The 144,179-nt window shown below is 40.8% G+C and overlaps 3 protein-coding genes across 5 annotated transcripts; 1 reads left to right on the top strand and 2 right to left on the bottom strand.

The window, feature by feature from the left end:
- Window positions 1–3,237: 3,237 nt before the first annotated feature.
- On the bottom strand, window positions 3,238–7,177 carry LOC136150714 (NHS-like protein 3). Its single transcript, XM_065911409.1, has 9 exons — window positions 7,148–7,177; window positions 6,835–7,052; window positions 6,470–6,651; window positions 5,687–5,813; window positions 5,231–5,585; window positions 4,429–4,800; window positions 4,022–4,150; window positions 3,726–3,913; window positions 3,238–3,418 (listed from the first exon to the last, which is right to left on the bottom strand). Exons 1-9 carry the CDS (start codon window positions 7,175–7,177, stop codon window positions 3,238–3,240), a joined length of 1,782 nt encoding a protein of 593 aa, XP_065767481.1.
- On the top strand, window positions 7,088–8,492 carry POU3F2 (POU class 3 homeobox 2). The gene has a single exon (XM_065911619.1). It carries the CDS (start codon window positions 7,176–7,178, stop codon window positions 8,487–8,489), a length of 1,314 nt encoding a protein of 437 aa, XP_065767691.1. The 5' UTR covers window positions 7,088–7,175; the 3' UTR covers window positions 8,490–8,492.
- Window positions 8,493–42,800: 34,308 nt separating this feature from the next.
- On the bottom strand, window positions 42,801–115,405 carry FBXL4 (F-box and leucine rich repeat protein 4). 3 transcript variants are annotated; one of them, XM_065911643.1, is made up of 10 exons: window positions 108,682–108,826; window positions 108,521–108,581; window positions 95,862–95,950; window positions 94,602–95,185; window positions 85,585–85,930; window positions 77,820–78,064; window positions 69,910–70,123; window positions 52,134–52,205; window positions 49,017–49,329; window positions 42,801–43,350 (listed from the first exon to the last, which is right to left on the bottom strand). In XM_065911643.1, exons 4-10 carry the CDS (start codon window positions 95,111–95,113, stop codon window positions 43,187–43,189), a joined length of 1,866 nt encoding a protein of 621 aa, XP_065767715.1. In that variant the 5' UTR covers window positions 95,114–95,185; window positions 95,862–95,950; window positions 108,521–108,581; window positions 108,682–108,826; the 3' UTR covers window positions 42,801–43,186. The 3 variants fall into 3 exon arrangements, with proteins under 3 accessions (XP_065767715.1, XP_065767716.1, XP_065767714.1); XM_065911644.1 differs by lacking the exons at window positions 108,521–108,581; window positions 108,682–108,826 and adding an exon at window positions 115,264–115,405 and having other exon boundaries at window positions 95,833–95,950; XM_065911642.1 differs by lacking the exons at window positions 108,521–108,581; window positions 108,682–108,826 and adding an exon at window positions 115,264–115,405.
- Between the last annotated feature and the right edge of the window lie 28,774 nt (window positions 115,406–144,179).

Raw genomic sequence — 144,179 nt, 5'->3', positions numbered from 1 at the left:
TAAATAAAATGTGGCGGGGAAAGTGTAGGGGGAGAGAGAGGCGCGTCCGCCGGCTCCAGCGGTAACCTGCTTGGCTGTCCCCTGCCGGGCTGGATGCCCCCTCCCCTCGATCGGTGCCGGATCCTCCCGGCCCCTCTCCTCGAGCCCGCCGTCCGCTCTCCGGGGAAGGGGTGCCAGGCCCCGGGCGGCACTTTTATTTTGGCTGAGAGGAGGGAACGCTGCTCCCAGGCCCGAGGGAGGCGAACTGAGCCCTTCTGTTTGGATTTCCCTCCTCGCTATAGCAACCAGCAGCCTCCGGACAAAAATGCGCCCTCCCTGGACAATGGCCGGGCCTCCCGCTTCTCGCCCTCGCCTTCCTCCCCCGGATCGCAGCCAGGACCTGCCTAGGAGCTCAGCGGCTCGGTGGCCGGGAACGCCCCCACCCCCAGCCGCGGCGTTCCCTAGCGGTTCCCCCGGGAGGTCGGGCCGGGGCGCCCGGACGCCGCCGCCCGTTCTCCCTACACGGGCTGACGCCCCACGCAGGCCGAGGCCCGGACACACTGCCTCCCGGCGGAGTACGCGCGATCCCACCGCGGAGTTTTCCGCGAGATTGGGTGGGTGGATGGATGGCCCTGAGGGGCACAAACTCCAGCTTTTTTCAGTGTTTTTTTTAAAAAAGGTTAGTACAATGTACGAAGCAGACTGCTCCACCCCGCACATTCACGTAAATATAAGCATCCTGAACCACGGACCTAGGCTTGATCTCTGACTTTCTTTCACTCTCCCAAGGTTAATTGAGTTCCTTTCCACGAGCTCCTCGCCTATTCATTATTCTCTTCCTCTGACCTAGGGCGTCAATATGATCAGGCCTGTGACTCTGCCTGTCCTGTATTCCTATTTTTGCATTTAATGCTGGGACCCAGCTGCCCCAGATTACCATCAAAACTCTCAGCAAAGACCAGAAGGGTGAGATGGTCTCATTGCTCCAACCTACGGCTCCTTTTTTCTGAGTTGTCTTCCAGACAATGCCAGCCTCTGCATTCCCAAGACCCATATTCTGGAAACCAGTCTTTTAAAAAATAGTCATCTCTAGCTTCACTAAGCCCCAAAGTGCCTAGAATGACAGTTTTGAAACTCAGAGATCTAGAAGGTCCCAGTCCACAGCTATTATTGCTGTGGTCAACTGTACCCAAGAAAAACTTCGCTCAATGCACCAGGACACCTATAGGACTTGGTGCATGGCATTCTTACACTTCAGCAGGGATTTGTATTCATACTCTGTCCAACCAGAATAGGAAAAATGAAGTCCGACTTCAACTAAATGCAGCCTTGTTTCCCCCAGTGATGGAAATCCAGCCCTAAATCTTGGACACATCACCCATAAAATAGCTGAGGATACTCTTCCCCTGCACCTGTGTACAGGTGTGTGTGTGGGGGGGGGGGGCTCCTGGCCCCTCCTTCTGCTTCTCAGACTGTGCCCCAGAAGACAAGAAAGAGAGAGGACTGTGGCAGGAACTTCATCTCAGTACATCTCCATAAGCTTTGAAGCAAAGGAGGTTTCTGTTGAAATTAATTTATTAAAAAGTTGTCATTTCCTCCTGCTTTTTTAGGGCAAGGGATAAGGGTGGGAAACACCTTCAGGTTTCATTGTTAGGAAGTCATTGAATGTTAGTCCTTTGAAAAGGAAATTTCAGAAAGGAAACTAGGAGCCACCAATCCCCTCACGTTGTGTTCCTGCTATGTCAGTATAAACAAGCTGTATTAATGCCAAAGAGAATTTGCCTTGCACACTGATGGAATGTGTTCTTTATGCTTTCTCCTCTGTAAGGCCTCATATTCACCACTCAAAATTTAGCAGACTTCCTTTGATAAATTACTCAAAGTAATCCTTGAAATAGCTAGACTGCCTGGGTGATATGGTTTTAGAAGTCTTCAAGCCGTGCCTGTCTATAAAATATTCACTTGTGGATTACAAAGGGGGGGGTCACTTTTAATGATGAGATTCAGAACTTGAAGAAAAGGAGAAACAGATTAATATCCACAAATTCAAATAATTTCATTTTAAAATACTGAACTTAGAACATGACATCTTACTGGTTTACACAGTAGTAAAGATAAAATAGAATCATCCGTATGTGAGACATGGACAAACACAGATTTGTCAAGAAAATGAAGAATGGGCGTTTCAACTTTCAGAAAACTTTTCCTTCTTCAAAACCGTTTATGATATGGAGATGGATGCACATTTAGAAACTTGTAAAATGTATATATAGACAATAACATATAAATCTACGTGGAATTTTTTTCATCAGGGAGGCAGTGTGCTGCATAATTAAAGATATTAATTTCTGTTCTTTTTTAAAGTAAATGTTTATTGTGTCTCACAAGAACTGGCAGCTTGGAAATGCATTTTCCTTGCTTCTTACAAATGCATTTCTAAGCCTGGAAGTCTTCAAGCTCTAAGGAGGTTTTCATTAAAGGAGCCAGCTGCCTCTTTGTGTGGATTGGCTGTTTAAAGCTGAAGCTCTGAAGTGGGAACCTCAGTTTTGACATTCTGTAGGCTCTTAGCAAAGAAGTTCCATTTAAATGTGGGGAACCTCTCAAACAGGTCCTGGAGACTAACAGAAGAGCAGAAAGTACAGGGGAAAATGACTGGGATAAGGGAGAAAAGAGAGAGAAAGAAGGGACTTGGAATCTTCCTCCAAGGTGGATATATTAAAAAGGAAATCCCAGTAGGCAATTTTACCCAAGTTTAAACCAGCTGCCACCTTGGAAGAAAATTCCCTTTGTTTCCTGATTTCCATTGTCATGGAACTATTAAAACATCAATAAGAAGTAAATTAAGATCTATCAAATGAGTAAATACCATCTCACCTCTACTTTAATAACTGCATCCTTTCAGCTCAATGTTTAGGAGTGATAATGGTGGTTTTTCTGGCAAGACCTGGTATGGAGAAATACAATAAATGATATTTTACATACGGTGTGTGTTTACTAGATGAAGTTAAAATTGAGTTCATATTAGAGTGTACAGGTTGATATCATTACTGTTACTCATGTGAAGACTTTGGGAGTCTCTGGTCAAGGTGCTGGGCACTACTAAGACCCAGGTCTGGCTCACGCTTTTGAGAAGTGTGACAATGTGGGATAAATATGTCTTTTTGGTTTAGCTCGGATTCTCTGAGTTATTTTCTCTCCAAGCAGTGCAGTACGATGTCCGCACCAATTCCTCAGACCAGTCTAGGTCAGGATACCGACTCAGCAGAGCCCTTGCTGGGACCTAGAGGACGGGGATGGGCTGGCGAGGTTGCTCAGGACGCCTGGAGCTTGTTCTCGTGGAGGGGGCCCGGGGGACCCAGCAGCCAGCCAAAGAGGCTGCGAGGCCCGCGTGAACCGCTTGCTCAGCCATTGTCCTAGCCAGTGATCTCGGGGAACTGTACTGGAGTGAGGGAGATATCAAGACACCTTGTCAGTTCAAAGCATTTTAGGTTTGTTTGAAATCCTCTCCACGTCAACGTAAGCAGCCTCTGTATTTGAACAGTGCTTTGAACAGTGAAAGGGAATGAGCTGAATCAAAACCTGGAGGTGTCTCCCCGAGACACTTTCAACGTGCTTTTATGAGGGTGGAGAAAGGCAGGGAGACGCGTGGACTCTGCTCCGGCGGTGTCGGCCGCAAAGAAAGGCGCCCACGACGGTGGGAGGAAGGGAAGGGAGGATCACAAAGCCCCTCATCGGAGGTCTACAACCTCTGAGGTTCCTGGAGCCCCAGGAAGGGGCCTCGCCGGGAGGCAGACTGGAAGCCGAGGTACTCGGGACCCGGCGTTCGCGCCAACCGGGCCTCGGGCGGCAGGCGGAGAGGCGGGGGCGGCGCGGGGGAGGTGGTACCCAGAGCCAGTGTGCGCGCCCAGCCCAGCCCGCCCGGTGATTGGCCAGGCTGCGGGGTGGGGGTGGGGTGGGAGGCTGAGGCCGGGGGTAGGGCAGTGCTTTGTGTACTCCCGGGGATTTATTGGGTGCATTAATCGAGTAGAACCACCCGGCTTACCCAGTTGGGAATGTTTCGGCTCCGTCGCCTGCCAGCGAAATGAGGCGAAGGTGGGGGGAGGGGTGGAGTGGAGACCTGGGACATCAGCACGGGATGAATCTCCGAGCAGTCATCGTCAGTGAAGTCCCACTGCAGACAGGAAGTTTGGATGTACACATGCAGCCTATTCTTGCTCCCCTACCCCAAAACCCCAGCGCCCAAAGCCTGAAACTGGGGGAAGGGAGGCAGAAGGAGAGGAGGGTGTGGGGTGGGGGTGGGGGGTTAAACTGACTCCGAGTCTGGCCGCCTCGGTTCCCTCGGAAATTGGAAACGCTTTTCTTCCCTCGAGTGTTTCACCCCCACCGGCTGCAAAGGGCCTTGTCCCTAGAGAAATGAGAAATCAAATCCAGAGAAAAGCAGACACCTGCCCCGGAAGGGGGAGGGGGCGAGCTGTTCGGCATCCGGACGCGCGGCCCTTCCCGGCGGCTGGATCCTTCCATCTGTGGGAGCTCCGAGTTCTCCCAGCCGAGCGGTTGGGGAGGAGGACAGCCGGCGACCGGGGGGGTAGCCGGGGGGTGGGGTGGTGAAAGGCGCGGCGGGTTGGGCCAGGACGCGGCTGGCGAGTGGCCCGTGCGCTCCCAAAGCCCCAGGAGAGCCAGGCGCCCAGAGCTGAGGACACGGAGGCGCTGCTGAGGGAGGCGGTCCTGCCCTCCGCCCAGCCCCTTCACTCCCGGTCGAGCAGCCGCGGGCGCCAGCGGCCGAGTCTGCGCGCTTCCAGGCTTGGACTTTTTCATTTTTTCCTAGCCGGGCAAAGTTACGGGATTCCTAGCAGCCCCCAGGCGCGCGGCCAGAGTGGCTCCGCGCTTGCGCGAGAACCCAGCGCCAGAAGGTGTATGTCCTCTCCTCGCCGCGCGGGTGCGCGCGTGGGGGGATGCAGGTCCGTTCGGTTGGCGGCCTGTGGGCTCGCCCCTCCCCTAACCATCTCTCTCTCTCTCCCCCACACACGCTCATAAACACAGGGCACGTGGAAATTCTCCGCCAAAGCGCCTTGCCCGGGCGAGTGCTCAACGCGGTGATTTATAAACAGCTCAGCCACTCCCCAAAGACCTCCGCTCCTCGTTAGTCATGATGAATTCTCTGGCCCGTTCCACTTTACTGTCTAGATTAAGATGCTCGGAGGCCCCAAAGTGCTCCCCTTGAGCGTTGATTTGGCTTCCCTCACAAACCCACGATCGCCGGCAACGCCAGCGCTAAGGGCGACGACGGAGGGTCGGAGGGCGGAGGGTGAGAGGTGCGGACGCAATTCACTTTCCCTGTGGTTGGGTTTTTTCCCCCACTTCCAGGGCAGCAACTTCTGATTCGCTTTGCAGTATTCGCGCGGTACACTCGATCGTGCGCGGTGGTTCCGCTGCTCCAGCACCGGCCTGCGCCCGATCCTCCTACCTTTGCTAGCACGCTCCGAAAGCGGCGGCAGGCACCTGCTCCGGGCGGCTGCGGCGCTGACGGCGCGACGCGCTCGTGCTGGGTAGAACCGTCCTGGCGGTGCAGGGTCCCGCAGCCTCGCTCCGGAGTGCCCTGCTGAAGGCTAAGCAGACAGCTTCGCCAGTGAGCGCCTGGCAGCTGAGTTAGACCACCCCACCCGCTGGCGTCCGCCGAAGTTTAGGATTCGGAAGATTCCCTTAGTACAGCCCATTTTCCATCACCCGCTCTTCCTCTCTTTCGAAGCAGCTAACGGAAAAAGTTGCATCCGAAAGCTTCAGGAACACGGAGAAGCGCTCACGCAGTCGAAGCCTCCCTTGGTGCCTCCCTGCACCTTACAGAGGCCGAACACGCCCTTGACAGCGCTCCTGTCACAAAATGAAGGTCTACCCGAGAGGGTTCCTGGTTTTCCCTAAACCCAAACCTGTGCGCGCACCCCGGGTTTGAATGTGTCAGAGACTGTTAGAGTTTTGTTTTGTTTTCAGTCCAGACCGCTGCGCTGTTCAGAACAGGCAACACCTCCGCTCCTGAACAAGCAGTCTCCTGCAAGCCGAGGCGCCTGCGGAGCCTGCCTTTAGTGGGGTCCTCACCCCGCGGTGCTGGAAGACCATCGGGTCTGGAACCGAAAAGGAAGAGATCTGGCGCTAGTGGGGTGGGTGGAGGCGAATAAAAGCACCTTTGGGGAGGCAGAAGTGTCACACCCTGGAGCAAGAAGCACATGGGCACTGAAATTCTAACAGTTAGGGAAAGGAGACTTCAACGTGTGTGTGGGGGGGGGGGGGGGGGCGTGTAGCCTGACTTCTGGCTCTAGGTATGAGACGTTGGGGTGTGTGTGTGTGTGTGTGTGTGTGTGTGTGTGTGTGTCCCAAGGTGAATAAAAGTCGGACTCCCCCTGGCTTGTTGGGACTCAGCCTTTCTCTTCCTCTTTCTTCACTCCTTCTCCCGCCCTATTGGGAGGAGAAGGTGGCCCGACACCCCGCCCCCCCCCACCGCCACCCAAGTCTTGCAAGTGGCTGTGGTCGGTAGAGGGCCGGGGCGCCCCCGCCCCCCGCCACTTCTCCGCCCGGACCGCCAGGCGCGTCTGCTTGGGAGACAGATGGGGGGCGGGCCCATCCGAGAGGGTCGGAGGAGGCCGGGGGTGGGGGAGAAGGGGAGGTGAGAACTCTGAGAAACTGAATGGGGCGGGGGGGTGGGGGGAATCAGAGAGCAGCTAAAAGGACTCCGCGTCCGGGGGGGTGGGGAGGGGGAGGGGGCATCTCTGCGCCAATCAGTGGCGCCGGCCTGGGAGGTTGCTAGCGGTATCCACGTAAATCAAAGGGCGCGGAGCCAATGGGAGGGGGTGGAGGGGGCGGGGCCCAGGCGCGTGCCGCTGCGAGCCGGCGCTGCCGAGAGAGCGGGAGAGAGCTGGAGAGAGCCGGGAGAGGGGGGAGCGCTGAGCTAGTCGGAGAGTGAGCGAGAGCAAGCAGGGAGAGGAGGAGAAAGAGAGCGAGGGCGGGCGGGAGGCGGCGGCGGCGGCGGCAGTAATAGCAGGAGCAGCCACAGAAGGCGTCGGAGCGGGCGTCGGAGCTGCCTGCTGGCGGGGAGAGAGAGAGAGGAGAGAGACGGAAAGCGAGCGAGGAGAGGAGCCCGAGGCGAAAAAGTAACTGTCAAATGCGCGGCTCCTTTAACCGGAGCGCTCAGTCCGGCTCCGAGAGTCATGGCGACCGCAGCGTCTAACCACTACAGCCTGCTCACCTCCAGCGCCTCCATCGTGCACACCGAGCCGCCGGGCGGCATGCAGCAGGGCGCGGGGGGCTACCGCGAGGCGCAGAGCCTGGTGCAGGGCGACTACGGCGCGCTGCAGAGCAACGGGCACCCGCTCAGCCACGCTCACCAGTGGATCACCGCGCTGTCCCACGGCGGCGGCGGCGGGGGCGGCGGCGGCGGCGGCGGCGGCGGGGGCGGGGGTGGCGGCGGGGGCGGCGGCGACGGCTCGCCCTGGTCCACCAGCCCCCTGGGCCAGCCGGACATCAAGCCCTCGGTGGTGGTTCAGCAGGGCGGCCGAGGCGACGAGCTGCACGGGCCGGGCACCCTGCAGCAGCAGCAGCAGCAACAGCAGCAGCAGCAGCAGCAGCAGCAGCAGCAGCGGCCGCCGCATCTGGTGCACCACGCCGCCAACCACCACCCGGGGCCCGGGGCATGGCGGAGCGCAGCGGCTGCGGCGCACCTCCCGCCCTCCATGGGAGCGTCCAACGGCGGCTTGCTCTACTCGCAGCCCAGCTTCACCGTGAACGGCATGCTGGGCGCCGGCGGGCAGCCGGCGGGGCTGCACCACCACGGCCTGCGGGACGCGCACGACGAGCCGCACCACGCGGACCACCACCCGCACCCGCACTCGCACGCGCACCAGCAGCCGCCGCCCCCGCCGCCCCCGCAGGGCCCGCCCGGCCACCCGGGCGCGCACCACGACCCGCACTCGGATGAGGACACGCCGACCTCGGATGACCTGGAGCAGTTCGCCAAGCAGTTCAAGCAGCGGCGGATCAAACTGGGATTTACCCAAGCGGACGTGGGGCTGGCGCTGGGCACCCTCTACGGCAACGTGTTCTCGCAGACCACCATCTGCAGGTTTGAGGCCCTGCAGCTGAGCTTCAAGAACATGTGCAAGCTGAAGCCTTTGTTGAACAAGTGGTTGGAGGAGGCGGACTCGTCCTCGGGCAGCCCCACGAGCATAGACAAGATCGCAGCGCAGGGGCGCAAGAGGAAAAAGCGGACCTCCATCGAGGTGAGCGTCAAGGGGGCTCTGGAGAGCCATTTCCTCAAATGCCCCAAGCCCTCGGCCCAGGAGATCACCTCCCTCGCGGACAGCTTACAGCTGGAGAAGGAGGTGGTGAGAGTTTGGTTTTGTAACAGGAGACAGAAAGAGAAAAGGATGACCCCTCCCGGAGGGACTCTGCCGGGCGCCGAGGATGTGTACGGGGGGAGTAGGGACACGCCACCACACCACGGGGTGCAGACACCCGTGCAGTGAACTCGAGCGGGAGGGGGAGGGGCAGAGCGCGGGGCTCCCCCTCCCTTTGGCCCGCGGCCCTTTCCCGACCCCCTTGTTCCCTCTCTAACTTCTGATTGTTATTTTCTTTTTAATTATTATTTCCCCGTCCCTTACAAAGAAAAAAAATAATAATAAGGAAAACAACTAAGGCACTGGACTATCCTTTAAACGGTAGCAGGTGTAATGATATGTTTTGACCTTTGCAGGCTAGTACCCAGGCAATGGAATGGAGTGTCTCCTGGAGAGAGTGAGCAGTGTGTGCGTGTGCGTGTGTGTGTGTGTGAGAGAGAGAGAGAGAGAGAGAGAGAGAGAGAGAGGGAGAGAGAGGGAGGGAGAGATATGGCGAGCACTGAGTTAAATACCTGGCAAAACTAAATAAATTACCAAAAAGAAAAAAAAAAATCCACCAAGCCCTAGTAATACAAAACACAGCTCCTGATGCTCGGCGTTGGCACATGCTGCTGTGTTTATTCAATGTGGATCCCCATCAGGAAAGAGGGAAAAATACACACGTTCTTTGATGTAGGCAAAACTTAACCACATAAATTTGCACTGCAAGGAAATTGAAGTTTACATGAACAAATTCACGAGCATGTTTTTCCTTTCTCCCACCGTTAATTTTGAAATTGCCGGGTTGGGTTTGGTTTGATTCCTGGGAGAGAGTTGAAGCCAGCTTTTGGCCACTCTCCATTTCTAATGCTCTTGTGTTGCCCCTCCTTATTCTTACTGTTTGTGAACTTTGGTTACCTTCAGAGCCCATCTCCTTACATTAGGATAACGTTTATTTGCTCCTTTTACCAAAGCAAACCCGATCAACTTCATACAAAATAAACAATTCTCTGCTTTCAGGAAATAGGCATGGTCTACCCGCTTTATCCAAGGCAAGAATCCTGTTTGGAATACAAAAATGAAAGTGAAGCATTGGTTTTGGTGACCAGCCACAAAGTAAACTTCATTTTCAGGCAGTGTTTCTGGGGGAGGTTGTGGAGGGGAGAAAAAGCGAAATCGATAGTGAGTGACTGATTGCTTCATTTTATCAGGCGGGGCCCATTGTGAAAGAGCTCAGAGGAAATGCCGAGGTTAAATACATTTTCAGAGTTGTCCAACAGAAGGAAAGTGGCACCTTGAAAGGAACAAGGGAAATATATATCTTCAGACACCACCGCTCAGTTCTTTGCCTTCAGTTTTAATAACTTAATTATGAGGAATTATTTGTGCTGACAGCAGCAGTTAAACTTTGTTCCTCTAATAGCTTTTTTTTTTTTTTTTAACATAAAATAATCTGGGAACTTAACGGTGTATGCATAGACTATGATTCTTAGCACACAAAATACCCACATGCCTACAAAGAATATCTCCACTCTAGGCTGACTTTTGTCTTCACTAGCTCATTGGTTTATCAAATCATATATAAGGTTCCACACCCTATTCATATGTAATGTAGTACAGAAAATACCAGTTTGACTTGGACAGCTTTCCCCCCTCTTTTACTAAAGAAGCCAAATGAAGTATAGGGAAACAATGTTATTTTCAATCCTTCCTACTCTCCCTTTGTTAACACTTTTAAGTGCATTTTTTTTTTTACCTTATCTTGATGGAAAACGGTTGACTCCCTTAACAAAAGACTCTATGGAGAGGTGTAAGTGGAAAAAAAACCACAACTTGTAACTTTACTGAAAATAAATACCATTAAACTGTGATCAGTTAAAATATTAGATAATAATCAGCACAAAAGGGCGCTAAAAGGGAAAATACTTTGTATTCATCTTAAAAGTTTGGGGCTTTTTTTTCTGGTTAGGTCTTAGACAAATTTTTATTAAAAAAAATTAAATTCTCACTACCAGAAAATGATGGTTCAGCATCAAATTAGCATTGCAATCAGTAGTTAAGGTTTTAGGAACTATGCTTTATATTGTCTTTTCAAACACCTGTGATTGTTTCATTTTCAGTGTTTTTGCAAGATAAATGATGGCTTATAAATGGGCATATTTATTTGCCTGTATTTCATTTCCCCCAGTGAATGTCTCAAGGAGATGGGCATGGAGCTCCTTGGGGGTGCTTCATTCTGCCTGTTCCTGAGGTGTGGGAACTGGCCTTTAGAGAAGCAATCCAGAGCAGGACACAGAGCCAATGGTGAAGGGAGGAAATGAATTTTCAAATTCTTATTACCAAGTGGGTAAGGTCAGAAGCTGGAGTTCAGGGGATGTGTCTGTAGCCTCTAACTCTCATAGGTTTACTAAGATGAAAGTTACCACTGAACCTTACCACTATGTATATATGTTTAATATCTGTCTTTTGAAATGCAGAAATAGTTTAAATGTTTCTTTGTCTATTTTCTTTTTTTTTAAATGCTACCCAGGGAAATATTTTCATATCATTTTTAAGTGGCCTGCCTCAATGTATATTTATTTCTTTTAAAGCAAAAAGGTTCTGGAAACTGTTTTTCTGTAGCTTTAAATGAGTAGGTAAGCAAAATCTATATGGGATGTAATTTTTTTTTTGTTCAGTCTCTTTAAAAATACTTTGTTTTGGTACATTTGGTTGTGCTTGTGGGGAAAATAAAAACGCAGAGATCCTTATATATTTATGTTAAAGTAATATTTTATTATCTACATAAAACAGAAATGCACAATACCTTCGTAGTTTGTTCTAATTATTGAAATATCTTTATTTTATTTTAAAAATAGTGCCAAGTTTTAAGGGGGAAAACCCTAGACCTTATACTGACTGAGTTGAGTTGTGTGTAAACACTTCCCTTCCTTTATACTTCATAAAGTTTTGGAATAAATTTTATGCATATACTGCCAGATTTCATGTTTATAACTTTCAGGAGCTCTTTTTTTTTTTTTAAGAGCAATTATTCTTCTGGTTCACTTTTCTTTGCAAAAACTATCGGTCCCAAACCTTGCAGTTACTATGCCTGTAGCATTTCATTGAAATGGTCACTGGGTTTGAGCTTCAATTTGTTTCCATTTCATGGTCTGACAAAGAGATATTTGTCCCCTGATATATCTGCAGTGTCCCTGCATCTTCTTTCTAGGTTAGCTTTACCTTATCTGATTGTGCTTTTTTGGAGAGCATCCGTGAAACTAGGTGAACTTTGATCTTTACCCACATGTCCTCACATAATTCGGGACCTACAGAAAAGCAAGGCTTAGTTAAGAGAATTATTCTTTTTCATGATTAACAAATATCTTTCAACAAAGAATGCTTCTGGCAATATGCACTATGTGTGTTTGCCAGGTGATTAGAGGTAGGTGCTATATGTTTTTCCTTTCAGGCTTACAGAGAAAGATGGGATTTGCAATGGTTTATATAGTAGTGTCTATTTCTCATCAAGCAAGCAAACAGGATCTGAAACAGGAAATAAAAGAAAAAGAAATGAACGTATGGAAGAGACTCAAGATTGGGATGTGAATAACATTGTTTCAGATAGTTTTAGAGGGAACATCACACTTAACCAAAATCAATTGTAAGGTTAGTGAGAAATACAAGCAGTGTTGCATTAGTTTACAAGTTTGCTGATGTATTTAAAACCCTCCTTGGAACAGTGGTTTAAGTATATATGCCCATTTGAAAGGTAGTTTCTAGGCTTATTACATCTGATCATCTTTTCTAACTCCTAGTCAATAATACCCAGGTCCCAAACAGATTCAGCCAAATGATCTTATCAATAATCTGAAAGAGAAGTGACAGAAAGAAGAAGTATTTTGTGACCGCAGTCATGCTGATGGGTAAAATGTTTAAGCTGGCTATAGATTTGAGTTCTGGGTCAATATTCCCCCTCCATGGTAGGCAGAAAACAAGCAGCATGTGCCCTCTGCAGGGCATTTGAGTGGGCCTTGAGAAGGTGTTTTTTGTTCTTAGCCATGGGGGCTACTGACTGGAAACCGTCACGTGTTAAACGGACACGCCATGGTTTTGACCCATGCCTGCCATTCTGACTCTGGAACTACTCTGGCAGTTTTTGATGCCCTTTTGGGGAGTGTATGGCATGCTAAGATGAAAAACTCCATCATTGCCACTGAGAGAAATCTGTGAGGCAGTCATCCCTAAAATGCTGATGAGCCACGACCAACCCTTTCGTTTTCCTAAAGACAATAACACAGAATACAGCCATCCTGAAAGAGTTCCTATGTTTCCTTTTAAAATTTATGGTATAAGATGGGGAAGAAACAATCCTGTGGGAGAGTTATGCGATGGTCAACTGGAGGGAATGGCCATAAATAATATTATGCTTGGCACTTCTAAACATTCTCGGTTCCCACGAAGTTACCTCCTTTATATTTCAGATGCAACAACAAAAGCAATATTCTCCTTCCCCTCCAGCTCCTACCAGGGGAGCCACACTGGTTGGCAAAATTTTCTGGTGAAATGGCTTTAATAAAAGCACTCATCTTTCTATCATCTTATTTCTCCAAAAGCAACTAATAAAGAGATGTAACAGCAACAATGGGGGAGGTGGCATGTGAGCACACTGGTACCTGCCCTTGTGTGTCTATATGCTGCATTCATTTGCCTTTCATTTGCCTTATTGTGGAAGCAGAGACTTGGATAGTGCTGGATTGCAGGGTGAGAGAAATGATCTTTTTATCACTGGTCTCTGTGATTTGTCTTTGTTGATTATTCAATCAGTTTATAGAACTCAGTTCTAGATTCTATTAAATTCCTAGACAAGGTAAAGAATAAGGGAAAGAACGGAGCTTATACAGAAAAAGGAAGAAGGATGGTGAAGGGAAGGTGAAAGGTATAAGTGTTTTGGGGGGGTCTGCTTATATATCTCAGTGAGGCAAAAGGGACAGTGTTTCTTTAAAATGAAAGAAAAAGATGCATCTTGAAGTACTATGGACAAATCTTGACCACATGACTAAATGGGACCTACGGCTAAATTTTAAACAAATGTTTTCCCTGTTCAGGGAAGTTTACTTTTTCAATGATGCACAGTCTCTTAACAGGGGGCAGATGGTGATAGGAGAGAACCAGGGCTCCTGGTACCTATCACCACTTGATTCAGGATGGGAAATAATGCACAAGTGGCAGGGGCTTGCCACTTAACTAGCAAATTATGGAATAAACTTGCTCACCTTTGTAGAACTTAAGCCAGACTTATTTCAATGCCCCTTATATAGACGTGAGTACAGAGGGCCAGAAAATGGCTTTTTAGTTTTCTTTAAGGCTTTGCTGGGTTATGGAGATAAATAAAAATCAAAATATTTTCACATTGTTCTTGTGTTTGGTGGGAAGCTAGGAAATATGTCCCCGCCCCTTTTTTTAAAAGAAAAAAAGTTAATTAACTTTATCATGTAGTACTTTCCCTTTACCATAATAACAACTCTGCTTGGCTTAGCTATTAGAGGTTTTAGACACAATATCATGTCGCATCAAAACAACCCTGGCCTCTCATTGTTCCCAGAATTCTGGTTGTTGATAACATGAAGATGTATTACTTTTTTTAATGTCTTAAATGTTATTTAATACATCAGTAAAAGTGCATCTATATCTTAAACTTCATTTCTTCCACGTCTTTTCTGAGTTTTTATAGCTCTTTGTCTGGGATTGGGGTGGGGGGACTTCCTCATGCGCCTTGCGGATGAAGAGCTTGGGCTCTGGGGTGGTGTGTGGCTGGCAGCAAACAGCTCTCCGCTCTCAGAATGGGGAGCTGTCATCTAGAGAAAAGAAGAAAATAAATGCCCCACAAAGACTCACTTGTCACTGATTTCAGAAAGACGGGGGAGCACTTGGACCCCATCTGAGCAATATGGAGGGGATTTTGATTGTTATAAATTGTGTACGATTAACTCTGTGTGCAGAATGACGGCGATGGGAGACCTCGCGGTGGAGTAAATTTGAATCTGCATCCATTTTGATTTGGAGCATGTATTTTTCCTCCCACCAGTGTTTCCTCTGGGTTTGTTGTTTAAAAAAAAGAAAGAAAGAAAAAAGCCACGCACAACTAAATATGGCCAAAGTTTGGCAGCCGAGTGGGAAAAAGAAAAAGTTTCTTGCGGGCTTGTAAAATCAGCCATTGTGAATTACTGGGCTCTACTGTTGGGGCAAATCCTTGTGGAAAGTGTTGGGAGTCCTCCGTCCTGCTCTTAAGAAATCTCATCCCGTCCGAGGAATTTTGTGTTCCACAGCACTGGATTCTGGAGAGGATGATTTGACACTAACAACGTTATGTTTGTTTGTTTGCTCTCCTAACAATATTCCTTCCAAGTTGTTACAGCGACTGAGCCAGGCGGACTGGCGTCCCGCGCGCGGGTCTCGGCGTGGCGCCCGGGAGACACCGCGGCCCGGCTGCGCGCCCCCTACCTCGGAGACGGAAAGGTAGTCCCGCGTTACTCCCCTCGTGCCCCGCCGGCTGGGCGCGTGGGGGGCCGAAGGGAGAGGACCCCGCTTTCTCCCGATCCCAGCCCCGGCCTTCGCTGCGGGATGCAGAACTACCTCCAAGAGTTCTCGCCAGAGATGGAGACTCCCTGAGGCTCCCGAGCCTCGGACGCCCCAACCCTTTAGGGGGAGGTTGAACAGCCCAGACCTTCTGGGCCGTTCCAGCGCACCCCTCGTCCAGGCAGATCCTGGGAGGCGGAGGGAGGGTAGACGATGGGTAGGTCTGGTGATCCGGCGAGAGGAGATCTGATGGTCAGGAGATCGAGGGCAGATGCCCAGGGTGCGACCGCCGCCCCCGGGGAAGTTGTTTCTAGTCGCGCTGAGTTGGCGAGCTCTCTCTGGGGGCGCGCGTGGCCCGGGCAGAGATGCCATGGGGGCAGAGGTGACCAAGGGTCGAGGGTCCAGGGGCCAGTGAATCTCCTAGCTTTCTGCCTGCGCGGCTTTTCCGTTTGTGTCTGCCAAGTTGGGCCCAGGGCACGGTTTTCCGCTTGATAGAGGCAATCGTGGAAGAAGGAGCCCCGAGAGAAGAGGGCAGAGGAGGCAACTGCAGAACTGGGGAGGGGAAAGGATAAGCTGCGGGTTAAGTAGATAACTGGGCCTTTTCCTGTTTGTCGCTTTTGGGGGAGAAGGGGTGGGGTAACGGGGAGGGCCAAGGAACGCAGCTGGGGAGCTGATAAGCGAACTTCTGAAGTTTGTTCAGCCCACAGCCGTCAAACTTGTGGCTGCCACTGACCTCAGGTCCCAAGCGCTGGAACTGGGAGAAAAACGAATCTCTAAACCCCCGGACATTGATCTGTCCCTGCTGGGCCTATAGTCACTCTTAGATCTACACAGGAGGAAACTCGGTTCCCCAGAGAAGGGAACCTGGGAGCCCCTCTGGACACCCCATCATCCCAAGTTAGAGCTGAGGGCAGCGGGCGGGGAGGGGCCGCGCCGCGCCACGCGAGGCCCGAGATTCTCCTCCGGGGTCTGGGTACCCAAAGCCCATGTGGATGGTCCCTTGGTCCCCCAAGGCCCCTGGGAAGCGTCGCTTGGTGGCAGGAAATAACTCAATTCTTAAAATCCTCGTCGACGGGGCCGGGAGTTCTAGCAAGGCCTTTCGCCTCCGCAGGAGGGGAAGCCCAGCGGGACGCTGGGGCTCTTGGGGCCGGAGGTGCGCGCCTGGGCCCGGGGGCGGGAAGCCGGCCTAGGAGGGGTGGGAAGGCGGCCAGGACCGAGGCAGGGGCTCCGGCGGGCGCAGGTCCGTGCTGGCGCCTGGCCCGGCCTCCGCCCCGCGCGCGGGGCCTCCTGCTCGCTCCCGCCGCGCCCGCCCGCGGCCACTCACCGGGCCCCGGGGCCGGTCCGGGCGGGGACGCACGCAAACAAGGATGCTTCTATTTACTCGCCTCTGCCTGTGGATTTCTAAGACATTCAGCAGGCACAATCATTAAACTAATTTGTATTTGATTGTTTGGGCGGACGGAGGGTAGTTTTATTGCGCTAAGCATTCAAGCAGGCACGCATCGCTGATTACCAGTATACATTAAATAAAGTTGTTTGTACACATTGTCTTACCACATATAGGCAGAGGCTTATTATTCTAATTACTCTAATTAGTGCATTGAAATGTTTTCTACTTGATTTGAGGAGACAGTGATTAGTTCTATTACTTCTTTTAACTCGTATTTTATGGAAAACTGTTGGTGCATGTTCAAATTACTTTATTTGCCCCTGGAATATAACGCTGACCCAAACGCAGTGAACTGCATGGCCCTTGCGGGGCCCCAACTTTGATGTGGGCCTCGGCTTGGAAGAGGCGTCTGTTAGGTATTCTTTCCCTCCCTCCCGCGCGGCCGCGTCTCCTAGAGCTGGGCCCGCCGTCCCCACCCCATCCCGAGGCCCAGACGCGCGCCCCGCGCTGACCAAGTCCAGCAGCCGCGGGGCCGAAACCTGCTCGGACGCCGCGTCGCTGGCCCGCTGCCCCGTTAGTTCCCCAGGTGCGATGACTTTTAAGAGACGTCCTGAAGCATATTTCCCGTGAATCTGTTTCTTGAGCTTTAATGTTACTATTAATTGATAAGATCAGCTCATCAAACATACTATTTCGATAGGGAATTGTAATTAAAACCTTAATCCTGTTTGAGACTTTTTTTCCCTTTAAATTCCTTTTCTCATGGAAGGGGTCCAAAGTTCACTATAAAAAGTATTATAACAGGGAGATTAATTCGTTATCTAAATAACAATCTTTGCTATTGATCCAACGCACTTTCCGCCACCTTTTGTTGGTCCGGGAGGCCCTTAAAAAGAAGAATATGACAAAGCAGAAGATTCGGAGCGAGCCCCACGGACTCGGATCCACTTGGCCAAGCGAGGGGGGTCCGCGGCCCTCCCCGCCTAGCGACAATCCGAGGACGCTCCCGAGGTGGGTCTTGGGTGGCTCCGGTGATGGCACTGGGAAGAGACCAGCCGGAGCCCCAGGCCTGAGAGCGGGGACTCCTCCGTGCTCCTCTCCCCTGGCAGAAGGAGATCTGCTCAGTTTCTAGGTAAATATTCCACCGGTTCTGCTTTTACTGTTAATATTTAAACTCGGATTATCCCATCTCCAAATGCGCGTTCCTAACCTTTGCCGGTGGCGGGGATGTAATAAACCCTGGCGGGGCCGGGGCGTTCAGTCTACCCGGGTTGCCGCGGCCGCCTCCCGCCTCCCGCCCTCACCCCGCCCCCGCCGGCCCCCGCCCTGCGCCCCCAGCCGCCTGCCGCCGAGGCCGCGCGGGAATGAAATCAGCGCCTCCGACAGCTGACGGCTGAGCATCCCGGGCGCCCGCGGGCTGGGGTGGCCGCCCTTTATCACCGCCGAGGAGTCCTCGGGGGGTGCAGATGGAGGTGGGCAACCCCGCGGCGCCCCGGAGGAGAAAGGGCCCGGCTTCCTAGAGGCGGCAGCCCCCAAATGGAGGAGGGGAGGTTGGGCGGGGTAGCTGGTGTGATAGTGGAGAGAGGAGCCTCTCCAAATCTATAGCCCCCTCCTCGCTCGTCCCCTTTAAAAGTGGTCGTGGCCTCTGCTTAAGAAACCCAAGAATTCCTGAAGCGAAGGGGTGCGTCAGTGCTCCTTGGTCAGCTCAGAGGTCCGAGATCTTTTCTAAGAGCTTCCCCCCACTCACACCCTCCTTCCTTCCTTCCTTCTAACAAAGTCTTTTTTCCTCCACGCACAGACTTGTTATGTAACAAAGTCTCCCAGGCGAGTTTAACTGGAGAATAAAGGACACCCCAGCCCCACCCCTCCTTTCCCTCCCCTCCTTCCTCCCCCCTCTCTTCCCCCGGGTGCATCTGTTCTCCAGGACGTCTGTCCTCGCACCCAAGACGACCGCAGGCCTTAGCCGAGTAGAACTTTGGCGCCCCACAGTGGCACCGGCTCAGAACTACTTTGAATTTTATAGCCTCCTAAATCTGCTCAAATGTTTTGTTGAAGATCCAATTCTCCTTCCCTATTCCCCTCCTTTGCATCCTCTGTCTACATTCCTTCCCTGAGTTCCTTCTAAGGAGACACTTGTGAAGGTGACTCTATGCATCTGACTTATTCAGAGGTTTCTAAACATCCAGTTCTAGAAAGTAAGTATTGACAGTTTGTATACCACTTAGTCCCTAAGTAGGGGTTTGAAAAACTATCTGCAAAGACCATACATTCAACACCAGAAAAATTCCCAAAGAAAGATAAAAGACTGGGTCCCCCAGTCCTTGGTTCCTGCATGTTTGGACTGGGGTGGGCAAGTCTTCAGTCTATCACAGAAGCCCCAGCTTTTTAGGGCCATCAAGACCAGACAGCCGGGCTAGATGAAATGGTTAAGAGCAGGAGAAAGGGAGCCCAGTGAATGCTATTTCAACTCAGGTTTCACTTGTGATTTCTCCCTGTCTAGTAAGTTTGTTCAGTTTTAGGGTTCAAAAGAGAGTTTCCATATTTAATTAATTGAATAGAGACCCATCCACGAAAGAACTTTCCAGAATAGGGAAAACATCTCCTTCCTCCTCAAAACACCTAACTAGAGATACCAGCTCAGCATTTGGAGCTGAACTTTGCTTCCTTCAGAGTCCACAATATTAGTTCCTCTCTCACTGTGTAGGCCATGTTCATCATGGATGGTGATTTTCCCCTCTGCCTTCTCCCAAGTAACATGACAAGAGGCAGAAGACGAAATCAAGGCCTGGTGGCCCTGATGGAGCTGGAACGGGGCCTGCAGTCAGAACACCTGCATTTGCGCACCAGCTGTGCACTTCTGTGTGAGCAGCCTCGAGGGAGTCAGTGGACACTTCTGAAACTCAGTTTCTTCCTTTGCAGAATGTGGTTAATACCACTTCTTTCTTTCCCACAGGATTTAAGTAAGGCTCAAATGAAAGAATGTCCACGAATACTTATAAAAGTGCAAACCTAATGGAAAGGGCTACTGTTGCCAATGGAGCCTCTGCTGTGACCATCCAACAAGAAAGGTTTTTAACTTAAAAATAACAATGCAGCCTTATGTCTACCAGTGTGGGGAAAGAGAAAGTCATGGCCATCTCAATTGCATTATCCAGAAAAGGCATCACCAATTATGGTTAGCTTTAAAACTGGGCTGCCACTGCACTCGATTTTTTGTATTTAGGATATTCAGGCTCTTCATGTTCAGTCACTCAATTGTGTCTGATTCTCCGTAGCCCCATGGACTGTAGCCTGCCAGTCTCCTCTGTCCATGGAATTTTACAGGCAAGAATACTGGACTGGATGGCCACTTCCTACTCCAGGGGATCTTCCCCACCCAGAGATGGAACCCATGTCTCCTGCAGTGGCAGGCGGATTCTTGATCACCAAGCCACAGACCCTCACTGGTAGCTAAAACCCTCAGGAGAACCTCTGGCAACACATATTAGTAATCACAACGATTTTAGCCCCACCATGACGGCAGGCCTAGCCCAGGACGCCTGCAAACCACTCAATGTCTTTAACATCTTACAACCTCTTGACATTTATTGCGTCCTTCTCTGGGTGTCATTTATAGCAGCCCGCATTAGTCAGGAAGGGAATAGTGGGGTACACTTAAAGCCAATGGCACACACAAAAAATAGCAGCAGGAACAACAGCACTAACCACCAACAGCTCATCCTGAATCGAAGCAGGCCTCCCACCTGTAGAGAGAGGTCCAACGCTGGAGGGCCACATCCCGTCACTGGGCTTGCAAATAAGACAGTTTGGATCCATCAGGAGCTCTGCGACTTTCCGGAGTCGCCTGGAGAGGCTGTGTCACGGAAGCCGATCTCCCACTCCGCCGTTCACGGGGGTCCCATCCCACTCAGAGACTCCTGCCACCCACCCTGAGGTCCCTTCCACCACCGTAGGGAGTGGCCCGGCCAGTCCCTCCTTGTGCCAGCGCCAGAAGGCCCCCTTGGGGCGCGCAGCCGGCTAGGGGCAGAGGTTCCTGGTGACGCTGGGCCGCACCAGAGCTGGGGTCCCAGGTGCGGGTCGCACGCTGGCAAAGCGGAGTCTGCGCGCCTGTCCCCGCTGGAGACCCGAAGGCGCGGGCAGGCGGGGCGAGGTTCGCCCGGGGCCGCTCAGAGCTGCCCTCCGTCTTCTTGTTGGCAAAGTGGGGCGGCCGGGGCTGGGCCAGGGCCAAGTTTCACAAACACTTGGTCTCCCCAGGAGTTCAAGTGGGGGAAGCAAGAGGCGATCGGTTGGGGGCCGGAGCCGCCACGCGGAGGGGAGCAGCGGGGGCCCCAGCATCCTGAAGCCGGGGACCCGGAGAAGCCGCCCCGCTCAGACAAGGAGGTGTTCCCGCCGGAGAATGACCTGCGCGACCCGCGGTCCGCTCCAGGGGGGCCCCAGCCGCGCTCCACGGTCTGTCGCCAGGATGGTTTCCTTCTGAATGCCTGGGGAGCCCTGGGGCTTCCCCGCCCCGCCGCGCCCGGATGCTGGCGGAGGGGCTGCGGAAAACCCCCGGGGCAGAGCGCCTGGCGGGCGAGGAAGAGAAGAGAGACGGAACGGGGAAGCCTCCGGGCGGGAACCAAGAACTGCACACTAGATGAACCGTCACTGTTTGCACGAAAAGCCAAAAGACTAGCCCCAGGCCCGCAGGACTTCTACCAAACGCATGGAGTCCTGAACCAATGTGTGGGCGCTGCTCCCTGCAACAAGGCGTTGCTAATGCCTGGACGTGAAAACACACGCATTTCCGAAAGGACACACCCACGTTTCACCGATTAGGATCCTTAGTTGGAGTTGGGAGGGAAGGGTAATTTAGCACCCTTTCTGTTCAAAAGACAGAGTGCTTTGGCAGATAAAAAGAAAGAAGTGGTCCCTCTAGGTAGGAGATTGGCTCACCGTGAGGAGTGGAAGCAGGAAAAGGCAGAAGGTGAGCTGGTTTGGTCGCTGGGCCAGAGCACAGGAGGGACCCGGCTTGAGATGGCCGCTAAGGGAGCCTCCTATGGGGTTAATTAGAAGAGGGTCTTGAAGAAGTTTTAATTAGATTCGAAAGGCAATTAAGAGCCACTGTAGAGGAGTGATCCGATGACAGTCAGGCTTCAGGAAGGAAGAGAGTCAGAGCAGTGCATTGGGTAGGTTGGGGAGGACAGAAAGCAAGGAAGTGAGCTGCGGGCCCTGCCAGAGTCCTGACTCCAAGTGGTCGAAAAAGTCTGCAAGAGACAGCAGCTGGTGGAAAGGAGAGAGAATGGCCAGGCCATGATTACAGGTGGGGGGAATTAGATGGACAAGGATTGAGAAATGGAAGCAAGGGGAGTTGTAGAAACTTCAGCTTCACATGTACTAGTTTCACTAGTTTTTTCTCTGTCTTTCTCTTACACACACACACACACACACACACACACACACACACATGCACACGCGCACGCGATGCTATCAGGATAGGTTTCTCAGCAACGTTTCCCTATTTATGGAACCTGTCTCCAAGGCAGACCCTAGTAAAATCAAGTTAATTTCATTAGGACATTTTCATTAAGCACCTACCATGTGTGAGCCTCTTCCCTAAATGGTGTTTCTCTAACTGAGCTGAAGAGAATAGGAAGGAAGAGAAAAGTAACATGTATCAGAGGCCACACGTCTTTATAGTAGGTGGGATTCACAGAGCAACCTTTACGCAAGGGCCGCAGCCAGGCTTCCGGTAACTCGCCAGAAGCCCTGTGTGAGCCGCATCACTTCTTTTTCTCGTGTATCTTCTACCATGTATTTACATCCAAATCTTTATTTGCTTCCAAGGGAGTTAAAGAAAGGAGTCTATTTTAAAGGAACTTGGACATACATTAAGCTTCCCTTATTTAACGTGTTAAGTCATCTGTAACTAGAGGGGTCAGATTTGAGCATAATATTTGTATACATTTAATACTACTTCCCAATTAAGGTACAGAAACCCCTTTCTCAGAGTTCCTAGCCTTCAAAAGATAGGAATAGTATACTGGATGGCTTTTTGTTAGGAGAAACACAGGCAATTTGAATAGAGGCCAGTGGAATACAAGTATGTCAACATTCTCATGATTATAGTTCAAAGCAACTGAGACTGCCTGGCTTAAACAAGAGAGCACAAACTGCCTTCCACGTCATTCATTTCTCTTCCTCTTTCACATGCCACAGATAGTCAGCCTGCAGCGCTTTTTATTTGTTTTTTTTGGCCACACCGCGGCTTCTGGGATGGTCGTAGTTTCCAGACCAGGGATTGAACCTGGGGCCACAGCGGTGAAAGCGCCAAGTCCCATCCACTGCACCACCAGGGGGTTCCCATTTCCTGTTTAAAACTAAGCTGAACAGAGGGCCCTTTTTTTATCTTCATTTTTTTTCCTTAGGAGCTTCCTAAGTGGTATTCAGAAAAGAACTTTTCACCCGAAAATGTTTGTTAGAAATTAATATTTGGGGGATATTGGAAGAAAAATGAGAAACTATTTTCTGCAATAGTTGTCTGAATAAGATGTAGTCCCAATATATCAAGAGAATTAAAGTGTTTTGGAGTCCTTTCAAAAGCACTTTTTTTTTCAGATGTAGACATACTAACTCCAAGCCTGGCCCATCCCGTGCAATATTTTATAAAATATACCATATAAAAAACCTCTCAGGTGCAACGAAGTGAACTGGCCAGGCCGTTGGCTCTGAGTTGGAAGGCATATGTGTGCAGTGGAGTCTCTTTGCTTGTCGTTACAGTAATTAATTTGAAAAGAAGATGAAAGGGTATTATGAAATGATAGTGCACGGGGGCTGCATTAGCAGAATAATCTGTATAGTGAGGCAACATTTTAGAAACCAATTATAAAAATATTTCTGGAAGAGTTTCAGGTAGCATAGATCTGAATGCCATCTTAATCAGATGATAACTATAAGATAACGTTCTCTTTATAATTTTGCAGTGTTTCATATATAACAAATACCTGCAACCTACTACCCCCTTTAAGAAATAAAACAATACATTATTTACCCCTCAGTTATGGCTCCTTGGTGGCCTTCTCCTCTTTTCCCTACCAGAGGAACTGCTATCCTGAATATAGTTTTGCCACTTGAATTTTAACATATTTTTCTAGATATTTTTACACATATGTCTTTATTTTTCATGTTTTAAAACCTTATGTAACTGATACAAAACTTTTGAATAAACCACACTTTATAGAAAATATATTAAATATCTCAAATGCAAAAGGTATCTTGGAAATGCTGCTACACTTTTCAGGCTTACATAATGCAACATATTGGTTCAAAGGCCTGTATCTCTCTTCCAAACAAGTTATATTTTCAAAAATTGAAGTTCCACAAAGCAGAGTAAGAGGCAGAATTAGTGATTACAGTATGTTTTGCCTTTTTCAATAAGAGCAAAACCTATATATATTACAAACTATCTGTTTAGTTGTGTATATAAGCCAAAAAAAAAAAAAAAAACAAAACCAAAATAGACTAGCAGGTATGTGTACTTATAAATAACTGTATGTTCTAATACTTGCCCCTTCAGAAATACTTTCCAGTAAAAATCACTACTTTTCATTTGGAGTACTTTTATAAATACAACAAGGTTCCAGAAGGATCCTACTGTATGTGTCAAGAGGATTAGGAAATAAAAAGTATCCTAGTTTCTTTCTCCATTATCAATAAAAATAAGAGTGAGGTAGATTGTTTCCAAAGATGGTCACACAAGAGGCCCTATACAGCACCCCTTTCTGCAATGAGATTTTGCTACTCTTCCTCCCATCAAGTGGTAGAGTTATTCCTCCACCACCGTTCCTACCTAAGCTCACTTGTAATAACAAGACGCGACCATAGACCTGACTCTACATGGCTTACAGGCTAAGCTTTAAAAGACCTTGTAACTTCCATTTTTGCACTCTTGGAACCTCTGAGGGGAGAGCAGAGATTAGGTGCCTCAACCAACAAACTGGCTGAACACAAGCCCAGCCAATCAGCTAGCTGAAGACTGCTCACCAAAGATCAGACAAACTGCCCAAACAATCCACAGAATCGGGAGGAACAACACACCATTATTCTTTTAAACCTTACAACACAGCAATAAACAACAGAAAGAAAGTACTATGAGAATGGGCTTGTACTGTAGGCCAGGAAGATTTGCACGGTAAGCTGAAATCATAAGAAAACGTTCACAAAGGGAAGTCTTACCAGCTCAATGCCACAATGCAATTAAATATTTTTAAAATTCTTGGGGCATCATTCCTGCCCAACTCACAGACCTCTGAGGGATGTCTAATACGAAGTGAAACTTGACACTTGGTGAAATTTGTCACACAACCAACTCATACAACACTGTACTTATTGCGAAGGGTGTGTGGAGCCCTGAACTCCTGTGTTATCAGTACCATTTATACTTGCACGAGGAGTTTATAAGCCAAGTCCACGAATATATACCAATTTCCAGAACAACAGAAGCAGGTAGGTAATATGTGTAAGCTGAGTCAATTAAAAATCCTAGTTGCAGGAGAATTCAAAGCCAGGAAGAGTAAGGTAAGAAAATTACCCTAGCAGTGTTTTAATAAAACGAGAGGCTTCTCAGGTGGTGCAGCGGTAAAGAATCTGCCTGCAATGAAGGAGACGCAGGAGACTCAGGTTTGATCTCGGTCAGGAAGATCCTCTGGAGTAGGAAATGACAAACCATTCTTGCCTGGAAAACTCCATGGACAGAGGAGCCTGGCAATGGGATCTGGCAGGAAGCAGGATGGCACTCTATAGAGGGAACAATTGGAAAAGACAAAGAGAACTTGCCCTTTATAGGAAATGGGTGGGAGGAAGAGTTGCATATAAGAATATTCTTCAGCAAAGTAGGACCTGACGGTTAGGATGCTTCCATTTGCAACTAAACTGAAATTCAATCAAATAGGCTTTTAAAACCCTCAAAGTCAAAACAAAACCCAAAAACAAAATAGGGAATTTATTCAATCAGACAGCATAACCCTTCTGCAATGACTCAGTCCTGGAGGACAAAAGAGATCAGCAGGACTGAGTCTGGTTCATTTCATCTCCTGGCAACTGAATGCATTCTGGTGACCAGAACTGCTGGTCAGAAGATGGTGTGAGTTTGTTATTCAGTACAACGAGGAGCCACAGCGTCAAGAGTTCCACCTGGGGCCCAGAATTAGTTTTATTGCCCACCTTTTAAAACAACCTGTGTGTGTGTGTGTGTGTGTGTGTGTGTGTGTGTGTGTGTGTGTGTGTACAGGTGTGTGTAAGGAGGGATGCGATGCTCTGGTCAGTCCTGAATTCACATGCTAACTTCTAAAACCAAAGAATCAGCTGCTTTCTAATCATATGTTCTAAGAGTCTGAGAGTCGAATTTTCTCAAAGAAAATCAGGGTGGTGGTTCAAGAAGGGTTAAATTTGGCTTGAACAGGCAAAATAAATAAAATTAAAAGTGTCTACTATAATCAATGTACTTTTAATACAGTAATACTTGCATTTTTATCATCTCTTGACTATGACTTGGAGTAAGTATACTTGGAAAGCTCTTTTTCTCTTCTGTCCTGACTTAACAACTTGAAATAGGTTGTATCAATATTTAAGTGAGTTACAAAAAAGAAGGTTATTTATCTCTTAACCTACAGTTTCCCTATTTCTTACCGTAGAGGTAATAGACCTTTCTAGGAAAGTACTCTTAGAAGATTAGAAGATTTCATCTAAAAAATGTACTTATTTGAAATTCCACAACATTCTTAACGAAAAAATATTATCTGCATAATTACATTAAATGGCTTCTGGAATACATTACCACTAATGATGCTAATAGAGTTAGTCCAGATGCAAACTATAAAAACATCCATTATCTTTTGTCCTTGAAGGAACTTCAAAAATTGCTTTTTTTTTGTAGGAAGCCTACCAATGCTATAGTCTAATTTCTTGTATGTTGTTTTGTAACATGTTCTACACAGCCCTGATAGCTCATAGAAGTTTCTGAAATGATTCTGAAAATATATCTCATAATTTCATATTTTTTTCTGTGGCCCAGTTTCATCTGTAATTGATTTAACATCTGTATTCACCATCGTATTTAAATCTGATTTTTATTTCCCTTCCTCTTGTATTCAGCCTATAGATAGCGGCACTATACACAACAAAAACATTTTCTACTATTTTGTAAGAAATAAATTAAGTTACCATTATTAGTAATACATAAAGTTTAAAATGTATTTCATTGTGCATCAGTGTTGTATTAATTTATAGAATTAACAAAAAAAAATGTCTTTAGTGATAAAGAAACATATATGCTGGATCTCAAGTTTATAAAAGAACAAATGTCTTACAAAAATGATGTTCACTAAAAACAAAGTAAAGGTGTTGTAAAGTAGGCAAGAGCATGATGATACAAATTATACGTAGTGGAAACTTCTGCTAGCTTTGAGTGGTCATATGGCATGTCATTGATACTACACAATGTTTTGAATAGAGTTATTCAAACATCTTTATTTTCTTGTATATAGGTCATAAGCTTTTTTTGCATTAGTCAGTGTTCTCTGGAGAAAGGATATATGTGTAGGTAGATATGTATGCATGTACATGGGCTTTCCAGATGGCTCAGATGGTAAAGAATCCACCTGCAATGCAGGAGACTCAGATTCTATCCCTGGGTCGGAAAGATCCCCAGGAGAAGGGCATGGCAACCCACCCCAGTATTCTTGCCTGGAGAATCCCATGGACAGAGGGGCCTGGCGGGCTACAGTCCATGGGGTGGTGCAGAGTCGGACACGTCTGAGCAACTAACACTTTCACTTGCACTTCATGCATGTACATGTGTTTACACAGTATTATAAGGAATTGGGTCATGGGATTATGGATGCTGGTGAGTCCAAAATCTGTAGGGTGGACTGATAGACTGGATACTCATGAGAACCAGTGTTTAGTTTAAGTCCAAAGGCAGTCTGCTATACAAAGAGGAATAGCCAGGGCTGCTGCTGAAGTCTGAAGGCAGTATGCTTGAGAAATTCTCTCTTGCTTGGAAGAGACTAAGCTTTTCATTCTATTCAGACCTTTAGCTGATTGTATAAGGCCCAACTACATTAGAAAGGCATTATGCTTTACTTGAATTTCATTGATTTAAATGGCAATCTCACCCAAACACCAAGAGTACATCCAGAATAATGTTTGACCCCAAAAATCTGGGCATTCCATAGTGCCAGGTTGACATGCAAAATTAACCACCACAAATGCACTCTTTGTCAACTTGGCATCCATACATAACTCCTGAAACCATAAGTTGTGTCCGACTCTTGTGACCCCTTGAACTGTAGCCCACTAGGCTCCTCTGTCCATGGGATTCTCCAGGCAAGAATACAGGAGTGGGTTGCCATTTCCTTCTCCAGAGGATCTTCCTGACCCAGGGATCGAATCCAGGTCTCCTGCATTGCAGGTGGCTTCTTTACCATTTAGTCACCTGGGAAGCCAATAATAAGACAATAAGAAGGTCCCAATTCTGCCTAACATGGTACACTGTGCCTTGTTTTATACAAGGTTGTCTGCATACAACCAGAAATGCACTAGCCCTTTCCCCAGAAGAGAATACAGAGTCCTTAGATGTTTACTCTTCTTAATCAAATCCTGTAACTTAAATATTATGGTGGAAAGTTAACAATACTTAAATATCATGATATAAAGATAGTACATCTTATACTGCCTGATAAGGAGATAGAATAAGGAACAACCAAAGCTATTTGCTATACAAATACACAGAGAGACATATTCATTGCAAAATAAGGAGGAAATATGGCAATCTTAGGCCTTATTTCTGAAACTGGTTGTGTGGTCCTGGCTGGTATTCATGACTGCTTCCTTCCACTACTTATCCCGTGTTCTCTTGCTTTTGGCAAACATCTCTGCTGGTCCTGGGTCTCTACCTGGTGAGGTGACCCAAACCTTAATACCTGCCAGTATACTAGCACATAGGGAATATCTAGGCACCAGGCAGTAAGTGACAAGCAGGAAAGTCAGGTGAGACAGGGAAAATGCCCAAATAAGCAGACTGTTTTAATCTTATTCTACTATACGTGCTGTAAACATTTCAACAACTACTTTTTTCCTTCAGTTTTCTACATGCTTTAGACCTATTGTCTGAATAATCTCATTTCTGTTCCAATCAGCTTACTTTTATGGTAGAAAAACCTCTACCAGTATATGTGCTGATTTTAGAGGCCATGTATCAGAGGATGCTGAGGAATAAATTAGCCTTTTATTTTGTTTTTTAATCAGGAAGTTTTCTAGTTTTCAAAGGAAATCCTGAATGCTATTACCCATTCATGTACCATTGCATATATGTTTCATATGAAGATAAGTGCACGGTTTTATGGGAATGTAAATCTCATGCCTTTCACCAACACTGAATTCATAGTTGAAGTTTCATATTTCAATTAAGTAATTAAAACTTGCTGAAATGAAAAATCAACTTTAAATTGCCACCATTCAAAATAAAGTATCACACATAATTAAACAATAGACTAGAAAAAAGATGGAAAGTAGAGAGCTTGCAAAAGAGATGATAAATCTGAAAGTAATAAATTAAAATGACTCAAAATAGATGGGACAGTAAGAGAAAATATAACTGCCTTTTAAAGCATTGCCTATTTTATAAAACTTGGATCTTAAGAGTTGTGCCTTTTACTAGAGACAGGCCAAGCTGTGGATCATCTCCAAAATTTTTTTCAACAAATATTTACTGAGTACCTACTATGTTTCAGGTATTATTCTAAACCCTGAAGACTGGGCTGTGGACAAAGCATGCTTTGTGCTTATCAAGCTAAAAATGGTAGGGGGGAAATATAAATCAATCCACAGTTTGTCAAATAGTCTAAGTGTTACAGTCATGATAGTGCTTTTATAAACAGTATAGCAAGGTAGAGAGGCTAGTGATTGATGGATGGAAGAGCCCATATTATTTTATTTTGGATTAACAGACCCTTACGGGTCTGATTTTGTGGGCAATATTTGAGCAGAGATATAAGCAAAGTCAGAACTGGCATGGAGAAGATAAATTGGGAAGAGCATTTCATCAAAGAGCAAGATGTTGAGAGCAGGGGTGGGGGCATTGAGGAGCTAAGATCTGATAGAATACAGGCTTTGGCTGTTATTCTGGAGAATTTTAAGCAGAGAAATGACATGAGTACAGGTTAAAAGAAGAATATGGATGTCGAGATTAGACTGAAAGGAAACAAGGGAAGAACCTGAGGACTGGATGTAATAATCCAGTAGTGGTACTAATTTTCTAGTATTCAATATTTCATTTTGTGGTATTATTTCATTCTAAGATGGATCTGCCCTACATGCATTTGGAGAAGGCTAATACTAATCAAAGCATTTTTACTTCAAAGGAATTAAGATATTTTGGTTTCCACATCTCTAAAACTTATATATTAACATAATTGTATCACTTACAGAGGTCCCATACACCAAGTGTGATAACAGAAAAACTAAATTCACAAAGACAAAATACAAACACCAAATAATGAATGTATAATTGAGAAGCATGGTATTAAGAACTAATCTTAAATTATTATGCTAAGTATATAGTATCCCAGTATGTGGGTTTTAAAAATATTTTTATTACCAAAATAATTTATAGGATTTGTACTGCTTATACTAGTTTGGACACCTGGGGTGCTTGCTAAAAATATTGTTTTCTAGATTCTATCTAGTCTCAAAGTCTCCAGGGGTTTGAGGACTGGAAATTTACATTTTAAACAAGTTTCCAAATGATTCTTATATACAGTGATGTTTAAACCAGCAAATCTCAGAGTAACAAAAGAGAAGTAGTTTAAATATTAAGATAAAAGCAAGTAGGACTGTATTCTATTACTTTATCTCAAATCTGTTTTTTAATTGGGCATAAGATGAATAAAAGAAAGTTAAAATCCCATTGCTTTGCCGTAATTCTAAGAAAAAGTGAGTTAAACTATAATAAAAAATTGCAGAAGGATATACTTTGTTGATTAGATGACAATAAGAAAGCATTAGAATGAGAGCTTTACAGTAAGAATGACCTTAGGAAACTTGTAGAACAACTTTCTTGTAGATGAGAAATTGAGACTCAGAAAAATTGAATTAACAGCCAAACAGTCCAGACCGGATACATGGCGCCCATTTTGCTTCTGCTGTTTCCATCACTACACCATCACTTGTCTAGGAATATTTCTGTGATTGTTATCATATTTTTAATTTCATACAGGCTTAAGTGATAGTGATATTTGGGAATCTTTTTATTTTCCAAAAAATGAAATACAAAAATACAAAGAGTGAGGATCCTTCCAAAAGTCCTGAACCTATACCAATGTAATCAGTAATCTATTTCTTCTTTAAAAACATTAACATGCTATTTCCTTTCATATTATTTTGACATACTTGGGCTACTCATAGTGACCAAAAATATTTGTGATATACTGAGGCTTCCCAGGTGGCTCAGTGGTAAAGAATCCACCTGCCAATGCAGGAGATGCAAGAGACCTGGGTTCAATCCCTGGGTTGGGAAGATCCCCTGGAGGAGGAAATGGCAACCCACTCCAGTATTCTTGCCTGGAAAATCCCATGGGCAGAGGAGTCTGGCCCATGGGGTTGCAAACAGTCCAACATAATTTAGCTGCTGAGCACCCACGTGCATGCACGTGGTATCACTGTTCAGAATTACCTGTTCCCAACACAGCTGGTGATGACTCACCATGGTTCCAATAGGATGAGTAGCCTTCTTGCCCAATGACTGGACTGGGTCACATGGCCTTCTTTGACCAACACAATGTGAACAGGCTTGATGAGCTGTATACACACTTAAGGGACTTCCCAGGTGGCTTAGTAGTAAAGAACCCACCTACCAATGCAGGAGACAAAAAATGTGGGTTTGATCGCTGGGTCTGGAAGATCCCCTGAAGGGCAAGGCAAACCACTTCAGTATTCTTGCCTGGAGAATCCCATGGACAGAGGAGCCTGGTGGCCACAGAGTTGGACATGACCAAAATTATTTAGCACACATGCACACATATACACTTAAACACTTTGGGATGCATTTCTTGTTGCTACCAATTCTCCTGCATCAGTGGCCCCTGCCACTGCAAGGCTGTATCCCAGGTGAGCCCTCCTCTTTCAACCTGGGTCCTGGTGAGGCAGACCTGAACCTGAACCACATCTTGAAGGACAGCCACAGCACCCAATCCAGAGAAGCCAACTTGCCACATGAGTGAGAAATAGATGTTATTGAAAGCCACCGACATTTCTGAGATTGTTATTCATTGTAACCTGATAAAGCTAGCACACAAATGCTTCCATATCCAGAGCAAAAATCTGGTACCTGAAGCAGACAAATATCAAAAGTTTTGAGGTTCCCAAGCCCAAAATCTTTGTTATAAAAAAATGTGTAAATATCTTATCAATGTGCCTGCATATACATTAGTGATAGAATGATCTTATGTAGTTTAGCTGTCAGTATTTGGATAGGTACATATTTCAGTTATGGTCATTTGTGTCTAGAAAATAGGTGTAATGAATCTACATGACAATTTCATAATATAAAATTGCACCAACATGCAGAGAGGAAATGTCACAATTTATCTGGGGATATAACTTTCAGAGTCCATGGAAATATAGGGAAATGTTTTTTAAAATTATAATCCCATGATCAGTGTTGGTTTCACATTAGCAGAAACAACTTGCTTCTCCTTGTGAGTTTTTTTCAAAGTTTTTCTTCTTAATATTCTTAATTCTCCTACTGATTACTGAATATCAGTTTAGACAAAGTATTTTTGAATTTTATTCTTTCAGTGTATTCAATGGCAGGGAAAATTTTCACAGAGTTTGAAGGACCACTTGATTACAGATAACATTAATATCACCTCTGGGGGAAAACTAGCAATAGGTGTATCTTGCCTATCAGTGTTTAATAATATCATCCAGTGGTGGTGTGAACTGAAGCCAGTTCACAGTGTGTATATCTCATCCCAACTCAGCCTTGAGGGGCTTCACATTGATAGCCTGAAATCAGTCACAGTGGGAGAATTTAGAAGACAAAAATTGGAAAACATTACAAACCAGGGCTCTGCCCCCCTCCACCAGAAAGTTGGTGTCTAAACACTTCTCAGCGTACCAGTAGGGTTATAAATTCAACTTCTTTAACATTTCATCTTTTAATGTTCAAAGCATTAATAAAATATATATTCTAGTTTGATTTATGGGGGGAGGATTTGAAGCTACAGAATTACAATGGAAGCTAGTGGCTTCTTACAGTCTTCCCTGGGGGCCTCAGTGGCAAAGAATCGGCCTGCCATTGCAGGAGATGTGGGCTCAATCCCAGGGTCAGGAAGGCACCCTGGAGAAGGAAATGGTAAACCACTCCAGTATTCTTGCCTGGAGAATTTCATGGGCAGGAGCATGGCTACAGTCCACAGGGTCACAAAGAGTCAGACGTGACTTGGTGACTGAACACCACCACCACCAGTGACTTGTTACAGAGGCTGAGAAGAAGAGAAGGCGCTGTTCCACTCAGACTCGACTCTGATAAACTGATGCACCCAGCGTAAGACCTGGGACCCTTGATTTTGACAAGGAGTGCCCATAGATGGGAAATCAGAAGGTATGCTGAAAGGCAGAACCTGAACAGTCGTCTAATAGTCGAAAAGTGTTTCTATTTTCTGGGCAGATACACAGGGCCAGATACTGCTGACAAATAGCGTAACATATGATGAAAACACATTTAAAGGTCTTTCAACTTTAGAATATTTCTGATTATAAAAATGTATACATATTTATTTTAGATTTTATTGGGTACGATTATTTTTAAGACTTTTAAACAAGTTAGCAGGGCTTCAACACTCCTAGTTCTTTATTTGGGGTGTCTGTCAGCAAAAAAATCTCTCAAATAAGAACAACTGTATGCCAGAATGTGTGTTAGTATTAATAGTTTTCTAGCTTTTCTGTTGTAATCTCAGCATCAATTTATAAATATTCTATAGAACACACTGCTGAAATATAACTTCCCACTTTAAAAAGGTTTATAAGAGAAATTAGAGATTGATTTTGTGAGATTGAAATAAATACATGTATATATAGGTGACTAACATGTAATAGGGTTCATGTAAGAGTATCTATTAGGGAAGAATGATTCTCATAATAAATTACTACCTTCCTTTATTTGAAGACTTTAGCAAAACAGATGACAGTAGTAAATGCTGTTACTATACCTTTAAAAATATATTATATATAAATATTTTTAAAATGGTCACTGATAAAGTTAATCTAAAATTTCTACTTTTTCCTGTTACTACCCAGTTGATTATTAGAACAGCTTATGGGCTAGTATAACATACAAATTAACTTGACAGTGAAATTCTATTGCCATTCAATGTTATTAATACCGAAATAAATATTAAAAATAATCAGATGCTGCAGCAGTTCCTTTATGCATTTCCAATGGGTAGACCATGATTCATATTTCACAGAATTTTAGGATACCAATGGTAAACACATATTCTAAAAATCTAATATATGAATAAAAATTGAGTTAGAAATTATGGGCCAAAATATAATCATACTCAGAAATTTTTTTTACATTTATATCATCAAAGTATTAGTCAACTTCATAATCTTCTTAAATAAAAATTAAAAATATTTTTCATAGAAACAAATTATAATGCATAATCTTTAGCAAATAATGAAAAATTACTGTAGTGAATACTTTTGATAATATATTATGCTCCTTAGCAGCATTTTCCAAACTGTCCACCAAGAAACTAAAGCTTCCAAGAGATGTTTACAGGTATTCCCTAGAAAATTGGCAATCACTACAAATCTTCACTCTATCTCACCGTTATCATGTCCATTAGATAGAAGAGTTTCTAAAGTTCAGCAGTAAAGAAACGTAACTTTGTTGAATTCATTGTATCCCATGCTTCAGTGCAGTTCAGTTCAGTCGCTCAGTTGTGTCCGACTCTGCAACCCCATGAATCGCAGCACGCCAGGCCTCCCTGTCCATCACCAACTCCCGGAGTTTACTCAAACTCAAGTCCATCGAGTAGGTGATGCCATCCAGCCATCTCATCCTTTGTCGTCCCCTTCTCCTCCTGCCCCCAATCCTGCTTTTTAATATGCTATCTAGGTTGGTCATAACTTTCCTTCCAAGGAGTAAGCGTCTTTTAATTTCATGGCTGCAATCACCATCTGCAGTGATTTTGGAGCCCCCCAAAATAAATTCTGACACTGTTTCCACTGTCTCCCCATCTGTTTCCCATGAAGTGATGGGACCAGATGCCATGATCTTAGTTTTCTGAATGTTGAGCTTTAAGCCAACTTTTTCACTCTCCTCTTTCACTTTCATCAAGAGGCTTCTTAGTTTCTCTTCACTTTCTGCCATAAGGGTGGTGTCATCTGCATATCTGAGATTATTGATATTTCTCCTGGCAATCTTGATTCCAGCTTGTGCTTCTTCAGCCCAGCGTTTCTCATGATGTACTCTGCATATAAGTTAAATAAGCAGGGTGACAATATACAGCCTTGACGTATTCCTTTTCCTATTTGGAACCAGTCTATTGTTCCATGTCCAGTTCTAACTGTTGCTTCCTGATCTGCATCCCGTGCTTATTTACCATAAAATTTTTTCTTGGCACAAAGACATTTTTGAAAATTACTTTGTAGTTATTTATACACATTTTGCAAACCTGCCCCACCCCTAATCTTTGCCTAGAACACATATCAAAATAGTTTTGTTGTCAATATATACTGTTGACTAAATGGATGGATGAATGTGTTTTTTCTTGTGACATTTATTCCAGTGTAGCTCACTAGGAGTAGTTTGGGTGTGACTAAAGACTGTGGAACAACTTAGGAGCTAACTCTACATCCATGGAGTTCTCCAGGCCAGAATACTAGAGTGGGTAGCCTTTCCCTTCTTTAGGGGATCTTCCCAACCCAGGGATCAAAGCCAGGCCTCCTGCATTGCAGGCAAATGCTTTACCAGTTAAGCCACAAGAGAAGCCCAAGAATACCGGAGTGGGTAGCCTATCCCTTCTCCAGCAGACCTTCCCAACTCAGGAATTGAACCATCTGCATTGCAGGTGAATTCTTTACCAACTGAGCTATCAGTGTCAATACATACTGTTGACTAAATGCATGGATGAATGTGTTTTATCTTGTCATTTATTCCAGTCTAGCTCACTAGAAGTAGTTTGGGTGTGACTAAAAACTGTGGGACAACTTAGGAGCTTAACTGGTAGCGAAGTAATTGGCTTCTACAAAAAGCAGGTATCACAGTACACGATACTTTATAACTAAAAGTAGGAAAACACTATACTAAACTAATAACAAACAAATTGCAAGTGAATAAATCTTATTTGGGGTAACTACTGAGAAAGCATAAAGGAAAAGTAAATAACAGTGTGACCGCAGTTTACAGTTTAATTGCAGACTCATGTAATTGTACAGTTTACAGAATGCACCCGAGCCGATGGCATTTCATAGCTTAAGGATGGATTGCTACTGTTCAGCACATAGATGATAGCTTATCTTCCAGCCTTATTCTCGTCTAATTTCATAGAGACTGTGACACAAACCTATTTACCCAAACCTTCCATTATATTCAGCAGTGTCCTGAAATGATCAGTCTTGAAAGTGAGCTAATGAGATACTCAAGCTTATCTTATTATTCTAAAGTACAGAATAATATGAACAATAAAAATCATTAGGCACTGAACAGCATTTTTATACAAATAAAATTTTAAACATCTCAGTCAGTTGCCTGTACAGATGCTCATTTGTAACAGAGCTATTTTTTTCTTCGGTGTAATCTATATAACTTATCTGATCATATGACTGTTTTGCTTTAAAATTTTCCCTTAAAAATTTTACAGCTAAGACTGCACTAAGTTACTTTACCAAATACATTGATAAAAATCTTCCTTCATCTGAAAATGTCAATTTTAACATAATAGCCTTTTTATTTTCAAAATCAAATAAACCATTAATTGCATTCATATACACAAAAATTTAAGCCAAAAATTTAGACTTATAAGCAAAAATATTAAAGACACTCTGCTGTGCCAAAGGAAAAATCTTGGCCTCTATCCACATTTATAAAGCAGTATATAAAATATACATAATAAATCATCTCTGATTAAAGTAATTTATCTCTTCCCTTTTGACTTGCAACTATAGGTGCCAATCACCTCATTTGCTTATTAACATTAATAGAGAACTGGGCTACACGTATAAAACCAGAGCTGCTAGAATAGTGTTTTGGCAATAGATAACAATCTGTTAGGGGTCGCTGACAAAATTTTTGGAATAACTTAAAAAAAAGAGTTATTTTGAAGTATCAATATTAAATGTGCTAAATGGAGGAGAACTAAGATGCAACACTGATAAATGGCTTTGAAAATTACTCTGTCAGTAATAGGAATCCTTTAATGCCTTAAAGTAAAAAATGAAAATCCAGAAAATTCACTAATAATATACATGGTACGTAATTTTTACTGACTTTCTTGGTTAGTATTTTTACACTTGCAAATATGAGTTTTCAGTTTCTAAGTTAATTCATAGGGAAACACGAAAAAATAAAAATAATTCTGCCAAGAAATCAGCTTTGCTTTGCTATATATTGGCTCAAAATTAATCACTCCAAAGGAAAGGAAGAATTTTAACTGCCTGAACATTTTGCTGCATATTGTGCATTTTTACACAAGCAGTTTAAATTGAGAGGATCCTTTAATTATGCTCCCAAAGTCAGGGAGATATCTTTGTCTATTAAGAGCCACCAGGAAAGTCATTTGTCTTACCAAAATTCTAAGATAAATAATAATAAAAAATTTAAAAAGTCAGTTGACAATGCTAGCAATAATGGGTCATCAGGCTTTAAACTTTAATGGATAATCTACATATTCACTTTTATTAAGGGAACCCTTGTACACTGTTGGTAGGAATATAAATTGGTATGGCCTTTATAAAAATAATCTGGAGGTTCCTCAAAAAAGTAAAAACAGAAATACCACAGCATTCAGCAATCCCATTTCTGAGAATCTGCACTTCCACATTCACTTCAGCATTATTGACACATTCACAGAAGCCAAGATATGGAAACAAGATAAATGTCTGTTAAGAGAACGAATAAAAAAAATGTGGTACATCTGTGTGTAAAATAGAATATTATTTAGCCTTAAAAAAGAAATCCTGCTATCTACAACATGGATGAAACTGGAGGACATGGTGCTAAGTGAAGTGAAACAAGTCAGAAAAAAAATAGTACATGATCTCACTTCTATGTGAAATCTAAACTAGTCAAATTCATAGAAACAGAGAATATAATGGTGGTTACCAGGGACTCAGGAGGGAGAAATGGGGAGATGGTGGTGAAAAAGCACGAAGTTTCAGTTAAGCATAATAAGTTCTGGAGACTTAATGTACAACAATGTGACCAGAGTTACCAATACTGCACTGTATATTTAAAATTCACCAATAGGGTGGATCTTACCGTCACCACCAAAAAAAAGTGTGAACTATCTGAATAGGGGATATATTAATTAGCTTGAATGTGGTGATTTTTTCCCACAATGTATATCAAATTATCGAATTGTATACCTTAAAATATATACAATTCTTAATTGTCAAATATACCTCAACAAAAAATATCTCAATCAAAAGATCCAAAATTCTTGTCATGGTGGAAGTTTTATTTTCTCTAAGTCAGCAAAATGGCTTTCGTGGTCACTCAGCTGGTAAAGAATCCGCCTGCAACAAAGGAAACGTTGGTTTGATTCCTGGGTCAGGAAGATACCCTGGAGAAGGGAATGGCTACCCACCCCAGTGTTCTGGCATGGAGAATTCCATGGACTGCATCGTTGATGGGGTTACAAAGAATCAGACACAACTGAGCTACTTTCACTTAGCTTAGTTTAGCTTAAGTGAGCAAAATATTGTTCTTAATTCTAAAATCTAAATGGTAAAATGAAAAAGATAAAAGCTGAGAACAGGCTTGATTCTGATTTATAAAATTAGGAACGGGCAAAGCTGCATTAACTGATTTCAGAATCTCCTCCTACAGGGGTCAAAAATTAGGCCCACAAGCCAAATTCAGACTACAACTTAAAAATGTTTTTTATCATTTCCATTATAAAAAAAGCGAATAATAAACATATCAAAAGAATTATATTTTGTGACACATGAAAATTATATGAAATTCAACTTTAAGTGTCTAGAAATACAGTTTTATTGGGATGTTACTACACGTATTCACTTCTTGTCAATGGTGGCTTCCAGACTGCAATGGCAGAGCTGAGTAGCAGTGACAGACACCTACCTGATGCTCTCATCATTTTGCACTGCTGCTCGGCACATTACAAATCGTAGTGATACAGTTACCAGCATTCTGAATGCCACACATATTGTCATTCCACAATATTTTTAAAGTTTTTATTACCAGTGCATACCCATAAAGTTGGAACAACAAAAGAAAAAAGTAAATTCAAGTGTCATGTATTTAAGGCAGAGAGGAGTATGGATTATTTTGTTACCAAATTAGATGGCAAAGCATTGTGTTTAAAACGCAGTGACACTGTAGCCACTCTGAAAGACTATTACATACATGAGAATTACCATACTAAGCACTCACCACAATAGTCTCAATTCATAGGAGTGTAATGGCCAGAAAAATTAGAAAATTTAAAACAAGGTATCTTATCACAGCAAAATGTCTTTGCAAAAATTAAAAAATGAAAATAAAGCTGCAAAGTAAGTTTGTAAGTGGCTCATTTGTTAGCCAAGCAAGGAAAGCCTTTTACCAATGGTGAGTTAATTAAATTGTTTTTGATTCATCAGCTGAAGAAATGTGTCCAAAGTAAACCTGCTTAGGACTAATAAATTAGCCTTTTGGCCCAAAGAATTGAGAACACTGGGAACAACAACATTAGTCAATACAAAACCAAAGCAAATGATTCTGAGTGGTTCTCCTTGGCTCTAGATGTGTCAACAGATGTTACTGATACTGCCAAGTTATCATTATTTATTTGATGAGTCAACGCCAAGGTTGAAATGACTGAAGAGTTGGTTTCTATGAGTGGTCTGCATGGAACAATTAACAGACAAGAATATTTTCTAGTAAGTTAAGAGAATATGAATTCAGTATAACCTAAAGTAGAATCTGCTAAGATGCGTTACAACCAGTGGTGGTAAAAATATGTGTGGAGCAAAAAACCAAAAGGTTTAGTTGGGCAAATCTACAAAGTTTGTGAAAATGCAGTTTAAAACCTACAATGTTTACTGTATTATTCATCAACAAGTACTTCATGAAATATATATGATTTAATATTGTGTTGTTGTGCTACTGGAATAGCAATGTCAGTGGAGAACTTCATCTAACCATCATTAGTTCTGCTATTTTTCATCAGATAAAGAAGCTGAATATCCTTATTTGTCCTCTCATACAACAGTTAGCTAAACAGTGGTAGTTTTACTGTGAGCTTTTTAGATCAGAGCTGATATTGAGATTTTTCTGAACTAGAAGAAATGCCCTCAACCACTATTACAGAATACTGAATGGCTTTGGAATTTAGCTTTTGTTGCAGGCTTGATAATGTTTTGTAATGAATTTAACCAAAAACTGAAATGGTGCACAACAATATGACAGTAGTTATTCCCACTATATGTGGATTCACTGGGATTAAGGGAAAGATTCAGACTTAAGGAGAACTGTAGGTTTCTCAAAGGGTGGCCCTCCGAGCAGCAGGAGCAGCAATGCCTAACCAGTATTAGAAACGCAAATTCTACTGAGTCAGAAGGCTTCCCAGGTGGCTCAGAGCTAAAGACTCTGCCAGACAATGCACATGTGGGCTTCATCCCTGCATCAGGAAGATTCCCTGGAGAAGGAAATGGCAACACACTCCGGTATTCCTGCCTGAGAAATCCCAGGAACAGAGAAGCCTGGCGGGCTGCAGTCCATGGAGTCACAAAGAGTCGGGCACAACTTCGAGACAAACAACTGAATCAGGAGCTCTGGAGGTGAAGCCAGCAAAAGAGCGCTTATATGTGAAGCTTAACACAACAAAGTTATATTGATGACGACTAACACTGAATCATAAAGTTAACACAGAGCTGCTTTATTACTTCCTGTGCTATGGAAGGTAAGACAAATGACAGGAGCCCCATTCTCACATGAATTTGCAGCAGGTGTATTTTCTGAGTTCCAACAGTAGGTCTGGCAGTGTTTTCTGGATCTCTGAATGTAAGTGTAAAGAAAATACCTACTTGTCAAAATCTATTCAGTTGTGCAACTGAGGAACTTCCACCTAAACTTCAATCAGGAAGTGAGTCGGGAAGTGAATAATCTGCACTGTAATATCCTGAAAGGAAAATATCAAGGGAAGAAAGAACCTAATGAAATTCTATTAATGCCTTCCAAGTGATAAATCTGCTCCATGAAAATCATATTCTCATGGATTAATGTATTTGGCAATCCTTATCTGTATGAAAAGATATTTTCAAAGACAAAATATGTAAAATCTTACTGCAGATGAACATTAACAGATGAATATGTACAATCAATTTTTTTCTATTTTGATGACAGGAAATATTATTAACACTGACTCCAAACTAAGTGAAATGTTACCCTCCTCCAAAGTATTTCTTTCTCTTAGTAGAACTGTAATACAGAAAACTTCAATTGTTTTTATGTTTTGAATTCTGTCAATAAAAATTTTGTGGAAATTCATTTTCTCTTTAGTTACATATGTACTTACAAAATAATCTCAATTTTTTGCCTTTTAGCCCACAGTATTCAGTATCCAGGTCTGCCTGAAATATTCAGTATCCAGGTCTTTACAGAAAATGTTTGCCAACCTCTGCCCTAGAACCAGATGCCTCACCTGGACACTTTTAAAGCACAGACTGACCATACAGTATCTAAGGCCAGATCGCTTGGGTGTGTATGCGTGGCTCTGCCAGGAGCAGCTATGGTCATGAGATAAGTTCTTTGATCTTTCTTTGTCTTAGTTTCCTCATCTGTAAATGGGAGTAACCAATGATATCTATCACACAGGGTTATTATGAAGACTAAATGAGTTATAAATGCAATTCACAGGCAAGAGTGCCTCATGGGAAGTATTAATTCAATGATAGCTGTTAGCTTAAGAGAAAAGTACTTCACCCAGTTGGTAGTCAAATCATAAATCCCATCCTCCACTGAAACAGACATTTAAGATGCTTACCTGCATTCCTGAGTAAAAAGCAAGTGCTTGAATATAGGAATATAGAGTAAGCAAGCCCTTTTCTTACTGCCGTTTGCTTCTGCCATCAAACAGAAGATGTGGGGCGTATCAAAAGGACAGCAACTCTCATACAATGGTTTCTTATGTGGAGGAGACTGGATTACCATTTTAATATTTTAAATGTCACATACTACATTCTTTATATTCTATAAAAGAATAGGCACAGTACTACTTGTAATTTATAATTTTAAAATTTGACATATGGCTGAATTTAATAATATATTCTTATTCATTCAATAACTATTTACTGAATGCCTTCTATTTCCCATATGTATAAATTCACTAGCTTAAGAACTTTGGTAGGGGTAAAAATGCTTTTCTATATACAATATTGAGAGTATTCTTCAAAAATTTCCTAGAGATATATATTAACTATGCTAATTTTTAACCCAAATATGCTTCTTCTTAAATGACTACATCTTATAACAAGAAATTATACAGTAGTGCTGTCCAATATGATAACCACTAGCCTCGGGGAACTACTGAACACTTGAAATGTGGCTAGTACAACCTAGGAATGGCCTTTTTAATTAAATTCAAGTTAAATAAAACAGCCACATGTGGCTAGTGGCCGCTGTGGACAGCAGAGTTCTACAGGATCTCTCTAGGATGTGTGGATATTGGAAATTAACACTCTGCCCTGTGTGGGAAAATAAATTTTGTTACACTAAACATTTAATATTTAGTTTGGTATTTGGAACAGCCCTGCTTTTTCATTCCACAAAATATTTTCTGTCTACTTTCTTAGCAGCAGAACTAAATCAATTTACAATCAACAAAACAATGCTTCTTTGCTTTGTTTCCTCCACTATACCTGATTTCTGATTATTTAAGGTGCTAGGGCACAGAAAAAACAAATAAATAAAACCCACATATAATCCTGATGACTTAAACCTTTCCCTCTGGTAAATTTTTAAGGCATCTGCCGAGCAGTTGTAAAATTATTTCATTTAGGACCTCTTGTTCTTATTTTTGCCCATCTTTTTATAGTTATTATCCAACAGTAAAATAGATAAATATATCAGAAGAAAAGTGGAGAAACTAAAAACTTTCAACTTGAATAATTAGTACATCAACAAAAAAAATAACCTTAACAAATGAAAAATAGGATTCTTCCTTCACACAACTCTCACAATTCTGTACATACCAAACAGAACACTGGTCAGGTCATAAGGCTTATTATTAATAAGGCATCCTTACATGGAGGTGTGGAAAATTAACTTTATTTTTGCATAAATATCATACTTTATTGTCCAAAGTGCTCCTTCCAAAATAAGTTAAAATGTTTCCATATTACTTTTATCAAACATTTAGTTACTGACTGAAGCATTATACCACTGATTAACATAAAATAAAAATATGAGCCACTCAAATATTCTTGAAGGAAAGTGCTTACATTATTTTGTGAAAACATTTGTTTAAATCATTGATTCAGTGATTTAAGGGACAATTCCACATTTTTCTTTAAAATTCACAAATGTCTTAATGGGATATTAAGACATGCCCACCATTATAAAAATGAAACAAAACCAACCCCCAAACAAAGCCCTGAAAAAGCACATTCATTTTATTACAGGACATATATGGAGTCACTGGGTAAAGCTCTTTTTAATGAACACTTTCGGAAAGCTTGCACTGAGTTCCAGCACTGCTCTGTTATCGATCTGAGAACAGAAGGACACATCAAGTAAGGACAGATCTTTGCAAGATTCCAGGAGTTTTCTTAAGGATGCCGGGCTTACCATTCTAGTTCCTGTTTAAAAACAATACAGAACAAAACGTTACACAACATATATATAATATCCTGATGAAGAGTTCCTTTTGTGAATTACTTAAAATACATTTAAAATAGCTTTTTAAGAATTAAAATCATTTCTTAAAAGACTTCATATTGAAATTGTCCTGTCAAAAGTTTTTTTCCAGGCAAGCTGGAGAATCTAGGACCTGAATGTCATCAATAACCTACCCATTTGATTTTCATTCCTACCTCCCACCCTTTCCAGTCAGCTCCTCCAGACTTCCCTATTGCTGTTCACTCCAGTTCAAACCTGTTTGCACATCTCCTTTTCCTGAACCCGTGGGTCAGATCGGGCCTCAATACTTAACAATGATTCAACCTCTAGTTCCATGCAGTGCAATTACTGAGCAACTGCCCGGCAGAAACTTCTGTCTCAGGGAAATAGAGATACAAAGATGAGTGAGGCATGTGCCTGCCTTAAAGAACTCATCGACCAGAGCTGAAAGCAAATACGTACAATACAACTTGATACGGCCTACAGTAAGTTTAAAATGGCACGACTGGAAGACAAATGATGGCTGATGAGTACTATTTAGCTCATAATAAATTTCAAGTGATTATGGGGTATTCAGATGGAATATAAATCATATAAATTAAGTAAAGCACCTGATACATGGCAGGCACTCAATACATACCAAATATGATGTCATGTGTTGTAACTACAGATTTTCTAGGGAGGGGGGAAAAAAAAACCCACAATGGTATTGTGTATAGATTCATGGGATGAGGATTAAAGTTTCTGAAACAGTAGTCTATGCCTTTTGCTGTGAGAAATCCTATCTCCTCCCCTCCCTGCCACAGACTCTAGAAGCTGTGACTATACTGCTATCCTGACTGTGACCAGCCCTGTGGCAAACCAATGCAGATCCTCCTGGGAATTCAGAATTGGGATTCAGTCTTGGAAGGAAAGTTATGACCAACCTAGAGAGCATATTAAAAAGCAGAGACATTACTTTGCTAACAAAGGTCTGTCTGGTCAAGGCTATGGTTTTTCCAGTGGTCATGTATGGATGTGAGAGCTGGACTGTGAAGAAAGCTGAGCATTGAAAAATTGATGCTTTTGAACTGTGGTGTTGGAGAAGACTCTTGAGAGTCCCTTGGACAGCAAAGAGATCCAACCATCCTAAAGGAGATCAGTCCTGGGTGTTCATTGGAAGGACTGATGCTGAAGCTGAAACTCCAATACTTTGGCCACCTGATGCAAAGAGCTGACTCACTGGAAAAGACCCTGATGCTGGGAGGGATTGGGGGCAGGAGGAGAAGGGGACGACAGAGGATGAGATGGCTGGATGGCATCACCGACTCCATCGACATGAATTTGAGTAAACTCGGGGAGTTGGTGATGGACAGGGAGGCCTGGTGTGCTGCGATTCATGGGGTTGCAAAGAGTCGGACATGACTGAGCGACTGAACTGAACTGAAAGTCTCCAGTGCCAACTCAATCTCTTGAACTAAAGACCTGGAAAACTGGCCCAGGGTTGCTATATTTGGGCATGTGCACCCCGAGAAGCAGATATGGTTAGCATGACAAGAGAAAAGCAAAGCAGGACCAGGGGGAGGTGCAGACACAGAGCCTAAGGCAGCAGAGGGAGGGCGTCGGGGCCGGGGGCCTCAGCAGGCCAGACAGGAGAAGGCAGGAAAGAGAGATGGACACCTGTATCATGATAATTGTCTTTTTCGTATGCTTTAGTTGGTGGCTCAGACAGTAAAGAATCTGCCTGCAACGTGGGAGATTGGGTCGGGCAGATTCCCTGGAGACGGGAATGTCCACCCACTCCAGTATTCATGCCTGGAGAGTTCCATGGACAGAGGAGTCTGGTGGGCTACAGTCGAAGGGGTCGCAAAGAGTCAGACTTGACTGAGACTAACACTATACTGTAAGCTATCCTGAGGGGGATGTCGTTATAGAAGATCAGAAAACCCCTGATGCCCGTGAACTCTTTCACGTAGGGTTGTGACCATTGTCTACTTGCCAGTCTTGGTCATTTGAATCTGAGTTTCCTGATAAACCGTTGTTGTTCAATTGCTAAGTCGTGTCCAACACTTTTGTGACCCCATGGAGTATAGCCCAGCAGACTCCTCTGTCCATCGGATTCCCCAGGCAAGAATACTGGAGTGGGTGCCATTTCCTTCTCTAGGGGATTTTTTGGACCCGGGGATCAAACCTGTGTTTCCTGCATTGCAGCTTGGACTTTTTACCACGGAGCCACTAGAGAAGTCTTTCCTGATAAATCCGGAGCTCCTAAAGCCCAAGAGAACGTCAGGGAAGGAGGTCAGAGCCTGAACGGTTAACTGGCCGGCGTCCCCTGACCTACGCTTCCAGGGCGCTCTGTGTTGTTTTGTTGTGTGCTTAGGACACCGTTCTGTTTTCAGTCAGCTTGCTCCTTCAGGGCACTGAGTATCTCCCATGTTGAAAACAAGGCCAAACACAATATACGCTCAATAGGTGTGCATCAACGGAAGGATGAAGCGATGGTGGCTGATTTCCCAATGCCATTACCCTGGTGTCGACCCTCGTTAGATGGATTATTGCAGTCAGTCTCTCTGATTTTGATCTCTTCCTTCTCCAAGTCACCTACTACTCATTCCCAGGTAAGGATTCCTAAAACATAGCTCTAAATATATCCCTCATACCCCTAACTGAAGCCCAGTAAGAACTCTTGTTTAATTTTGTGCAGATTCCTCATCCTGGAGCTCAAAACTTCCCATGATACCCTCCATTATACCAACATTTTAGATCAAATAAGACTGCCTGTTCGCGAAAGATATCCTGTGATTTCAACTGCTTTGTTTTTGCTTCATGCTATTCTTTCTGCCTAAAATCCCTCCTCCCCCAATTTCCTGCTCACTTTTTAAGTCTATCTTTCAAATACCTATGAGCCTTTAAAAAAATTATTTTCTATCTTTATTTTTGGCTATGCTGGATCTCTGTTGCTAAGCGTGCCTTTTCTCTAGGTGCGGTAGCAGGGGCTACTCTCTAGTTGTAGCACGTGGGTTTCTCACTGCAGTGGCCTCTCTTCTTGCAGAGCAAGGGCTGTAAGACAACGGGGCTTCGGTAGTTGGGCACATGGGCTCAGCTGCCCTCCAGCAAGTGGGATCTTCCCGGACCAGGGATCGAACCAGTGTCCCCTGCACTGACAGACGGATTCTCAACCACTGGACCATGAGGGCAGTCACCTATTAGCCTTTTGAATGAAGCCTTTCCTTCTTTCTCTGATCATATATATATTTCTCTTTGCTTTGAGCTTCATCGAGATGGACTTGCTTCTAGTTTGCCTTACAGCTATTTTTATGCTTGTTTTATTCCTTCTTGCTAGGTTATCAACTCTCTGAAGACAGGGACTCTACCTTATTCAGCTTTGTACTGATAGATAAGTACGTTTAGTATGAAGAAGCTATGCCACTTAATGTTCATATGTGCTAATCACAAAATGACAAATAAAATAATGAATAACAGCATAGTTTAACTAAGAATCCCCTTTAAAAGAAAACAATAAGGATTCTAACACTAGACGGTGAAAAGAAGCCAAAAAACAATAAAATTACAGCATGGTGGTTAGAAGCAGAGACTGGTTCAAGTCCAGGTTCCTTACTAGTCAGGAGCCCTGGACAAATCATTTAACCTGTTTCCATCTGTTTTCTCCTCTGTGGCTAATATATCTATTAATACCTCATAAGGTTATGGTGATGATTAAATAAGTTAAAATATGCTCAGAACAGTATAAAGCATACAGTCACATCACTGTTAACATTATGAATTATTATTAGTGATTTTCTTTTTTACTGTGCTCTTTATATTTAAAATAAGATGCTCCAATATATTTGCATGATGGTCATCTTCCATTAAAAATTATATAATTATACTCAGTAAAATAAATAATGATACTCCCTTGTTCATGCAAGTCAGAAATATTTCAAAAGAAGTCATGATACTTCTTACTTGCATTTATGTCTCAGTCAAGTAATTCATACATTCATAGACCTAACTTAGGCTACCTGACAACAGAACCCATGGTCCATAACAACTGTGCTTTGTTTTGGGATCAGTGTTAACTTATATCTTTGTAGTTTGGTAGCATCATTTTCAGATACTGGCTACTCTCCATCTCTAGAGTATGTTTCGGGGTTTATCTGAGGGTTTTTTGGAGGGGGAACTGTATAATAGATTTTAAACAACACTGGCACCATTCTCTGAAGTGAAGCCTGATGCAATTCATGATTATTTTAAAAGGCCTTTGGCTGCTTTTTCTCACCGTCCCTGTGACTTTGACTTTTTTTTTTTTTTTAACATTTCAAAATATTTATCTTATAAAAAAGTCTAGGCTAATTCAAGGGAGAACATGAATAGGCAGGAAAAGAAACAAGCAAGTTAAGTGGGTGTGGTGTTTTGAAAAGACCGTACTGATCCTGGGGTCAAAATCCTTGTACTTGACCCTTGCTCTGTTACATGTTAACTGCTGGCTCTAGCACCCTCAACTATGAAAAGGCAATGACATCCAGCTTTCTGAGCTATGAAGATGAAGGAGAATATAACACAGAAGTATCTAGCAGAAAGTGTGTATATAATGGACAAGAAGTTCTTCCTAAGTTTGTGTTAATCAACTGTTTTTTTTTTAATTGACTTTTAAAAATGTATTTACTTTTACTGAAGTATAGTTGATTTATAATGTTGTATTAGTTTCAGGTATGTGATATAATGATTCAGTAATTTTTGAAGATTATATTACATTAAAAGTTATTATAAGACACTGGATATAATTCTAGCATATATATCTTTGTTACTTAGTTTGTAACTATTAATCCCATAGGCTTAATTTTCCCTTCCTAAGTTTTCAAGAAACAATTTCTGCCTGTAAGTAACTTGGATAAGTAACATGTGACTCTATAAGCAACACCTACAAATGTACCATAAGCCTGGACTGTGGAGAGATTTTAAGTGAAACCAGAAACACCAGTGCTGAAAAGCTTCAGGCTTCCCTTTGGTTACATGTTGAATAAACAGGAAAAGATATAACTAGAACTTCAAGGACTAATCTATTAGTATTAATAGATTACCAGAAACACAGTGCAAGTGTTTTGAGTTCACAACTGTGTGGGCAATTATAACCGTGGCATTCTAGCAATTCTGGCCAACATCAGAAGTAACAAAATATCACACGGTTTCTGGCTGTAAATTGCAATAAAGACACAAGGAATCCCAGAACTGGGAAGGATTTTCAATAGCTCTGCCTTAGGGTAGAACTAGTCCTAAAAGCACAATCATCAGGGATAGAGACTTACAGTATTCTTTAATCAAGAATTTAACATCAAGAAGCCGTGTGTGTGTGTGTGTCTTGAATTCATTATACAAATGAATTATTTCTTATCTGTCAATAAAAATGGAGAACACGGCTCATAGAAACTCTCATTCTTCTCACTAGATCAAGAACTAAGGATTATTCAGAGTTTTCTGATAAGTTCAGTGATAAAATTCTGTTATTGTCTTCCCTATCTTACTTAAGGACATTTATAATTATCAAGACAACATTTTGATTGCATCCAAGATTTTTTTCCTTTATAAAATGTCTAAGGTTAGCTTTAATGTCAAGGATTTAAAACGAAACTTACAGACTGCACCTTACCTAATATGTCCAGCTGGCGTAATCTGGTACAATTACAGGCCAGTTCTTCGATGTCTGTGTCACACACCGACCTGTTAGCCGTTAGAAAGAGTTTCTGCAAGTTTGGGAGCTGGCGTGCCAGTCTGGCGAAGCACCCGGTGCTGCTCTGCAGGGTGGGGCACCAGCCGAGGTCAAGCTCCTCCAGAAGCGGACACCCAGAAGCCAGCTCTGCTATCCCGTTCTCAGTGATGTTCTTACACCTCCACAGATCCAGAGTCTGGAGTTTTTTACACTTGGCTCCTATCATGCTAGCTGTCACATCATAGTCTTCAATCTGGAAATCAAGTAATTTCAGTCTTTCCCACACTATGCTCAGAAACCGGAACTGTCCGGAGCATGTTCAAACATCCTTAATCATCTCCTGTTGTTTGCTTCCATGTAAACATCCCCACGTTGCAGATAATACAGATCTGCTCACTCATCTCCCAGAGCAGCCGCTGTTTCATAAAACAGCAAGGGTAATCACGTCCTTTAAAATCCACTTAAAAGAATTCCTGACAGGACGTTAATGAATTAAATCCAAAGGCAGCCTGAAATCCTCAGGCCCTCCGGAAGAATCTGAGGATTACTCAGTGTCCTTGTATGCCTCCCATTGTGACAGTGCTGTTGGCACTTTGATAGGTATGTAAGATCTCCCTGATAACGGCCTATACTTTGCTAGGCTCTAAAATAGTAAGTGAATATGTTGATAGTACTAATAGGGATACTAATTTTGGTTAAATGAGGTCCTTGGAAACTGAAAATGGAACCTGAAAGTAATTTAGATCTTAACATGTTAGCTGTTGTCAGTTATCAGAGGTGTCCAGTGATTTAACTCATGATCATGGGAAAAGCTTCTACTAATCAAGAATTAAACACTGCTATTCATGGACTTTGACTGTTTTAACGATGTTTCTTTAAACAGAATCTTTTTAAGAGTTTTATTTGCTTTTGTTATAATCAGGTATTGGCATTATCACCAGATATCAAAAGGAAATGAAACAGCAAACATTTCCAATGATTACTTCCTTTTGCTTATTTCTTTATTCATATTTTCATCTACAATGTGCCAGCACTACTCCAGATATCAGGAACCACCGTGAACCAAAAAAAAAAAACCCAAAATACTGTGCTCACATTTCTTGGAAAGACATACAGACAGATAAGTGAGCAAAATAAATTCAGACAGTAACAAGTAAAATAATAAAGCAAGGCGCTGTGAGAGTGATCATAGTGGCAGGGGTTGAAGGAGGGGGTAGCGGCTGCCAGGGTCTCTGGGAATGAGTGGGACACATTCACAGATGTGATGTGGAAAAACAGGTTGTGTCAGGAAAAGCTAGAAAATACTGGCTTAAGCAAAGGCAAACTGCCTCTTTATTGTAGGACGTACTATTGAAAATGTCAGGAGGAGGAGATAGGAGCATCGTTTCCTAATTTTGACCCAGAATTTCTATTTGCCCTACTCTCTCCCATAAATACACAGCCTTCTAAACTGAATATCTTTTAGGACTAACGTTCCATAGGTCAAGTTTGGAAAATGTTGCCTGCTACCACACCTAATTCCAACTATAAACATACATAATTCCAACTCTAAAGTGCCTGTGATCATAGGCCTGTTTTTCTAGAGAATGCTGCTCTACTTAATGGGGAGGTAATTAACAGGCAGAAACCTCTAGCCAAAGATAAAACAGGGTCCTTACCAATCTAAAGAAGGAGGGCTAACCATAGGCAAAGATCCAAGTGACAGTAACTGGCTGGTGTTGTCACAGAAAGTGCCATGGAATGTCACTGAGCTCATCTAGAAGAGAAACTAGAAGGACCCAACAGAAGCCCATGAAATGGCTTATTAAGGTAAAAAGTTGATCAGAAGTAAGCAAAACTTAATGCTGAGTGAGTAGGCTCCCAAGATCCAGAGACCGAGATGAGCCTGAGCCTATGAAAGTGAAAATGCTAGTCCCTCGGTCATGTCTGACTCTTTGCAACTCCACGGACTGTAGACCGATAGGCTCTCTTCCATGGAATTTTCCAGGCAAGACTATCGGAGTGGGTAGCCATTCCCTTCTCCAGGGTATCTTCCTAACCCAGGGTTCAAACCCAGATCTCCTGCACTGCAGGCAGATTCTTTATGCTCGGAGCCACCAAAGAAACCCACCTGAGTCTATACATGTGGTTTAACAAGGCCTAAGAAACTTTGATCTTGCAACCATCCTGCTTATTAAGGTCTTCCTAATAAGTGGATGCAAAACTGGAATGATTTAGGATCTCCTGAATCTGCTTTGAGTGTGTGTGGGGGGGGGCGGGGGCAGGTAAGAAAATAAAAAGGAATAGATTGCTCCACAGTCAGTTACACTGGGAGATGCACTTCCTTTGAGTGTGTATGCACGCACACACACACACAGAACACACACACACACACACACACACACACACACACACACACACACATCTCAAGGGCTCTGCTGTCCCTTAAGTGTCAGCACTACTAACCACGCCATTTAGTTGAAAAACATTTAATTCATGCCATGAACTCTTTCAATGACATGTAAGCTACAGTTTTAAATCTCAAGAATATTTATTCCAAGAGTTCCTAGACTTTTGGATTTCACAGACCAGTGACGCTTCAAAAATACGTGAGCGTCAACATAGGCTGGTGTCCATCATTTTATCTTACTCAATAAGGACAGTAAAACAAAAGTAAAAGCAAACAAAATAAATTTATCTACTATCATCAACATTTCCAGGAAATAATCTCAGATCTCAAAAACTAAAATTAGCCTCATGAAAAAGTTACCAAACTACTGGCATTTGGGTATGATTGATTTATTATTTTGTAAAGAAGCCCAGAGAGGTAAATAGCTTGTATGAGATACCATCTTACTTGAGGCAGAACCACCCACTTTACACCACACTATACTTCTTTCCTTGTTCTCACAGATAAGTAATGTCCATGTTTCAAAGACAAACTCTTCGATTTAAGAAAAATGTTTGAAAGTGGGGTGCACTGTTGTTAACCATAAATCTGAAAAGCTGCGGGTGGGTGTGGAGCGGGTTGGGATAAAATTCAACCATGGGAAGAAAAAAGAATTTTCCAATACTTACCATGACACAACTACCCAAACTGAGGTGCTGAAGGTCTGAACAGAAGTTCAAAATGCTGAGCAGGGCTGTTTGCTGCCATTGGGACCCACATCAGACACAAACAAGGAAAAAGAAAGAAAGTGAAACAAAGAGAAGAGGTCAATTAGACATTAAGGGCTGTCACTGCTTTTCCTGAAACAGAGCTCAAAACCTCAGTTACAGACACCACAAATGCCATTTAATGAGTCCCCAGGTGTTCACACCATTGATTGGCTTGGAGTCAAGGTAATCATTACTCGTCTCCACGTAAGTCGTCACTCTGTATATGATTTTGCCTGCCCTAAAGACACCTATATTCCCTATGACCTCTCAGTGCATTTCCCAAAGGTAAGCAATTTGAAAGCCTGGTGAAGACAAAATAACAAGATAAGCCAAACCATCCCTCCCTAAAAAAAAATAAAATAAAAAATACCAAGAGCTGGTGGCAGTGTAGAACAGCACAGCTTTGACATTCGCTGATCAGCTGCAGCCTGATGGAACTGCCAATAGCTACCCCAAATCAGGATGGAGCCGGTGACTTTAATGTCAGAGGATTCTCTTTGTTGACAAGGATCCCAACAACCATCGAGCACCTGTCACTAGCAACATGCTGACTGAAATGTATGTGATGTGCGCTTTCTAGTCATGTTCCTGCCATTTCAGCCCATCCATCCTGGGCAGTGAAAACGGTCTCACCACTAAAGAAACCCAAAGGTGTGCGAGACTGCTACATAATCATGGTTCCTGAAACATCTCTAAACAATCAAAATTGCACTTGATTACATGCCCACTGTGACAAATTTTAAAGCAAGCAATGCAAAACATTCAGATTTCTAGTTTTTCTTTTATAAACTAAAAAAAAAAAGATTACTACTCAAACATGTGGCAAACTTTCTAAATATTTTAGTTAAATTAACATCTAACAAAATAAAAATGATAGTATACAACCTCTGTTTAATCTATTTCAAGTGTTACAAAACCAAAAAAAAAAAAATAGCAGTTAGTGCTATATTTAAAATGGATCACCACCAAGGACCTAGTGAATAGGACATGGAACTCTGCTCAATGTTATGTGGCAGCCTGGGTGGGATGGGTGTTTGGGGGAGAATAGATATATGTATCTGTATGGCTAAGTTCCTTCGCTGTTCACGACTAATTATACCTATTTAGGCAAATATTTTACAATAACTTACACAGTCTGCATATTAAATTGAGAATTAAAAATTCATTTAATTGTAGATAAAGATGATCATTTTTCATTCCTACCTTAAAAAAGGAACTAACACAGAACATAAGAGATTCATATTGAATATCACACATCTTTCCTATGTAAGAGACGAGAGATCAAATGCTGAGACCAAGCTATGAGGGGATAAGAATGACCTTGGAAGAGATGCAGTGAGGAGTGTAACAAGGAGTCAAATAGAGATAAATAAAAGGGTTGACTGGTAGCACTGAGGTGAGCAAGCGCAAGTTAACAGTTTCCTGACTTTCCAGCAGAGCTCAGGATAAGCCAGACACTGGGAATGCCCAGGTATCAGTTCAGTTCAGTCACTCAGTCGTGTCTGACTCTTTGCGACCCCAAGGACTGCAGCACGCCAGGCATCCCTGCCCGTCACCAACTCCTAGAGCTTGCTCAAACTCATGTCCATCGAGTCAGTGATGCCATCCAACCATCTCATCCTCTGTTGTCCCCTTCTCCTCCTGCTTTCAATCTTTCCCGGGTACAGAGCACACATCTATAGATCAGCCTGCAATCTCTCCAAATCCAGTGAACCAATCCCCTCCTACAGTATCTTGAGTATCTTTTCTTTTCTCTATTCTATTAGTTTTCAGAATGAAAGTACTACTATTGATGATAAAGCAAAAAGCAAAAACTACCTCTTCCCTTCCAGACATAAAATGACCTGATTTTAAAGAGACCACAGACTCAATGATTTAGAGCAGGAGTTGATGAAACACTGCTCATTGGCCAAATTAGCCTATTGTCTGTTTTTGTAAATAAACTTTTGTTGAAACAGGGCACACCCATTTCTTTCTGTATTGTTTATAACTTTTCACTCTACAGCAGCAGGGCTGAGTAGTTATGACAGAGACCATATGGCCTGCAAGGTCGAAAATATTTACTATCCTCAGAATGAATGAGCCCACCTCCACCTTAAGAAAACAATTCTACCTTAATGACTACTTGCAGCACTTCTACACTTCTAGAACACACAAACAGATAGATTAAAGCTACATTAAAGGTACCACAAAAAAACAGTATTCAGAAATAAAAACTGAACAATTTTATGAACCTCTCATTTAAAAGATTTAAGATACCTTTAAGGTCCCCAAATTGACAAATTCTGCTGGTTAGTCCTGGAAAATTCAATATAAGCATAAGAGTAGCTCTATAAAATTAAAATACAATTTAAATAGTTAGTAGCTTTAATAATGCAAAGCAGCAGATTCATTTTCAAATGAGTTTGAAAATTTTAAACAAAGGTCAACGTTATTTAAATCATTGTGGAAAAGGAGTCACTAAGAAGTGACTGGATCCATGTTAATTCCTTCCACAGAATTTTCAAAACACACTCGAGGTCAATCGTTCCCAGCCTGTTAGGCACCAGTGACAGGTTTCCTGGAAGATAATTTTTCCATGGACCAGGGTTGCGGGGACCGGTTTGGGGATGACTCAAGTGCTCTACATTTACTGTGCACTTTACTTCTATTATTATTACATCAGCTCTACCTCAGATCATCAGGCACTAGATCCCAGAGGCTGGGGACCCCTGCGCTAGATGCATGCTGGCACCTGGTAGTAGGATTTCCATTCATAAACAAAGAATCCTTTTGCATTCTACCTGAAATCTACCTACTAGCCTTGATCAGCAGCTTCAAAATCCAATGGATAACTATAGGTTACAGAGATTTATTATTGCCTCTACTTGTTACAAGGAAATTTAAGAAACAAAGGAGGGATTCCCTGGTGGCTTGTGGGAAAGAAGCCGCCGGCCAGTGAAGGAGACACTGGTGCACTGCCTGGCCCAGGAGGACCCCACACGCCCGGAGCAACTAAGCCCTTGCACCGCAACTATTAAGTCTGTGCTCCAGAACCCGGGAGTCCCCAAAAGCTGAGGCCACATGCCACAACTACAGAAGCCCTCGCACTCTAGAGCCTGATCTGCAACAAGAGAAACCACTGCAATGAGAAGCCTGCACATCACCCTAAACAAGAGCCGCTGCTCACCGAAACTAGACAGAGCCGATGCAGCAATGAAGACCCAGCACAGCCAAAAATAAATAAATAAAAAATTTAAAAAGCATATGTAAAAGATAAAAGAAGATAGAAATTCAGATTTTCATTGACAGTTTCTTTAAGAGATGCTATCCGTAAAGTAATCTCCTATCATAATCTTTCTTCCAGATTTCTAAAGGGCTAAGCAAAAATACTTAGTAAAATGATAACTGATGCTTATTATACTCACATATAAGCTTTAGATAGTCCAGATTTATAGCTGAGTAGAATAACAGTTATATATATCTATCATGCACATCTCATAATATAATGAGACCTTATATAACCCACATATACAATATTATGGTCACTATTTTACATTAATATGGGTTTATAATTATTATAACTAGTTAATAAGTTTTCCAATTAAAATTTTTTACAGTTAAAAATTGCTGCTTATCTTTAATAACGAATACAACCCTTACTTACAACACTCTTAATACAGGATGATAGAATTTTTAAAATCAGTATTTTCTACTCTAAAACATGATTCCTAGACAGCATATTAATGAAACAGATAACAAGTCTATATATCACAAACATACATTAACTAAAATAGACTAGTGACATCACCTTATCACAAATGTGCTTTCACGGATGATGTTTCAAACACATCAGAGCAGTAACTACAAGTAATGAGGTGAGATGTGAGAAAAGTACATTCACTAATGAGTATTTATAAATTTACATAAGAAATACCACCAAAGAAATCCTAAGAACACAATAACTCAGTTACTGAAATTTAAGATACATATACATGTGTGAATTTCTCTTTCACTAATTTAATTTTTTGGGGGCCCAGCATTCCAATATCAATAAATTTGGGTAAGGGAAATATAGACTAAAAGTTGAAGAATTTTAAGAACTATTTAAAGTACTTGAAACTAACTATATTTAGGATATTTAAATTCAATTACTTTATAGATGTTTGGATAAATCATCTACTGTAAACTGTTTCTTTTATACTGTTTAAATATATAATATGATACAGTTTATATACTGATACATAACCACAACTTGAAAACAATATTATCTTTAATAGGTTAAACCTGAAGATTAACACTGTGGTAGAAAAGTTAGACTTCTGATTGAGCTCTAAAAAGAGAATGTTCAAGATCATGACATTATTCAGTCACTCAGTCGAGTCTGACTCTGCAACCTCATGGATACCAGGCTTCCCTGTCCCTCACCATCTCCCAGAGTTTGCCCAGGAAACTATCTTGGGCGAACTAAATAAGCAGAGTGACAACATAGAGCCTTGTCATACTCCTTTCCAATTCTGAACCAGTCCACTGTTCCATGTCCAATTCTGTTTCTTCTTGACCTTCACACAGGTTTCTCAGGAGACACTTAAGGTGGTCTGGTATTCCCATCTCTTAAAGAATTTTCCAGTTTGTTGAGATCCACACTGTTAAAGGCTTTCACATAGTCAGTGAAGCACATGGTTTTCTGGAATTCTCTTGCTTTCTGTATAATCCAATGAATGTTGGCAATTTGACATCTGGTTCCTCTGCATTTTCTAAATCCAGCTTGTACATCTGGAATTTCTCGGTTCACGTTCTGCTGAAGGTTAGCTTGAAGGATTTTGAGCATTACCTTGCTAGCAGGAGTGCAATTGTGTGGTAGTTTGAACATTCTTTGGCAATGCCCTTCTTTGGGGTTGGAATGAAAACTGACCTTTTCCAGTGTCAAATTCCAAAAATCAATGTGTGTGAAAGAACAAAACCTAAGACTAAATCACACACATTTGCCTTGCCCTATAGTCTCATTTCAAAGTTTATTTTTACCGTGGTGGTAGATCTCTCCTATAATAACACAGTTGAAGACATTTTTGGTCACAGATGACTAAACCCATCAATTTCCATATCAACCCACGATGGATGATGGCAGAGATGTGCAGTCAAAAAGTCATGGCACTTTGCATACCAGCTGAACTGGGCTGTAACCTTACTGCCTACATTAACAGAAAGAATGTTTTGATATGAGGGTTAAGGGTTGGATTGTCTAGACTGCATAGAAGACAAGTCTGAAGCACACTTGGTTGACACTGTTCATCTAAATGATGCTCAGGTGAAGAGGATACACTCATCCAAAGACTTAATCTTCTTCCAAAAGCATACCTTTCCTTCCTGTTAAGAGGAAATTATCAATCTGTTTTGTGCTGACATCTTGAAGCATTTAAGTCATATAAATAATGCTCACTGTTCTCCTTCTAAACTCACTATACAGGTCTCATAACTGTAATCTGGTTTCCCTTGTGATATGCCAACAGTGAGAGAATGTGTTAATCAGCTGTCTCTAACGAATGTGTCCTTACCAGGTAGATTGATTATACCTGGTATACTGCTTACTGTCATGATTGTGGATGACAATGAATCTGACCCCCAAGAACAGAAGCCCCAACAAGGCGTCTCACTGTAGCTGAATCATAGCCAGTCACACAGGTCACACACACTCACCTCCACCAAAAGCCTCATATTTCCACTGGCACTTCTATAAAGCCACTCTTTCCTGAAGACATATATTAAGGACTTTAAGAAGTTTGTTAGTTTTACAGATCACCAGCCCAGGTTGGATGCATGAGACAAGTGCTCAGGGCTGGTGCATTGGGAAGACCCAGAGGGATGGGATGGAGAGGGAGGCGGGAGGGGGGATCGGGATGGGGAACACATGTAAATCCATGGCTGATTCATGTCAATGTATGGCAAAAACCACTACAATACTATAAAGTAATTAGCCTCCAACTAATAAAAATAAATGGAAAAAAAATAAAAGTTTGTTAGTTTTAGAATATATGAAAAATTATTAAAATCTTGATTCTGTTTAAGAACAAATAATTATTAACATCTTTTGTTTTACATGTTATCTAGCTAAATGAAGCTCTCTAAAATGGACTGTATTTTAGGTGACAGCTGACGACAGCCTGCATTAGTCCATAGAGGTGACCAAAGTAGGTTCTTCCTACTTCAACTGTTCCTCTTGATCTTGACCTCAGTTAGCAATCAGCACTGGCTCTAGTGAGTGGCCATCCCTCCCCCTGAGTTTGTCAGCCGCACTCGCTCCACTAAAAGAAAGGTTAGGGACTTCCCAGGCCGTCCAGTGGTTAAGACTCTGCACACGTCCACTGCAGGGGGTCTAGGTTCGATCCCTGGTCAGGAAGCTAAGACCCCACAGTCCCGGGGCTTGGCCAGAAGCTTTCAAAAATAAATAAAATAAAGGCCATCTGTGCTTCTACTTACCAACAAACATAAATGTGTACTTTAAATCAAGCGAGAATGCAGCCAGGAGAACATCATTATCTACGTGTCAGAAAGCAAATTCATGGCACTAAATCAAATCATACTGTTTTCAAAAGACATGCATCTTCTGCAGGAAAGCCCAGGTGCTCTCATCAACAGATGGGAGTGGTACACATTTTACTTATATATAAACTGGCACAGAAAAAAAACAAGAGGTGAGTTTTGATATTCAACAGAAGTAAAAACCAACTGCTTTTGTCTGTCTCCCAGTTCATGAAGATGGAGGCAGTGGGGTCCTTGAAACCGTGGTCCCAGCATATGGACCAGGTAAACAGTAGCTGTACCACACTATGGATCACTGTCATATACCAGTCCCCTACAAAACCTATAATCAGTTTTTTCACTTCTTCAGATTCTTTCAATTTATGCTCTATCATTCTTGAAGTGAGGCAATCAAAACTGGATGCAGGTGTTCCATTTATAACTCCAACTTTTAAAAAAACACCCTTGGTTTTCTTGTCTGCTGCTAAGCAACAGAATGACATTCTTACTGAGCAACCTACACACCCCAACTCACCCCCAACTCCAGATATTTTTTTCCCCAAAACAAAGAAAAGGTAAACAGGTTGAAACTCCTAACACTAACCCAGATTGCTTTAGACAATGTGAAGGCCTTCTCCTGAAGTCACTTTTTGTGCAATATGTTAAAAAGTATCCTATGCCATCCTGTATAAGTTGTATTAGTTTGCTAGAACTGCCATGATAAAGTACTGTAGACTGGGTAACTTAAAAAACAGAGATTAATTTTTCCACAATTCCAGAGACTAGAAGTCTGAGATCGAGGTGTTAGCAGGGTTAATTTCTTCTAAGGCCTCTCCTCTTGGCTTGAAACCTGCCATTTACTTCTGGTGCTTTCATATCATCTTCCCCTGTCTGCAAACTAATCTCTTCTCATAAGCAGACCAGTCATATTGGATTAGGCCCCGCCCTAAAGACCACATTTAACTTAATCATCTCTTAAAAGACCTTATCTCCAAATACCTCACATTATGAGGTACCAGGGGTCAGGACTTCAACATATAAATTTTGGGGAGACACAATTCAACCCACGGAACAAATATTTAAGAACAGTTGTAGATATATGCCCCTTTAGGGGTAAAGGAGAGTTATGTCTTTATTACTTTCAAATGGTTCAGGAAAAAAATATGCATAAAGTAGAGCAATCTATTTCGTATGCAACTTTTCATAAGTCTAAAATTATTCCAAAATAAAAGCTCTTTCCTTGTAAGTATTTAAGAGTCTATTTCATGAGTTAAATTTCTATAGCTCTCTCTCCCAAAATATATCAACATGTATGGCTAAAGAAGGACTTGTAATTAATGTTTATCACTAGTAATAAGAATCTTGTGAATAGAGATAAAAAGGACTAAAAGAATTTAAAAGCCTTTCCAATCATTATATATCTCACTCTACTAAAACTTCCTTGTCATTAATGGTAGAAGAAACTAACTACGATTAAAGTTTTCTCCATGTTTGTTCCTATCTTTTGCCTTAAGTCTTGCCTATACAATCATCAAGGACCTACCAAATTCAGTAAAATGAAATTTACTGCATTTAACCACTCATTTCACTAGTTATTCTGAAAGCATGCATTAAACAGGGTCTAAACCTCAGCATCAGACACAACTGAGCAACTGAATTGAACTAAAACCTCAGCATATGGGTCATTTCTGTTCTCCATCCCTTTGCACTATCTTTTCATCAGGCACAGAGTTACAGCCCTGCATCTACTGAAATTCAATCAATGTAAATATACCCCTAACTCTGAAAAGTTGCCAACATCCACTGGATCATCGAAAAAGCAAGAGAGTTCCAAAAAAACATCTATTTCTGCTTTATTGACTATGCCAAAGCCTTTGACTGTGTGGATCACAATAAACTGTGGAAAATTCTGAAAGAGATGGGAATACCAGACCACCTGACCTGCCTCTTGAGAAACCTATACGCAGGTCAGGAAGCAACGGTTAGAACTGGACAAGGAACAACAGGCTGGTTCCAAATAGGAAAAGGAGTATGTCAAGGCTATATATTGTCACCCTGTTTATTTAACTTATATGCAGAGTACATCATGAGAAACGCTGGGCTGGAAGAAGCACAAGCTGGAATCAAGATTGCCGGGAGAAATATCAATAACCTCAGATATGCAGATGACACCACCCTTATGGCAGAAAGTGAAGAGGAACTAAAAAGCCTCTTGATGAAAGTGAAAGAGGAGAGTGAAAAGTTGGCTTAAAGCTCAACATTCAGAAAACTAAGATCATGGCATCTGGTCCCATTACTTCACGGCAAATAGATGGGGAAACAGTGGAAACAGGGTCATAATTTGTTTTTTGGGGGCTTCAAAATCACTGCAGATGGTGATTGCAGCCATGAAATTAAAAGACGCTTACTCCTTGGAAGGAAAGTTATGACCAACCTAGATAGCATATTAAAAAGCAGACACATTACTTTGTCAACAAAGGTTCATCTAGTCAAGGCTATGGTTTTTCCAGTGGTCATGTATGGATGTGAGAGTTGGACTGTGAAGAAAGCTGAGCACCGAAAAATTGATGCTTTGTAACTGTGGTGTTGGAGAACACTCTTGAGAGTCCCTTGGACTGCAAGGAGATCCAACCAGTCCATCCTAAAGAATATCAGTCCTGGGTGTTCATTGGAAGGACTGATGTTGAAGCTGAAACTCCAATACTTTGGCTATCTGATGCAAAGAGTTGACTCATTGGAAAAGATCCTGATGCTGGGAGGGGTTGGGGGCAGGAGGAGAAGGGGACGACAGAGTATGAGATGGCTGATGGCATCACCAACTCAATGGACATGAGTTTGAGTAAACTCCGGGAGTTGGTGATGGACAGGGAGGTCTGGCGTGCTGCAATTCATGGGGTTGCAAAGAGTCGGACACGACTGAGCAACTGAACTGAACTGAACTGAATGATTTTCTCTCTCTCTCTCTTTTTTTTTTTTTTGATGCTTTAAGCAGACATTTGCTATTTCTCTGATGAAGCAATTTTTCATCACAATCCTAAACATATCTAAAGAAGGAGAAAGATCTCATGGAATAAACTAACAAAACAGATAGAAATGTATTTCACTATCTTTTAAAGCTAAAAATTCTGGACAAATACAAGTTCAAAAAATTTTGTTACAAGTTTTCCAAGTTGTAGATCTCCCATCCATCTGCTTAGCTGGTGTGGTTATTCTGTAGAAAGACAAACTTATCCGATGCTTACTAACTTATCGAACAAAGAAAAGATAAATTGACAAGCGAGAGCTATCACTCATTCACTCAACAGAGGTTTACCAAGTATCTACTATATATATTCACTACAATGAATACCAAACAATGTTCTACATACTAGCTGTAAAGACATTAACAGTCAAACATGATCCCTCTCATTATGGAGTTTGTAAGTTAGGAATGCACTTTCCTTTTACCAGAAACAGATCAGAAGCATGAAAGCAGTAATTTAATCTAAGTTCCTCATAGCACGTGATGGAAAAGATATTCCTATTTAGGAGGATCTATAAGAATACTTCACAAAGTCGGGGATAATTTGTAGGATTATGCTGAAAAAATCTATACTATCATTTTCACATGTACACAAGTCTATCAAATTTACAGTGTGATGTTATTTACAAGTATGATCTAATTTGGTCTTCTCAATAGCCTATGTGATAGGGTAAATTTTTTTTTTTAAACAGGTAAACTTTCAGCTCAGTATAAGTGACTTTCTCAGGCACATAAATCTTTCAAGTGGGAAAACCACGAGAACTGTTTTATGATGTGGGTCTCTGATACAGACTAAAAAAAAAAACATCTTCCCAGTTTTTACATTACAAAATAATATCTGAATCAGACACCCAGAACTTGCTGCTGAGCAGTTTTAACCATAGTTAAAGTCTGATAAAGATCCTACTGCTGCTGCTTCTCAGGTTGGGTACTAGCTATGGCATAGTCCAAAGCAGTGGAGCTGGGGAGAAAAATCTTCATGAACCAGGCCAGGGCATAAAAGGCTCGGTTTCAAAATGACACTTGGGGCTTGTGTTAAGGTTGCTTTCATTTTAATTGACTACCAAAGCCGCAATCAGACAGTATACACAAAAGGCATTGTGATACAACCCCAGTTTCTAACAAGGTTACACATGAAGCTCAGCGGTCACTGCAGCAGGCCTTGTTGGTGAAATCTGTCAGGGAGACAGAGTGTAGTGCTCTGGGCCCACTGTTTGACAGTGGCTCAGGCAGGAGCATACCAGGCTCTACCTACCAGCATATAGGGCAATTCGGACCCTACTCAGGTTTCATTCTCCGGGGCTCTCATTCTTATTGAGTACCCAGGCCAGCAACATGCTTGGCTATACCTAACCACTTAAGATCACACCACCTAGACATCAGCTATGCATTACTTTACATGCTAAAATATTTGGGGGAGTATATGTCCCAATGCTGCTCCCCACTATGATACAATATTGAGAGCTGGCCCATATATATAAACCATTTGCTTGAGGTAGTTCATTATGTATTGATTATACAAACTATTACTTAAATGTTTCTAAATGTGATTTGAATAACTGGTATTACAAATTCAGAATGAAGACTTCAAAATAAGTTTGCTCAAAATAAAAATCAAAGTCCATTTTCCTATAGCAATTTAGACTGGAAAATATTTACAGAATATAACTTCACAGTTTGTATTTTACACCAGATCAAAATCTTGTATATCTTGGTTACAATGTTTTATTTCCTTACCAATTGAAGATTAGAAAAGGATTAAGTGGTAAAGGAAAAGCTCTATTTTATTTGCTGAATCACTTCCAACTCTTTGTGATCCCATGGACTGTAGCCCACCAGGCTCCTCTACCCATGAAATTCTCCAGGCAAGTATGCTGGGGTGGGCTGCCATTTCCTTCTCCATTAGATAGAGGCAGCCAAGCTATTAAAAGAACTACTATTCTATGCTCTTATATAGCTTACAATTTTCACTGTAACACTGAGGTCACCAAATCTGGGTTCAAATCCTAATTCTAACTTGTTGCTCTGTGTCACTGGGAAACTTATTAACTTTTGGGGGCTTTCATTTCAACACATGTAACATAAAGAAAGCTGAGCAGCAAAAATCGATGCTTTTGAACTGTGCTGTTGGAGAAGACTCTTGAGAGTCCTTTGGACTACAAGATCAAACCAGTCAATCCTAAAGGAAATCAGTCTTTGGAAGTCTATTCATTGGAAGGACTGATGCGAAAACTGAAGCTCCAACACTTTGGCCACCTGATGGGAAGAACTGACTCACTGGAAAAGACCCTGATGCTGGGAAAGATTGAAGGCAGGAGGAGAAGGGGATGACAGAGGATGAGATGGTTGGATGGCATCACCAACTCTAAGGACATGAGTTTGAGCAAGCTCCAGGAATTGGTGATGGACAGGGAGGCCTGGCGTGCTGCAGTCCATGGTGTCGCAAAGAGTTGGACATGACTGAGTGACTGAACTGAACATAAGAATAACACTTACTCTCACTGGACTAGTTAAAGGATTGAATAATATGCAAAATGTCTAGGACAGCAAACAAAATATACGCAGAAAGTTTTCTCAAACTTGGGGAGAAAAGCCCCAGGTTTCCATATCCTCTAAAGCTTTATTCACCATACACACATACTTGCTTAAATCCTAAAAAATGGCATAAATGTTTTCCACTTACTAATGTAGACTATATATAGATACATAAAATATAAGTCTACTACATCATAAATTGGTCTCTCTGAACATAATATGCTATCATGGTGTCAATATTTTGTAATACTACTTTTTGCTTGCTTTAGAATTACACAGAGTTTGGGGGGGGGAAGGGTAAAAGTGGCTGGCAATGGATAATCTGTATTCCTTAAAAGAGAAAAAAAAAAAGAAAACCTCTCCCAAGAAGTTCAAATTCATATCTTCTTTTTCTCCTCATATATTTCCTTAGAGCCATCAGAGGTACCTGAAATCAGTCGTTGTTTTTTCTTTTCAAAACAGTTTAAAACATCTGAATGTACTGCCAATGATTATGTGAAGATTTAGAGAGAAGCCAGTCCCCTAAATCTTGTCTTCTCACTCAGGTTTCTCTCATCCACCAGTGCAGGACTCAAACAGTGACTTACGGAAGGGAAGAAGGGTGGACAGTGTTTTTCGCCCAGTCATGTCCAACACTTTGTGACCCCGTGACTGTAGCCCACCAGGCTCCTCTCTCCATGGAATCCTCCAGACAAGAAAACTGGAGTGGGCTGCCTTCCCTTCTGCAGGGGATATTCCTGACCCAGGGATCAAACCTAAGTCTCCCAAATTGCAGGCAGATTCTTAACCATCTGAGTTACCAGGGAAGACCGTAACGTTTTGCTTAAGTAACAGGGAGGTGCTTACAGGTTGATACGATTACCAGTGTGGTCACTTGGGTTTGTTTTAAAAGAGGCCAGATGATTGTGTTGTCTTTTCCTTTTATTCCTCTGAGTTACTTAGTGTCGATAGGGGAGTCTGATGCAGATCCCGAGAATGACAAGATAACAGATGTAAATAAAGTGTATAGGCAGAGAGCACCGAATACAGAGCTGGGAAGCTGTTAAAAGTCAACACTGCCTGGGTAGGTTTTTCTCCATTTTGAATTTTGCCATTTGTATCACTAAAATGAGATTATTTTTTATTTTATTGTAAGTCCAATGCAGATCAATGAAAATCAATTTTATAATTTTTTCTATGTACTAAATGTCAGAAAAATCATCTAGAATAAATTTAAAAATGACTTTATGGTCTTTTAGCAGCTGGACTAACAAAAACAAACTTTAATAGGTAGTAACATATGGTACAGACCAAATTTTACTTAATGAAATCATACAATGATTTCACATCTATGTTTAAGTGACTGGGGGAAGCTGAATTGATGCTATTTAGACTTGGATACATATGTATAAGGTCTCCAGTCTTGAGCTATGAAATCGTCTCAATCCCTATAAAATCAAACTTTTTAAAAAATATATAATCATATACTATCAGCTTCTGGAGGTAAATTGAAGAAAATTGTAGACTATTTAATGATTCCCTCACACTTAGGTGATGTGAATTTATAACATTTCAAAAGCATATCATGGGAAACATTTTTACATATCATCCCAGATGAAAGATGCCTAGCAAGTTATATAATTCCCTAGTTTTTACCCTATTTTTCTTCCTGAAGGTTTACTTAATAATGAACTAAGTTACCTTTCTTCTTAAAGTTAAATTTAATCAGAAGATTTTTTAAATGAGGTGTTATCTGCTCAGAGGGTATCAAACTTTACAGCACACAAGGCAATATAAAACAGTAAATATACCAGTAAAACACAGGTGTGGAATAATTTCAGCATGCAAACTCTACTCAAGAAAAGTTAGCTGACAATTTTACACCCTCATAAATCATGAGTCACTTCACCACAAATTAATGAAAACATGGACTAATACCATCTTCAAACTGGCATTCAGGGAGAAAAGTCTTCTCATTTTACAAATAAAGAATCCTGGAACGAGAGACTATGTGAAAGAAATCACTAAGAGATCACTCAGCTTGTTACTGGCAGGGCTAGAACTAGCATCAAAGTCTTCTTTCCACCAAGTCACCAGTTAAACTCGAGCTAAAATTCTGCCCCAAGTCAGGAATACTATATTCACGTTTCCATGGATTAGTTTAAAAACTATGTCAAGCTAAAGATATCTACTCTGATCTACCAATAAAAAGGCTATACACCCAGATAGTTTTATAAGTAAATGCTAACAGATAATTCTCATTTATTAAAGTTATTCCACCACTCTAATGGCAGAAAGCAAAGCGAAACTAAAGAGCCTCTTGAGGGTGAAAGAAGAGAGTAAAAAAGCCGGCTTAAAACTCAACATTCATAAAACGAAAATCATGGCATTCCAGTCCCAGTACTGCATTGCTAATAGATGGGGGAAAAGGGGAAGAGTGGCAGGTTTTATTTTCTTGGGACTCCAAAATCACTGCAGATGGTAACTGCAGCCATGAAACTGAAAGATGCTTACTACCTGAAGAAAAGCTATAACAAACCTAGAAAGTATATTAAAAAGCAGAGATATCACTTTGCCGACAAAGTCAAAGCTATGGTTTTATCAGTAGTCGTGTATGGGTGTGAGAGTTACCATAAAGAAGGCTGAGTGCCGAAGAACTGATGCTTTAAACTGTCGTACTGGAGAAGGCTCTTGAGAGTCCCTTGGACAGCAAGATCAAATCAGTAAATCCTAAAGGAGATCAACCCTGAATATTCATGAAGGACTGATGCTGAAGGTGAAGCTCCAAAACTTTGGCCACCTGATGCAAAGAGTTGACTCACTGGAATGAGAAAGATTGAGGGCAGGAGAAGGGGGCAACAGAGGATGAGATGACTGGATGGCATCACCGACTCAAAGGATGTGAGTTTGAGCAAACTCCAGAAGATAGCGAAAGACAGGGAAGCCTGGTATGCTGCAGTCCCTAGGGCTGCAAAGAGTCAGACACAACGTGGCAACTGAACAACAAATATCAAAGAAAAAGATGTCAATGTCACAATCCTTTTTGCCAAGATGTCATACTCCAAGCTCCAAACATGATAAAATGGCCTGAAAAGGAAAAACACGACTCAATTTCATTTAAGAAAGTAGATGTAAAAAGTATTGATAAATAAGTCTTAACTCTTAAAGAATGTTTACTATGAAACAGGTACTGTTTTAAACTCTTCATGTATATTAAATCATGTTAATTCTCACAACAACCATTTGAAAGGTATATCATCATTATAGCCACTTATACAGAAGGACATAGGACATCAAGAAATTTCCTTAAGTTGATATAATTAGTAAGTGATATCCAAAGTAGAATCCAAATCCAGGCAATTTGGCTCAAAAATATTAGGAAAATGGCTTAGCTATGTATTAAGCTAAAACATGTAGGAATTATCCCAGGAATGTAAGGACTGTCCAGTATAAGTCATTATATTAACAAATAAAAGACGAAAAAAGATCAGTGTGGTAATGCAGGCTTTAAAAGTTTTTAATATAATACACATTTTTGATAAAAATAGTCTTACTCAAATGATATTTATCAGAAAGAACATCAAACAATAGATAAAATTAGTAAGTTACATGAGGAGTTGTCTATTTAGTTCACTAATGAAGTCTCAGGGCCTACACCAGTACCTGGCACATATTTGTCATATAAATATTTAAAAAAGAAAAATTTCCCTCTATATTAGAAATAAGATTAGTATACCTATTGTGACTCTATTATTCTACATTATTTATGAAGCTCTACTTAGTGTAAATTGGAACAGAAAGAAAAAGTATATTAATTTCCAGATTATACAATTATATCATTAGAAAACTCAAAAGATATAAGTTATTACAACAATTATAAGCATTCAGTAAGGGGAGCAGATACAAGATAAATATACAAAACTCAATTTTTCTTTATATTAAAAATAACCAATTAAAACGAAAGAAAATAGTGTCTGAGACTATAAAAGACAAGGCATAAATTTAACCAGAAGGATATAAAATCTAAATGAAGAAAACTATAACATGCTCTTGAATGTAAAGTAAGACATATAGGAACAGATATGAAGCCTTATTAAAGAGCAAAATGAAATATAATAAAGGCACTTCCAACAAAATCTTTGCTGAAAGATATATCTGGAAGAATAATAATACACAAGGATTTAAATTCAAAAAGAACAGAGAGAGGGGACCATCCCTACCACACAGCAAAACATATACAGAATTGCCATAATGATAATTATTATTCTTACTGTTTTAGCAGATAATATTTATTGAGAATTTACTATGTGTTTGGCACCCTCTAAGTACATTACATGTAAATGATTCTCAAAATACTTGGCCAAGGCAACATCCAACGCAGGCAAGGGTTCACTAGAGTGGAGAGGCAACTGGTACGTCATTTTGGAAAAGAAATTTGTCTATCTTATTCATTTCTTTAAATATTTACTGAATGGCCAATCTTTACCACATACTATACTAGATATCAGGAACATAGCAATGAAAAAGATAGACAAGGCTCCTACCGTCATGAAATATATATCCTAGTATAAGGAGACAGATGATCATAAGAAAACCAACATGATGATTTCATAGTGATAAAGTTGTTAGAAAGAAAATACACTAGGTGATATGATATGACAGAAGCCAACCAGAAGGGAGTGGGGAGGCTACCTTTTATCAATGTCTAAGAAACCATCTCTGAAAAAAAATATTTAAGTAGGACACTGAGTTGAGAAAAGGGCAGCCGTAAACAAGCTGGAAGGATGTTCCAGACAGGCATAGGACAAAAAGCCATGAGCTGGGACTGGATCGGAATGTTCAAGGGACAGAAAGAAGGCCAACACGATTAGAGCAGAGGAAACAGGTATAGAGCAGTAAGTGGAAGTTTATCACGAGGGTCCAGGCACATACTCCTACCAGCAGTACTACTCACAGAACTCTCTCCTAGAGCAGCAATAGCCAGTACACAGAAAACTGCGCAAAATAATGCTAATGCCAGATGGTTTGTCAAAGAAAAACATCTGGAAAAACTGAAACGTTGACCATCTGGGGAAAAACTGAGTTGACCATGGTAAAACATAAACTACACAGTTAATGAAAAGAGTCAGGTGGTAATAGATATAATGATCTGGTAAGATGTCCTAGAGCTAAGTGGAAAAAAAGCAAGGAGATCAATAAATATTACGTGACTCCATTCTTCTTTAATGAGACTCCTAAACTATGTATTAGGAGTTTTAACTCTGAAGTTCGCTCCTGGATAAATTCCACTTTGCTTCCTCTCACTCCAAGCAAATGTCCTCCTACATACTTTCCACCCACCACTTTCACGAATTAATTCCCTGCCAGCATTTCAGCCCACCTCAGCCTATTGCTTTCCTCTTTACCTAGAAACATGAACAGCATTACAAAAAATTTAAGAGCACAGAGGGTAACATTTTCTTAAATTGAAAAACAAAGACACAAACAAAAAAATATAACAGACTAATTATGAAATGACTGAATCAGCTCTAATTGTTTTAGGATAGTCAGGTGGTGTCTTAAACTTAATTTATTTAAAAATCATAAATCATATTATTATGAGCAATTACAGGCAACTGATCATTCCGTTGGTCATTATATTACTGAAAGTGTAAATCTTACCTCTACTTTTGTTCTATAGAGAACGAGTCGTTTCAGGCCATACAACTTGGCAATGTGGCTGAAAGCTTGAGGTGGTAGTTTATCACAGGAGGAGAGATTTAAGTCCTGTAGATTTGGGCACATCTCAGAAATAACCTCCAAGCAAGTTTCATTAAGGAAGTGGCTGCAGGATAATTCAAGGCGCACTAATTCAGATCCGCAGACCTTCAGAAACCTGTGAACACAATGCTCCGTGTGAATTTCATAAAACTGAAACATATTTTTTGCAAGCACTTTGGAATTATATCGACTCTAAAGCAGACACCTTCGGAAGAATAGATTTTTATCAGGGAAAATAAAAAAACTTGTTTCACTTAAATTCTCATTTACTGCCTGCCGAAACAGGCATGGCTACGTTACAATAAATCAACCTGAGAAGATAAAATGGATTCACATCACATAGTCAGCTACTGCTAAGTGGGAAATTAAGAAAGCCAGAGGGTGTATTTCTTCTACTTACCTGTAATTCACACCTGAGCTGGTAGAGCCAACAAACGAAATATAACAAAACTCTCAACTTTTGGAAGATATTTCTTCCTAAACAGTACCCATTTGGTAATGGATAATTTATTTTGAACATGGCACACAAAATGAAAGCTTAAATGACCTCAAAACAGATCAGACTAGCCTCCTCTCAACTCAGAAAACTTCTGGGTTGGTTTAACCGTACTGGTGAGATACGTTTCTTGACTGCTATTATTTAGTACCTAGACTGATGGTGAAATTATTCCAAGATATTCAATTGCAGCTTCACATAAAATACACAGAAATAATTCAATGTAGGGGACACAAAACACTTTATCAGAGTAGGAATAGTATTTATCTTCATCACATTACAGTTGGAGGGGAAAAGGTCCTGTCCAGAATCACTGTCTGATAATAAAAGTAAAATGTGAGGCCATGAGTATTCAAATCCCTGAAACGAACAACTAAGCAAAGCAAAGCCTTCAACACGTGCCCCACTCACCCGGTCTCCGGACATTTTCTCGCCCATCGCAGTGCCACGATCAGTCTCATACTGTTGGTTTATCTATGCATCTTTTTTCTACAAGACTTAACTAGCTTACAAATATACATGCAAAACAAAAATAAATCAATCACTTCTGAAAATAAAGGAAGCAACACTAGACTTCAAAGGAGGGATTTTTTTTTTTTTTTTTTTGCCCTGTTCCACCACTTCCTAGCACATGACCTTGGAAAGGGCATTTATCCAGGTCTCAGTCATTTCCTCAGGTTTCCCAAGAGGCACAACGGTAAAGGGTCTGCCTGCCAATGCAGGAGACACAAGAGACGAGCTTCAGTCCCTGGGTTAAGAAGATCCCCTGGAGGAGGAAATGGCAACCCACTCCAGGGTTCTTGCCTGGAAAATTCCATGGGTAGAGAAGTCTGGTGGATTCCTCCGTTCATATGGTCGCAGAGGCGGATGACACACACACACACACACACACACACACACACACACACACACACACACACACACACACACAGAGCATTGTGTAACAGCACTCACCACACTGCTTGTGGTTTTGAACATTCTACAATAATGTGAAAGAAGTCTGCAAAGGCCAGAGCACCCCAGAAATATTAAAAGTGAAATCTTGGCCAACACACAAACAAAAAATGCAATTGCTACAAATTTATTTTAAATATTGCAAGTAAGTCAGTAGCCCACACAGCTTATTTACACCCAAACATCCAAGAACATCTGCTTATTGTTAATCCATTGCAGTCTACGTTCTGCTTTCCCTAAATTCATCCTTTCCTTTTAAATGCCAAATTAAAGGGCCTTTCTTTCCAGCCCTTGTATTACTTGATTTACTGGGGCATTTCACACCATGTCACATGCCGTCCCCTTCCTTCCCATTCTCGGGCCCTCTACAAGCTGTCCCCTCACCTTGATTTCCTCCCACATGTTCACTACTGTTCTCTGCTACTGTAGTGGCTAAATTGACAGTTTGCATCAAGCGCCTTCAGGCATTCAGTCAACAAATATTTACCGAGCTCCTACCATGACCCCGCGGGACCCCGGCCCTGGGGAGCTGGCTGTGGGCTAGGCCCCTGCTCTCAGGGAGCTTACTCACATTTCAGTAGGAGAGGCAGGCCATGAACAAATAAATGAGAAAATTAATAGCATATTAGAGAGTGAAAAGTGCCAAGGAGAAGAGAAAAGCAGAGAACGACAACAGAAAGTGTGAAGGGGACAGGGAAGCCTCACTGAGAAGGTGAGTCGAGGAGGCCCAAGGAAGTGAGAGGATGAGCGAAGCAGTTCCCCGGAGAGGCGGCAAGCAGGCAGCCGCCAGGGGGGCCGCTCAGAGGCAGGACAGCTCAAACCAGGCCTGGGGCTGGGAACCGCGGGCAGGCAGGAGGCAGAGGCAGACGGGGGCAGGCCAGGGCGGTAAGGGGCAGGCCAGGGCGGTAAGGGGCAGGCCAGGGCGGTAAGGGGCAGGCCAGAGTGGTAAGGGGCAGGCCAGAGTGTAAGGGGCAGGCCAGAGTGTAAGGGGCAGGCCAGGGCGGTAAGGGGCAGGCCAGGGCGGTAAGGGGCAGGCCAGGGCGGTAAGGGGCAGGCCAGAGTGGTAAGGGGCAGGCCAGGGCGGTAAGGGGCAGGCCAGGGCGGTAAGGGGCAGGCCAGGGCGGTAAGGGGCAGGCCAGGGCGGTAAGGGGCAGGCCAGGGCGGTAAGGGGCAGGCCAGGGCGGTAAGGGGCAGGCCAGGGCGGTAAGGGGCAGGCCAGGGCGGTAAGGGGCAGGCCAGGGCGGTAAGGGGCAGGCCAGGGCGTGCATCCTACAGAGACTCTGGCCTCATGTTGAGGGAGACGGGGCTCCCAGACATCAGAGGGTTTGGGGCAGAGGTGCAGCACCACCTGCTTGTGTTTTGACAGCATCACTCTGGCTTCCGTGTGGAGAACAAGCTGAAGGGCAGCAGGGGTGAAAACCGGGAGAGCATCAGGACGCCACAGCCACACTCAGAGAGGGCATGGTGCGCTGCACGGGGTGCTGGCCTTGACCGTGGGGCTCCATGTTCGGACTGGGGCTCTATTTCACAGGGAAGCGATGGGTACTAACTTCACAACGTATCTTCTGCACACTGAACTGAATGAGTTCAGCTCCTCTGCTTCTCAACCAAAATTCATTTTTCTGTTAACCATCATCTCCTTATTTACTGATTTGTTTATATTGAGTCTATCCTTCGTATACTTAGTACTTAGCATGATGTCAGGTGTGTAAAAACACTTGATGAATTTGCTGAATAACTCTTCCAATTATGAAAATGCATTTGAGGAATTTAAATTTCCTCTACTCTGGAACAGACTAAGTTCTATGGACTCAGCATTTTTCCTTTAAGAGGATCAAACTAGGAAATACAACAAAATGAACATTTTTACCTTACTTTGAATATACATTGTAGTTATGGCTAGTTCATCATCATTTATAAGCTAGCAATCTAGAAATCAATGTATGGCACCAGAGATCTAGAGTATCCTATTTTGATTTGATGCTTCTAAAATTATTTGCAGATTACAAAAGTTAAATGAGTATATTAACTCTTAAAATCTCTAGGCATCTTATCTATTGAAGGTCTTCATTATTTGGCAAAGTGCTTTGTTCTGTAATTATTTTTAGTATTAGACTTGGAATGCTTTGACACCCCTTTTCTCTTTTTTCTCATTAATGAACTTTTCCCTTCTAAAGATAGCAAGCCAATCATCAGTAAGCTGTTAACAGACTAGAAAACTTCCCAAGGTGATTTAATGAATGATAGAATTTGGGAGCACAGTAATGACAATGATCATGCTTATACTACCTTTATGACTCTCCCCCCTTTTCTATATTCTATATTTTTACTGAGTAGGTTATTTAGTCAATATCCCCATAGTCAACTCTTCCTGAACTTACGAGATCTACACCACTGGCTTTTTCATAATATTTCCACTATAAGAAGGCAGAAATAGCAGAATCAATTAATTTGCTGAACACAATTCATTTCCTTCCTTAATGTTACTCATAAAGTTTTATTTTAACACATAATTACAGATTTTAGTCATCTGTTTATTCATCTCAATTGTAATACTAGTCACCTGAAAAGAGAACTATAGCTTGTTTATTTCCTGAAGCCTGTTCATTCCATCTTATGAATTCTCATCAAGTATTTCTTGATATTGAGGGTATTAAGAGAAAACCTAAGTTCAGACAAACAATCCCAAACTAGGTCTCCTGCTATAAGAAAAGGAGTCTCTGGAGAGAGGAAAAAAATTGCCTGTCCTTATAAGGTGAATTAATTTGTCCAGAGTAATACAGGTACATAAGAAGTAATTTACTAAATGGTAATTTGCACCCTAAAATAATTAACATTACGTGAATGAATGACTTAATCTGAGTTTATTCATCACAAAATAAAAGGCACCAATCCTCACAACCTGCCTGAAGTTTCAAGGTAAAGAGGAGAATTAGGTATAAATATCCATGGCTCTGAATCCTAATCTCATGTTTTGTAGCTGGCCCTCACTGAGTTTTATAAAACAGTATATTTAAGATATTTTTAATTCCAAATAGCTGGAGCATTATTTACTATATCAGATCCAAAATAAAGTTATTAAACACAAAACTTCTTGCTTAACTGTGTACGGCACCATCCAGCAATGCGAGAACAACATGAAAAGAAACTGTCGTAAACTGTCTTTAATCTCTAGGAGTTGACCATCTAAAAGACACAAGAGTGTGAGACATTGGCAGGCAACTGAATAAACAAATATATGAATACTCAAAAAGCTCTCTACTCCATAAAGCTGTAGCTTTGGGTCAAAACATCAAGTCCTTAAACCTAAAAAGCATCCAACAGTGTTTTCTGAAGGAAACAAGTAGATGCGCTAGGGCTAGAAATCTCTACGTAACTGAGGTGGAGCTCAAGGTGATTAGTTTGAGCAACTATCTGAAGAAAAACTATAGCAGAAAAAAATGAATCTAAGGCTTTTTGAACATCAAAATGGTATAATTAAGCCTCAGAGCACAAACAAACGGGGTGAAAAAGGAATATCCAAGACTTTAGGGAATGCATTGTAAGAGGAAAGTGCAATTATAATAGATGTGATTTTAATGAATAGTGATATACATGGGCAGGACGTGAAGTTACAAATCACAAATCTGTAGATAGAACAGAATTTTAATAACTGATTGAAAGTTTTAAGTTCTCATTATTCCACTTTCCCTGCTATTTTGAATAAAATAAGTTCCTAACTTCTTTAAAGTGCAGTGAAACAGTTCCAGTTTGTGAGGATAACATTTCCAGGCAACAAAAATTAACTATATCAAACTTTTCCCAAAGACTTGCTCAAAAGGCAACTCATCATCATTGGTTTCTAGTTCAAAAATGTACTTTTTTCCCCTTTAAAGTATTATAAATAAGCCTTCTTCACAGTAATGAGCATAAATAGACCACACTTATTCATAGATTATTCATTAATAATCAAGCCATGAATATTTATTGTTTATTCTGGGAATGCTGCCTACAAGCCATAATGACTATCAATTCAGCAGTTACATCAAGGGGGCCAACAGTAATCAGTAGGCAAAGCTCCAGTATCTCCCATCCCCAAAAAGACTCTCTCTCCCTGTTATTTCAACTTTTTCTTTTCTTAATGGGAACAATGACTATGCTTAAAGGAATGCTATCAAGATACATGGATTTACTGGCTGAAATACTCCTGTGAAATATGGAAAACTTACATTTATGTATGTACTTTTGTAATTATTCAAACAGCTCCAATGCAACTAAATGGGCAAATTGAAAATGGAAGAGAAACTGCTGGTGAGAAAGCAGATTAGAGCTTTAACCTTGTAAAAGAAGATCTTTATCCACTGCACGTCTAAAATTCTTAAAATAGCATTGTGAAGTTTTCTTCTAACAACTTATGTTTCTGCTTATGCACCAGAAGAAGCTACAAAAAGAGAGTTTCTAAAAACTGACTTAATATTATCTTTATATGTTACTCGTTATACTATGGGTATATGCCACATTTTGCCTAGGAAGTTGGACTTGGTCATTCATTACCAATGTTTTCTTTAATGTTTTTTCTCATTAGCTGCCTTCCTGTTATTTTATTTACAAAAATATGGGACTGATATGTTTAAATGTTTATCTTTGTATCTTTTTTGTAGTAGGAACTATATCATCTATCTCTTCACATGGTCCACAATACTCACCGTAATGCCTTACACACTACACACCAACAGCAAAAACAAACACATAAGTCCCAAATAGTGGGAAACATTGAAGAAAGAGCTATGAGGGGAATTAAAATACCCCAAAGTCCTTACAATGTAAAACAATGCTTACTGATACCAATGGTTCTATCTGCTCTTGGTTAGTCTTGGTTCATGATCCACAGTGCACTCTCTGAGTACCCACAGTCATCATTAGCTTCAGTTCTTCTTGGTCCCATTAGCAGTGGGGACAATTTGCTAATGAAGCGTGTGTTTGCAGGAAGGGAAGCAGAAAGGACTAAGCTGTGTTCCAATGGAGCCAACGATTTTCAAAATGTGGATTCTATCAAAATTCACCAAAATTACACTGCCAAAAAGAAACAACTCATTTTCTTACATATATATAATACCTACTATTATATATATGTATATATATATCTCCCCTCCTAAGCAAATTTACATAATAAAAAAGAATTTTGTATACATAGCATGTTACAAAATCTTTAGATTCTGACCCTCAAATCCCAGAACACTTTATCTAAGAACCCCTTCCTCTGGTTCTGTTTCTGGCAGAAAAGGAAGAAACCCAGTGTGTTGATGGTTTCAACATGTGCTGTAAGCCATTACCGCTTGTGTTCATTTTTTATTTTGATGCACAAACTATTAATATTAGCATTTTGAACACATTGGTGCTATTTCAAACATGATTTCATCTGAATCTAAGGGTATCAAATATTTATTTCTGGAACTGCATCTTTAATTTTATACTCTAAGTCAAGGGGAAACAAAGCTCAAAATACAAATTTCTAATTCATAAGCCACTGTGTAGGAATGCATCCGCTGGGGATGTGTGTAGGGAAAGCTGTAGTTCATTCTAACTTCTAAAAACACGATAGGCGATTATTCGTTAATCAAAAATAACAGGTAATTTCCCTGAAGTGTCTATTTCTTCATTATTTAACTTAATGAAACGGATTATACTGTAACTTACAATGAGAATAACCATCATCAAGGTTAAGAGAAAAACACCTGTTTGTACCACAAGAAAAAATGACTGTGGCGTTACTAAATGAATATGCACGCGTGCAAGCTTTCAAATGTCTAACAGGTGACATTTAATAGTAAGGAAACTAAATGCTTAAATAGAAAGGAGCAGAAACACCTGGGCAGGTCTGCAAGTGTGGTCGCCTATTTAACATGCAATTGCATTTTCAACATAATTAGTTTAAATGAGCTTCTAAATTTGGGTGATGTATTGCACATGTAATTAAGATTTAATTAAAAATGTTCTATAATAAATTGTTTTCCATTTCTGACAAATCACATTAGAGAGGTAGATTTTGATTTGGAAATAGTTCTTAAAATGTGTTAATCATCTGTGCTGAAAATATGAGAAAGAAAAAAAAGGAGCTCTGTTGAAAGTTACTTGGGATTTTGAAAAATTTGAGGTAAAGAACATAATTTCCCCTCCATCTTATGAAGCTGAGCTGTAAGAGGATGGCGAAACGAACTCATCCACTGTTGTAAGCAGAAGCATTCTGAACAAGATACACAAATGTATTTCTCTTGATTTCTATAAAGTACATGGTATACAATTTCAAACTTTTATTATGTTAACTACTATATAGTAAGTACAGCCTGCTGGTGAAATAACCTCAACGAGGTTTGGCACTAACCTGCTAAATCCCGCAACAGAGATGAATCCCCTATTGCCGGTCCAAGATAAATTAAGCCACTGCACAAGCGTGCAGCGAGCCTGCAGAAATTCCAGAGAGGTGTCATTTAGCTTCGCCCAGTATGGTTGCAGATTGAGGTGGATGTACTGCAGAGGATCACAGCAATGCTGGTTCAGTAGTTTGCAAGTCTGTGCTAATCTACACAGGTCTGGGAGCGTAAGATGATTCAGAATCAGCTGAATGAGCTACATAAAACAGAGAAACCAAGATCACCCAGACTGAAAAAACAGTATCCCTTTATGAAGCATATGATGTGATCTAATAAAGGACAACAGTATCCTACATTTTATAACAGTATTTTCACACACTAAACAAATCAATATTCAACAGAATTATCCACATCAGTAGTACCCATACATACATAAGGCTATATATACTACATTTCAAGAGTGTGCACTGTAGACTCAATTCATGTTAGTTACCCTTTTTTTTTTTACAGTGCAAAAAGTATATATTGGTAATCTATTGAATAATACAAATTTTCACAGACTTAACCTTTACTGAACATCGATTACACATCTATCACTGGTGATAGAAGAGCTCTCTCTTTCAGGGTTTTCAGAGTTCAGTGGGATGTTGCTACGGACAACGATGGTTTTAACAACTTTGCTAGGAGCATAGACTGCCCCCAGAGTCTGACACAGGACACAGGCCTAACCACAGTGAAAGCAGACTGGGACCACAAAGGCCCCACTTTAAAGAGTGAGAGGCAAAACTGCGGAGAGCGAAGACTAGGTGCTGGTAAGGATTAGGTCACAGAGAGCCTCACAGAGGAGACTGGATTTACACAAAAAGCAATGAGGAGTCTCCAAGGGGTTTGAGCTGCAGAGTGACAAGAGTCAGATTCGTGTTTTAGAAAGATCTTTGCAGGGGGCACTCCTGGAGGCAGGAAGGGAAACCAGCCAGGGGGCAACTGCAGAATTCCAGGGAAGAGGAATCAGGAGCCTGCTTAAGGCAACTGGCAATGATGATGGGGCAGCTAACAGATACCAAAAAATGTATTAAGGAGGAGGAAACAAAAAGATGTTTCTCTCTAATTCTAATAGTTTCTTTGAACTGCTAGTAGTTCAAGATTTGTTTTTTCTTAATGGTGAACAGTTGGGGGATTCTAAACTAATTTTCAAAGAATCATAGCTAAGTAGCCTATTCTGAACCAAGAAACACAAAGAAAAAAAAAACCCAAATATTTGCTAAATGGTAGAAAAAGAAACCTCTAGATGAGAGAATATGACTTTTCCACTTAATGCAGTGCATTTATCTAGTTATACTTTTTGGTTTGCGATTATGCCCTTTAACCTAAATGTTCTTCATCAATTTATTTAACTATGTAAGCCCAGTATTATCTTCAAGTCAGAATAACCCTGTTTGAGGCCAAAGTACAACAAAGAGTGACAACAATATATTTAAGATAAGCCTAAAGAGTACATGTAAAAATGCACATTGGTAATACACATATTAAGTATAAGAAGGCTTGGGGTGTTTTTGCTATTTATTTTTAACATGTGAACTTGACTTTTGAAAATAACATTAAGGGGTGTGGGTGTTTGTGTTATAAAAACAGGGAAATTAAAAATTAGTCTAAACTCTCACCATTCAGATGACATGCAAACTGTCGACAAGCAAAATATTAAACAAATAACAAGAGAAAATTCAGGTAAAATATCATAAAATCCAAACACTGAAGGCAGGTAGAAAATGATAAGTTTTTCCCTCTTGACTCTCAAATCTAATAATCCCTCAACCCCTTGGTAAACACTGCTAACAGTTTTTCTGATCTTTTCCAGATAAATATGTATGAAATTCTATTCCTGGATTTGTACCAAAAGAATGATACTTTATACACTGTTCTTCACCTTGCTTTTCTCACTGAATGATGTATCTTGTAGATATTTCTACACTTGCACACACAAATCCACCCCATGCCACTTTGTAGATGTGACACCCTAATTCAACAAATTTCTCATTGATGTATTTCCTGGTTTGTTCCCTACTGCTAAATCACTGTGTGTATGTATGCATATCTTGGTACATTTTGCAAATATATCATACAGTAAATTTCATGCATTTAAGTTTTGCTATAAACACAAAATTGCCCTTCAGAATGTTTGCATCAATTTATACAAACAGTGTATAAAAGTACCCATTCACGCATAACCTATCCAAACTAGTATCAATACTTTTAATTTTGCCATCCTAAAAGGCAGGAAAAGGAAAAAAATTAAAAAAAAAAAAACCAGCAACAAAAAATAGTAGCGCACTGTCTTTTTGGGGTTTTGTTTGTTTTGCTTTTAATTACAGAAGTGTAACCCTTGCCAAGGGAGTTCCCAAAGTTTCCTTCTTTCTTGTTGGTCTCTATTCTATTCCATTTATTTCTCCCATAGCAATAGCCCACTGGGTCAAATAAATAAGTTCTGTTCTGTCTTTTTAAAAGTTTACATGTGGCATGAAAAGATGCTCAACATCACTCATTATCAGAGAAATGCAAATCAAAACCACGATGAGGTACCAAGTTTATGTGTGGGAATGTACTGGATTATTTGGTTGCAAATGAGAATCTACCTTCATTGCTGACCCACAAATATCGGTACTATGGCTTCGTAGTATGTTTTATTCTCTGGTGGGACTAGGGTTCCCTCCGTCACTCTTCTTTTCCAAAATTTTCCTGAGTATTTTCATAGGCTTTAGGTGAACTTTCATATTAAAAAATAAACAAATTATGTTTGCATTTTACCTGGAATTTCATTGAACACATAGATTTTATTAAGGAAAACTGACCTCTTTGTTGTGTCTTCCTACTCAAGAGCATGGCATAATTTACCATTTAACAATATTTTTGATTCTAGAGTTCTTAAATCTATTGATTTTTTATCTATTAATTTTGTAACCTGCCAACTTACTTATTGTTTTGAATAGTTTTTGGTCTATTCTCCTGAGTGTTCTAATACATAATCATATTGTCTGCAAATGACAATAATTTTACAGCCTTCTTTTCAAAAATCACACCTCTTATTTCTTTCTCCCATCTTCCAGCACTGGATAGTGTATATCCTGAACAATGTTAAATAAAATTGTTGTCTAGTTCCTGACTCTAATTTGTATGTGAGCCAAAAATGTGAGGCACATATGCAATTTAAAATTTTTTTAGCAACTATAAGTTGTTAGAAGTCAAAAGACTATAGTTAATAATATAGTACTGTATACTCGAAAGTTGCTTAGAGTAGATCTTAAGAATTCTCACCACAAACACTCACATACAAGAGTTAAAAATGGGAGGTGATGTATGTGTCAGTTATCTTGATCTTGGTAATCACTATACAATGTATATCAAGCCATGTTGCACTCTTTAAATACAAATAATTATATTTGTCGATTATTCCTCAATGAAATTAAAAAGTTCAAAAATAGGTGATATTAATTTTAATGTATTTTATTTGATGAGGGATATTAAAATGATCATCTCAACATAAAACTTATTATGTGCTCAACATAAAACTTATTACTGAGAAACTAAATCTTTTTTTTGTCATATTAAGTCTTTGAAATATTATGTGTATATTTTCAGCTTATCTCACTTCAGATTAGACATAGAGTACTCAATAGTACATATGGCTAGTGACTACCATACTGAACATTTCTAGTGTTTGATAATTAAATATGATGTTAGCTCTTGGTTACTAACACTTGGTAGTAGACAATTCATGGCTAGCTTAATAAGATATTTACTTTTAAGCTGACATTGATAAAAATTTGGATTTCTATCCAGTTGCCATTTGTCAACTGATTTTGCACATCTACTGAGGTGACCATAGAATTTTTCTCCTTTGACTATGTTACCATTTTATAGTACTGTATGTTATCATATATATTATCTAAATACTTCAGTTCAGTTCAGTTCAGTTCAGCTGCTCAGTCATGTCCGACTTTGCGACCCCATGAACCACAGCACGCCAGGCCTCCCTGTCCATCACCAACTCCCGGAGTCCACCCAAACCCATGTCCATCGAGTCGGTGATGCCATCCAGCCATCTCATCCTCTGTCATCCCCTTCTCCTCCTGCCCCCAATCCCTCCCAGCATCAGGGTCTTCTTCAATGAGTCAACTCTTCGCATGAGGTGGCCAAAGTATTGGAGTTTCAGCTTCAGCATCAGTCCCTCCATTGAACACCCAGGACTGATCTCCTTTAGGATGGACTGGTTGGATCTCCTTGCTGTCCAAGGGACTCTCAAGAGTCTTCTCCAACACCACAGTTCAAAAGCATCAATTTTTCTGCACTCAGCTTTCTTCACAGTCCAACTCTCATATCCATACATGACCACTGGAAAAACCATAGCCTTGACCAGACAGACCTTTGTTGGCAAAGTAATGCCTCTGCTTTTTAATATGCTGTCTAGGTTGGTCATAACTTTCCTTCCAAGGAGTAAGCGTCTTTTAATTTCATGGTTGCAATCACCATCTGCAGTGATTTTGGAGCCCAAAAAATTGAAGTCTGACACTGTTTCTACTGTCTCCCCATCTATTTGCCATGAAGTGATGGGACCAGATGCCATGTTCTTACTTTTCTGAATGTTGAGCTTTAAGCCAACTTTTTCACTCTCCTCTTTCACTTTCATTAAGAGGCTTTTTAGTTCATCTTCACTTTCTGCCATACCTAATACTTAAATACCCTTAATTCCAGAAATACATCCTGAATGATTTTTTTATTTTTAAGTAATTCCATTCACTACATTTTGACGCAGAAGGAAAATTAGTCTGTAAGTTTATTTTCATGTGCTATAGTGTTATATCAGCTTCATTAAGAAGTTAAAAACTTTCCTTTTTCTTTATTCTATGAAAGAGTTTAAATAACACAGAATGTGATCACTTCTTAAATATCTGAAGGAACCTGTGATCCATCCAGGCTTGGCAACAGTAGGACCTTAAATATTTGTTGTTTTAACTACAATATTAAAAGCTATTTCAGTAAAATTTTAAAGTAGTTAGTACAAAGAAGCATTAAAAGTTAAATATATCCCTGTACCAGAGGATAAATAATTTATTTTTTCCAGATGATTTGTAATTTAAATAACTCCCAGCAATTGCTGGCATCATTCCAAACAAAAGTCACCAATATTAAAAGATGTATACTGTGTGAAAACATTTCCTGATCCTTAATATTCTCGAGGCAACAATACTGGAGTGAGTTGCCATTCCCTTCTCTAAGGGATCTTACCAACCCAGGGATTAAACCTGGGACTCCCACATTGCAGGTAGATTCTTTACCATCTGAGACACCAGGGAAGCCCCCTAATGTTATATTTTAAGCAAATATCAAAATAGAAAAAGAATAATGAAATTATTGAGACCATGACAGTGGCAAGTGAAAAAGCACTTTGGATTCTGATTCAGTGAAAAGTAACAAGCTTTAGGCCCACAATACCTGTTAATCATTACTCATCTAGTAGCTAGTGTCAGTCAAACATGTTTTTATATGGGGGTATCCTAGCCTAAGAGACTTTCCAGGTGACTCAGTGGTAAAGAATCCATCTGCCAATGCAGGAGACATGGGTTCAATCCTTGGGTTAGGAGGATCTCCTGGAGAAGGAAATGGAAACCCACTCCAGTATTCTTGCCTAGGAATCCCATGGACAGAGGAGCCTAGCGGACTAGTCCACGGGATCACAAAAGAGTCAGACACGACTTAGCGACTAAATAACAAAAACATCCTAGCCTAAAGTACCATTTGACACCATGCAATGCTGGAAAGGACTCTCAAAATGATCTGCCCTCAAAATTGATTCTACTCATAATACAATTATTTTCAACTATGGAAAGATGATATCACTTGGCATATTTATTTAAATGTGGGGTTTTTTTTTCCCTTAAAATAACTTGAAGTACCTATAATTTGGGTAACTTTAAAAAACAGCTTCTCCTTTTACTCACTGTGAAATCACTTGGTGTTTTGGAGCATTAACTCTCTATACATTGCACTGCTTTCATCACGGCTATTTAATGTCCTTCAAGACTACTGATTCTATCTCCCAGCTCTTCCACGTGACTTTGCTGTATTGACTAAACCCCCTGCATGTACTAGAAGCTTTAACTCTCTACAATCTCCTTCCCTATAGCATAAAAACATGCTGAAATCTCTCCCAACCTGTTACAAACAGCAACCTTCCTACTCTGTTGCATCTTCTGGCACCCATCTTTTCTCCTTTTAAATGATAAATTAGAGCAAATAATATCTATAAAAATGTCATACTCTCCCTCATTTTGATATGCCCTTCTCTGAATATGACAGGAAGGACTGGAGTGTTAGTCAGGATGCCAAGTATTATTCATTATTGGTGAACAGTCTTACCCATGTTAAAGCCCATAATTAGAGTATATTAACAGAAGGTTTTTTTCTGCTTCTGCTCAGACAGCAAATACTTTTTGTCTCTGCTTTTTCCCCGCTCCTTGATGCCTTAACCAGATATGGTAAAGTTTTCCCCATCTCTCACCTGTGGTCATAGTTCCATTGAACTGATAATGGTAAAGGATTATCAAAGCCCTCCCGATCAGCAAAAGCAGGGGCTGCTGTCACTGAGCTCTGCAGTAGTGTGGCTGACCACACCCATTTCATGTTCCCTACACCTCTTTAGCTTCCTATCGCTGCTTTTAAGACACTCTCATCTTTGTCCCAAGTGCCTTTTCTGACTTATCTGCCTGTATTTGACTCTTAGATGTTACTAATTCTAGAATTCTGTTCTTGACCCTTTATTCATACCCTCAGAGTATGAACATCCTCAGGGATTTCATCCACATGATAGCCCTCTCCATTGTAGTTTGAGTTTAGAATATTTTCTTTAAAAGATCTGATTCTATTATCAATATTTTAAACCACACACAGCTCTTCTCAGCAGGGGACAGAAATGCTTGGCCCCACCCCCATTCCAGGAGATGTGCTAATGGCATTGGATGCCTGGGAGCCAGGAGTGCTAAATATACCCTAGAAGCAATCCCGTGGAGACACACGGAAAACATGACTTTAGAGAAAGCCTCCCTGTACCTGCCTAGCCCAAAAATTACAGCTAGTTAGAAGAATACAGAATAGAATTAGCAGAGAAGAGCAAGTCACACTTGGAGAAACGGTGCGCTATTAACCAGAATAAGGATTCCTCTCAACCGTATTAACACTATTTTCACAACAAATCATCTTTAAAATAACTGGTATCATGTTAAACACATATTGTCCATGCTTACGCTGTGTAACTGTGAATTAAAGTGGGGTGTAATTTATTACTGCTTTATGTATTTTGGTTACTATTAATCACTGATAAAATAACATATATCTAAGAATTTGGCAGGAGGAGAAGGGGATGAGATGGCTGGATGGCATCACCGACTCGATGGACCTGAGTTTGAGTAAATTCTGGGAGTTGGTGATGGACAGGAAGGCCTGGCGTGCTGCGATTCATGGGGTCACAAAGAGTTGGACACGACTGAGCAACTGAACTGAACTGAAGAATTGGTCCAGTATCACTAAAGTCAATCCAAAACAAAAATGATGAAGTTACTGAACACAATTTTGTCTAGCTTTTCCAAAGTCAAAACACAACACATCAGATTATGTATACTTTGCTAATGCTCCAATTTCTCTGACATTCAGCAAAATAAACATTTATATCTAAATATTTTTAAATGACTGTATCTCCAATATTGCTACTGAATATCTCTGGCTTACCTCATAGGGTAGTTTATCAAAATATCCATTACTTGGCCCTTCCCTGAGAGCAGCACTGCTAAACGTTTTGCTCAGATTGTCCATTTCACATTCATCCTTTTCTTCATAGTCATCTTCTTCCAGATCGTTCATGTCAATAAGTGAAGTCTTGAGAGAAAGCATGGGCTTGTCCTTCGTACCATGTAGTACAACTGCATCTAATTCAGTGTAGTAATCCAGAAGAGAACTATTTATTTCCAGGCGTATAAGATTTGTAGGAAAATTTATCTGCTTAATACAAGGTTTAAACTGGCGAGCTTGGGAAGCATTCACCTTCGTAGGTTTCTCTGACCAAAGAGTCTCCCATCTGCCAAAGAAAGAAATTTCTCTATAATACAGTTTAGAATGACATTTTCTGGTACTGTAAAGTTAGGGGCCCATGCCCAATATGTTCCAGTGTGAAGCAAAACCATTAAACAAAGCAGATAGACACAATCGAACCAATAATTATTTCCAGGACATGAAAAAATTTTAAATCTAAATGCCATAGACCTTATTACTGAAAACATTTTTACTACTTAAATTATTTTTACAACTCCTTAGAAAGTCATTTTAGGCAGATTTCACAGTTAGTTAAAAACTGGAATCACTAGTCAGAGGTCCATAAACAACATTCAGTTTTATAGAAAAAGTAAACTCCAATTATGAAGGCACATGAAAGCAAGCACTCCTGGACTCCCCTGATAGCGCAGTGGATAAGATTCTGCCTGCCAATGCAGGGGACACGGGTTCAGTCCCTGGTCTGGGAAGATCCCACATGCCATGAATTAACTAAGCCCATGTGCTGCAACTACCCGGCCCACACGCCTAGAGCCTGTGACCGCAGCAAGAGAAGGCAGTAAAATGAGAAACCCGAGCACTGCAACAAGGAGAGGCCCCCACCTGCCACAACTAGAGACAGCCTGTGGAGCATGAAGACCCACTGCGTCCATAAATAAATTAACTAAGTTTTAAACAAAGAAAGCAAGCACTCCTGTGTCCGAAACCAACTGTGGGAACTAAACTGACCACCTTGCCTCATAAAGGTCTCCTTTCCCATTTCTGTTACTAGCATCATACAAATTCAAATTTTTCATTATCCTTGATTTTCTTTTACCCAGTCGTTAAGTTTTATCAAAGTTTTCATGAAACTGTCTCATATATGCCCTTCTCCTAAATTTCCATTATTGTCATCTTTGAGTCATCCTTATATCCTCCATACCTAGCAACTAGCTAACATGTTAACAGGTAAGTAACATTTTCTCCTATTTCTTCAAATGAACTTCCACTCTTCAGCTGGGTTAATCGTTACTTTTCCAGATAATAAACTTATTTTCACAGAAAGGTATTTGCTCATGTTGCCTCTCCACTCAATGAAATGCCTAAATTACAATCATCAGCCCATCTTTTCTTTAAGGACTAACTCATATTCCATGTCTTTACATAGACATTCTTTTTTTTTTACATAGATATTCTTACAAAATTATTTTCCAAAATTATTTAAAGATTCACATAACATCATTAAATATATACACTCTCATATATATGGCATAAATAACCATTTTTCTAATACATCAGAGAAAATTAAAAACACAGACAAAAATACTTCAATAAATACTTCTTTTGCTGTTTTTTTTCTTTTGTTGTTTAGATTTAGTTTAGCTGGCAGAATTTTTAAATAAAGATTTTACGTCAAGGTCTAAGTACACTTTTAAGTCTCCCAATAAATACTGCAACTATTTCAAAGAAGCTTATGCCAACAGTATATAAGAATAACCACTGCAAGCATCCTCTACTTTTATGTATATATTTGTTTATTTGGCTGTGCCAGATCTCAGTTACAGCACTCAGGATCTTTGGTTGTGGTATGTGGGATCTAATTCCCTGACCAGGGATTGAACCCAGGCGCCCTTCCTTGGGAGCCTGGAATCTTAACCACGACTATCAGGGAATTCCCAGTATTCTCTGTTTTAAAAAAATAATCTCTAAATTCATAGTGACCCATATCTCTGTGACATAATTTATAATTCACTATTAATAACACTTAAAATGTTTTCATATGCTTATTAATCATATCAAATTTTCTTCCTTCCAGTATATTGTCAGTTCATTTCCTTGCCCCAGTGGCTTATTGATACCTATGTAAAAATTGACTACAGCAAAGCATTTAGGAAGCTGAAATATACAAAAGAGTGTGAAACTCAGAGCCAAGACTATAGAAGTCATTGACATACAAGTACCATAATGATCTTTAGGCCAAGATGGGAGCAAGATAGGCATATAGCACCAATTTCAGGAGAAGGGAATTTTGGTAATTTCTACCTTTAGGAATAAAAGCATAAGGCAGAAACTCAATGGGGATTCCAGTAAATATATCACTGACAGTAACAGTAGGAATTTTTACAGTTAACGGAACCCTTATAATCACCCCATATTTGTGAGATTTGCTACTTCTCTCCTGAACACTAGGAATAAAACCCATCAAACATATAAAGAGACTCTGAGTATTTGCATTTAGACAACCTGAAAGCAGGAATAGAGACTGGCCCCGCGGTATAATCAGCCTTGGGAGGCAGGGGAAGAGTTCAAGGAAGACAGCGGGTTGTGGCAGATTCAAGGAGGAAACGAAAGCAGGCTGAGCAGTCTCACTTTCTGTGGCAAGGCAGAAGAGCAAATTTGAAATGCCAGCCCAGACTAAGAAGTGTTCCTAAAGTCTAAATGCAAAAAATCTTGAGGGTTTCTAACAATGGTATTGATCTGAACACTCTACTGAAGATCCAGGCAGTTCAACAGAGCTAGCCATACAGGAACAGAAGTATGAAACATTTAAAACCATGTTCGTAGGGAAATGCATTCCTAACTTTGGACAGATTGTTTCCAAGAATCCTGGGGTACATGGCAGAAGGTATGAGAAAACTCAGACTTTGGTTTTGCTCTTCTTTTTGTTGCTGCTGGAAAATGACATGAAGTGATGTTGGAGGTTTTTCTCGTGTCCAAGAAGCAAGGACCACTCAGGGCCCTGTGAAATCACTGCCCGTGCTGGTTCACAGCACATGTGGACAAAACCAGCCTGTTTTATTGTTTAGCTTCAATGAGAAGTTTTTATGAAGCTTAACAGAAACACTGAAAATGTAATACAGAAATCACCTCTGCCAGGTCCTTCGCAATAAATAAAGACACAGACAAAACATGTTCTTTATGCAGAGCTGGACCTGTATTATAATGCAAATTATGTTATAAAATTACAAATATAAGCTTGAAAACAAGCATTGATTAGAGCAGAAATATTCTATTGAAATAATGTATTAATCTACTAAAGTCTCCCCCTCTCTCTCTACTTTGCAAAATGGACAAGGTTAAGATGATGCTTTAAAATGACTTCCTTAACATTTCTACCATGTTTAAATATATAAGAGTTAATGCTATTTTAGTATCACTTTTGCTTCTGACTTTAGATAGCATAAATATAGTTATACATAAATCATAAGTTTAAATATGATAGCATTCTTAAAGTAGAATAATATCATCAGTTTTTAGAAATATTTTTAAATGTCTAAACATAAAAAAATTCAGGTATCATTATTTATATTTTATTTTGATTTTTCTTGATAACCTAAAAAGTAACTAAAAAAAGTGCTAAAAAGGTGAAAAATTATTTTATAGGTCTGTGGCCATTTAAATTAACATTAACTATGAGACCAATATAATTGATTTAGGGCTATTGGCACTAAAGTGAATTTTTGTTTAAAATTCTAACAGAACTATATTATTTTAAAGTCAGATATCTACCCAACAAGAGAATATATCAATATCTTTTTTTAAATTATCGTGCAGTTGATTGATTTATAACATTAGTTTCAGGTATACAACACAATGATTCAATATTTTCGTAGGTTACAGAATGTTACTATATTACAAAATAATGACTATTCTAAAATATTGGTTGTATTTCCTATGTCAAAATCTTTCTGTTTAGAAAACTAAAGCCTGACCTTTACAAACTAGTGAGTGAAAGCAAGCAAGCAAATACAAATAAATGCACATCTGCATGCCTGTGTACACATAATACACACAAACATACACACTCACACATAATTTTCCATGAGACAGCCCTGACTCTCCTAATCCTCTAGACCCAGAGCTGCGCCTATGAGATTAAACTGCTCTAAGTCATGGCTTCTGTGGTCTGCACATTTATATACTAACTTTATCTGTGCATACAGTATAGTTCTCTACTGGACAAATCTGACAAACAATTATTTTCAATCTACAGTTGCATGTACAGAATTTAGTGTGGAATCCGCATCAGACTGTGCTTTGTCTGCACTTGAAGCACTTAATTCCGGGGTGGTATCGGCATTCTCTTCCCCAGTCCACTTCTTTCTCCTTCTCGCTCCTTCTCTCTCTGACTATGTGTCCAGGACTTGGACACCAGACACTCTGTCTCTGTAACTGCTGACCTGCTGTCACCACTGAGAAAGTTGCTCTAGGGCTCCCAGGAAGCAGCAGGTGGACAAGAGAGGAAGAGAGATGTTTATCAACAGAAACTGGAGAAAGCAAGTTTTCTAACATATTCAGGTTGCAAGCCAGGCACATGGATGCAAATTACTTCCCTGTAACCAAAATTTTTCCTGGTTACTAAGCACATCTAGTAGCCACACAAAGAAAGATCTCTTGCCAACAGGGCTCCATTTCACCAGCTGAAAGTGAAGGGGGAGAATCGGAAAACAAGAATAAAAGTAAAGTATTCTAAGAGGTATACTGAACTCACTCTGTGTTTCTCAGCCCGCCACTAATAGGCACTAACAAACTGGCATCTGCTTCAAAAAGAACCAGTAAAGGGTCTGATTATTTCTGACTTAAATGACAAAATCATGCCTCACAAAGTCAAGGGGACCAGATCATGACCAATTCGTGAAATCACTGCTTAAGCAACTTCCTTTGGCAGCAAATCCTGTGACAGCCATTTTCTTTCTCCCTGTTTTCTTAACTTCTATATTATACAGTGAAAATGCTTTCAGCACTCAAGAGAACCACTAAATTTTAACCCCAAATAGCTTTATTCCAATCAGTTTATTTAATATGACCTCAAGGTCTCTTCTCTTTCCCCTGTCTCTCTCTCTTCCAGCGTGTAACCCTGCACTTGCCTTTTTCCTGACTCTTACAGAAGCATCTACTAAGATCTTATCCTCAGGACCAGGACACTCTATACGATTTTCTGTTCTCTTAGTATAACACTAGGCAAGAAGTCAAAAGACTTTGAGATCTTACAGGACTACTTGTAACTTTCCCACTTCACTCACCAAACATAAGAAATGCAATCAGACAAAATGGGGAAAGATTGTTTTTCAATTTTCTGGGACGCATTCATTTCCCATTAACAAATTCTTGAACTATTCCAACACACTCTCTTACTTGCTAAGCCCTAAGGTGGAAATAAGGGCTTCCCAGGTGGCTCAAGAGTAAAGACCCCGCCTGCAATGCAGGAGACTCAGGTTTGATCCCTGGGTCACGAAGATCCCCGGAGAAGGAAATGGCAACCTGCTCCAGTAATCCTGCCAGGAAAATCCCATGGACAGAGGAGCCTAGCGGGCTACAGTCCACAGGGTCACAAAGAGTCAGAGTCGGCCATGACTGAGAGGCTGAGCAGACTCATACACGCACACATACACATGTAAAGTTGCCAACTGCTCTTTATTTGCGATTCTGAGCGTGCTAATTTCTCAGTGTAAACTGGGGCTTCTTTTATGAAATGACAGTGATGAAAACGACATTGGTAGCAAAGTAAATAATCTGCCACCTCTGTGCCAGTTCTCTTTTATTATCAATACTTTATGTCTACCAGTGTATTAGAGCTGACTTTCTCCACCCATGCTCAGCTTATCTCCTGGTAGGTCCGTGCTCATACCCCAGATCTGCAGCCTTGCTCCTTAGGGCTCCCAATTGCTGCCTTCTACAGAGACTACATGGGCTCCCAGAGCCTCTTCATCAGAGAGTGGCAGGTCTCTGGAAGACTTCCACTCACCTCCCGCTCCCCTAGCTCACAGCCCAAGACAGACCAGCAGGGGTGTCCAAGTCCAGCTCCCTGGCAAGTCAGCCTCCAGGCTGCCTGGGACTTCACAGGACACTGCACCCTTGCCTTCTCCTCCCTTACACCACTTTCCCTGCTCCCTCACTGCTTTCTCCAGGAGCACTTTCCTAACAAATCCCTGGCGGGGGATCAGTCTTCTCAGGACTGCTTCTGGGAAACTGGATCCAAGGGCGCTACGAATTCCAGAGCTGGTGGGCCCCTGACAGCTTGTTCTCTCCACTCTGGGACTTGTCTCACTTCTTGGAACACCAGGATTTCACCTCCTGATTCCACTTCTGTACGTGCTGTTCTCACTTCACCTTTCCTACCCAAATTAAAGCCTTACTCACCCCTCAGTCCCAAGGAAGTCACTTTCCCTGGGGGGACTTCTCTGAGCCCCACAGGCTTCCCTCTGTCAGCACATTCCCCAGCCCTTTCCCAGGCTGGCCTGTAAATCTCAAAGAACAAGATCCGCATCGGTCCAGCCCTCTGTTTTGTTCCCAGAAGTGAGTGGGCAGAGGAGGTGTTCAATCAATGTTCCTGACTGTCTACAGATTCACCAAAATGCTAACACTTACTAAATCTGGGCAGAAGAATTGTGGGGTTTTTTATACAAATTGTGGGGTATTTTCTAACAAGTTTTTTAAACAATGAAACTGATTTCATAATCAGTAAAAATTTTAGGCCCTTTTTTATCCTGCAGTAATAGATATTAGTTAGATTCTTTTCTTCAAAAGCTAATGGTGTTTTCTGTGGAATAAGGCTAAAACACAGCTAAGCAAAGTAGACTCACATCCGTAAATATAAAGCTGTCATTTTCATCATCATCACACACTACAACTCTCAGCTAGGAACCCAAGAGCATGATTTACAGTCACAATCAGTTATGGAGAAATTAGGTGTTATATCTTATCCAGGTACTGATTCATCTTGTTAGGGAAAAAGTAGATAGCTTTGCAGGAAAGAGGCAGAGAATGACAAGAGTCCAACAAAACAGTTTTCACATAAGCAAGCATCCTATTCAAAGAAATTTAAAGCATCCCTTTTCAGAAAAAAAGAAAAAAGACTGTATGATAAAGGATACTGGTTTTCTGTGTTTTAAAAAACTGATTCATTAATAATATTGTTGACAATGTGAATTATCAAATTTGTTCTTATAAGAATAAATAAAGATTACACCAGCAGTGTCCAGCTTGAGCTGAGCTGTATTCTGCACTTGCTTCCTGGTAGCCTGGGAGGTGTTCCTTGGAGCTGAGGAGACAAGGACCTCTTCTCAACTCAAAGGGAGGAGTGTGTTAGGCCACACCATAACTGTGCCCCTACTCCTCCTCCATGGGCAGATGAGCTCCTACAGTTTAACAGGTACCCACAAACTGCTCTTGGCCTAGATAGAATAAGCTCATAAGGGCAGAGATTTTTGTCTGTTTTGTTCATTGTTCATTAACGTACCTCAACACAGAGAACAATGCTTAGTACATGGTAGACGCTCAAATATTTAATGAATGAATAAATGAAGCAACATAGAGATTTAAAACTGGTAAGCTCAAGTAATAGAAAATGGACAAATATTAATAACATGATAGTTCAAGGAGAAGGAAATATATATGGCTCTTAAACACAAGAAAACATTCAACCTCAGAGATGAAGAAAGAATTTTAACTTAAAGTTAACATGAGATAACATTTTTCACCTACCAAATTAACAAAAATGCTAAAATTTCTTAAGACACTCTACAGGTGAGGCTTTAGTAAAACACACATGCACGTACACTGCTGGTGGGAATATAAATAGGTAGAGCCTCCTTGAAGGGAAATCTGGCACGTGTTAACACTACAAACACACAGACCCTTGGCCCAGCAAAATTTCTCGCAAGTTACCCACATGCATGCTTGTACACATGCCAAGTGACTCAGTGGTAAGGTTATTCATTGCATTAACACTACTAATAGTGAAGTATGGGAATGACTAAGAAGCCATCAATAGGGGAGTGGTTAATAAGTTGGCGTATACATATACTGTACATTACTTGCAACTGTAGACAAGAATTAAGGAAGCTCTCTTTGCATTTATATGAAAAGATCCAATATACACCCTAAGTGAAACAAATAAGGTATAGAACAATGTAAACGGTGTGCTTATTTTTGTGTATAAAGAAAAGTAAAATGAATATATTTGTATTTTTTTATATCTGCATAACAAAACTCTGGAACAATGCAAAGGAAGTGGATAACAGTGGTTTCTTTGAGTGCAGGGTGGATCCTAGGCACATGGAGAACAGGGTATAAGAATGTATTATGTACTTTTTAGATTACTGAATATAATTACCCAGTCAAATAATTAGATTCTAAAAAATCAGGAGGTTGAGCTACAGAAACAAGAGAGGAAGAGAGAGGCGCCATGATGCAAATCAATGATGTAAATAAATAGGCTTTTAGGGAGAATGCATGAACACTTAAGGCAGCATTTACTTTTAAATGAATATACTTGTTACAAAAACATCCATTTAACATGAAAGCTAATCCCCTAAGGACCTCCTCTAAAGTTTTACTCTGTAGGCTGACTTTGAGTTAACCAAAGTGTTTAAAATCAATAACATGATGCCTGTCTGCAAATATGTTAGAAATCATACTTTCAACTTCTCAGATTGGCTCATGTTCCAGTTAGTTCAAATCATGCTTTTCATTTATAGCAAACTCACATGCAAATCTCCCAATCCATGACTATTATGGGGTGAGGTATTATAGGTATAAAGAATGCATTAAATTTATCTGATCCTTCTTTCCCTATCCGAAAAGTAAAGGAAAATTTTAAAAATTGAATTTGTTTAAATTACCTAAGAGAACGCTTTCAATGAAAAAAGACCTCCAGTACTGAAACCACCACCATCTTTCAGCGGTAAAATGTGGTCATTAAAAAAAATGAGTCTTACCTGACTTCAGCCAGCGGACCTGGGGAGTAGGGATTTGCAGAACAAGCTAGAATTCTAATGACTGCTCCAGGGTGATAGGTTTCCAGCACGTGAACAGCTGTAGGATACACCTGTTGTTCAAAAGCAAGTTCCACATAGTCTTGGCTCTGGAAATCTGCTGGCGTCCTCTCGAACGGCACAGGTGCGCTGGGACACTGATCCCACCATGTTCCGTAAGTTCGAAACACAGCTGTCTGCGTAAAGTCGCCGGAGCTCGGAAACACGTTTGGGACACCTGCTAAGTTCCACATGGTGTAAGACATGCTGTTCTCACTCCCGTAATGGGAGCTGAAATCGACTACCTCTTTGGCATACTGGACCACCTCTGCATTTAGGGGCGAGGTCCGGCTGTTTGATTCTACAGTTCTATGGCTGTTCATTATTTCTCCTCTGGTAGCCGTCCTGGCTCGGCGCCGAAGGCACATATAATAAAACATAGTCAGAACTGTTAACATGGGAAAGACCGGTGACATCTAGGTGTGAATTATGAAGCTTCAAAAGGTCAGGTGTCCTCAGTAAGACGCATGAACTCTTTGAAGGATGTTCTAAAAAAAAATGAATGGCTTGGTTAAATAAAATAAATAAGTAGAAACATGCATGGATAAGGTAACAAACAGGTTTTTTACCCAATGTAATTTCCCAGAATGAAACAAACAAAAAATTCACTGTAAATGTGAATCTCTAAATAATCCATCTAATGTACTTCTAAGAAACCTGAATATTGAAAATGTATACAATTTTATGCTATATGGGAAGCAAAACTGATATTGTAAGGCAATGGAAGACATACGACCCAAAAAACCCCATTTTGTACAAAATTATAACTATCCTTCAAGAAATACTAAGTCCTTGAACTTTTAAAATTAAAATTATTTAAAATATATGGCGAACCACTAAAATACCGCTGTAAATCCAAAAGGATCTTAGGCATTTTATAACTTCACATTTTAACAAATGATTCCCTATTGTTAATTATGACTCACTTCTGAACATGCTAAGTACAGATTTCACATTATGGGAATATAGTTTTCTGGAGCTGACAGTTAATCCAGACCAACGAAATTAACTGCCTTACACATCACAGATCACCAGACAGTGTTTAATTTATTACAACTCCCAGCATTATTTGTGAGGGCAGTCCATGGCTGGCTGGCATCTGGTTGGTTGCCAGCTCCTCTTAGAAATCACTCACCCCAGACAGAACGGTCACAGAATACACACCGGAAATGCAAAGGTTGGCACTCATCCATGTGGCCTGACAGGTACACCCTGATTTCAGGTGCAAATATTGAAATACGACATTCTTTTACCTGTAAGACAAGAGTTTTAGAAAATATTTTTACTTCTAACTTAGGAAGCCAAATATCCCAACAAGATTATTATCATAGAGAAACAGCTACTTATTAGATATAGAACACTCAAATAGAATTTGAATTTTTTCTGAATTCACGTTTTTCTGAATTGCGTGGACAAGTTTGAATAACTAATATATTTTTTAAATTTTATAACAGAATGTAATAAAAACATTATAAATGAACCCTTTCTGTATGAAGGCTGCAAACCCATAGCTCATGGGTCAAACCACGCCAGCAGATATACTCGTGCTGAGAGCTTAGTTGCTCAGTCACGTCTGACTCTTTGCGACCCCATGGACTATGGCCCACCAGGCTCCTCTGTCCATGGGACTTCCCAGGCAAGCCTACTGGAGTGGGTTGTCATTTCCTTCTCCAGGGGATCTTCCCAACCCAGGGATTAAACCTGCATCTCCTGCATTGCAGGCAGCTTCTTTACCATCCGAGGGAAGCCCAAGGGTAAGACGCGTCCCTGGGTGGATATACTTTAATCGGACCAAATAGTGATTTGTAAAGTTGAAGAAGTTTGTAACTTTTAACAGTCAAGAAGACCCTGTGAGAAGAGGCCTGAGCTCCTAGCGGCCACTGCTGGTCTCAGCCAGCTCTCCCAGTTCACAACAGAGACCTGGCCCCTGTCTGCAATGACTAGCTAACCTCTTGGCTACACAAACAAGGCAATCAAGCATACTCATTTTTCTACCTGCGAAGCCTTGAGTTTAACCTCTCCTAAGTAAAAGAAGGAAAATACAGAATTTTTTCTTTAGTAGAGCAATGTGCTAGCCTTTCAAATCAGTACACTAAGATTATAAAAAATTAGACATCTCTCCCACCCAAAACCTCTCACAGCTTTTTGTCCTTACTTACAAGATACAATCTAAACCTCTGGGTTTGACATTTCAAGGCTCTCCTCAAGCTAGACGCACTTTTTTGCATCTAATGCAGTAAACTCTGTCACCTTCTAAACATCCTTCATATTTTACTTTAATGTCCCTGACTTTACCATTCCTTTTCTAACCCCTTTATTCCATAAGTAGGCTTATTATCCAGCACCACCTTTGTATCAGGTACGTACTCTTGTTTCCACAAGGGCCTACATTACGACCAAGTTTCTTGGAGGAAGGAATATAGCCAAAGACTTCATTTATCAAAGTACTCACTACATGAAATATGACACATGTTGACAGAATGATGGTGAGAAGAAAGACTATAAAAATCTAAAATAAGTTAAAATTGGATAACAGTATCTTCACAGGTGATGCTAGTGGTAAAGAACCTGACCGCAAAACAGGAGATGCAGGAGACAGGTTGGATCCCTGGGTCGGGAAGATCCCCTGGAGGAGGAAATGGCAACCCACTCCAGTATTCTTGCCTGGAGAATCCCATGGACAGAGGGGCCTGGCGGGCTGCAGTCCATGGGGTCACAAGGAGTCAGACACGACAGAAGCAACTTAGCACACACATACAATGGCATCTTCTGCCTCTCAATCCTGTCCAGATCCAAACACACTGAAATGCTTGATAAAACATACCCAGTAAAACAGGAGATAAAGGGCTGAGTTAGAAACAAGTGAGGAAAACCTGCCGTTGTGAGAAACAAAGAGGAAAATCAAAGAGCAGAGAACAGAAACGGAAGCTAAGACGCAGGGAACCCGTTACAGGTCTCAGCGGTTGTAATAAGAGGACTTTCAACACCGATGCAGAAAGGTGATTTCAAGCCACAGGTCCCATTTGGAAGAATCTTCCTAAGGCCAAAACTCAGGAGAAATCACCCTGTCTGTGAAACCAGGAACATGCAAGCTTAGCTCACTGGCCAGGAAGCCAAAGGATGCTTGGCACCAATGTGGGCAGCGGGGAGAAAACCAGCAGAGGGAAGTCAGAACCCTGATAGGCAAGTACCGCATAACGGACGGGCCTAGCTTCACACTGCCTTCACGGCTGAGAATCGCGGTGCCACCCCCGAGCCAAGAGGTCTAAAAAGAAACAGCGGTCCTGAACTGGCAGAGGCAGATGTGAACCTCCCTGCAGGGATGCTACACACAGGACTGACTAAACCCTTCCAGAAGGTGCGTCACAGCAAACGTACAGACCACAGCAGAAACTGAACCACTATCACGGACAGTCGGCAGGCAGGCTCAGTAAATGGAAGAACCGGCACCCCGAGAACAAGAAACAACAGAACACTCTGGACAAGAACTGTTTTGGGAAAGAGTAACAAAAGCACAGTATTGAAATAAATAAGGTATTTCTGCAACACATGTTACATGTTCTCCAGCGGATAAACCATGAGTCAGTGAATCAGATTCACCTCAGGACAGACAACACGGAGTGCTGAAGCATAGGACGGCTTGTAAAGGCGGGAGATACAATGATTTAGAACATCACCTCCTTATTCAAACGTTCCACCCACCACAAGGATAAATCAGTCAAAGAAGAAAATGTACCAATGCACAAATATCAAATCTTTAACACCAAAACCTGAAATGACATAGCTCTTTCTTTTACCACTTATACTTTACTCAAAATAGGCCCCCCAGGTAAATTAAGAAGCGTAATTTCCCAAGAAGTTACTTGGCCCCTCTCTTTCTTGAAAGAAAAAGAATTAATGAAATAAATTTAAACTGCAAAAATGAAATTTAGAAAATCCCACTCAATTGACATCTCTGCTCATTTGGGAAGAATGTGGGTGTTTTGTTCCTGGAAATCTTCAAGGGAAGGACAGAAATCTATTTGTCAAGGTGGATGGATAGGTTTGACTCTGTAACCTTTAGATATCACTTCTCCTTCCACAGTCTATAAATTGCTGCAATGGAGCTCCTTTTACTTCCTTTATAAAACTGCATTTATCAGAAAATAATAGTTTTATAAAACCAAAGAAACATCTGTAAATAAGATACCATCATTCATGTGAACTTGCACCATCATTCTTGGCACAAAGATTGAGACAAATTCTATTTGACCTACTGAACCACAAACTTTGCAACTGTTTCCTAGCTAGTTTTTACCATCAGATTATGGGATAATATCAAAAGCAGCAAGACTGTCAAGTGTGCAGGATCATTTTTAAGCTGGTGTTAAGTAAAATTTTACATTGAAGCAACATACATAAAGGTGAGCTGTAAATATACATATGATATGTGAGAGTTATAAATACATGTATTATATATATATATGCTATAAATATACATATGTTCAAAGATCTTCAGTGTAGAAGAGATGTTTTATTTTTTTCAACTATGGATAACAATAACCTACAGGGTTAATTTTCTGTGAGATAAAGCTATACTGACAAAAAGAAGGAAAGGCCCTGGAAAACTGAATACATTTTTTCTTTTATCAGCCACAATATTTAGAAAAATATAATGCAGCTAACACCTGTTTTTTTTTAAATAAACATGGCATAGAAATAAAAAAGGAAAATGTACAAATCCATTAACATCCTTCACTGATTCTAAACTCCTTTCCAGTCAGCTAAGATGACACATACCAGTGTCTAGCGGGTGAGGGTGAACATATGGGGAAGAAAGGATAGCTCACTCTACTTTTCCCTGGGAAATGACGCTGAAAAAGGGGATAGAGCCGCAGTTTCAGGACTCATGTGGGCAGCAGCGACCAATACCCAAGTTCAAATTGTCCATGTACTGTCTGGACTTCTGCCAAGGCATTGAGGCAATTTGTGATAACCAATGAATATCCCAATGGGCAATGAACCAAATGTGAAAGATACAATAACTCCCCTTTAGGAGGAGAATGGAATTCAAAGACAAAATGACTTTTCCCACCAGATGCAAGTAAACAAATATTAGTCTGGTACACTAAATTTTTCCAAGAGGGTGACTATAATATATACCTTTCGGGAGACATTTTCTTTCCCAGTTCATTCAAAAAACTACATTACTATTAAACACAACATATAAAAACGCTATTTTCCATTTAACAAAAATGTCTGAATTAGAAATACAATGATCTTTATTCATTTAATCCAATAACTTGTCAACAATGATTACAAAGTAAGAAATTCCCCACAACACACTGAATGCTTATACTAGCACAATCAAGGAATACAAAACAACAATCATTTTAACCTGTGTCGGGAGACTTTCATACTCCTTGGGAAACAACTTGCTTTACGCGACATCATTTTATTATAATACAACTTTATTTTCAACCTCATCTTTCATATTATAGAATGCTTAACAAAGTTAAATAATACAATTACAGAGAAAGCAATAACAGTGGAAAAGAGAAATTAAGAGGTATAGACAAGGGAGAACATATGTTTACTACTGAGATTTGAAGTGAGATGGGGAGTCGATGAGGCGGAGAGAAACAGGATGGCAGGGACTGCAGAGAAGAGGGCAGAGCAACCAGGAGGAAGGGGCTTTTCATGAGATCAACAAAAGGAGGTAACTGGGATGAAGGTAAAAGCTTAGGTTCATGGTATAGTGGGAGAACCTGGAGAACGAGTTTAAAACTCCACAGTGGATTCTCAACTTATTTCAAAGTGAAAAGATATGGGGAAAGATAAAAAGGCTAGGCAAAAAGGCACAGTCCTACACTGGAGGCAAGTCGTAACAATACGTACTTGCAAAACAGCCCACAGAGACATGTCAGCGAAGTGACAGAAAAAACCAAGAGTCTCAGCAGCCTTGCAGGATGTTACCGAAATGTCACAGAGGGCGGAACGTGGTAACAAATCCAGAAAAAAAGCTGAACTTTAAATGCTGTCATTTCTGAATCCTGCTGAAACTGATCAAGAGACACTCCTTTGAGGAAAGGACTTTTCAGGCTGAGTCTAGAAATCCAGACATAGGGGAATGGAGGAAAATATCAGTCAAGAAAAGAAAGGGGTGATATTTGAACCTGGGATAGCAGCTGACACTCCCACCCAGCCCTCTCCCCTGGCCTGCCCTCTGCAGGCTTCCACGCCACCATTCGCTCTCCTATCTCCTCCTGCCTTTCTGGTAACTTCCGTGTCCTCCCTCGGACTCCGCTCTCCTCATTCTCCTAAAACAGCTAGAGGTTCCATTAGAGGAAGGCTATCTTTTTCCTTCCCACTTCTCTTGGGCTGTCTTCTCCCTGTGTCTTCCACTTCACACGCCCCGCCCTTCCAACAGACCTCCCAGGACACCTACCCGGCCTCAGCTGCACCTGCACGTTCACCCCCGGCATCTCCGGGTCTCCCACTGAGGCTACGTGGCTCTGAAATTCCCTCACTCTTCCTCTCTTTGACACCCTCTTACTCACCTTTAAGGTTCAGGCCTTATCCACTACTCACTTTTTCCCTGCTCTTATCTTTGGTGTGTGAGCTCAGTCATGTCCAGCTCTTTACGGCTCCCTGGACTGTAGCCCGCCAGGCTCCTCTGTCCATGGAATTATCCACACAAGAATACTGGAGTCGGTTGCCACCTCCTACTCCTGGGGGTCTTCCCAACCCCGAGGGATCGAGCCCATCTCTCTTGCATCTCCTGCACTGGCAAACGGATTCTACACCACTGCGCCACCTGGGAAGCCCACCATTTCTTACATGCTGAGATGTTTTTTCCTACTATAATAGACTACAAATTCCTCAAGTTAAAAGAATATTTCTTAATGAGAACTATATCCTTAGGGCTTAGCACATGCCAATATATGCTCTGTAAACATTTATTCCTTTTTTTGAGACCGGCAGAGTAGACGGCAGAAGAGAATTAAAATAAATAAGTTTAAAATAGACACAAAAATAAACCAGTGACCCTTCAAGTCACATAAGGCACATGTAACCCCCCCTCCAAAAAAAAGGCAAAAAAAAAAAGTTCCGTATCTTGATACAGAGAAAATGAGAGAGACATGGATAATAAAAACAGAAACACAATAGGTAAGAATCAAATATATGACCTTCCTTGAAGCCATCCAATAAGGAATAGTATATATATATTGAAATTTTACTATTCAAAGAGAATGTAAAAAAGTAGTAACTTCTGTTAATACAAAAGCAGTCTTGAATACATAAAAGAGACCTGACCTTGGCCACAAAGAAACTGATTAAAATTAAAGAAAGACACATAAAAGACATGATTGGAGAGGTAAAAGCAGCTATTTTCTCAAATATGATGATTTTTTTTAACACTCCAAATCTATGTTAAGACCATATGGTGATTATGAAGAACTGGAAAAAAACTGTGGATGAAAAAGTTCTTTAAAAAGCGAGAGAAAGATAACTTCAGAGTAAAAGAGAAGAGATAGGCCAAAAAGGGCAGTAATATAAGAGTAAGGGTAAAAAAGACAGGTTAATATCTTTCTGCTGTTAGATACACTAGGGAGGAGCAAAGGTTGAGTCTTACAAAAGCATCCCTCTTCCTTCATCATTATTCACAATGCACTACATTGAAAACATCCGGCAGTGTCAGTAAGGAGACTATCGGGGGTGCAGTATTATGACATTAAGTGCCTCTCTCTTCCTCTATGCAAATTTTTCTCCAGTTGAAACATCTTTATTATGACTATAGGTTTTAATCAACAAGGTCCCAATACAAAATAAACAGGTAGAGTTTAACTGAACCATGTGGATGAACAAAGAAAAGAGCGCCTTCTATCCAGCTTTATGGCTATTTGAAAGCCCAGGCAAATAAAGCAAAAGGTGAAGCAACCAGGAAGAAAAACCTGAAGGCCGGGGAAAAATCTTGAAAACCAAAGAGGTGAACAAAAATCTTCCAGAAATCAAGGTAGGCCTTGAAAATACAAAAAGTATGGAACACAATGGGCTCTTCAGAATTTCTGCTGAGTTAACGCGCAAACGGTGAGGATGAAGCAGGAAATGCCTAACAAGTAAAACTAGGAATAAACTTATCAGAAAACCAAGGATGAGGTTTAGAACCAACTTAAACTGACAATGGTTAGTTCTGTACAATGCTTTATTTCTTCTCTTTCTTTCCTAGATTTTAACAAACAAATCTAAATTTATGAAATATTTCACAAGCAATCTTTTAGTAGCAATAAAAAAGAATTTAGGAGTCAATGCTAAAAAAAAAAAAGCCACATAACAGTAGGATAAGTGAATTTTGATTTTCTGATACAATAGATCTGGAAACCCTCTCTTCCTAACAAAGATACTATTTCACAAGTGACAAATAAGGACATTTCTAGTCACACAGGCATGATTCTATAAAGTACCTTACTTACAAATGCCACTAATGCTATCTCTGTTTTACATTTTTCTTAATTATTTATGATGAGTAAGAATAAATCATCTGAGTTGGAAGAACTACAAATTAGAATAACCCGAAACTTTTAACAGACACAAGGTATATATTTAACTAAAACCTAGAGTATTAAAACTTAAAAGTATTAAAACTTAAGAATATCTAATCTCAGATCATTTTAATGGACGCACTGAAGGAAAAAAAAAAAAAAAAAAAACTTCCCTAGGTCTTAAAACCATAAGGTAAATGTACATTTATTTTAGCCAAATACTAGTGATACATTTTTACATTAAAATAAAAAGCATTTTACCTAATTAAAAAATAACTGAATTTAGTTAGCCTTACTAACAAAAATCCAAGTACAAAATCATAGGTATGTCACTGCTAGTCATTCAAGCTAAAAAAGCAATTAATTAAAATGGCATAATACTGCTAAATTAACTTTAGGGTATAATCTACATTCTAAAACATGTACTCTATTTTAAGTGTACAGTTCAATGAGATTTGACAAAGACATATAACAATGCAAACCACCACCAGGACCAAGATATACTGGTTGGCCAAAAAGCCAGTTTGGGTCTTCCCATAGGATGTTACAGAAAAACCCACATTTTTTGAGCAACCCAATAAAAAATTTCTGTTCTCCCAATCACCCATCTACTCCCTGTGCCAGGGAAAAAAAAAAACACACTGCTTGTTGTCACTATAAATTAGATTACCTTTTATTCTAGTTACATAAAGTGAAATATGTCTGTACTTTTAAGTCTAATTTATTTTGCTCAGCATAACTGAGATTGATCCCTCTTGTTATGTTTATCAGTCGTTTGTTCCTTTATTGCTGAATCATCTCTATTAAGCAGACATATTCTTGGGTTGTTTCTGGAACCAAAATGTTTACAAAATGAGTGTAACATTTTACATTCCCACCAACAATGTATGAGAGTTCTAGTTGCTCCAAATCCTCACCAACAGTTATCATGGTCGATCTTTAGCCATTCCAGTGGGTGGGTCATGACACCTTATGGTTTTAGTTTGTATTTCTCAACTGACTAGTAATAACGTGCCCTTATTTTCACATCCTTATTTGCCACATGTATCTTCTTTGGTGAAATGGGTATTTTCCCCATTTTTTAATTGTCTTTTTATTATTCACTTTTTTGCTTTCTTATTATGTATTGAGTTGTAAGAGTTCTTCATACATTCTAGATGCAATCTTTTCTAGATATATGTTTCACAAATAGCTTCTTCCAGTCTCTCCCTATTTGTGCTTGCCTTTTCATCTACTTGATAATAGATTTATCTTTAGAAAATAGCTTCTCTTTAGAAAAGTTTTCTATTTTTAAGTCCAATTTATCATTTCTTTTTCTTTTATGACATACTTTTGTGTGTCCTGGCAAATGTTTTACTTAGGAGCAATTTCAAAAGAATAAATCCCTAATAAAATATATATATATAAAAAAAAAAGAATAAACCCTAAGACAGATAGTGTTTTAATATCTTAAAACTGAGAACAGTTAAATACAGATTAATCAATTCTAAGATGATATCAAACTGGATGCTACAAACGCTTCTGGTGGGATTACAAAATGGTACAGCCACTTTGGGTAAGTCTGAAAGTTTATTATAATGTTATATACCCTTACCAAACCATCTAGCATTCCACTCCTAGGATATTTACTCAAATGTATTAAAATCTATATTCAAACAAAAACCTGTACGCAAATGCTTAGAGCAGATTTATTCATTCTCATTCCAATCTGGAGATGTCCAAGATGTCTTTCAACAGGCAAACGGATAAACAGTGGTACACCTATTCAGGGAACTACTATTCAGCAATAACAAGGAATAAGTTACTGACTCAGGTAACAGCAAAGATGACTTAAAATGCATTTTATAAGTGAAAGAAGACACACACAAAGGCTACACAATTGTTTAATTTCATGTCCATGATACTCTGGAAAAGGTAAAATTATAGGGAAGGAAAGCAGATCAGTGTTTACTGGGGAGTTAGGGAAGAAGACAGGGTTGAGTCTGATGACTACAAAGGGGCCACACAAAGGAATGCTTATGGAAACGAGACTGCTCTGTACGCTTTTATTTTCAGTCTTCACTGTGGACCAAGACAAGGTAGAGATCTGGTATCCCAGAATTGGGTTGTTTACGGGCTGCTGCTGCTGCTGCTAAGTCGCTTCAATCATAGCCGACTCTGGGCGACCCCAAAGACGGTAGCCTACCAGGCTCCCCCGTCCCTGGGATTCTCCAGGCAAGAACACTGGAGTGGGTTGCCATTTCCTTCTCCAATGCATGAAAGTGAAAAGTGAAAGTGAAGTAGCTCAGTTGTGTACTGAGCAACCCCATGGACTGCAGCCTACCAGGCTCCTCCATCCATGGGATTTTCCAGGCAAGAGTATTGGAGTGGGGTGCCATTGCCTTCTCCATGTTTATGGGCATCCTAGCTTATTAGTCAGTTTTTGACCAGCACACCCTAAAAAATATCTACTAGTTGACATGTTCTGCCCATTCATTATGCTCAGGGTAAAGCCTGATCTCAGAGCCCCAGCCAACTCACCTGGCCTTAGACATCCATCCTAGAGACCTAAAAGCAACTTGGGCAATTAGAGCAACTGGTGTCCAACAAAAGTTAATGCAAAAAATAGGAGAAGAGTTTTAAAATATAACTATTATCTTTAGTGTGAATTAACATGGCATAGGCTCCATAAAATAAGTATAAGCTAATTTTTTAAAACTTTTTAAAATTTTAGAAATTAAACTCATAGTAGTCAAAATAAATTGAAAATTTAAATGAAAAAAATAGGAACACAGATGCAAGAAACCCAATACCTATATAAAGTGAATTCAAGAAGAGATTGAAGCTGATGAAAGTTCAAAAAAATGCTAAAAGATAATGAAACATTTTAGAAATTACAAAGGAAAAAGAACTGACTGAAACTTTTATTCACATAGAAAAACAAACAACAAGCCAGAAACTATTTCTGGACATGCAAGTATTCCTCCCATAACTCTTCTTAAAAACATTACTCAAGAACGTATTCCAGTCAAAAAACAAATGAATTAAAGTAAATTTTAAAAAAGGAAGACACAATATTCAAGTGACCAATGACCTTATAGTTAAATCTAAATCATTACAGATGCAGTACTGGTAAAGTTGAAAAGGATGGTTAGGGAAAAACAAAAGTGATACAAAAGGAAATCAAATCAATAGAACCAAGAATGTAGGGAAAGCAAAGAGTCAAGGTCTTGCCTCATTAAATGGAGAAATAAGGGCAAAAGAAAGTCAGTTCTACATCATTTCAGAATTTCCAAACTTTCAGGGGAGAAAAAAAAAAAGTAAATACGAATATGTTAAATTTTCCTGTGAAAAAGTAAGTCCTTTTGCACAAGGGATCCTTGTAATGGAGTGATTCTACATTTTGACTGTGGTGGTGGTGACAAGATCTACGTAAAATGTCAGAGAACACACACACAAAGGCACGTAAAACTGAGGAAATCTGAGTGAAGTGTGTAGACCGGGCCAATGTCAATTTCCCAGGTGTACCATAGTGTTATAGTCATGCGAGATTTACCACAGGAAGAAACTGGGCGAAGAATACATAAGATATTCCTTTTTTATTTCTTTCAGTTGCATGTGAACCTATGATTACCTTTTATAAAACGTTTTTTAACATTGCAAAATAAATAATAAAGAAAAACTTTCAGGTTGGGAGGGCGAAGGGTGGAAGGAAAAATAAAAGTCTGACTAAATGATGCTTGATATTTACAAGAGAGTAAAGCAAAATGATGTAAATAACTAAAAGAAACATATGAGCAATAAAAATCTATCCAGTACACACAAAACTGACAGAGACGGCAACAGTAATATCAGAAATCATCAAACAGAGCAAAACATATTTTATATTTTGTAAGATTGAAATCCACTAAGAACAAACATCTATAAGGATGAATCCAATCAAATTCATAGTCACAGTGAGAGACTAATATATTCTGCTTACTGATTTATCAGTTTTGAGAAAACAGTAAATAGTGATATAGTACAAGGAATGTGTCAAGCCAAAAACAGGGAAATGACAGCTTATCAAAAATATTTTGGGAAAATGTCTACACACTTAGAAAAGTAAATTGAGAATACAGTTGATCCTTGAACAATGCAGGGGTTAGGAGCACCAGCACAGCTGAAAACCCATGAATAACTTACAACTGGCCATGCATATGCACAGGTCCTCCTTATTCACAGTTTCGTGTCCCTAGGTTCATGCAACAGTGAATTGTCTAGTCCTGATCATTTACTACTGAAAAAAATCCACAGGTATATCGATTCCTACAAGTCACACCCATGTTATTCAAGGGTCAGCTGTATTACCCAAGCAATCATTTTTTAAAATTTAAATAAGTAACACAAAATATCCAGTAAGAGAGTATGTACAGAGAGCATTTTAATAACCTTGGGATGGAAACTCAGGATGCCATAAAGGAAGAGAATACAGAACTGACAACATACATATTAAAGCTTTCGAGATGATTAGATAGCATCACCAACTCAATAGACACGAGTTTGAGCAAACTCTGGGAGGCAGAGAAGGACAGAGGCGCCTGGTGTGCTGCAGTCTATGGGGTCGCAGAGAGTCAGGCACGACTTAGCGACTGAACAAAACCAACATGGCAAAAGCTCCCAGAAAAAGCATTTAAAGAATAAACTATGAAAAAATACTAGCAATGGTGTATGTACCAAGTCACTGACAGCCAGCCGTGACTTGCAAAGAGCTACTACAAATTAACATGAAAAAAAGGGCCATCAACAGAAAATTAAGCAAAGAATATGAATAGGCAAGGAGATATTCAACTCCATCAATAAGCAAACAAATGCAAAATTAAAACAGCAAAAGTACCTTTCACCCATAACATCATAAAATGTAAAAAAATGACATCATTTTAGCAGTGATTGTTTCAGAACAATTCTTCACAGGTCGCTCACATTTCTGCACGTCTCACAAGCAAGGACATTGATAATCTCTGTTCCAGACGATCCTTTCAAAAGTCTTTATACAGCAAACATCGTTGGCACATAAAGAGAAGTCTCCCCCTGGAGTAGAGGGCAGATGTTTTTTTTTTTCACTCTCCAGCATAATAAAGGTAATGTCTCTCCCTAGGGTAAAAGTTAGGCAGACTTGCTTGCCTATTATGAACAGTCAGGTTCCCTAAGCTCAGGGTTTCACTCCTATAATGTAATTTACTGCATATGCTTCAACTACCTGGCCCTCATCACATCACCCTGTGGAAATCAGGGTTCAAGGAAGTGACAGAAGAACAGAATGGCAGAAGGATATGCACTCACCCCCTCCCGGGAAAGGACGGAAACCACAACGACCTGCTGAACAAGCAGCAACAGAAAGATACTGAAACCGACAAAAAAAGATACCCCACATTAAAAGACAAAGTAGAAGAGTCAGAGAGACGGCAGAAGGGGTGCAATTACGATAAAATCAAATCCCATACCTGCCAGGGGCGGGACGCACAAACTGCAATTAAACCACAGAAGTTCTCCCAGTATTGTGAAGGTTCTGAGCCCCACATCAGGAGTCCCAGCCCGCGGGTCCAGTAAAGGGGCCAGGAACCCCCAGGGAATCAGACGTTGAAGGCCAGTGGGATTTGACTGCAGGACTTCCATGGCCCTGGGGGAAACAGAGGGTACACACAGGACCCGGGGAAGGAGGAGTGATGCCACAAGAGACTGAACCAAGCCTACCTAGAGTGTTAGAGGGTCTCCTGCAGAGGTGTGGGTGGCAGTGGTTCAGTGGGACTGGCAGGAGCAGTTCTCAGAAGTACCAGCTGGTGTGAGTTCTCCTGGAGGCCACCACAGGCCGGACCATAGAGTCTGTAGGCTCAGGGCTGGGTCCTTGGGCCAAACAACTAACAGAGAGGGATCACAGCCTCACCCAGCAGCAGACAAGCAGATTAAAGGTATACTGAGCAAGGCCCTAACCACCAGAGCAAGAACCAGTTCTTTGCACTGCCAGTCCCTCCCATCAGGAAGCCTGCACAACCCTTTTAGATAGCCTCATGAGGCTTAGTATCATCAAAACAGACAACCCAATCAAAAAATGGGCAAAAGATCTAAACAGATATTTCTCCAAAGATGACACACAGGTGGCCTAAAGGCCCATGAAAAAACATTCAACATCACTAATTATTCAGTCAGTTTAGTCGCTCAGTCATGTCTCTTTGTGACCCCATGAACTGCAGCATGCCAGGCCTCCCTGTCCATCATCAACTCCCGGAGTTTACGCAAACTCATGTCCTTCGAGTCGGTGATGCCATCCAGCCATCTCATCCTCTGTCGTCCCCTTCTCCTCCTGCCCCCAATCCCTCCCAGCATCAGGGTCTTTTCCAATGAGTCAACTCTTTGCATGAGGTGGCCAAAGTATTGGAGTTTCAGCTTCAACATCAGTCCTTCCAATGAACACCCAGGACTGATCTCCTTTGGATGGACTGGTTGGATATCCTTGCAGTCCAAGGGACTCTCAAGAGTCTTCTCCAACACCATACTTCAAAAGCATCAATTTTTTGGCGCTCAGCTTTCTTCACAGTCCAACTCTCACATCCATACATGACCACTGGAAAACCCATAGCCTTGACCAGACGGACCTTTGCTGGCAAAGTAATGTCTCTGCTTTTTAATATGCTATCTAGGTTGGTCATAACTTTCCTTCCAAGGAGTAAGCGTCTTTTAATTTCATGGTTGCAATCACCATCTGCAGTGATTTTGGAGCCCAAAAAATTAAAGTCTGACACTGTTTCCACTGTCTCCCCATCTATTTGCCATGAAGTGATGGGACCCGATGCCATGATCTTAGTTTTCTGAATGTTGAACTTTAAGCCAACTTTTTCACTCTCCTCTTTCACTTTCATCAAGAGGCTTTTTAGTTCATCTTCACTTTCTGCCACAAGGGTGGTGTCATCTGCATATCTGAGGTTACGGATATTTCTCCCAGCAATCTTGATTCCAGCTTGTGCTTCTTCCAACCCAGCGTTTCTCATGATGTACTCTGCATATAAGTTAAATAAGCAGGGTGACAATATACAGCCTTGACATACTCTTTTTCCTATTTGGAACCAGTCTGTTGTCCCATGTCCAATTCTAACTGTTGCTTCCTGACCCGCAAATCAAAACTGTGAGTGATCACCTCACACAAGTCAAAATGGTCATCACCAAAAAAATCCACAAACAATAAATGCTGCAGAGGGTGTGGAGAAATGGGGACCCTCCTACACTGTTGGTGGGAATGTAAATTGGTTCTGCCACTACAGAGAACAGTATGGAGGTTCCTCAAAAATCTAAAACTAAAGTTACTCTATCACTCCAGAATCCCACTCCTGGGCATATGAAAGTGAAGTGAAAGTCTTGGTTGCTTCAGTCATGTCCAACTCTGCGATCCCATGGACTGCGGCCCGCCAACCTCCTCTGTCCATGGGACTCTCCAGGCAAGAATGCTGGAATGGGTTGCCATTCCCTTCTCCAAGGGACCTTCCCAACCCAGGCAGAGCACCCAGGTCTCCCGCACTGCAGGCAGACTCTTTACCATCTGAGCCACGAGGGAAATTATACATCCAGAGAAAAACATGGTCTGAAAGGATACGTGCACCTCAACATCCACCGCAGCAGTGTGTACAACAGCTAAGACATGGAAGGAACCTAAATGTCCATCGACAGAGGAATGGATACAGAAGATGTGATGAATACATACAGGGGAACATTACGCAGCCATTAAAAATAAACAATGCCATCTGTGGCATCATGGATAGACCTAGAGATTGTGAAGTCAGACAGACAGAGGAGAAATATCAAAGGACATTTTTTATATGCAAAATCTAAAAAGAAATATTTGTTGTTGTTTAGTCACTGAGTTGTGTCCGACTCTTTTGAAACCCTATGGACTGGGACCCCATGGACTGTAGCCCTCCAGGCTCCTCTGTCCATGGGATTTCCCAGGCAAGAATACTGGAGTGGGTTGCCATTTCCTTCTCCAGGGGGTCTTCTGTACCCAGGGATCAAACCCACGTCTCCTACATTGCAGGCAGATTCTTTACCACTGAGCCACCAGGGAAGCCTCAAAAAATACACAAATGAACTTATTTACAAAACAGATACAGACTCACAGACTTAGAGAATGAATTTACGGTTGCTGGGGGAAGGGATGGTTAGAGAGTTTGGGACTGACATGTACATACTGCTATATTTAAAATGGATAACCAACAAAGATTTTAGCAACTAAAAAACGCTAACAACTGTATAGCACAGGAAACTCTCTCAATGTTATGCGGCAGCCTGGATGGAAGGGGAGTTTAGAGGAGAATGGATACGTGTACATGTATGGCTGAGTTCCTCTGCTGTCCACCTGAGACTACCACAAGATTATTAATCCGCTATACTCCAATATAAAATAAAAAGTTTACAGAAATAATTATCTCTGGCTACTGTTACTGCTGGCTCCTGTCTTCTAACAGTATCCATCAAACGGTGAGCTTGCAAATAGGGTAAAATTCAATCTTGACAAAATTCAATCCTGGCAAGGATACAGCAACAGCAGGCAACATTTTCAGAAACGGTATAAGCTGACTCTGACAACAACCTTTTGAAGAGAAATATGGAACGATCTATCATAATTTAAAACATATGTAACTTTTTATTTTTTAAAAAAGGTATATAACTTTTGACCCAGCGATACCGTGTCTTAGCATTCACACTAAGGAACTAAATAAATGTGCAAATATATACACACAATAGGAATCCCTGAGGCTTTGTTTCTAATAGAAAGAAATTCAGAATAGCCTAAGTATCACCAGGGGATTGGTTAAATAAATTTTACGTTATTCCTACAATGAAATATCAAAAAGACTTTTAAAAGATAATGTTATATGCACCAACATAGAAAGATGTTCATCAATTATTACTAACTGGAAGTTACTTAACATTATACATAATATACTGCTAGTTATGAAACGCATGTAGACTTACACACATGTATTTTTAATGTCTGGAAGGAAAAGAGAACAAATGATTAAAAGTGACGATCTCTGGGGAATGGGGTCACCAGAGAGGTGGACACACAAGATTTTTACTTGCTCCTTTGGCTATTTCTGTATTACTTTTTAAAAAGAATGTATGCATTTATTTTATGATCTAATAACATTTCTAAGAATCTATTATAACAACACTTGAAAATTCATTATATTTAAGTTGTTCAATCATAAAACACAAATGGACATGGGGCAGTCTCAGGGATCATGTCTACAGGCATTTATCCCTTGTGAGTGAGTGGAAGTCGCTGGGTTACATCCAAATTTGGGGGACTCTATAGTCCACGGAATTCTCCAGGCCAGAATACTGGAGTTGGCAGCCTTTCCCTTCTCCAGGGAATCTTGGGATCTTCCCAACCCAGGGATTGAACCCGTGTCTCCCACATTACAGGCACATTCTTTACTAGCTGAGCCACAAGAGAAGCCCCAAAATACTAAAGTGGGTGGCCTATCCCTTCTCCAGCGGATCTTTCTGACCCAGGAATTGAACCAGGGTCTTCTGCATTGCAGGCGAATTCTTTACCAACTAAGTTATCAATCTCCAGCACTGCAGGTGGATTTTTTACCAACCGAGCTATCAGGGAAGTCCAATTTATCCCTTAGAGCTACTGAAACCTACTACAGAACATCCTGAGTCCTAAGTGAAGAGGAGAAACACACTCACTAGCACACAATGCAAAGTCAAAAGACACCCAGATTTTGAATCAAGCTGCTTTTCCAGGTACAATTCTGAGGAGCAACTTTAACAGGCAAGTTCTAACTTAGCAAGAGAAGGGATTTATTTAACAATGGTTAATAATTCAACTGACCATGAGAAAGGCAAGCTAAAAAATAATTTCAAGAGGCAAGAAACTTTAAGGAAAGGGTGGGGTAGAGAGGAAGGGGTAAAAAGGGAGTCAACTTACCCTCTCTAAACGGGTTCATTTCAATAATATTTAGAGATGTCTACAATATGCCGGGCACTATTTGAAGCACTAGACATTAAAACACATTATAAAACTAAAGTAATAAGAGCAGCATGGTATCAGCACAGAAAGCCAGAGGGTGCTAAACATTAATTCAGTAAAAGTTTCAAGAATAAACTAGAATTAGGGCCTCAGATAAAAACAGTATTTGCCATCAGTAGGGGAAACCAGAATTCTACAATTGCTGGTGGGGACAATGGCTGACAACTATGAAAGAAAAAGGGGTGCTTTATTTCCTTGCTTATATTAAATACTGGAGAAGGACAGGACTGAGTGACTTCACTTTCACGCTAAATAGAATTGAGGTAAAGACTTAAATATGAAGAATGCTCGGTTGCTAAGTCATGTCCGACTCTTTGCAACCCCATAGACTAGCCCACCAGGCTTCTCTTTCCATGGGATTTTCCAGGCAAGAATACTAGAGTGGGTTGCCATTTCCTTCTCCAGGGGATCCTCCCGTCCCAGGGATCAAACCTGCATCTCCAGCATCTCCTGCATTGGCAGGCAGATACTTTACCACTGAGCCACCTGGGAAGCCCAAATATGAAAAATAAGACTATGAAAAGTACTAGAAGAAAATAAAGGAGTATTTATATACAATTCATGTGGCAAAACATCTTTCTTAAGAGGATACCAGAGTTAGACCCATGAAGTTAAAACTGATTATGCTGACCACAGCAAAAGTTAAAGAGGATGCGGCAATGAAACTTACACAGTAAAGAAATAAGAGGGAGTTTTCCCTTTACTGGCCATGGTTAGAAGTAAAAGATAAATAGCAACATTTTAAGCTGCCTCATATACAGGACTATAATTGCATTATTGGATCATGGGTGCTGGTAAAAAGGATATAACTATCTTATACGGATTTGACTTTTCTGATTTTTACCTCCATAATAAAAGGGAAGAGTATGTAAATGCAGGGCCCAGAAAAAGCAAATTTGAGGTGAGTAGTGAAAAGGGAGAAAGAGGGAAGAAAAGAAATGGTACTCTGAAAAGAAGTGCGGAAAGAAGGAGCCAATTCAATGAACAAGTAGAGTGTCTACTATGGGGTGACGCACAGTACCGCTAGAAAGATTACATACACTGTCCCTTCCCCCGAAGAGCTTAGTATCTAATAAAGGACCAGAGAAGCCTTGATGTCTCAGGAAAATCTCCCTCTACTCAGCCAACATATTGTAATACAGGACAACACAAGCATGAAGTGAGCTTTAAGGGGTGGGGGGTGCGGGGGGCGGAATGTACTTATATTCTGAACTTAAGACACCAAAGAGGGCATGCCAAGAAGCAGTAAAGGCAGCCTGTGTCCTCTAAGACATCAAAGCAAGCAAGATCCCCGCACCTACTGAGTCCTCCAGGGCATAAAGCCAGACGCCCCCTCAACTACCTGATCACAGGTTTATAGCATCTTAACTTTCTAATTACTTGTATATTTTAACTCGTGACTACATGAGAGGCTTTGTGGCAACGAGTATTTGGGAAACCATCAGGGAAATCCCAAACCGCTCCCACTGCAAACAGGCTGACAAGGAGGCCAAGTGGATGCTCACCATCTCACTGCATTCTAAGGAGAGCTCTAAACACAGAAACAGGGCTGCCGCCGGGCATGTCACTGCAGTCCTGAATTAAGACACGGGCCTGACTAGGCGAAAACCACCGGGTGCCAAAGAGAAATCAAAGTAGCACGCGCAGGAGCAACAAGTACACAGGCGGGCGGGTGGCCAACTCGGGGCTGCAGGGTCAGCGCTATCTGCCAGCCCCGCAGTGTAAACAACCCTGCGCCGCCCGCACTGGGCGACGCCTCACGCCTAGCAGACAGTCGTGCAGAGAAGCGGCGCCGGAGGCAAGTGAGATGCCTGCAGGGTCCCAAGCAAGCCCAGCAAACGCAGGCTGGCGGCGGCAGGGCGGAAGGCAGGAGCGGGGACCTCTGCCGGGAGCCCCGGCTCCCCAAAGAGCGGCTCCGCCCGGGCCCGACCCAGCCCCAGTGCCGGAAGAAGACTGAGACCCCCAGGAGGGAGAAGTAAAGGAAGGGCCGTACCCTGTAGGGTCCGGGAGAGGCGCGCGCCGTGGCTTCACCAGCGACCAGACGGCGCGGGAAGGCCGGGGCGCGGGGGCGGCTCCCAGGCTCCCGCGCTGCGGCGAGACCGCGGCGAGCCCGGCCCAGGGCGACCCGGAAGGAAGACGCTGGGGCCGCGCTGAGGGGCGGAGCCAGGACGGGGCGGGGCCACGTCGGCGTCCGGACCGCCCCCTCCCAGGCCGAGGGGAGGAGCTTCCCACTGCGGTTCTGGCCTGAGTGGTACCCTACGAATTGCCAGTTACTCCTCAAGGGGCACTGGTTGCAAATGTGCTGTGAAAATAATCTCTTCCTCTAATCGGCCTGCCGTCAGTAATGTAGTAGAGCTAGGGCTTCTTCAGTCTAGAGTTGTTGGGCCAGGGGATGCTCAAGGATTATGGGTGTTGATGTTCTCAGAAGAAAAGGGGAACAAAAGTAACAGGTGCTCTAAAGGCATACTTCACCAAGTTTACAAAACTCTTCTGTCCCAGGCTCATCTCCCTCCCAACATTCCGAAGCCCGTGGTTATTACCTCTGTTGAAGAAGATGCTCTCATGGTCTCCCTTAATCATTTTAACATATTTTTGATAGAGACAATATGACCCTTTTTTTAGTTTGCATATTTATCTTGCATATGGCACAGTTTCCATTAAGATGGAACACATTTAATAATGAAGAAAGCTAAAACCACACATTACTTGCTATCTAATTATTCCTAAAGAGGCAAAATAATAAGTATATTTATTCTTAAATTATATACCTGAATGGAGCTAATATATGATGTACAGTATAAATTGTATGGAAAACTGGAAATGTTTCAAATAAATTGAAGCTTAATCCCCATTCTGCCCTCAACTCTCCTTGAGTGTGGCCAGCACCTGGTGACTTGCTTCCAAAGAAAATGGAAAGGAGAGAAGAGTAGCTTTACTGTGGAGAAAGCTGGGAAACACTATCTTGTTCAAATGGAAGTTAACACCGTTAGTGATAAGTCAAGTTGGTAGCATGTACCTTGACATGGTGTGATGAAAAGGGTACTTCATTTCTGTGATAGTCTTCCTCAAAACCCATAAACCCTGTCTACCCTTGAGAAAACATCAAAAACTCCAGGTATCCTATAAAAAACCTGAACAAAATGCCTAAATTTTTTTTCATGGAAAAAAAACTGAGAAATTTTTACAGACCAGAGCGCTCTCTGTTAGGAAACAGGGCCACCACATGTAACATGGTATTTTTGAATGCGATCCTGGAACATGGCAAGAACATTAGTGGGAAAACTAATTGTAGTAGAGTGATGAATGAAATTTAGTTAATAGTGATGTGCCAGTGTTGGTTTCTTAGTTTTAACAAACATACTATTTAACATACAATGTTAACAATAAAGGGAAACCAGATGAGTGATATAAGGGAACTCTCTGTACCATCACTGGAACTTTTCTGTAAATCTCGATCTATTCTAAAATAAAGAGTGGATTGCAAATAATAAATTAATTTACAAGTAAATGAAACTGACCCTTTTATGGTTGCCAGTGAGACTTGAGTTGATGTCCATAAAGTACTCAGACTCAATCTTGCTAAAACAGGTTCTCATTTAATTTCTAAATAAACTTTTCATTGAAGCATTAAAATATATTCAGAAAAAGCCACAAAATATAAGTGAAGAGTTTAATAAAAAAAAGTGAGCATACACATATATTCACCACTCAGATAAAAAAATTAATTACTAGCACTCAGAACCCTATCTGTACTGTTTATGCTTCCTCAAAGGTAACTATCATCCTGACTTCTAATACCAGAGATACATTTTGCTAACTTTTGCCTTTATATAGTTAGGTTCATACATGATACACTCTTCTGAATCTGGCTTCTTTCTCTCAACATTAGATTTGGGAGAGTTATTTATGTTGTTAAGTAGTTTATTGAGTTTCTGTTGCCCAAATATGCCATAATTTATTTACCTATTATACTTGTGATCAACGTTGAGTTGTTTTTAGTTTTTGGTGATGATGCCATGAAATTCTTACTCATATCTTTCCGTGCCTGTCTTCTGCATGCCCTCCCATACATTTCTCTTTTTTTGGTGTGTAAGAGATGTAATAGTTGGTGCTGTTGTTTCATGTAGTATTTTGGTTTAGTCTTGTTTCTAAAGGCATTTGAAGTCCTGCTTGGAATGTATATGAGTTTATATTTAAAGAAAGGAAAAGATTAGGGCAAAGTTCCATTTCTGTGAGTAAATGGAATTTTGATCATCATTGTTCAATCTATTCTCTCTCCACCCTTCTCATCTCATGGGCAATGCCATTGTATGCTTTGTTTGCTGGGCAGAAGAGCCAAGTGAGGCCAAGGAAAAGAGTGATACTTATCAGTTCATGATGGCGCTGATTTGATAGATGGACTAATGCCTGGTTATTAAATGGACTGTTGTTTGCAACTGAATAGCATCCCACGCCATAACAGTACTATTACAAATAAAGAAAGTCCCAACAAAGCTTAATTGTGCTTAAAGTCACCAGCTCAGCAAGCTGGTTATGATCCATTCTATGTTAGCTTCAAAAGTTACAATGTTCTACTCAGATGGGGAGGCGGGCAAAGAAGCAGCAGGTTCAAAACTCTTCTTTGTCTCTAACTCTTGAAGCTCTCACCATCATAACCTCTATTTTCAAGTGATTTTTCTTCATCTTAGAAAGAAATATCTACCAGTTATAATAAGCTTTCATGACAAGGAGTAAGCATGCCAATAAGATAATATACCAGAGGGGCAGAGATCTCATTCAGCATTCTTCCCAGGGGACCCAAAATGTCTTTACAGGCAGGTGAAGAAAAAACCCTTAGGTTTTCTGTAACTGGTTCCTAAACAAGCTCTTCTGTCATGACCTTTCAGAAAATGCAATCCCATACATTTCTTACATAACTCAGCCAAAATAATTTACCCCTCTGTGAAATTTTAAGTTAACTAGTTTGTTGGAAAATGACTTTCACTCAGTAATATTAGTCCAAGGTTTTTAAAATGCAGCTGTTGAAAGAGCATGAATAATCAACAGTAGAAGTGGTCTCTCCGTGTACTTTTTTTAAACTTCTTACAATCTAGTAAAAAGTTTCAATTTAATATTAATGTGTCACAAAGTTAGTCTAGATATAGTCACAGCCATTAAAAAGAAAATATGAATTTTAAGCAAGAAGCCCCAAAGTCATGTCCAAATCCCTTTTCTTACAGATAAGGAAACTGGGACTCAGAGAGGTTAGGTGAATTCCCCAAATCAAAGTGTCAGAACTGTCTGTGAAACCTAGTTCTCTGACTTTAAATCTAGAGTCTTTTTTTAAAATGATACTGCATTATTATTTTATAATTTAACAAAACCCTAACTAATCATGCTTCTGTCTTACTATCATAACCTTGAAGGAGCTGAATACAATAGAAAGAAAATTGAACTTGGGAGTATCCTGCTCCTCTGTGTAAGTAACTCTGTGATTTGGGGTAAGTACAACTTATCTGAGCTTGTCCTCGGGTCTATAAAATGTGCCTAACTCACAGGCAGTGGAGAGGTTTAAAAGAAATCATACATGTGAAGGCATTTTGGGAGCTCTAAAGTAATATGCAAATGTATGAATATTATTAATATTTATTAAAACATGTTGAAGATCAGAAATTGAGTCTTTTCTGCACAAAATGTCAGAATAGAACCTTCAAATTCACTCTAGTCTAATCCTTCCCTTTGTCATCAGAAGAGAGAAAAGCCTAGAAAAAGTGAATAATTAATTCAAAGGCTTATGGTAAATTTCTGGCAAAGCCAAGACTTGAATATAGGTCTCCTAACTTATATCTGCTAATGTCTTTGATGGTGAAGTGAAAGCTTCTCAGTTGTGTCCACCTCTCTGTGACCCCATGGACTGTAGCCCACCCGGCCCCTCTGTCCATGAAATTCTCCAGACAAGAATACTGGAGTGGGTAACCATTCCCTTCTCCAGGGGATCTTCCCAACCCAGGGACTGAACCCAGGTCTCCCACATCACAGGTGGATTCTTTACCGTCTGAGCAACATTGGAAGCCCGATAATAAGTGAATACTAATCACAAACCAGTAACATGGTTTAAAATAACCAGATAAACCTTTAGACAATTTACATAGGCAAATAAGTGATATCTTGAAATACTTAAAAAAATTATTTTAGAGGACTTCCCTAAGGTCTAGTGACCTGAAACATGGCACCTAAGCCTGCACACCACAGCTAGAGAAAGTCACAGCAAAGACACAATGCAGCCCAAAAAAAATTTTTTTTAATGTTTCCACATGTACTGTTCTTTCTTCTGTAGCTTGGATCTTTTACTTAAAATTTTTAGCATTAATAAAAGATTGTCAGTGGCGGAGAATAAAAGAGACGCTCCACCTGGAAGCAGTGGACACAATAGATCTCTGCCTGAGGTAACTTCACACCAATTGTTCTGTGATAGATGGAACACACAGCTTGAAAATGAAGATTACGGTCAGGACCTCCACTGAGCCCAAATGAAGCTACAATCTCTCTCCTTCCAACTCCTTCCAACAGGAATACCTGTTTTAAGTGGAGATGCTTTTGAAAGAGTTCTTGTGTGTCTGCATTAGGCAGATCCCTGTGGTCTATTCACAGAGTGACATAGTAATCAACAGAAAAAAATCAGTTTCTCTGCCACACAGATAAAGCAAAAGTAACGTGACTTTCTGAGAGTTTCAGTAGTAATGTTCCATATAATTCAAAGTATTTAATCCTTCACAATTATTTTGTCCTCAGTAGAAGACTTGAGGGGACTAAACTATCCAGATAATCACTCAGTATTCATTCATTTATTTGTGTCCTGGCACAAGTATGAATATACTGGCCCCCCTGTAACGTAATGTGTGTATTTATTTAAAAGAAAAATATGAAAATATTTTTTCTAAATTATATCCATTGGAACATAAAGAAGTATATCCTATTTTTACCAATGAGCCTTAAATATTTTCCCAAAGTTAATATAAATAATATCATCTATATAGTGAGTACACATGCCCCAGGAATAATTTATTCTGCATAATTTAAAATGAAATCTTTACAATAATTGATGAATCGTTATTACAGAGCTTCTCCCAAACTCAGTACCCTTTGACGATGCATTTCCTTCATCCGGCAGCATCTCTCATCTCTCTGCTCTGCTTAGTCGTTCAGTCATGTCCAACTCTTTGTGACCCTACAGACTGTAGCCCACCAGGCTCCTCTGCCCATGGGGAGGAGAATTCTCCAGGCAAGAATACTGGAGTACGTTGCCATGCCCTTCTCCAGGGGATCTTCCCAACCCAGGGATCGAACCGGGGTCTCCTGCATTGCAGGCGGCTTCTTTACCATCTGAGCCACCTAGGAAGTACTTGTCTATGATGTAATCAAATAGAGGCAACAGATTACGTTTCTTTTTTGGCTAGTGTGTAAAGGGACAAACATCGTCTGACAAGAAGCTCCCTAAAAGTGCATCTTTAAGTATCATTCTTTATGATGCTATAACTGTTTTGGATTTTTTGACTAGAATCCTCTCAGTACCTTACGGGGGAAAATTCCTCCATTTGACTCAAAGAAATAGGAAAACAAATTTTAAAAATAGCTTTCTTTTTTTCTCTTTCTTCTGATTATAAATTGTAAATGTTTTCCAAGTTTTGAGGAGAAATTGACTTTCCTCTTTAAAGGGGTTCTCAAAATGTTACCAAGGATAAAGTTCCCTATTATACACTATCCTTTTGCTATTTTTTTGTTGTTGTTTATCATTTCAGCCTTTAATGGTGAGAGATCTGATTGCTTTAGAGTAGGGGGTCTTTCCTCCAAATCAAATAAGTCACAAAGCAAATCATTAAAAGAAGAAGTGAAAAGCCAGGATGGGCTGCTGGCTGCGGTCCCCCTTCCGCCTGCCTCTTGGCCTCTTGCCCCCTGAGAATGCCTGCGGCTGCCGGAATAGCACAAACATCTTGGAGGTGGGCCAAACAAGACTTAACAATGGTCAGCGGGATCGATCTGTTATGGAACCAAGCACTTTATTTACTATTTCCTAAGTAGATTGCTATTCATATAGTGTTGGACTATTTTGTAGGATGAGAGGTCTTGAGCTAATTTCAAATTTGGATGTCCTCTTTCCCTAATAATGAATATTTTTCCATAGTCTTTAGTGCAGCAAAAAAACAAACTTAATGCAATCACTCAAAAGTACCTCTATAGGGAAACAACACAAGTATTTGAAATTCAGAAGAGTGGGTTTTTGAGCTACTTTATGTGAAGGTCATATTTTGAGGATGGGAGGGGCCATTTGGGGGGAAGGACAATATCAGTATTTATTCTCTCACTAGTAAGCATTTATGTTCACTTAGACTGAGAGTTGGACCTAACATACAAATTGTGTTTGGTGGTTCATTCTATTTCAGTTCTGTCTGTGCCTCTTACTGTAAGTAGGAATCTAAGTAGGCATTCTTTTCAGGGAATGCTTGACAAATACCATTTGTAGTAAAAATAGTAAAAGTCATATATGCCAGTACTTCTCAAACTTTAATGAGCTTTTGAATCTCCCGGAAATCATATTAAATAGATTCTGATTTTGGGTGGATCCTGAGTTCTGAACTTGTAACAAGCTCCCAAGCAATGTGGATGCTACTGAGCCTTCAGCTACACTTTGAAGAGAATGCTTTAGGCCATTTCACTTGCGAATATTGTATCTGAACGCGGAAGATTTAGCAGGACCAAGTACCAATATTACAGAGCAGTATCTCAGCTTTGACTGAAGTCTTAAACAAGGTAGTGAATGGATAGAATCTTGTTAAACATGTGTGTGACTCCTTTAGATGGTTTTCATTTCTTCGGGAACAGGCCAAGTAGTGGTGGCTCAATGTTAAAGAATCTGTCTGCAGTGCAGGGGCTGCAGGTTCGATCACTAGGTCAGGGAGACTCCCTGAAGAAGGAGATGTCAATCCACTCCAGTATTTTTGCCCAGACAATCCCATGGACAGAGGAGCCTGGTGGGCTATAGTCCATGGGGTCACCAAAGAGTCAAGACATGATTTAGCAACTAAACAATAACAACCAAGTCCAGATTCTATCTTCATTTTACTGAAAGAACCAGTGCAAGAGAAAAATCTATAAGTGATGCCACAAGTGGGCATCCCTACAGTCTCGGAACACTGTCTCTGATCCATCTTGCAAGGTAACTGAGGAAGCCAGCAGCCAGTATTAGCAGAGTTCTGTAGACACAATTCTGGCATGGGCCAAGACTGCATGAGCTGGATGAGTTTAGCTTTCTATGTGTCAAAGTTCTCAACCAGTAATGTCAGTCTCTAGTGGCTGTTCTGCTCTGGCCTGCTTTTGTTTTCACCAAGTCCAAGTGCAGCACAGAAATGAGAGCAGAAGAAAAATATTAGATTTGTTATTCACAGCAACAGCTTGAAGCCCAGACAGCTTCAGGGTAAATCTGAGCAAGGTCTTGCTGTGACTTTGTGACCAAAGACTTAATGGTCTCATATCATTAGTGGGCTCTGGCATTTTATCAAACCTGTGATATTGACCAACTACCAGTAATTGCTGATTTATGGGCAAAGGTTTCTCTGCCTTATTTCCTTCAGGATTCTAATATACCTTTATCTTCTGGAAATGGGTTGAATCAAGTCAGTTCACGTTCTCTGTAAGCTTTGCTGTTGATGCATGTAAACAGAGCACATCTTGCTCTTTTACCTGTAGCTGTTGAGATGACCTTGTAGCACTTTATGTGCCTTAAGCTACCCCTTTAAGAGAACAACCATACTTCCATGCATTCAGGGAGGGCAGTTAACAGACTAGAGCATTGGGGAAATAAATTTTATTGTTCTATAATTGTCAAAAACTCTACTTAAGCAGGATACAATAATGATAGAACTAGAAGGATTCATAAAGAGCATCTAATCCAGGGTGACAAACGAGTTTCACTTCCAGTGTCACAGGACAGAGGAGTGAGGGAAGATATGCCTTTTATTTTCCAATCCAGATCTAATATCAACCCTAACTTCTTTTTTTAATTTATTTTTAATTGGAGGCTAATTGCTTTACAATGTTTACAATGTCGTATTGGTTTCTGCCATATAACAGCGTGACCCTAACTTCTGAGTTTTTCTATTCTTTCCTTCTCTCTCTCTCCTTTTTTTTTATTTCTCTATCCAGATACAAATCCTAACCAGGCCTCAGAGTTACATCTGAGGAAGGATTGGGGACATACCGAGAGCCTAGGATAACTCTGCCAATTTCATCTCCCCTTCACACTTTCTCTACCCTCTATCCCATGACTGACCAGCAGCCGGGGCTCCCCAGAACCACATACATGGCAACCTTTATTCTCTAGCATTTTTAAAGGGGTCTGTGTTATAACTGGGTGCTTTGAACCAGATTCCATGATCACAAATGTTCATGTTACAGCAGTCCTTGAATCATACTATAGAATGTTTATGACCAAGTCACAGCTCACAGTAGTTGGATACGTAGATACGTCTCTGGTTTCCATTTATATCCTTTTCCAGAATCAAGGCTTCAAAATTGCTGTCAGGTGCCCCCTTCCCTCTTCACACTTCCTCATCCACTGCCTATAGCACTGGGAGGGCGGCAGAGGTTGGTGACAGCACCATTTGAGACCTTATAATATCCTGGAAGCATCCACGTGTAGAAATGTATTTTGTCCTGTTTACGTCTGTCTTCAGGAGAGTGTTAATTGCAGCCAAGACGTCTAGAGCTGATTTAGATCTCTCTCTGGCACTATGACCTTGGCTGTTACTTCACCTTTTTGATATTTTGTCAAGTGTGGATAATGGCATCAGCTCTTAAATGTGGTTAATCAAAGATATGCAAAAGAACTTCACTGTCTCCACAGGAAAGTTTCTAGTCTATATAAACACAAGGGATTATTAAGATACTGATATTTTCAGGCTGAATTAAGTGTGATTGAATTTTGCACCATTAAATGTGCATGTTCAGTGATTTTGTTATTGGTGGGCTGATTCTTGATATGTTAATGAAGACCTATGTATAGTTTTCTTGATTAACTCATGGCTCAGGACTTGTTACTTCAAGCACCAAACAAGATTCAGTTTTTTGAGACATTGCATCCAATATCTCAATTATTCATCTTAGGAATTAGTATAAAATTAGCACAGATCCCTGTTCATATGGAAATAGATGGGTATGTTAATTGAAATGCTGTAGCTGGAAAAAATTTTGCATAATGAAAGGATTGATATTAATATCTTTGAATGGAAGATGTATATCATATTGTTAGTAAGGAACAATTCATTCATGTGTACTTGTTCTAAGCAATTATTTTATGTAGTTTATCTCACTTCCAAAGTAGAAGCTATTCAATATATCTAGCAAATATTTTGAAATAGAAATATGCTAATAACACTTTTTAACTTAAAATAAAATCATGTTAAAACATAGAAAAATTTTTCTTGCTTCTTCTTATCGTATTTTCTATCACTTTCCATGTTCAAATTTTCACATTTAGCTGCTGTAAGTGTTTATTAATTCTTGATCAGAACCAAATAATTAGGGTACACTTTTACCAACTATCCAAACTAAACACTAGGTGTGTGTGATAATTTGCCATCACTAAAATCCCTTGTTTCTCCCAGGTAAGGCCCTTGAAGTCATTTCTGAAATTAAATACAAAGTTAAGCCCCAATAGTAAGAACAATAATTTACAGAAATGTGAAGGAAATGGGACACTGATTTATATCATATGTAAATCTATATGTATTTATACTTATGTACACATACACAAATATACCAAACTCAAGCCAAGGATCAGATAAGTTTTGAATTTCTGAAGCTTATTATAATATATAAGAAATACATACATATCATATAAACTTTATGATATGTATGATATGATACATATCAAAACAATATGATAACCTTATCATATTATTTCACTGTTCCTTGTCATTTAGAAATTTAACTCAGAAATTTAATTCAACAAGCTTGTATTGAGAATCTCTTATGTGAAAGGCATTCTGCTAAATGCAAAGGAAATAAACACTAACAAAGACTCACTATCTAGTCAAGGACATAATCCACATGTACAGATATCTTAATCACAAGAAGAGGATTTTAAAGTATTATAAACAAAATTCTGAGGGAGCATAAATTTGGATAAGATGACAGCAAGCGAGGCTTCTTAAAAGAGCTGGTCAGCTTCCCAGCTGGCTCAGCAGTAAAAAATTCGTCTGCAAAGCAGAAGCTGTAGGTTCAATCCCTGGGTCAGGAGGATCCCCTGGAGAAGGAAATAGCTCCCCATTCCAGTATTCTTGCCTGGAGAATTCCATGGACAGAGGAGCCTTGTGAAGTCCATGGGGTCGCGAGAGAGTTGGACATGAGTTAGTGACTAAACAACAAGTTTTTAACTGAGCTGAAAAGATGGATACAATTCTGGGGATTTCCAGGCAAAGGCAAGGACATGAAGAAAAGCCAGCAGAGGAGAAAAGAGGCAGGAAGAATTTTGGCACCGGTGATGGGAGAGAGCTGCCAAGAGAAGCAAAATATCTCCAATCCTTCTTTTACCTTTTTGTTTACAGTATATTGTGATCATTTTACCTCCTTTTTATCCATGATGTGAAAATATTGTTTTTGAACGCAGATTAGTATGGGAAGAAATTCTAAAGCAGGAGTGATTTTCTAGGAAGCATATACACAATAATTTCAGAGCTTCAAATGGCCCAAGATGACTGAGGTTGGCATTAACTGACATTGTAAGCATTGACTGGGAGCCTAAGGCGTGCCCAAGAGGGAATAAGAATCATCTGGCAATACTGAGCTGGCAGCCAGCTGACAAGCTTAGAGCACATGGAAGGTGGCAAGGGGGTCACAGGAGGGCCCTGGGGTGACGGGCTGTCAACTGAGACTGCCAGTCCTGGCCCCAGGTACGGCCTCATACTCCAGTGCAGCCCGGTAGTACAGGAGAGTAGGAGCTGGGGATAAGTGCATTGAGCAAGTAGTCCTCAAATGAAGGGATTTATTTCTTCAACCATTTCTAAGTTAAAATTCTGGCACAAGGATCTCTAAACGTACTTTTTACCGATTTGTACAAAGGGCCTATTTCAGTTGCTGTGATTGCACAACAGATTACTCCAAAATTTGATGGAGAAAAACAACAATTAACCATGCTCACAGATTCTGCGGGTTGGGCTTTTGGACAGAGTATAGTGCAGTCAGCTTGCCTGTGTCCTATGCTTTCTGAGTCTCAGCTGAAAGACTTCAAAGCTGAGGGCTGGAGTCTTCTGGACGCTCATTCGCTCACATGTCATGCAGTTAACACTGACTGTCAACTGGGGCTGGAGTTCCTCTCCACTTGGGCTTCTCCATGGGGTCTCTTAGCCAAAAAAATGCTAGTTTGACTTTGTTACAAAATGGTGGCAGAGTTCAAAGGGCAAGCATCCTTTGAACTCTGAGAGAGTCAAATGGAGACTATATCCTTTCTATTCTCTGGTTTTGGAAGTTATATAGCATCAGTTCTATCATATACTATTTGCAGAAGTAGTTAACAAGCTCCTGCCCAAAATTATGACCAGAAAACTGAGATCCTACCTCTTGGAGGGAAGAATGGCAACGTTCTGAAGGGCATGTTTGAACCAGATATTTTACCATAGTCATGTCAGGAAGATCTGCCCTTAAGCCTTGGAGAGATCACAGAGCCAACCGATCCTGCATGCTTCGTCTCTCCCTTTCTCTGACCCTTCCGTATACCCCTTATAGCGACTGCAGTGTCTAGAATATGCAGAGGGGCAGAGGACTTAACAGAAGCCGGAAGTCTGCCTGCATGGGTGTGTGCTCCGTCGCTACAGTGGTGTTCGATTCTTCGCGGTCCAATGGGCCTTAGCCCTTCAGGCTCCTGTGTCCGTGGGATTCTCCAGGCAAGAATACTGGAACGGGTTGCCATGCCATCTTCCAAGGAATCTTCCCAACCCAGAGATCAAATCTGCATCTCTGCATTGCAGGTGGATTCTTTACCACTGAGCCACTGGGAAAGCCCTGATTCTGCTTAGGGGAATTATTAATATAGTTGATTATGAGTTTTCAAACCCCAAACTCAATGCAGATTAGTATTTCTGGAGCATGGAAAAGGAAAATGTATTTAGGGAGATGGTTTGGGATCAATCATTGAGGAGATTTTAAATGCCATGCTGAGAATTTAGGTTTTCTGATGGACTTGGGACTTTCTTCCATGGCATTAGAGAAATGGTTGCATGGTTTTGATCGGGCAAGCAACATAACCATTTAGAAAAATGACACACTCTGAAAGGCCTGAGTAGAATGGATCAGAATGGCAAGAGATTAGAAATTGAGAGAAAGTAGAAGTTCGCTTAACTGACCCCTGTTAACTGAAATACCTCATTAAGCCCCGATGTCAATGCTGCCTCTCAAATCTCTGGATGCTGAGGCCAGGAAGACATATTCTAATGTGCCCTTGTATTCCTCCTCCTCCTTCCAGATAAGTTGCCTGCTGACCAAGGGTCATGATGTTTGCTACCAAATATGTGTGTGAACCTTAATTGCTATCACATTATTTAATTAAATACTTTAAGACAAAGTTAACTGAGTGCAAAATGAAAAAGAGTGGTTGTTTCTGTGAAAACCAAACTACCTGCTTTGGAAAAGACTAAATAATAGTGTAATAAATATTGTAGGATTAAGGGTGGCTGAGACAGGTAAAAGATTGGGTAGGGAGGTGGATGAACATCAAGTAAGATTCTATGGTCAAGTTACTTTGTAAAAGTTTTCCACTTTCAAAGTACAGCACAGTAACCAAACACCTACAGAGGTAAACTTAATAAATCCACTTCCAATTCCACCATTTGTTATCTATGACTTTGGGTAATTTACTTAACCTTTATGTGCCTCAGTTTCCTTATCTGTAAAATAAGGTTGTAATAATACCTACCTCATAGACTGCAGTAAGGATTGAGTTAAAAGGGCATACAAAAGATTCTGCTACATTGAAAGTGTTACAAAAAGACTTATTATTACTGTTATTAGTATTCACTATGGATATGGCTTCAAGAGGATAATTCAGTTCAGTTCAGTCACTCAGTCTTGTCTGACTCTCTGTGACCTCATGAACCACAGCATGCCAGGCCTCCTTATCCATCACCAACTCCCAGAGTCCACGCAAACCCATGTCCATCGAGTCGGTGATGCCATCCAGCCATCTCATCCTTGTTGTCCCCTTCTCCTCCTGCCCTCAATCTTCCCCAGCATCAGGGTCTTTTCCAATGAGTCAACTCTTTGCATGAGGTGGCCAAAGTATTGGAATTTCAGCTCCAACATCAGTCCTTCCAATGAACACCCAGGACTGATCTCCTTTAGGATGGACTGGTTGGATATCCTTGCAGTCCAAGGGGCTCTCAAGAGTCTTCTCCAACACCACACTTCAAAAGCATCAATTTTTCAGTGCTCAGCTTTCTTTATAGTCCAATTCTCACATCCATACATGATCACTGGAAAAACCATAGCCTTGACTAGACAGGCCTTTGTTGACAAAGTAATGTCTCTGCTTTTTAATATGCTGTCTAGGTTGATCATAACTTTCCTTCCAAGGAAAGTTTTTTAATTTCATGGCTGCAGTCACCATCTGCTGTGATTTTGGAGCCCAGAAAAATAAGGTTAGCCACTGTTTCCACTGTTTCCCCATCTATTTGCCATGAAGTGATGGGACCCAATGCCATGATCTTAGTTTTCTGAATGTTGAGCCTTAAGCCAACTTTTTCACTCTCCTCTTTCACTTTCATCAAGAGGCTCTTTAGTTCTCCTCCACTTTCTGCCATAAGGGTGGTCATCTGCATATCTGAGGTTATTGATTTCTCCTGGCAATCTGGATTCCAGCTTGTGCTTCATCCAGCCCAGCGTTTCTCATGATGTACTCTGCATATAAGTTAAATAAGCAGAATGTCAATATACAGCCTTGATGTACTCCTTTTCCTATTTGGAACCAGTCTATTGTTCAGCAATAAATGGATCAACAGTCAGGAAAATATCATGGCTACATCAAAAGATGAGTGAGTGTAAATTTGTAGGTTCTTAAGGTATATGAATGTTTTAATTTTTATAATTCCTTGCTTAAACAGACTTAAAAACAGCATTGACAAGCCATTGACCCAAACGGTGTCAGGTAAGAGAGCTTTTGATATCTGGAGGGCTCTTGCCAGGTGGCTGATGCTAGGACTCTAGGGAAGGGGCTGAGAGAATGGAGAGTAAGGGACAGAGAGGAGACACGTAATGAGAAGGGACTCAAGAGGTGAGGGGGGAATATGACTCAAAGTTGTGAGCCCGAGCATTTGAAAATATATTCATCAGAAGAGAGGACCTAAAAAAAAAAAAAAAAAAAAAAGAAGAAGAAGAAGAAGAGAGGACCTAATGTGGGAAGGGAGTGGAGAAACATTATATTTAAATATAACTGTTCTTAAATTTGGTATTTCCCAGGATTTGGTCCTGGGCCCTCTTCATTCTTCCACAATACACTCTTTAGGCAAACTCATCTCATACCTTTGGTTAGTGTATTCTGATCATGCCAAAATTCATGATCCAACTCAAACCTTTCTGATGAATTTTAGACTAGTTTATGCAACTGGCTCCCACACATAGCTCTTCTGGAAGGTTCCATAGAACATTCACTGAACATTCAATATGTGCAAAGTGATTTATTATCTTTCCACTAACATCTGTTCCTTTTCCAAATTACCTTAGCAAATGATGCCATCATTTACCCAATCATTCAGGCCATGGGTGATCTGGAAACCAATCTGAAAATATCTCCCTTTACTCTAATCTTCACATTCAATTGGTCCATTTCATCTTTTAAATATTGTTTGAATCTATCCCTTCTGCCTTCTAACTGACTTCATAACTGGTATCTCTGCCTTCATGTTTTCTTCCTTCTAATCCATGCCTCACAATGACAGAGTTATATTTATAAAATGCAATATGATCATTTACACTAATGGTTAAAACTTTTCAATGGCTCTCCATTGTCTATAAGGATCTGGCCCCAAACTTTTGTAGATGGTGCATAGCATACAGGACGCATCATGATCAGCTCTCTGCCTCTGTCTCCAGATTCATCTCTACCTCTTGTACCCTATGATCAGTCGTATAGAATTATCATTAAAACAACTCTACTGTCCAGAATTTCCTATTCGAAAACTCTGCACAATGGAATTCTCAAGGCAGAAGATCTTACCATGATCAACAAAAAGCATCTGTATTTTGCTTCAAGGAAACTTTCAAGAAACAGAGAAAAGCAATTTCAACCCAAACTTTCTGAATTCATTTTAAGAACACTTACCTAGTGTAATTCCACAGAGAAAAATCCTCAAAAAGGGGTATTTGCAATATATGCTTTATTCTAAATATTTGTTTTATGGAGTTATAAATATTTGCTTCTAATTACCTATACTTCGTAATTTCCTTGCATTTACTTTTATGATTAACGTTGTATTTTTATAGTACGATTAGGACTGGAGCTCTAATTCTTTTTTTTTTTTTTTTTTTTTTTTTTGGAGCTCTAATTCTTAGCACTGTTCTCTACAGGACTTTATCTAAAGAATTTATCTAAAAATGACTTGACTCGTAACAATCATACAAGAAGCAATTATGCTGCCAGAAATGCCCCTACACAAAGATAGAAATGAAAAAGAGAACAGAAAGGATATTAAAAGAACTCCAAGAAAATGCTTTGCACATCTCTATAATAATAAAATCAGAAAGAAATGAACAGTAGTCTAAGAAAATATAAATTACCAAAATTGGCCCTTGACGAGGTAGAAAATCTAAATAAATCAATTTTCATGGAAAAAATAAAGTTGTCACAGAACTACTCCTCAAAAATGTGCAGGACGCAGATGGTTTTACAGATGAATTATTTCAAACTTTCCAGGAACAAATTTTTTCCATGTTATATAAACTGGTCCAGAACATAGATAAAGAAAGAAACTGTTTCTCTCCCTCATATGAAGTTAGCATCCATTCTAACAAGGAGAATACAAACTTCAAACCAACTGCCCTTAAAAGAACTGACACAAAACTCTTAAGTAAAAGATAGGCTCGTTTACTGTGAATATTTTTAAATGTTACAAAATGACCTAGCAAAGTTAATTTCAAAAATGCAAGGATAGTTCAATAGTAGAAAATGTATTAATAGATCAAAAGAGGAAAATCATATTATAGTCCTATAATGAAAAAAAAGCATTTATTTTGATACACCTAAACTAGGAAAATGCAGACCATCCATTTTTAGTATAACTATCACCTACTCTTAAAATGGGTATGAAATGGTTAAACAATAAACCCCTGAGATGCCATAAGGTATCACAAACTCCATACATTTTGTGCAGAGCCTGTTTCAGTCCAGTTCTGTCTGCTCCCTCCCCCAGAAATGTAGCATGAGAGGTAAAGTGCTCCCCACGTAACTGCCCTGGACCAGAGTAGGTATAGACAGACCACAGGGAGAGAAGGCAGGGAGCAGAGAGCACTGCACAGGTTTGAAAGCCCCACTCCTGGAAAAGCAGAAAAAGCCACAGCAGGCATTTCAAGGCATGATGTCAGGAAAAAATACAATTGATGAAGCAACTGCTGGTGCAGTCTATTCATTCTCTGGAACTGGCATCACAGATCTGGTGTAGAGAAGTGCTCATTTACCATAGATGACTGAAGACCTGATCAGTGGGGGACAGAGGAGAAAAAAAATTCAGTGATCCAGCTCAATATAAAAAGAGAATCCAAACTGGGGCAGGATAGAAATATGTTACCTTCATCATACCTGGAACCACACTGGGGATGTGCTATAGTCTGGGATATTTATTTATAGCTGAGTTCATCATACAACTCGTAGGATGAAAGAAGAGGGAGGTACTGGTCATGCTACACAAGCCCGTGAAGACTGCGGGGTCTGCAGTGTACTTTGCCCGCTTCTAAAAAAGTCGCCTGAACTGCTTTGTTTTGCTTTGTTTTTGTTTTTTTTTTTCTCCCTTTAAAAGCTGGGATGAGATGTGCTTCAACTTCACGTGAAAACAACCTGTCACTGTGGCCACCGCTAGCTGGGGAAAAGACTGTATGTGAAGCCAAGACAGCCTTAGAATGGGGCCCATGAACCTGGCATTAAACTATAAGAGGTGATGAAAATCATCTACATATGCAATAAATTTCAATGAAAAGATGATGCTTGAACTAAACATATGATTCAGTTCAGTTCAGTCACTCAGTCGTGTCTGACTCTTTGCGGCCCCATGCACTGCAGGGCTTCCCTGTCCGTTACCAATTCCTGGAGGTTACTCAAACTCATGTCCATTGAGTTGGTGATGCCATTCAACCACCTCATCCTCTGTCATCCCCTTCTCCAGTCTTCAATCTTTCCCAGCATCAGGGTCTTTTCAAATGAGTCAGTTCTTTGCATCAGGTGGCCAAAGTATTGGAGTTTCAGCTTCAGCATCAGTCCTTCCAGTGAATATTCAGGACTGATTTCCTTTAGGATGAACTCGTTGGATCTCCTTGCAGTCCAAGGGACTCTAAAGAGTCTTCTCCAACACCACAGTTCAAAAGCATCAATTCTTTGGTGCTCAGCTTTCTTTATGCTCCAACTCTCACATCCATACATGACTATTGGAAAAATGAAAGCTTTGACTAGATGGAACTTTGTTGGCAAAGGTGTCTGTCTTTGCTTTTTAATACGCAGTCTAGGTTAATCATAACTTTTCTTCCAAGGAGCAAGTGTCTTTTAATTTCATGGCTGCAGTCACCATCTGCAGTGATTTTGGAGCCCCCCAAAATAAAGTCTGTTTCCGTTGTTTCCCCATCTATTTTCCATGAAGTGTTGGGACCCAATGCCATGATCTTAGTTTTCTGAGTGTTGAACCTTAAGTTAACTTTTTCACTCTCCTCTTTCACTTTCATCAAGAGGCTCTTTAGTTCTTCTTTACTTTCTGCCATAAGGGTGGTGTCATCTGCATATCTGAGGTTATTGATATTTCTCCCGGCAATCTTGATTTCAGCTTATGCATCATCCAGTCCAGTATTTCTCATGATGTACTCTGCATGTAAGTTAAATAAGCAGGGTGACAATATACATGTGATTACTTTTTAAAAATACTCTTTGGGGGTTTCTATGCCTAGGCAACCATGTCACAAGTTCCAAGACTACTGTCAGGGTGAATGTCTTGCTGAAAGGACTCAAGAAAGCATTGTACTCATGCTTATGATTTATTACACAGAAAATATAGAGAAGAAGATAAGAAAAGGGTAAAGGTGCATAGGGTGAAGTCCAGGAAACACCAGGCACAATTTTCTAAATGTCTCATTCCAATGGAATTGCACAAGGATACACTTAACTTTCCCAGCAATGATATTTGACTACACATACAAAATGTTCCCCCAAAAAACATGTCTACTGAATCTTGGTGTTTAGGGTTTATACTGGACACCAGTCATACAGGTTGACTTTAAAAAAGAAAAAGAATGTGTTCTACACCGAGTTAGCATGAGAAGAGTGTAAACACTACAGTTTTTCATCCCAACAGCCTTAAGAAACAGGCAATGCCCACTGGCTGAAAGGCTGATATTTCTCTGCTCAGAAGGGGCGTTTTCATCGTTCCTGGGATGATGCTACTTCAATCTCTTTTCTGGCGATCACCTCTAGCCAGTACTGCATCTTGCCTGAAGACATGAGAAATAAAACCCTCTTCTGTTCTCTGGGCTGGAAACGCAGCCCCTCCCTACCCATGGGGCCTGAGGGAGGCTGGAAAGAAGCCCTGAAGCTTGCCTGAGTTTGCTCTGGCATTGGTGAGTTGCAGTTCTTAGAGAATTCATTTAGTTAGAGGAAAAGAACCTGCTCTCAGTTCCTACTCTGGAATTCAGTAAAATATTAATCTTTAACTAGACTACTTTAGAAAAGTGACAATTCTTTGCAAGGCCAGGATGTGATGCTATAGAAGGAAGCATGTGCTCTGGGCTAGCAATGGTCCATCTCTCTCTTAGCCAGAATGTTTGGGTCTGGGACACAGAGAGGAGATGAGAAGGATGCCCCTCATAAAGACACCTAAGGACCCACTCCCAACATATCAAGTTAGACAAGGCCAGAGCAAGAAAAGTAATGCATGCATGTAAAGAAGGCTGGATTTATCCTGGAGGTAATGGGAAGCTACTGAAGGAATTTACAAGGGCCATGGCAGACTAAAATTTATATTTTTAAAATATTGCTCTGCACACAATGAGGATTGAGGGAAACAAGAATGGATGCCAATTTAGGAGATTAGTGCATTAATTAAGGCAAAATTGGATGGATAAAGATAGTGTCATCGGGAATGGAGAGGATTTTGGGTAAGAGATATTCAGACAAAACTGACATGTGCTGGAAAGAAGCTGACAAGATGCCCACACTCCGGGCTGGATGAGAGAAGGATGGAGAATCTGCCAGTCCGAGGCCTCTAGTAGGAAATACAAAGGAGTAACACCTAGCATGGTGGACTACACCTAGGAGGGCTAACACATCTTTATTAAGTTGAATGTTGGAATAGGAATTTTAAGAAGATTATTCTGAAAGCCACAAGTCACAGGCCCTGGTTAAACAAGAAACAAAAGCCGGAGACCCCAATTGAGGTGTAGCAGTGATAAAAGGAAAGGAAAGAAAAATCACTAACTTGAAACCGTAACAACTCCTGGAAGAAAACATGGGCTGTTTTCAAACATTCCTGTCGCTCCTGTTGTTTAGTCGCTCAGTCATGTCTGAGTCTCTGCAACCCCAGGGACTATACCCCGCCAGGCTCCTCTGTCCTTGGAGATTCTCCAGGCAAGAATACTGAAGTGGGTAGCCATTCCCTTCTCCAGCGGATCTTCCCAACCCAGGGATTGAACCTATGTCTACTGCTTAGCTGGCAGATTTCTTACCACTGTGCCACCTGTGAAGCCCTGCCCAACATCACTGCTTCAGGAAATGCAAATCAAAAGGACAATGAGATATTGCCTATGCCGTCTCCTCTGTCCTCCACTATCTCCCAGGGTTTGCTCAAATTCATGTCCATTGAGTCCATGATGTTATCTAACAATTTCGTCCTCTGTCGCCCCCTGTTCTTTGAATATTATCAAAAACTCTACAAAGAACAAATGTTGGGGAGAATATGGAGAAAAGAGAACCCTGGTGCACTGTAGATGGAATTGTAAATTGGTACAGCCACTATGGAAAACAGTATGGAGATTCCTCAAAAATTGAAAATAGAACTACCATGTCATCCAGCAACTCCACTTCTAGGTATCTATCTGAAGTAAAGAAAACACTAACTTGAAAAAATATGTGCATCCTCATGTTTATTGCAACATTATTTACAATAGCCAAGGTATGGAAGTAACCTAAGTGTTCATTATCTATGAATGAATGGATGAAGCAAATGTGATCATATTTGTGTGTGATCACACACACACACATACACACACACACACACACACATAGTGAATGTGCTCAGTCACATCTAACTCTTTGTGACCACATGGACTGTAGCCAGCCAGGCTCCTCTGTCCATGGGATTCTCCAGGCAAGAATACTGGAATGGGTTGCCATGTCCTTCCCAAGGGGATCTCATCAACCCAGGGATCAAACCCACATCTCTTGCATCTCCTGCATTGGCAGGCAGATCCTTTACCACTGAGCCATCAGGGAAGCTTATACACATACACACCCCCACACACAAACACACATACACATATAATCATTATATTATATAATATAATGTATACATACATATACATATATGGTTGTTACTGTTGCTTAGTCACTCAGTGGTGTCCGACTCTTTGTGACCCCATGGACTGTAGCACACCAGGCACCTCTGTCCTCCACTATCTCTCAGAGTTTGCTCAAATTCTTGTGCATTGAGTCCATGATGTTATCTAACCATCTTATCCTCTGTCGCCCCCTTCTTCTTTTGCTTTCAGCCTTTTCCAGCATCAGGGTGTTTTCCAATGAATCATTTCTTCACATCAGGGGGCCAAAGTATTGGAGCATCAGCTTCAGCAACAGTCCTTCCAGTGAATATTCAGGGTGATTTCTTTTAGGATTGACCGATTTTTATCTCCTTCGGGTCCAGGAGACTCTCAAGAGTCTTCTCCAGCACCATATTTTGACAGCATCAATTCTTTGTCGCTCAGCCTTCTTTACAGTCTAACTCTCACATCCATACATGACTACCAGAAAAACCATAGCTTTGACTATATGGACCTTTCTTGGTAAAGTGATGTCTCTGTTTTTTAACACTCTGTCTAGGTTTGTCATAGCTTTCCTTCCAAGGAGCAAGCATCTTTTAATTTCATAGCTGCAGTCACCATCAAAATTGAGCAGTAAAAAAGAATGAAACCTTGCCATTTGCAACAACATGAGTGGACCTTGAGTGCATCATGCTAAATGAAATAAGTCAGACAGAAAAAGAAACACTGTGTGATCTCACTTATATGTGGAATCTAAAATAAAAGAAAAATTTATGAACTCTGCTGATTGGTTAATAGAATACAATGTATGATGGGGGGAGGTGTGGAATAGCTAAGATGACTCCTGTCTTTCAACTTTAATTCCTGGCTAAAGTACCAGTGTCATATGACAGGAATACCATGGATAAATAGTATTATTAATTTTAATAAGAAACTTCCATTTGAATTTTTATTGTATGACTAAATTATTTTTTCCATTTGGCACAAAAGTCTCATTATCCTCTCAACAACCATTATCATTGGGAAAATAAGTTTTCTTACCCAGAATTGAGCTGACTGCCAAATTGCCATTTGTGCCAACAAGGTTTGAGTGCCATAGTTTTTGTTTCTTCATTACCTTTGCTCCCTGATGAATGTTGATGTAGTTGTATAACTGTTCAATGCACCAAGTTTTAAAACCCGATTGTAACTTATTGTTCAAGAAGTCTGACCTTTTATCCACATTTAAATATCTGAAAAACCATTTGGAAACTTCAGCTGGGAGATCAAAAAATTCTGTCACAGTTTCCTGACCTTTCTACATTTCTGAGGAAAGGAATTTAAGACTTCAGGCTTTCTTAACACATAGTTGAAACAAAGTTCATTGATGCAAAGTTTTCTGTTCTGCATTTGTCTCCTTGGCACCAACTAATGTCAATGTGACGTCTCGGGCTCTTCACCCATTATTGTTTAGTCGCTAAGTCACGTCCAGCTCTTTGCAACCCCGTGAATTGTAGCCCACCAAGCTCATCTGTCCCTGGGTTTTTCCAGGCAAGAATATTGCAGAAGGTACCTATTTCCTTCTCCAGGGGATCTTCCCAACCCAGGGATTGAACCCTTATCTCCTGCAGTGGCAGGCAGATCCTATACCACTGAGCCACCATTACCTTCTATTACCTTCTCTTTTTACCCTTACCTCTATAGAGTTCAAGTGACTATCAGTAGAGAAAATACTGAAATTCTGTTTAGGTTTGAGAATGTATTACCAAAGTGGTCAGAATACTAAACTGGGAATCTAAAACATCAATATTCCTAACATCGGTTGGCAAAGGATTTACTTCAATTTGAATCCTCAATCTTGTTTTCATTGTAGTAAAATTGGATATTTTCGACTTCTTCATTTATTCATTCAGTGAGTCCTTATTGAGGGGATACTGTGTGCCAGACACTTGGCCTACGTCTGTGAACAAAACAAAGACCTTTTACTCATAAAGTTTACAGTTGAGTAAGGATATAAAACAATAAGCATAATAAGTAAATTAATCTATGAATTGTGAGGAGGTGATTAGAGCTTTGAGAATTAGAAAATGTAGAGAAGGCTCTGGAGGATTTAGGAAAAGGAGCAGGGTGGAGGATTTGCTATATTAAATATGGAGATCAAGGTGGGCCTCATGGAGGAGGTGACAGAGCATAAACCTGAAGGATGTGAGGGAAAGAGCCAAAAAGATATCTGGGGAAAGAATATTTCAGGCAGAGGAAACAACAAAAGCAAAGGCCTTAAGACAGGATGATGCTTAGAATGTTCGAGAAACAACAAGGCTTGGGGTGTAGGGGGTTTAGCAGAGTATGTAGGCTGTTGTAACCACAGGCATGGTTAGGTACTCAGAAGTATACCTGCTGACAAGCTGAAGGCCCCATGTGATCTGGCTATAACCAGATCTGGCAATCTTTTCTTTCAGTCCCTAGTGGCTATTCGGCTTATTAATATCACATTTCACTGTTCCTCAAAGATATTTTGCTCTTTTTACCTCTATGCATGGGCATTTTCTCTTGCATTACATTTTGCACCTTTCTGTTAGTACTAAAATCCTTTTCTTTGCACACCAACATGGATGAATTTGGAGGGCATTATGCCCTCAGAGAAAGACAAGCACTGTATGATATCATTTAGATGCGGAATATAAAAAATACAACAAACTAGTGACTATAACAAAACATAAGCAGACACAGAGAACAAACTACTGGCTATCCCTGGGGAAAGGCAAGGAAGGAGGGGCCAGATAAGAGTGGAGGCCTGAGAGGTACAAAGTACTAGGTATAAAATAAGCTACAAGGACATATTGTACAACATAGGGAATATAGCCAATATTTTATAATAACTATAAACGGAGTGCAACCTTTAAAACTGTGAATCACTATATTGTACCCCTGTAACTTATATAATTTTATACAACAATTGTACTTCAATTTTTTAAAAAATTGGCCCTACAATTCCTCTTCTTTGCCAAGATCTACCTCATGGTTCATTCATTCTCAATTATGTGTTCCCTAACTTCACTTATCTTTTTTTTTCAATCTACTCAGTGCCACACATTTTATGCCTTAAGTAATTGTTGCCTGTGTCATTCTGTTAGTCCTTCAATCATGTATGTTACTCTCTCTCTCTCTCTCTCTATATATATATATATATATATATAGAATATTCTTCCTGAAGTCCCAGATCAGACGTCACACATTCATCTGTATTTGACTAGCCCTTGACTAGCAAAGTGTTTGTATCACACCAGGCACTGGTTGTACAGAGATGATGAGTAAGACTCCCTGCTTATCTGAGAGGAGTACAATCTGGAAAGGATGACTGGCAAGTCAATAAAGATGATATACAATCAATGTACAGCTATGATTCTGAGAGTGACAGCACTATGAACAGAGAGGAAAAAAGAAACCAATATGGATCAGATGCCACACGTTATCTCATTTAATCCTTACAGTAGACTGGCAGATGGAGGTTAGAAACCTCATTTTAGAAGATGAGGAAATTGAGGTCCAGAGAGGTGAAGTTTCTTGACCATGGTTAATCAGGTAGACCAGTCCTGGGACAGGAACTGGGCCTTTGGTGTTCATTTAAGTACACAATTCTTCCACTTACCTATTATCTTTTCCCAGTGCAAAGAACACAGCAACTAAGAAGGATGCTTCATACCAGCCAAATGAAATAGCGATTTCTTTCATTTGCCTTATGCTGTCTTTCAAATATCAAAGGATGCCCCTGGTAAACATACTTCTCTTTATTTTATAAACTTCAATCTTGTCTCTCCTCAGATTTTGATTTAAAAAAAAAATGAAATCTAGTTCTAGCTATATTTTTCTCTTACCATCCCTATTATATGTTTGCTTAAAGATAAGTTGTGAAACGAAAATGTCAAGTTCGAATTCTAAGTCTGCCTTTTAGTTATTATAGGTTACACAATTTAGCAGTTTTAGGTTGTTCCATTTGTAAAATAGAGATACCAAGATGAAGACCCTGGTAGAAGTAATAAATATTTTTTAAATAACTGATACTATGCAACTAATAAATGTTAAGTGGGCAGCATTACAGTTTTCCTTGAATGCTTAACAAACACTAGGATACATGCATTAGTTAATTGTGTGACTTCTCAGATAACTATTGTGGAAAAAAACTAAGATCATTCAAATGAGAACAGAGGATAATTATTCAAAAACTTGTTATATACCAAGAGAGTCAGCCACCATTATTTACATTCTGGCAGAGAGGCAAAGGTAGGCAGAGGAATGGGAAAACTTAGAAAACAAAGAACTTTCAGGTATGGCTTGACTGAAGACTGTTGGCATGGGAAACCTCAGAGGGGCTTCAAAATCCTGTGTGATTGGTTAAGTGTATATTTCTCTGGTTGATCTTCATTTGAGAGTGGGGACAACAATCGGGGAAGCTATTGGAGTAGTCAGTTATTAACCACGCCCTAGCCGTTTCATTACAGAGGTTAGTGTTTGGCTTTCTGGGTTGGTTACTGGAGATAGTGGTCTGCATACAAGCCTAACTTACAGCAGGTTGGTTTCCTAGACTAGTTACTGCAGATAATGTATTGGTTTCCTGCTCTGGTTGCTGCAGATTTTTGGGTCTGAGTTTTATTTGTATTTACAACCTGGCCATTATCTTTTTGGATAGTCAGTCTGTCTCTTATTATAGGTCTATCAATAGTTGATTTAGCAGGTGTCTATGATTTAGAGAACTTTATATGTGTTTTAATACAGTGTTACTTTTTAATTTAGTCCCAGAGTCATCTCAAATACATACACCACATTTTCTAAGCATCAATCTCATTAAATTTAATATATTAATAATTTAAATATTTCCTTCTCTTGTCAAAAATTTTAGCTAAATATTCCAAATGTGACATAAAATTTCTATCATAATTTATTGGACAATATAAGTCAGGTGGGAACTGTATGGCATGGGAATCTCTACTAATTGAGAAAGAAATACAAAGAAAAGGAGGTATATGTATACATTTGACTGATTCAGCATAAACCAACACGACACTGTAACGCGACCACACTCCAACAAAAATATAAGTAGGATGGAAAAATCATTCCTGGAGTCTAAAGTGTTTACTACCATTGATAATTACCATTTTTATCATTGTTAATTAGCCCTCCAAAGATAAGTTAGGCTGATCTTATATGTATTCATATACTTCAAAGGCTAAAAAGAAATAAACTGTAGTGAATTCAAGGGTGCTCTATGCTAAACAATATGAGATCTATGGAAAATTAGATCATTTTCAAAATTCTTCATGATGAAAATCTATGTAGCCAACACAACAAAGGTGTTTCAGATATTCGCTGAGAGAGTCATAAGACTACTATCAACACTGTGACTTTAGTAACTCTTCTTTGGGTCACTTCCCATGAAAATGGCCAGAAAGACAGAGTGGACATTTGCTGTAACCCTGCCTGGATAATTTTTGATTAGTGATTCACCCCTTCCCCACACTTAGCTCTCACTGCCACAGGTTAGAGAAGGCTCCTAAGGGGTAGACCCATGTGTAATCCAGTCAAAATGGCAAATTTCATAATCACTGTGATTGGTTCAAAGGCAAGCTCACAATATAAACTGGTGTAATCAAAATAAATGTCAGGAGTTTCGAGGAGGGCACTGGAACAAATTCTCCCACACTTTACGGGGTAGGTATGAGCCAGAAGTCCTGTAGCCCAAGGGCATTTGGCAAGTATCTTGCGCTGACAAGAGTCACAAGTTTGAAAGTAAAATCAACAGAGATAAAATATGTGGTACAGATGAACTTAGTTCCAGGGCTGTAGTAGAGAGGCAAAGGTAAAGAATGGAAATGTAGACACAGTGGGGTGAGGGGAGGCTGAGATGAACTGGGAGATTAGGGTTCACATAAACACACTACCACGTATAGAATAGAGAGCTAGTGGGAACCTGCCGCGTAAGTTCAGGCAGCTCAGCTCAGGGTTCTGTGATGATGTAAGACAGGCAGGATGTTGGTGAAGGAGTCCAAGAGGACAGGGATATGTGTGTACACATGGCTGATTCACTTCATTGTACAAGAGAAACTATCACACCATTGTATAGAAATCATACCTCTCTCTCTCTCCCTCTTTAGTAGTGAAGAGAGGGAAATCAGAAAGCAACGGATGACATCATTTGAATCTGCATATTTTCTATGTGTAAGTTTACAGTCTTTTCCTAATTATAAAACAAATCTAGCAAAGCATAAAGACAGCATAAACAAGGCCACCCATAACCTTATCACGTAGAGGTGACCATGCTAACATTTCAGAAGGCAGAATTTCCAAAGGCAGAGTCCACTGGCTGATGACAAATTGGAAAATGAAGGCTTTATTTGGGGAGCAAACCAGAACAGCAACATCGCATAACACGTAGCATCAAGCAATCAGCAGTGATTGTCAGGCAAGATGAAACCGTTTCTTTGGTGAAAGCCCGGTGGCAAAGATTATCATTATTTCTTGCAAGCAAGAAATTGCTATGATAGCTCCAAACCAAAAGGCAGGGGTTGACTAACCCAGATTTGATTAGACAAATTCATCCATTCATCAAAGAAGAACTGCAGTCGTTAACTGAAGCCAAGCGAAAATCACAGCTCTGAAATGGGGTATCTGTTTAAATGTCCCTGTCCTCAGGAAGCTTTCCAGTCAGAAAGAAGAAAAGGGAAATCACAGACATGGACTCAGTGTGACCTCAGGAGTAGTCTTCATTTGAAGAGAAAAGTGCCTTCACTCTGGGTCTTTTATAGGCTCCCCCACCAGAGCCCCAAATTCCCACCCCCAGAGACATTCCTGGGCATTAGAGACAAAGGTTAGTGCATTAGTCCTCAAGAGGTATTTTTCACCTCTAAAAGAAACAAATACTGATGGAGTCAGAGTTATGTCAATGAGCAAGAGATAGCTCCTACTCATTCACCTAAAATGGCCCCAAAGTTACGACTTCACTGCAGACTCAGACCATCAGCCAGCCAGCACCAAACTCAAATTCTCACACATCCAGTTGCTTTAAATAGAGTCCACATAAACGTATTTTTAGCCATTTGGTGCCTACCTACTTTACACACCCCACAAAACTGTACCCAGTACCTGCTAACCACGAATAAGACAAAGCCTGTAACGATGCCCTTCACAGCTCTCAGACTCAGAAACTCCCCGCCTAGCAGCCGAGGAACATCCCTAGACCCCAAGCGCCCCTCCACGTCCCCCTTTGGCCCTCGTCCCCTTTAGGTGGTAGACTCTGTGCTGCTCTCTCGGGAAGGTTCCCTGCTGGGAGCGGCTTCCCCCGTCTCACCATCCTGCCCAAGCACCCCTCAGTCCAGTTTCCTGCGTGCTGTGGCCTCTCGTGGTCCCGTCCCTTCTTTGCTCAACCCCAACCTCTCTGACTTTGCTAGAGTCAGCTGAATTCCAGGCTCTCCTAATGCATTTGTACACTTGCATTGAGAAGAAATACGTTCCCTCAATCTTATTAATGTAATGGCCTTTACTACACTTTAATATTAACATATTTCCCCTTAATATTAACATATTTCCCCTCCTCTCTCCAGTTCCAAACTGATTAAGAAATAAAGAAGTCAGGGGAAGGTGATAACATTTCTGATAAAACTATGGAAGGTGACAATATTCATGTATGAACTCAACAGTGGGCTTCCTCATGCTCCAGCCTGAATTATGAGGAAGATTTACTCAATCTCAGAAGGGGTTGGAGATCCAACCCACCCACTCTAGGGGCACATCAGAGCTCATGCATTCTCCAGGCAGCCCAGGAAGGTGCACCCCAGGAGATCCACCCCCAAAGTAATAGGCAGAGAAAGAAACTCAATTTTTTCCCAAGCGCATCATCCAGAGAGGCCCCTGAGTGATGGGGATGATAGAGGCCAAGAGTTTCCCAAATGGCTCAGTGGTAAAGAATCTAACTGCAATGCAGGAGACACAGGAGACGTGGGTTCCATCCCTGAGTCAGGAAGATCCCCTGGAGAAGGGAATGGCAACCCACTTCAGTATTCTTGCCTGGAGAATCCCATGGACAGAGAAGCCTGGCGGGTTACAGTCCACGGGTTAGCAAAGAGTTGGACATGACCGAGCACACATGTCACATAGAAGGAAACAGCAGCTTTGGACACAGAGTGTTCTCCC

Source organism: Muntiacus reevesi, chromosome 19, assembly GCF_963930625.1.
Source record: "Muntiacus reevesi chromosome 19, mMunRee1.1, whole genome shotgun sequence".
In the NCBI taxonomy this organism is placed as follows: domain Eukaryota; kingdom Metazoa; phylum Chordata; class Mammalia; order Artiodactyla; family Cervidae; genus Muntiacus; species Muntiacus reevesi.
This window is presented reverse-complemented; position numbering and strand designations above follow the sequence as displayed.

Excerpts from the sequence above, each read along its gene's own strand:
- LOC136150714 (XM_065911409.1), bottom strand. The coding sequence starts at position 7,177 with ATGACTCTCGGAGCCGGACTGAGCGCTCCG. Across the intron at positions 6,652-6,834 it reads TCGCAGCGGCACGCGCCTGG|TTTCTCAGAGTTCTCACCTC; the intron begins GCCCCGCCCCCT and ends CGCCCCATTCAG. Across the intron at positions 4,801-5,230 it reads CGCTGGCGTTGCCGGCGATC|GAAAAAATGAAAAAGTCCAA; the intron begins GTGGGTTTGTGA and ends TTGCCCGGCTAG.
- FBXL4 (XM_065911644.1), bottom strand. The coding sequence starts at position 95,113 with ATGTCACCGGTCTTTCCCATGTTAACAGTTCTGACTATGTTTTATTAT. Across the intron at positions 52,206-69,909 it reads TCTATAGAACAAAAGTAGAG|CAAACAGCCCTGCTCAGCAT; the intron begins GTAAGATTTACA and ends TCCCAATGGCAG. Across the intron at positions 43,351-49,016 it reads ACGCCAGCTGGACATATTAG|GAACTAGAATGGTAAGCCCG; the intron begins GTAAGGTGCAGT and ends GTTTTTAAACAG.
- POU3F2 (XM_065911619.1), top strand. The coding sequence starts at position 7,176 with ATGGCGACCGCAGCGTCTAACCACTACAGCCTGCTCACCTCCAGCGCC.